Source organism: Taudactylus pleione, unplaced genomic scaffold, assembly GCF_031769625.1.
Source record: "Taudactylus pleione unplaced genomic scaffold, aTauple2 ptg000457l, whole genome shotgun sequence".
Lineage (NCBI taxonomy): Eukaryota > Metazoa > Chordata > Amphibia > Anura > Myobatrachidae > Taudactylus > Taudactylus pleione.
Genome location: NW_028284859.1, coordinates 1126545 through 1270723, shown reverse-complemented (window position 1 = coordinate 1270723; position 144179 = coordinate 1126545). Strand labels below are relative to the sequence as shown.

The 144179-nt window shown below is 44.1% G+C and overlaps 2 protein-coding genes across 4 annotated transcripts; both read left to right on the top strand.

Moving 5' to 3' along the window:
* Positions 1 to 29850: 29850 nt before the first annotated feature.
* Positions 29851 to 64711, top strand: LOC148504742 (nicotinamide N-methyltransferase-like). 2 transcript variants are annotated; one of them, XM_088448519.1, is made up of 4 exons: positions 29851 to 29923; positions 30261 to 30449; positions 61287 to 61494; positions 64233 to 64711. In XM_088448519.1, exons 2-4 carry the CDS (start codon positions 30278 to 30280, stop codon positions 64651 to 64653), a joined length of 801 nt encoding a protein of 266 aa, XP_088304645.1. In that variant the 5' UTR covers positions 29851 to 29923; positions 30261 to 30277; the 3' UTR covers positions 64654 to 64711. The 2 variants fall into 2 exon arrangements, with proteins under 2 accessions (XP_088304645.1, XP_088304646.1); XM_088448520.1 differs by lacking the exons at positions 29851 to 29923; positions 30261 to 30449 and adding an exon at positions 39200 to 39261.
* Positions 64712 to 65542: 831 nt separating this feature from the next.
* Positions 65543 to 131401, top strand: LOC148504741 (nicotinamide N-methyltransferase-like). 2 transcript variants are annotated; one of them, XM_088448517.1, is made up of 5 exons: positions 65543 to 65597; positions 101801 to 101920; positions 103533 to 103706; positions 127142 to 127349; positions 129320 to 131401. In XM_088448517.1, the coding sequence occupies exons 3-5, from the start codon at positions 103550 to 103552 to the stop codon at positions 129738 to 129740; spliced, it is 786 nt and encodes a 261-aa protein (XP_088304643.1). In that variant the 5' UTR covers positions 65543 to 65597; positions 101801 to 101920; positions 103533 to 103549; the 3' UTR covers positions 129741 to 131401. The 2 variants fall into 2 exon arrangements, with proteins under 2 accessions (XP_088304643.1, XP_088304644.1); XM_088448518.1 differs by lacking the exons at positions 65543 to 65597; positions 101801 to 101920 and adding an exon at positions 103134 to 103198.
* The last annotated feature ends 12778 nt before the right edge of the window (positions 131402 to 144179 follow it).

Here is a 144179-nt window from a genome sequence, read left to right as displayed (position 1 = left end):
ATAAAAAATACATCATAAAGCCTAAAAGCAACAACAAACTCATATGACATGAGTAGTGTTCATATAGTATGTAAAAATATTTATCATGTACAAGTATATATAGAGAGAGAGCAAACTATTCCTACGGGGCACATAGAAATGAACATAATGTATTAACCCATTGATTGCATATACAATAGTAATAACATGATCAAATTATTAATCATGCTAATCTAATCAGATATTTAATACCATCAATACTAAAAACTGGGAAATTACACCAAAAGGTTAAATGTACTGATATTAACACAAGAGGAAAAAAGGAGATAGAATCGAATGGATAATGGGGCTGAGATCCATATAGATTCTGTGTCCAAACTAGTGGAGGCACTACCTAGAACAGGGCCTAACTGAAGAACTATAAGCCCAACACAAAAAACCCCATCCCAAAGCCAGACTCAAATACATTCTAGATCAATATTTTCATTAAGGCCCTTAGGGCTAAGTGTCTGCATTTTCAAGATCCAGGCTGCTTCTTGTTTACACAACATCCTGAATCTATTACCTCCTCTAGTCATGTGTGGTATCTGCTCTACACCGGCCACTGTCAGACCTTTAATATCACTATTGTGGTGTTCTAAAAAGTGCCTCGAGACACTATGCTTAATTGATTTATTCACAATGTTGCGTCTATGTTCCAAAAAAACGCTGTTTTAATGGGCGTATCATGCGGCCGATGTAGAGCAAGTCACATGGACATGATAGCATATTAAATACATATTGCGAGGTACAATTAATAAAGGAGTTTATAATAAAACGTTTTTGAGCTACATGTGAGAACACAGATTTAGTTTTGTTCAAAATATGTATACACATTATACATTTATTGTGGTTATACTTATAGCAGCCTGCAATCTTAGGGCCACTCAGGGTCCTCTGAGAAACATTATTAGAATCTTTCATATCAGATTTAAAGAGGCTAGGAGCCAAAATATTACCCAAATTTTTGGCTTTCTTAAAAACTAGCCGAGGTCTAGGGCCTAGGTGTGTTTTCAAGACAGAATCAGTCAGCAACAATTTATAGTTATTTCTCATAATTCCAGAGATTTTATTCGCAGATAGATTATATCTGGAAATAAACATAGGTTCCCCTTCTTTATGTTCTTTTGATTTTTTAGTAATATATCTGGTTTTATGTAGAGGGTTAATATCAAAAAGTGTAGCCCTATCTAATATTGTGGATGTATGAAGTGCCTCATCCAAAATTTGTGAGGGATAATCTTTCTCAGAGAAATCTTTGATCAGCACCAAGGCTTGTTCTTTAAACTTGTTAATGGATGTGCAGTTTCTACGGATACAAAATAACTGGCTTTTAGGAACATTATTCAGCCATTTTCTTTTATGATTGCTAGAATATGGTATAAAGCTACAAACATCGACAGACTTTCTATAATTAGAAACATTGACATGATTATCTAATATATCCAAAGAGATGTCCAAAAATTAATATGGTGCTGGTGATAGGAGTGAGTGAAAGTGAGTCCATAAGTGTTAGTGTTCAAATATTCCAAAAACCTTAAAACAGAAGATTCATCACCCTCCCAAATAAAGAATAGATCATCTATATATCGGCAGAAGAGGACCAGATTCGCAGCGAATGAGCTCATCTTCAAGACGGCCCATATAGAGGTTGGCGAAACTCGGTGCGAATCTGGTCCCCATCGCCGTACCAAGTGTTTGTAAGAAGTGACAGTGATTAAACAGAAAATAATTGTGCTGTAAAATGAAAAGAATAGCTGAAAGAATAAACTTGCGTTGTCCTTCCAGAATCGCACCATCCTGGCTCAAATACCATTCCACGGCTTCTACACCCTTAATATGTGGAATATGGGTATACAAAGCTTGTGCATCGCACGTGACAAATAGGTAGTTGGATTTCCATAATTTACCTTGAACCATTTGGATAAAATGTGTAGTGTCACGGATGTGCGACCTGAGGGCAATAGCATGTGGTTGCAAAAAATGATCAATATAAAAGGATAAATTAGACGTAAGACCCCCAATCCCAGAAATAATAGGATGCCCAGGTGGTGCATGCAGGGATTTGTGGATTTTGGGAAGGTGGTAATAAATTGGAGTGACCGGGTGCAGGGGATATAAAAAATGTAACTGATCTTTGGATATGATTTTATTGTCCAATGCAGACCCAAGAAGACTTTTAAGCTTAAGTTGATATGATGTAGTGGGGTCAAATGGAAGTTTCTGGTAAAAAGTCTGATCAAATAACTGTCTATTTGCTTCTATAAGATAATCTGAAGTGTCCTGAACCACTACCCCACCCCCCTTGTCAGCCATTTTGATCGTGATCGAAGGATCATTATGCAGGTTCTTTAGGGCTAACCATTCTTGTAAAGAAAGATTGAAAGAGCATGGATGTGGTTTCTCATCACATAGTACTTTGAATTGTTCCAATGTGGTATAATAGAAGGTTTCAATTGCACTAGTCTTGTGTTGTATGGGAAAAAAATTGGATTTAGCTTAAAATAAATGTTGATGATCAGACCCTAAATCAAAAATAGGGATCTCAACCTGAGGTACAGAGGTGGCTCCATCTGAGTTTTCTAGTAATAATTCATTCAAAATACTGAGACTCGTGCGATCGCCTTCATCAAGAGTGATGATAGTACCATCGATGTTTTTCCTATCCAAGTTCTTAGCTGCAAAATATCTAGCTCTACATAGACTGCGAACATACCTATTCAATTCAATGAATAATTCAAAGTAGTTAGGTGTGGAGGAAGGAGAAAAGTTTAAACCTCTGGAGAGTATACGTGTTTCATCATCAGTTAATATTTTAGAGGAAAGGTTGAAAACACCTTTAGCTGTCAGTGGAATCTTTGATTTTTTCTTATTCTTTCTCCCTCCCCTGCTACCTCTGGGTCTGAATCTCTGCTTCTCTTGGGGGACTGGTACAGGTTGGCATATCGATTGGGATCCTGAAAACGATCCGTATATGGAGGATGAGTGTCTGGTTTGTCTTTTCTTGGTTTGCCTAGACCTAAAAAATGTGATCTGGGAGGAGAGGTCTCTGTAGGAGTTCTCATACTGTTTTCTCTATGAGAAATTATGGGTAGTGGGCAAGAGGGTTGCATTCTATGTCTGTACCGATGTTCAGATTCCTGCCATATATCCCGATCTGATCTATATGAATGGGGTGGTGGTTGATGTATGGAGGGTTTATAGTAATTGGATGAGGGGTTCCTAGAACGCCCAGTATGGACAAATATTTTGTTATAGGCTCTAACCATATCTGAATTGTAATCCTGTAGATCCCTTTTAAATGTATTTTCTTTTCTATCTATAATCTCCTTTTCATATGTAACTAAACGTGTATTTGTAAGTATTTCCCTTTCTTTATAGTGATTATCTTCTTTAAATTTAGTCAGTTGATCTTGTATTTGTTTAATCTCAATCTCCAGTGATCTAAGTTTATTTTCTCTATAATCAATTAATAACTGCATTAACGCAAAAGAACATTTATCTAAAATTGTGTCCCATTGTTTAAGTAAATCAGGATCTTCATTAAAAGACAATGTTTTAAAAATTCTAAGGCCCCGAGGAATTATATTATGCTCAATATATTTTTGCAATGACATTCTGCTTTCAACAGATTCTCTAATTTGTTGAAAAAACTGAAGATCTCCTCATGTGGACTAGGAATATCTGGTGACTGGTGGGTTTCATAGTTTTTCAAAATGTCATTCCCTCGCTGTATTCTATCTGTGTAACACAACAAATTCATAATTAACTGAAGGACACCCCTTGCGAGCTGCTCAGTTGCGGCTAAAAATGTATGAACAAAAATAAACAAAGAAACCAAGCACCACAAAGTGGTGTATATCAGTAATTATGACAGTGAATAACAAATGTGTATGAAGCTGCCCTCCACCTGGGAGTAAGCCACCACTTCCAATAGAAACCTGCAAGATGCCAAAGAACTGAAAAAATGGTATAGGTGGAATGGCGCTAGAAACACATTAACACATAAAAACAATGTAATCATAAATCATTTTATGGAATATAAAATTGCAATGATGTTGATACAGCAATAAGAAATATAATATCAAACGAAAACAAATAAAATCGTGTCTCTGCGACAATCAGTAGATGAATATATAAGAAGAAGTATCCTGTAGTAACTGCAACAATGTTACCAAATAATTAGGAATGGCTACTTGAAGCTCCGTGCAAGCAGGGAGTAGATTTCCACAAGTTAATGGTTGTTAATACCAGTATGCGGCCATTAGAAAAAGTTGTGGTAGGGTACCCAAAAGTATAACAGTAGATAGGTCTGGATGGTAAATATACCGCTCTCAATAAAAGTGGCTCATGCTCACCCCTCGAATGCGGAATGGAGCAGGTCCAGAAAAGGATGCGATGACAACCTGGAGTGGAGACCGGCTGGTTCGCGGCTGGGAAAGCTGAGGGCTGGACGGCAGTGCGGAGGCACCTGCGGGAGCACTAGAGCTGTGAACTCTATGGTCCGGGGCACAGCAGCATGTATTCACCGGCGGGATGTGGCCGGACTCAGCAGTGCAGCAGCTCCCTCCGATAGTGGACAACCGGACTCCCAGTGGTATGTACCTCTCTCCAGAGAGATGAGTGCGGCATGTGTTGGCTCGCAGGGCTCGGCCGCAGCTGATGTTCCGGTCCTGTGATGGCTCAAACAGGACACAAGGTGGAGGGAAATCTGAGCTGTGTTTGTTAAGCCGCTAGCTGGAGGAGTGATGAGACAATGGGGCACCGATGCAGTGGGTTGACTGAAAAATGGTCTCTGTAATCCTTAACGCATTTCACTGCATATAGCAGCTTCTTCAAGAAGGCAGAATGAATGATTGTAGGATGGGCGGCTAATATATACCCATTTTCATTAATAGACCTCCTGTGCATCAACACCTGTCAGACATCAACTGGCTAACGGGTGTATGTTGGAATTTCATTACCTACTTAGTCACAGTTCAAATGTTAAGCAGAGATACTATATGAATAGCAGTATATACTGATATTACAACAACAATGTATATGGTCAATATGAAAAACTAATAAATGAATAGAGAACAATATAAGCTATTTTTAAAGAATAAATTGATTTGGCATGTTACAGTTAATAGCTGTGCTTTATATTATTTGAAAATAATATATCAGGACACATCAAAATATTATCATAAAAAATACATCATAAAGTCTAAAAGCAACAACAAACTCATATGACATGAGTAGTGTTGATATAGTATATTTTTACATACTATATCAACACTACTCATGTCATATGAGTTTGTTGTTGCTTTTAGGCTTTATGATGTATTTTTTATGATAATATTTTGATGTGTCCTGATATATTATTTTCAAATAATATAAAGCACAGCTATTAACTGTAACACGCCAACTCAATTTATTCTTTAAAAATAGCTGATATTGTTCTCTATTCATTTATTAGTTTTTCATATTGACCATATACATTGTTGTTGTAATATCAGTATATACTGCTATTCATATAGTATCTCTGCTTAACATTTGAACTGTGACTAAGTAGGTAATGAAATTCCAACATACACCCGTTAGCCAGTTGATGTCTGACAGGTGTTGATGCACAGGTGGTCTATTAATGAAAATGGGTATATATTAGCCGCCCATGCTACAATCATTCATTCTGCCTTCTTGAAGAAGCTGCTATATGCAGTGAAACGCGCTAAGGATTACAGAGACCATTTTTCAGTCAACCCACTGCATCGGTGCCCCATTGTCTCATCACTCCTCCAGCTAGCGGCTAGACAAACACAGCTCGGATTTCCCTCCACCTTGTGTCCTGTTTGAGCCATCACAGAACCGGAACATCAGCTGCGGCCGAGCCTTGCGAGCCAACACATGCCGCACTCATCTCTCTGGAGAGAGGTACATACCACTGGGAGTCCGGTTGTCCACTATCGGAGGGAGCTGCTGCACTGCTGAGTCCGGCCACATCCCGCCGGTGATTACATGCTGCTGTGCCCCGGACCATAGAGTTCACAGCTCTAGTGCTCCCGCAGGTGCCTCCGCACTGCCGTCCAGCCCTCAGCTTTCCCAGCCGCGAACCAGCCGGTCTCAACTCCAGGCTGTCATCGCATCCTTTTCTTGACCTACTCCATTCCGCGTTCGAGGGGTGAGCGTGAGCCACTTTTATTGAGAGCGGTATATTTACCATCCAGACCTAGCTACTGTTATACTTTTGGGGTACCCTACCATGACTTTTTCTAATGGCCGCATACTGGTATTAACAACCTTTAACTTGTGGAAATCTACTCCCTGCTTGCACGGAGCTTCAAGTAACCATTCCTAATTATTTGGTAACATTGTTGCAGTTACTACAGGATACTTCTTCTTATATATTCATCTACTGATTGTCGCAGAGACACGATTTTATTTGTTTTCGTTTGATATTATATTTCTTATTGCTGTATCAACATCATTGCAATTTTATATTCCATAAAATGATTTATGATTACATTGTTTTTATGTGTTAATGTGTTTCTAGCGCCATTCCACCTATACCATTTTTTCAGTTCTTTGGCATCTTGCAGGTGCCTATTGGGGGTGGAGGCTTACTCCAAGGTGGAGGGCAGCTCCATACACATTTGTTATTCACTATCATAATTACTGATATACACCACTTTGTGGTGCTTGGTTTCTTTGTTTATTTTTGATCATACCAGCACAGGCTGAGAGGTCCAGGCCAACTTACTCATTTGGGAGTAGAACCCATACATTTTTTTTTACACTTTCAACCCGTTTTTACAGTTTACTGTAATGAAACCTGAAAAGATCAGACTGATCTGGGCAGTGCTTCTGTTTGGACAGGTTTGTCGTAATTTTTTCACTTCTGTCTGCAGTCGCATTTGAACTGAAAGTTTAAAAATGACTGCATTTTGAGCTGCAAAATTTTACTGACATCGGTATCAGGTTTTAATTCAAACTACAACTCGACGGATGATAAATAGCCCGATTATTTACAGCAATACGACTTCATTAACGGTTGATTTCGGATTATTTTTGCTTTAGAACCAAAATCAACCTTTAGTAAATTTTCCACGACTGCTTTTTCCATGACATTGCGAGCATTGCATGTGACAACAAAGGAGCAATTCATTTGTTTTCCAGCACGAAACATAATGGGCGATCTAAGCACATTGCAATAAAGCACTATTTTATAAGGGAGCTTGTAGATGGTAAATGGGTTAGTGTTAAAAAAAATAAGTGAAGAGAATCTTGCTGATATGTTGACCTAAGGTCTGACATCACATACACTAAGTGCTCTTCTGCAAAAATGTGGGCTAAAACGGGAGATGGAGAGATGTGTGACTGAGTCAGTGGCAGATTGGAGGAACTTGGAAGGAGTGCAGGAGAGGTGGGAAAAAGTAGAAAATGCAACACTAAAGGCTACAGACCTTTGTACTAAAAGGGTTAGGAAAAGAACCAGGAAAAAGAAAGCCAGTGTGGTTTACAAAAGAGGTATCAACTATTGTGAAATTAAAAAAGATGGCTTTTAGGAAATATGCAGACTGGCCGTCAGGCATGTGCATGAGAGAGCACCCCATAGCTGGAGCGGAGAACACCACTGTGAAGGGGGCATTGCTGGACCTCGCTGGAGAAGTAAGTAATGTTGAATACCAGTGGCATATTTATTAGTTTCACTGAGATACTGAACAAAATTTGCCACTGGTATTAAGATATGTTATTCAATGGGGCCCTTACATTTTTATCGATATATAAGCAGACTCAAAATAATAACGACAAAGACGTGTATCTTGCCAGAAAGAAGGAGGCTAAGAAGGTGATTAGGCGTGCAAAGGCAGAAGCTGAGGAGAAAATGGCCCAGTCAGTAGATAAAGGGAGCAAAACTTATTTTTTAAGTATATACTGTAAGTGAAAGGAGAAAGTCAAATGGAGGAATAATAAGACTTAAGACAGAGAGTGAGTACATGATCGAGGGAGACAAAGAAATATCAGATCATCTAAATAATTAATTTTGTTCAGTATTCACTACGGAAAAAGAGGGGAAGGGGCCACAGTTAAGTTGAAGAGGCATTCATAAAAATGAGGTGCGGAAAATTTCATTTACAGAGGAGAGGGTCCTAACAAAACTCTCAAAACTGAAAGTGGATAAATCAATGGGGCCGGATGGGATACATCCAAGGATACTAAAAGAGGTGCTGGTAACACTATTAACAGAATTATTCAACCAGTCACTAGTATAAGGAGTGATTCCAGAGGACTGGAAAAGAGCAAATGTAATACCACTGTACAAAAGTGGAAGCAAAGAAGAAGCAAGTAACTACCGACCAGTAAGCCTTACATCAGTAGTGGGAAAAATAATGAAAATACTATTAAAAGAAAGAGTGGAGGAATATCTCAAATCCAACAATTTACAGGATCCCAAACAGCATGGGTTTACTCAGGGAAGATCATGCCAAACAAATCTTATTGACTTTTTTGACTGGGTGACAAAAGTAATAGATCAAGGGGGGGCCATAGATGAAGCTTATCTAGACTTTAGTAAGGCTTTTGACACGGTCCCACATTGCAGACTGATAAATAAACTCAAAAACTTGGGCATGGATTCTAAGATGGTATAAATGGAAAAAATCTTGGTTGCAGGATAGGAAAAAGAGAGTTGTAGTAAATGGAGTGTTTTCACGGGAAGGAAAGCTTACCAACGGAGTACCCCAGGGATCTGTACTTGGGCCAGTGCTTTTTAATATCTGTGTTGGTGATATTGCAAATGGTATTGAAGGGAAAGTATGCCTTTTTGCAGGTGACACAAAAATGCAACAGGGTAGACACACCAGGAAGGGTAAGACAAATGACTGAGGATCTTGGTAGACTAGAGGAATGGGCAAGAACATGGCAACTACAGTTTAATGGCAACCAAACCGAAATCATGCACTTGGGTCTCAATAACCTAAAGGCTAAATATAGTATCAAGGACACTATAATGGAGAATTCAGAGGAGGAAAGAGATTTAGGAGTCACCATTTCAGATGACTTGAAGGCAGGCGAGCAATGCACCAAAGCATAGAGGAAGACAAGTCAGATGCTTGGTTGCATAAGGCGAGGAATCAGTAGCAGGAAAAAATAACTGATAATGCCACTGTATAGGTCCTTGGTATGGCCTCATCTAGAATATTGTGTTCAGTTCTGGAGGCCATATTTCCAGAAGGATATAGACTCATTAGAGACGGTACAAAGAAGGGCAAGTAAAATGGTACATGGCCTACAGCACACAACTTACCCGGAAAGACTAAAAGATTTTAATATGTATCATTTGGAACAGAGAAAGGAAAGGGGGGACATGATAGAAACTTTCAAATACATGAATGGTTATAACAAGGTACAGGAGGGAAGCATTCTTCAAAGGAAGAGATGTACAAGAACACGAGGACATGCACTGAAACTGGATGGAGGTAGGCTCAGAGGAAATTTGAGGAAAAATTACTTCACAGAAAGGGCAAACCAGATGGGCCAAGTGGTTCTTAGCTGCCATCAAATTCTATGTTTCTATGTTTGAAATTCTAAAACATATTTGAAATGTTGATGTGTCTTACATTGTGGTTGTGATTTGCATATATCCTGTGTTTTGGTTACAAGTGAGATCTCCTAAATGTGGAATGATGTATTGTATAACCAGAGACAGCCTTGAGTGAAGGAGTAAGTTAGGAGGAGAGTGCCCCTGCTCTTCTCTTCCTCAACTGCTGTGCCCGGGACTCCATACCTAAGACAGAGGTGCATTGATGTCATAGCATGACCTCCAACCCAAGTACGCTACTGCAGATGCACAGCCTATTTGCACGCCTTCTCTCTCTACCCTTTATTGGGACAGAAGATGCCTCTGAGCATTTCACTGCACCGGAGACTGGATTATACAGTGGGGGTACCATAAGTGCCACTGTGTCATGACCTCTTACTTTAAAAGACCCACTGCCACTATTGAATGTATTATAACGGTGTCAGCCAAGAGGTCCTGGATGGGGGGGAGTAAGGTTTGATGTGGATGGACTCAGTCGGGGAGATATTGTGGATGTGCTGGCTGGGATAGGGTTGGTGACATGGGAAGAAGGACTGGCTGTAGGTGGGGTATTGGGCTCATAAGTGTCCTGTTCCAACTCCTTCAGCTGAGGGTTTCTCCATAGGCTGTTGGGCCTCCTCGACTTCCTCCTCTTGAGCCTCTTTCTCTAGCTCCTCATTTTTTTTGCCACATACACTTTGGGCCTCATTTATCAATGACTTTTATCATTCACAACGAGTGATAAAACTCATTGCATGTGATAAAAGGTGCTCCAGCCAATGAGCTCCCAATTGTCATTTTTCAAACATATGATAGTTGGGAGCTGATTGGCTGTAGCACCATTATCATACACTCGTGAATGATAAAACTTGTTGATAAATAAGGCCCTACTGTACGTCTTGTTCCTGTAAACACAGCAACATACATATTTTTTTTTTAAATGAGGAGCTCATGCCAGGTGAAGCTACAGTAGCTGCCTTCATTTTGTTATAAGTACTGTATGAAGGCACTTAGGGCCTGATATTGTGATATATGCTAATGCATTTGCAGCTGCTGATCTAAAATATGCAAATGCAGTAGCCAACTGGAAATGCATTGAGACCCCCAATGGCAGGTTAGCAGATCCAAGCAACTGCATACAAATACTAAGTCACCATCGCAGATCATTCAATAATCAGCTATGTGAGTAGCCCTATGAAGATGTAGAACGGGCGCCTGAAATTAACCATTGGAACCACTTGATCTGTGCAGGGGCACAGAGAGGCCGACCGTGGGAGGTGTGGCCACATCTCTTTAGGATTTGGATGTTTTTTTAAAAAAATGTTTGCAGCGCCACGTATCAGTGCTGTGTGCCGGCGAGGGGGGGGCTGTGAGTTCCTCAGCCTGGCGCAAAGCCATGGGGGGGCGTGATCAATGTGATTGCCCCCCCACAGGCATAGGAGACAGCTACGGCTGCTGCTCAGCAGCTGCGAGCAGTCTCCCACCTGCAGCCCAGCACACAGCAGCGTGTGCTGGACTGCTGTAATTTAAGAGGGATCAGGGGGTGATAATCTATTTAATACATAAAAAATCTGTTTTTATTATTTAACTGTTTAACATTAATTCTGATATTGTTTCACTGTTATTTTTTTTTCCAGTATCAAAGTCTGTCTTTTACGTATGTACAGTATGTAAGTACGTTGTGTGTATGCATTTGGTTAAAATTATTATTTTTCTTTTTCAAATAAAATATTTTTTTAGCGTAGTTAAAGTAATTCAAGGAGAATGTCATGATGTTTGTAATGAAAAATATATTTTATTCTACACAACTACACACTTTTACAAATGAAAAAGTGGTATTTTTGCATTAGTTATAGGTTTCTTACAGTACAAGTACTACAGGTTGAGTCTCCCATATCCAAAATGCTTGGAACCAGGGATATTTTGGATAACGGAATATTCCGTATTTTGGAATAATTGCATACCACAATGAAAGATCCTGGGAATAGGACCCAAATATACACACATAATGCATTAATGTGTTATATACACCTTATACACACAGCCTGCAGGTACAATATAGTCAATAATTTTGTGGCTCAAACAAAGTTTGTGTACAGAAATTAAATTAATTTATGTTTCATATACACCTTATACACACAGCCTGAAGGTAATTGTATACAATATTTTTAATAATTTGTGCCTTAGCCAAAGTTTGTGTACATTGAGCCATCAAAACTCAAAGGTTTCATTATCTCAGTCATGCCAAAAAACAATTCCGTATTTCAGAATATTCCGCATTTCGGAATATTTGGATATGAGAGACTCAACCTATAGTACTACAGCTTTAAACTTGTCTTTCCACATACAGTTAATGATGTATGTTAAACAATTATCAAGTCACTTGATTGATTAGCTCTATTGTGTTTTAATATGTTATTTTGATGTTAAAATGGCTTCAGAAATGTGGCTGTCTAGGATGCAGGAAACACAACACATAAATCACTGAGTTTATTTGCGTCAATGTGTATTTAGAAGCACACAAATAGTGACATTAGACAACATGCAGACGCACGCAAGGGCACCAAATGGGCGTGTCAATTCAGGCACTAAGGCCTGTATTCAATTGCAGGCAAAAAGTCCCGGACTTACCGCCTACATCGCGTGTTTTTACGGCAAATACACTTTCCGTGCAAGTGGCCGCTTTTCTCCTTATTCAAGTCCAAAGGAAACGAAAACGGGACCCAGCGAAACCTAAACAGGTGAAAAGTGCTGTCAGATGTGGGGAAATCAGCCTGGCGCCCCCCAAAAGATGCACTGACATGGGGGAACCCTATGGATCCCCCCGAATAGCCCTGCTGAAGGTATTTGGGGTACTTAAATTATGTCAATAGCTGCCATATAACGTCTTTGCATAAGTGGTGAAGAACAGCATTTACCATTTTTTTTTTTTAAAATAAGTAGTCCCAGCAAAATTGGGGTACATGACAATGGGTGCAAACATATTTTTAAGTTGATAAATTGAAGTTTAATAAAACGTAAAAAATCCACCTGCCGCAATCACCTGCAATCAAAAAAACACCTGGGGCATACTTGGGGACCCCCCTGGAGTCTATTTCACTACTTTTTAACTTTGTCCCCCAACTTTGTTTTTTTTCGCCCCCAAAACGAAGGTACTTTTTTCGAGTGTTCTAAAGTGATTTGTAAATTTTTTTTGACGCAGTTTTCCTTTGGGGCACTGTGCCAAGGGTGCTGGGGGGGTTTCAGAAGTGTGCACCCCAAAACTGCATTTCTGCACTTTTTTCCGCCCCCTATTCATAGGCGAATCTTTTTCGCCTATTCCAATGCATTCGCTTTTTGCGTACACGAAAAGTCTTTGGAATTGAATACGTGGATAAGTTTTCGCCTGGCGAAATGACGTCACCCACAATACTTTTCCGCCGATTCGGACTTATCGTGGCTAATTGAATAGGGCCCTAAGTCTACTGATGCAGATGCTCCAGCATGCAGACATGACATTAGCATATCAGAATATGTGCGTCTCCACCATAAGATGCACATGCGTTCCCATATGTGTCCAACTCAGAATCAGGCCCTATATGAGAAACAGTTATTATTTATTAAACTTCCTAATGCAGGTGAATGTCTTGTGTGTGAGTCACCATGAAAAAAATCATAACTTAAGTGAAAACATGGAGACTTAGGTCCTGATACTTTATGGATCGCTATTGTGATTGCAGCTCTGTAATCGCACGCAGGTTTGCTGTGAAAATATGCTAATGATTGCTATTGCAATGTCGTTGCACTGGCAGCATAGAGATGCCCACTGTCTCCCACTACCGCTATCTCACATCCGTAATACCTTACAAACCTTCATAACATTGGCAACATTGAGTGCTATCGGCCCCTCATGCAGAATGACAGCAGCCGTGACCTTGCTTAGAAATTGCTAACCTCGTTGCACACAGTGAGTACTCAAGCTGCATATGCAATTGCAATGGCAAATTTCTGCACACCCACGCAATGGCGTTCAAACAAACAGACATGCCTGCGTTTCTCCGATCACCCTCCCGTCACCACCCCCAAATGTTCACTGCCTGTCAATCACTCTGCGATGGCTCTGTGTGGTCTCCTGGATCGCAGTGTGATCGCAGTGGTGCCTTCGCGCACTGCATTACACATGCATTCACAGTACGCACCAAATGGCCATCTGCGCAAGCTTTAGCAATAGCAATCCGTAGTGAATTATGCCCTTAGTTTAGTGGTAAAAGTGTAAGCCAAAACAATGCAGCCCTCACCAGCACCAAAATGCATTGAGGGCAGAAGACCAATCTAGGCATAGGCGTCTTTATAATAGGTCAAGGTGTGCAGGGCATACGGGCCCCTGGATCCAGGAGGGCCCACACCGCACACCCTACACCCATAGGTAATTACACTTACCTTTCTGCAGACTCCGATGTGCATGCACCGCAGCGCTGGACCGGTGCTGCAGAGCAGCAAGAAATCACAAAGAAAATGGCGGTAGCTATTTTCCCGGTGACCTGCACATGCGTACAAAAGATGTCCCCCCGAAAAAGGTGCAGGCGCCATTTAACCGGAGACCCGCACATGCGTAGTAGATTCTGGTATGAAGCCAGAATCTACTGCGCTCAGTGCACTGATAGAGAGGAGGGGGCCCAAACGGAGGCTGCACACGGGCTCCCTCTTCTCTTAAAATGCCCCTGAATCTAGGAGCCTGCACCAAGGGTCAACCTACTAGGGTTCAAAAATCCAATAAGGCTCCATATATGTAAGTACAGGTGAAATCCTAAAAAGCCCCTACTACAAAACATTGCAAGCAGCTAACAATGGAGGTACAGCTCTCCTGGACTAATAAGTGAACCCAGAGCTGAGATGGGCACTCAATGGGTAGCCTGCCAAGAGTCTGATGTGATAAAATGTACAATGTAAAGCAAACAAGCTGTGATGGAGGTGGATAGTCAGCAAGTGATGGCAAAGCACTAAGAGAACATGTCCATATCTTTGACATTCAGTGAACCACCCACCTAACATCTCTCTTATGTGGCATATACAGTAGTCCATGAATTATCAGGTGTTCCACACGCTCCTGACTTGGTTGCAGAGTTATCAGATATTCCAGCACTCTCCGGACATGACTGTAGTGTTCAACAGGGTTTTGTAAATGAATTTAGATAATGTCTAGATATATGACAACAAACTGATCCAAAACATCTCAGAATACATTGTTTGCAAAGCGTTAAAAAGTACTAGGTGCATTAACTAAACCAGCTGGCATAAATAAATACTCAAAATGTTATTTGATGGTAAGGAAAGCCATTTTTTGCTTATCATCTGAACATATTATCAAATTGTAGGTATCTCTCAAAAGCAATTTGGTAAAGATTTTAGCTGCCTGGGGCATTTCAAACAATTTGTGGATAAGTCAAAGTGGGTATTGGTTTTCTTGCAGCAAGTGCATTCAGAGTTTGAGGACAGTATAAATGCATCAGACAGGATATCTTCTATATACTCCTTAGGGTTTGAAGATTAAGAATAGATGTGCTGAAAAGGAATCTGGGAACCTCTAGGCACATCTATTGGATAAGCATAAAAAGAATGTGGTGGAAGAGGTTCAGCCTGTTGCTAACATATAATCTTGATGCCATTAGGGTATACTATTATTTGATGACACAAGAGATAAACATTGGAGAGACTTGTTACACTACTTAAAACAAAAATCAGATGTAAAGGTCAACTGTTGGATTTTCCAGTTAATATAAAGATTATGTTTACTGAGCCAAAGCATTCCAAGGACATTAGGAAACTGTGGAGACTGTACAACATCCAAAACCAAGGTCTCGGCATGATTTTGAATAGTTCTAACAGATTTTGGTATATTCCTATTACTATTTAGTCTAGAGACAATAGGAGCTCCATCTATTGTTGCCAATGGGAATCGTATATCTCTAAATACAGTAGGTGTGTGATGTTGTATCACCCCTTTATCTATTTAATTACCCATAAACGCATAATCCACTAATGCTTGTCTTACAATTTTATAATGTTTAAATTGAATGTTGACTTGTAATGAATTGTAATTTGTGATAAACATTTAAATTAATTGAGTTGACTGGAAGCAATAGGGCTAATAACAGGCAGGCTACATTTTCTCCTCTTTAAAATGTGGTCCTGGCATTTTTTACCGTGTTGAAAATGGAGAGTGCTATTGCACACACTCCATCTTGGTTCTCCAGGGAGGCTTCATTCCCTTTTCCAAGATGGCTGCCAAGGTTAGTACTGTGCATGAACGGCGCCATCTTGTTCACTGTGTTAGAGTGCTACAGTGGGAGACACAAATCGTCCTATTAGCTCCAAAGTGACCTGTGATGTGATTGCATACAATCTACAGCCCTTTCAATGATCCTGCACTGCTACCCAGTATCTGTATATTCTCACCGGCTGGTGAACTTTATGATACCCTGCTCCACTCAAGATCTGCTCCATTTGACTAGTGTTTGTATGGCCTTACCCCATGCAATAGCAATAAACCAATCCACTGGTTAAGCAACTGGACTTTTCATTGTCTCAGGGCATCCTTCTGATGTGTCCAGTAAATCTGTTACATCATCAACCTGTACACACATATTTTCAACAGGTTATGGGCCCAGACACACAAATTATAAGTGTACAGGCCCCAAGTTACTAGAATGCCCAGAGTAGTGGGTTTATTAAGCTAAAATGTGCAGAAAATAATACAACATAAAACTTTTCTATGGAAATGCAATTAAAACATGAGGGGTTGTGGAAGTTTACAGTATATCACGGTGACAGTCCAAGCCCAGATGATGTAGAGAGAGCCATGGGGTCTCATGAGAAGAATCAACCTGAGATATGTATTATATAACACAAGTTATGTGAATGCAGCTATGAATGATTACATTGACAAGATGATGTCTGTTTTTCAGCAACTACTGTTTGTAGAAGTGCAACTGGATGATGAAGCGATAGCTACAGCAATGCTACCAAACTTAATTCTTTAGCTTAAATTCCAAGTTGTAGTGTTAGAAGCAAAAACAGCCAAAATGACCACAGGCACAGTCAGAGCAAAGTTACCATAATTCCAAGAATCATTGAGAATACTGCGTTATACACAGAAAGTGAAAAATGTACATTTATGTATTACATTCAGTGTCACAAAGATAGGTCATAAAGCATTTGAGTGCAAGCCAAAGAATGTGAATCCTATGCAAAGTAAAAAATGCAATGACATTGATGAATTAGCCCTGAGTGTTACAAATAATAGCAGACAAGTTTGTTGGTATATCAATTCAGGAGCAACAAGGCATTTCAGCTGCAATGAGGAAAGGGTTACTACATTAAATAAATGTGACCCTATCACAATCCAAGGGAGTTGCAGTCAAATGCTTACAGCTACAAAACTTGGAACAATTAAATCCTTCTTGAGAAAGAGGACTAGAGCAAAAGACATAGAAATCCAAGCTGTGTTTTATATATTGGAGATAGGAACACATCTTACAGCCATCAGTGTCTTAGTACAAAGAGGTCACAGAGTTCATTTTGTTAAAGGAAAGTGCATTGTGTGGAACAGAAAAGGGAACATAATAGCTACAGGCACTGTGTCAGCATTTGTACGTCATTGAATCACAGCACTGTTATGTGATAATGACAACTGAGTCACAGTCACTAGAACTCTGGCACAAAGATGTGGTCACCTTGAATATGACTATGGATGGTCACAGAAATGTCAGTGACTGACACAGAAATTTGTACTGTATCTGAGAGTGGTATAGTGGGAAAGCAAAGCCATCAGCCATTTCTCAAGTAAACAAACAGAGCTATAGCACCACTTGAGTAGTACATACAGATGTATGTGGTCCAAAGGAAGTAAAGTCAATAAGAGAATACAAATTCTTAATAACATAAGATTGCATTAGTTAATGGATACAAGCTATTAGGTTTTTGGAGCTTGTTAAATGGCCTTCCCCATAGAAATCTATTCCCTACTGTATCGTTTTTATTACTCTGTCAAGAGACAGTTGTTAAAAGCCACGCTAAAATCATTTATTATTGCCTCTATATGCTGTAAAAACAAATGATAATTAATGGGAGAATATACACATTATGAATAAAAAGTGCGGTTTCAAGAGGGAAGCTGCTCAAGCCACTGTTTCCATCTGTAGCCACAACTGTCATCATTAGTATTGGCACTTACAGGATCCATTTAAAAACTGTCTTCCCTGCTTCATACGCATGCGGTGCCTGGCACCCAGGGGTGGATTGATTGACACCTTAGTCTGGAAGATTCCTGGTGGGCCGATTGGTCTGTGGGGCCGCTTGTCATCTGTGGCTCTGCCCCCTGAATCGCCTCACCTGTCACTGCTTTCTTTCATAACAGGCAGCTGCCCATGGCCCGCCTCTATCATGAGAAGAGGCTTCAAGACCCCACCCAACAGGGAGCAGGGGAGGGCTATGTGTTTTTAAGCCCTGGGAGGCCGCCAGCTACCTGCAGCATGCCTGGTAGCCAGGAGACAGGATGCTCACCGGCTGCTCCTTTTGTGTTACACACATAAATGGAGCAGCCGATTAGCATCTTCTGCCAGTCTCCCAGCTGCAGCAGGCATGTTCACATAGGTCCATCTGCTAGTCTGCCTGGCTCTGCGGCAGATTTATTGGTGGAAGGGAGCAGTTTTGTCAATTCCACAACTAGAGGGGGAGGGGGCGTTTACTTTTCAGCCACCAGTGTAAAGCCCTGCCAAACTGACTGTGGTGAGAGCTGGCTGCCGAGCAACTCTTCTGCCTCCTGAGTCCTGATCTAAAAGCCCCGCCTCCCGATGATAAGCCCCACCTCCCAATGATTAGCTCCGCCTCCCTAGAAACCCCTTCTCCAGTTGAGACTCAGAACAGAAGAAATGGTGGCTTAAGCATCCTGCCTTCTGTGAAGAAGAGCAGACACTGTCCCCCACAGCACCTGGCTATCACAGAGAGGAGATGTGAATAATGCAGTGTGAACCCAAGCAGAGCCCACTGGAGCTGGTGCAGACAGAGAATGAGAGGAGGTGAGCTGGCCAACACAACCCACACAGGACCTCATTCAAAGTCGATCGCTTGCCCTAAGGTTGGTTCTCGTTAACCGCAAGCCCCAGGGAGCTTCCTGCTCTGTTCGAGCAGGAAGTTCCCCACTGACATCATTGATGATGTCAGTGGAGCCGCCCCCAAACGGCAAGTGTCCCGTCGGGAACGCCTCCGTTTGGCCGGCCACACCCCCTGCCCGCCTCCCAAAAGGGGCGAGCTGTCACTCACCATCGACAGCTCGCCCCCATTGGTGTGAGACCCGTAGCGATGGAGCGCCCGTCGCTAGCCGGGTCTCGCGCATGCGAACTTCGGAGCTGGCTCTGACATGCGCATGCCCAGTGGGCAAACATTGACCCGGTTGCAAGCGCTCAGCGCTTGTGACTGGGTCTGAATGAACCCCACTGTCCCCTGCCCATTATATACATTCTGTGTCCAGATACTGTAGCTATCTAATACCCACCCTGTTCCCTTCCCAATATCTACATTATATGCCCTAATAGCTATTTAATACCCTCACTGTCCCCTGACCATTATATATAGTCTGTGTTCACATAGATATCTAATACCTTCACTGTCCCCAGCTCAATATGGGATATAGTTAATAGACCCCGACACTACATGCCCGACACGGGACTTAAGATAAGCATCAAAATGCCGATGCCTATCTTAATCACAACGCCGGAAGACCGACCCCCTCCATACCGATCGTCGTCTAAGTATAACACTTAGCCCAGAGATGGGGAGGTTAAGTTTAGGGACCCCCAGGGGGACTTAAGGTTAGGCACCCTCCTGGGGAATGTTAGGGTTAGGCTAGGGGAAGGGGGGGTTAGGCGTCACTAGGGGAGGTTAGGGTTAAGCACCCCCTCGGGAGGGTTAGGTTTAGGGTGCAGGAAGGGGGGTTAGGTTTAGGCACCACTGGGACGAGGTTAAGGTTTGGCCCTAGGGGGGGAGGTTATGGTTAGGCACCCCTAAGGGAGGGTTAGGGGTGCAGAAGGGAGGGTTAGGATACTTACCACCGGCCGTCGGGATCTCCTACTGCCGGTCTTTCACTGTCGGAATTTGAACTGACAGGTATTTCAATCACATTATGCCCAATATATATATTCTGTGCCACTGTTTCATGCCCACTAGGTACATTCTGAATCCACATAGCTATCTAACACCCTCACTGTCCCATGCCCACTATATACTTTCTGTGCCACTGTCCCATACCCACTAAAGGCCTGATTCATTATAGATTGCAATTGCTAATCCGCATGCAATTGGCTGATTGTTTCACACTGCGCATGCGTATGCATCGCAGTATGCGTGCATGAACTAGCCACTGCGATCGGGACTGCAATCACAAAGAGCATGCAGACCCAAAGCAGGTGTGCTTAGGTTATCTAGTGCAATGCCATATGCAGGCTCATAGCATGCACTGAAGTTAGCAATTTCTGAGTAAGGTCACGTCTACCACAATTGTGCGTATGGGTCCGATATTATTGATAGTTTTGCTATATAGTGTTATGAATGTGAGACAAGGGGAAGTGGGCATTCTTATGTGTGTATGTGATCGCAATGTTGTGCTGTGATTGTAATGCATAGCACCGCTGATATTAGCAACTGCATACCGTGCATGTTAGCAGAATAGCGATCCGTAGTAAATCAAGCCCTAAGTACATTCTGTGCCACTGTCCCATGCCCACTAAGTACATTCTGTGCCACTGCCCCATGCCCACTAACTACATTCTGGACCCTCATAGCTATCTAATACCCTAATTGTACCCTGCCCATTGTATATATTCTGTGTCCACATAGCTATCCAATACCCACACTGATATATTCTGTGCCACTGTCCCATGCCACTAAGTACATACTGCACCCTCATAGCTATCTAATACCTCACTGTCCCATGCCCACTATATATATTCTGTGCCACTGTCCCATGCCCACTAAGTACATTCTACAACCTCATAGTAATCTAATAATCTCACTGTTCTATGCCCTCTATGTATATTCTGTGCCCTCTTAGCTATCTAATAACCTCAGTTCTATGCCCTCTTAGCTATCTAATAACCTCACATTTCCACATACACATCCTGTGCCCTCTTAGCTAACTAATAACCTTACAGTAGAAAAAACACAAGATACAGCCCAAGCGCTGAGGGGTTGATATTTACTGAACAGATTCAATGTGGTTGTGTGGGGTAGTCAGTCCCACTCAATAAAAAGTACATGAAAGATAAAGCAACCACAGATTCTGTTAGTATAATAATAACCTTACAGTCCCATGCCCACTATAAACATACTTAGCCCACTATTAGGGATGGCGCAGGGGGATAGTGCTGGAGAGACTCATAGGGAGGATGGGGTGGAGACACACCAAGGCGATAGTGCTGGAGACACACAAATAGGATGGTAGGACCACTGGTGCTATTAGAAGAAACAACTGGGGGACAGTAATCTAAAGTAAGAAAACAATTCTAATGAAATCATATTACCGATACAAATGGTACCAAATGAGCAAATATATTTTATTAATATAAATTTGTTTAATATGGGAAACTCACATTTTGTCCTGCCCCAAACCTCTGTTACTATGTATTATCTGGTTGAACCTCTGTTGCATGATGATGACATTGGCTTTATTGCTACACAAACAGGCGGCTTCCAGACCATCTGATTTCCTGCATGAATACTGATCACTGACTGAAGACACTGCCTGTCCAGGGAGGATCAATTTCTGCAGAGGTTCCCCATTGCAGAGAAATCATATAGGTAAGAAAATAATCATTCACATGCTTGCTGTGCTTAGTCACTGGAGAGAGGGACTGTGGGCATGCCCATCAGCTCCTGGAGCAGTGGGTATTCCCCCAGCATGACTAAAATGGGGGGAGTGCTTGCGTGCATGGAATTTCACATGAGACCACACCTCTTACCGCGAGGCCACACCCACTTTTCAGAAACGCGCTTTAGGTGCGCGCACATAGGGCCTGTTTTGGAATATTTTCCAGGGCCACTTTAAATTCCCAATCTGCCCCTGCTGGCACCTCTCCTTCTCTGTGTGCTGTCCACCTGTATATGTGATTGTATGCAATACTTATATGTATATGGCTCCATACTATATAATGTATACATTATTTTCTAGGTGTCTGTGAAATCCAACACATTGGACAATCTGATTTAACAATTCTAATCACTTTAAGGTTGTAATCTGCGATCTGTGAGGCCAATACATTGCAGATTTTTTATACAATCATCTGCAAATTGCAGAATTGCCACAATCAATTGCTGATGTATGGAGGCCTCAACATGTTGGATTTCACAGATGGATTGGGGCTGTAGATTGCAGATTTGCAGACCGTTAAGAGTAAAAATTATGGGCCTTTCAAGATTGGCAGATCTGTATTTGCTGAAAATGATCTGCAAATCACTGAAAAAGATCTGTAATGTATGGGAGCAGATTGCTAGATTGGGAAAGCCTAAGATCGGGCAATAAATCTTCAAATTGTTCAATTGTGATTTTCAGATTGCTGATGTATGAGGGCCTTTAGGCCTAATTAGACTATCTTATCTTGTAGTTGTATCACCTATACTATAGTGGGGTGGCTTATATCTTGCCAAGTTAGGCTTGCTCAAAATTATTTGTGTTATGTAATTATGGGGCCTATTCATCAACACTAAAATAAAGTTTTTAAGGACATTTTCCTTAATTAACGTTATTTTAGTGTTCATGAAGAGACTTAACACAGGAGATATCACTGATATCTCCTGGTTAAGTCCCCCTGTGTTAATTTCCACACTCCCCATACATTAGTATGGGGATATGGAAATTATGGTATTCATCAAATTCCTAAAATGATGTATTTTCGGAATTTGATGGAGTTGTTATCCGCCACTGTGAGGTGGCGAATATCAGGTAAAACTTACCTGTGTCAGCGTGTGCAGGTCCCCTGGCGTCTTCTTCCGGCGCTCTGGTCCGTCCTCTGGCTTCGGTGGCTGCTCTGACACGTGTTCTTCCAGCAGAACACAATAAAGTTTAGATAAAAAAAAATACGTTTTTGGAAATAGATAGTTATGGAGAGGAGAAATGATGAATTCCTCCAGTAATTAGGTAGAACTCCATGCGAGTTCTAAACCTAATTACCTCCATAGATTATTTAGGTATGATGAATAGGCCCCATTGTGTGTTATTTAATACTCAGCAAGTACCATACTTTTTGTTTTACTATTTGTTTGTATTATATATAGCTGTTACTATTGAACATATTTGCCAAAAACATTATGGGACTTTGAAGAAATTTCCTGCTGAGAAATATTAATTAGTCACAGTAGAACATTTGTGTAAAGTATTTTAATATATGCCTTATGTTGTTTGCAGTGACATGCGATGAGGTCAATGGCTGGGGAGGCATGACAGGAGGTATGATAGGGGAGGGAGTATGACAAGGAAGGCTCTGCCTCCCCTGCCTATCCTGACCGCATATCCCTGGTTGTTTGTCCACATATATTTTAATTAAAAATAAACCTTAATAAAAGTTAGATTTTAACTTTATAATCACTTTAATTAAGAGTGCCCCCATAAAATAGTCTTCTTCTTCTCTGTTTTCCATTAATCTATTTATCTGACTCTGGCGAGCCCCGCCAACGCATAACTTACCACTCGTGGCTGCTTTATTAAATATATATATTTAATAAATCTGCCTCAGAATTAGGCCCTATGTGTCATGATGTGGAGAATACAGTAGGAATATTCAGGATCCCATAACAGCACAGGGATATGAGGATCCTGTTATACTAATGGAGAGAGATTGTGATGATCAACCTACCTGCATATGTAACAAAGTTTATTCAACTTATTTTACAAAATAGCCTAAATACCGACTGTGAATACTGACTTTACATAAATAACAGGTAAAACAGGCTTCAGATACCATATGCCCTAGGCACAATACTTATCCTTTGAACAGCCCTGTTAAAATTATTTTCTCATGGCTTTCCCTTGCACCTTTCTACCATACAACATACCAAAATTCTAGGAGAGTAGGCCACTATAGGGTCGTCATTATCAGAGGGCACTTGCACCAGTTTGTCAAAATGAGACTGATCTTTAAGTAAGCACAACTCAGCGCAAATGCAATACTTTCTACATGGACTTGGGTGCAGCTCTGTATTATCCCCCATGCCCTTACATTACTTTCCCCAATTACAGCCAGTCTCTCTATATAGGGCTCATGACCCCATTTCCATTAGGCAATGCTCCTCCTTCTACAGAATTCTGCCTTCCTCCAGTCACTGCTCTCCATTACCCATTTCCATCAGTCACTATGCTCGCATGGAGCTCATCACTGCAGTTCCTCCTGTTACTACTCTACATCCCTACAGAACTTTGTGTCCCATTTCCTCTTGTAACTGAGCCCCTACAGTATCAAAACTGTGTGCTACCCTGACTCCTGTTCCTTTCTACAGCACTACTCTCAGGCTGCTGAATTAATGCTGCTGGGCAGAATACACTGCCCATCTTATCAACCACTGTGCCCAGTGTCCCTTACCATCCTGGAGCTTAGCTTACTGTTTTGGGATTCCTGGAGGTAAGGGAGTCAACTATATACAGTATTCCCAATGGTTAGGCAAATATACCATACAACTATGTTTACTTAACCTTGTTGATTTTTATTTTCTCCAACAAAGCTCCCCTCCCATCACCCAAATAGGCAGCAGGTGTAGTGGAACTACAAACACCTGCATACCAGACACATACTTTCCTGATTTAGGTGGAATACTCCCAATTTGACTTTTCTGTCCTGCCATCCTGCCCTTGGACATGTGTTTCTTGCAGAGGGAAAGCTATAAAGTATATTCCTTTAGACTGTATAGCAGATTAACAGTGAAAAGGTGATATATGCACCTTCTGCTTGTATTTGCATCAATGAGTGGGTGTTTGAGGTGAGGGGAGATGACTAAAGGGCAACTTGCATTTCACATGTGCTACACACTTCCCAGGAAGCAGATCTTGGTCACACCCTGTCATGATTCCTGGATCTGAGTTCGATTATATGGGATGTAGTCAGGTTGTCGACAATTACAATGTTGACAGTCAAAAGTATAGCACCATAATGATGAATTGCATAATGTCTACATTGTTAAATTGCCGACACCGAACGTGTTGACACCTGCAAAATGTTCAGACATGAAATTCTTGATATATATGGAGTGCGCTATAGCACTAACTCCATGAATGCTCCTTAAGTGCTGCCTCCTTTGCCAAGGAGGCAGCCATTTGATCTTCTACGCATGCATGGCACCATCTTGTTACTGTGTTTGAGCACCACAGTGGGACACGGTTGTGTTATACTTAGCTCCAGTGACCCTGCAAGTATCCTGCTTTGCATCATGCAAATACCATTGCATTGCTGCTCTGCTACCATCATACATGACCAGCTGGTTCTCTGTATGTGCCACTCTGCTTCTTCCAGATCCATATAACTGTGCTGTACAAATACCTGTACTACACTTCAATAAACCAAACACCTGGTTAAGTACTTGTGCTTTCTGCTGTACCTGGATTCCGCTGGCGTCTACAACAAATGACAGATGGCTCTGTGAAATTGAATCTATTATGTAACGCCCATAAAGTGATGGCTTATGCTACTAATTTATTTCCAAGTACAAATTCACTTCTGATAGTATATAAACATATAATGATGGACGGTTTACTCTAAAGATTCAATCAACAGGTATTTTATTAATAAGCTAAAAAAAACCGCTCAAATGTGCAAAAATGGGATCTCCTATACTGTTACAAATAAGTAACATATACCAAAGTAATATGCATGTATAAATAACACAATACCAAGAGATAAAACAATGTAACAAAAAGTCTACCATAGGAAAAGGTTGTAATAGAACTTTCTCCACAATGTTCCAAAATGAAATAGTATTAGCAGTACAACGTTACAAGCATTGCGTGTATTGGCTTAGCAGGAAGTCCTCTGGCATCCAGCAACCAAAGCATATGGCTGAAGCACAATCCACAAGGAATCATCCAAGGTGTTGGTTGTAATTAGCTGTTTTAGGAAGTGCCTCCCCCCCCTTCCCCGTGGAGATAATTCATTTTTATTTATATTTTAAGGGGGCGTTGCCATGTCTCCTTACATTAGGCCGGACCCCTGTCATTAGCTGGTTACTCTCTACTGCACTGCATGGACCCCCATGTTTTGTTTTTGGTTCTAGATCATCATCGTGTTTTGGTTTTGGCAAAACCATACTCAAGTGTTTTGGTTCGGATTCGGTTTTGGATTCCTTAAGAATCTATGAAATTCAATTTAAAAAATTATAACATCGATAAACAGGTAAAATCAAGTAAGATTTTAAATACGAGTTCCGAAATGACTGCAGAACCGAACCGGAACTCGGTCCGACTCGGAACCCCAAAATGATTCCGAAATTAGACTCGATTTGACTTGGACTGGGCCGGGAGCAGGGTGCCATCTGCCCCCTGGGCTGGTACATTGTTGCCATATGTGGACCGCAGGCGCGCTGAGTTTGCACAGCAGAGACTGCAGCCGGGGAACATGTATTGTACACTCCCGTCTCCCGGCCGCTCCAAGTGTGTGGCCATAGAGATACAGCATTTTGGGGGCGGAGCTGTGTAGGTCCGAGTCACATGCAGAAGATCTCTGGCTGCCCCTACAGTTCTACACTCGTGAAAAGCTGCTGCTGCTGCTGTTCGTGCTTTACAGTGGCCGGCCCCTCCCTTGGAACCAGCCACCAATGACCTGAGCTCCTTTACAGTCTGGCCCCTCCTCTCCTGCTCCCTTCTCTATGCCACTCCGTCCTCTACCGACTCCTCCCCGTACCCATGTCCCCTCCTATTCACTCCTCCTCTCTGTAGCCATGGCTGGCTGCCTACATTAGCATCAGATAACAGGTAATTGGCTTGTTTTGAGAGGGAGAGTACTTGCTTATGTGTGTATGATGCAGTATATATATGTGTATGTGTGTGAGAGTAGGGGGGGACTGCTCATATGTGTGATATATCTGTGTGTGGGAGGGGGGGCAGTGCTTATGTGTGTATGATATGTGTGTGTGGGGGGTAGTGCATGCTTATGTGTGTATAATATGTGTGTTTGTGTGTGGGGGGGCGTCCTTGCTTATGTGTGTATGATACGCGCGTGTGTGTGATTGGGGGTTGTTTTGCTTATAATGACTTGTAATGTTCCTTACCTTTATACTGTAGGCCACATATTCTATCAGATAAATGTTACCTCTGATTTTAGAATTAATGTCAGTAGTGTTACTGTGTGTGCTAGGGTATATATTATTGTGTGTGCTAGGGTATATATTACTGTGTGTGCTAGGGTATATATTACTGTGTGTGCTAGGGTATATATCACTGTGTGTGCTAGGATATATATTACTGTGTGTGCTACGGTATATATCACTGTGTGTGCTAGGGTATATATTACTGTGTGTGCTAGGGTATATATTACTGTGTGTGCTAGGGTATATATTATTGTGTGTGCTAGGGTATATATTACTGTGTGTGCTAGGGTATATATTATTGTGTGTGCTAGGGTATATATTACTGTGTGTGCTAGGGTATATATTATTGTGTGTGCTAGGGTATATATTACTGTGTGTGCTAGGGTATATATTATTGTGTGTGCTAGGGTATATATTACTGTGTGTGCTAGGGTATATATTACTGTGTGTGCTAGGGTATATATTACTGTGTGTGCTACGGTATATATCACTGTGTGTGCTAGGGTATATATTATTGTGTGTGCTAGGGTATATATTACTGTGTGTGCTAGGGTATATATTATTGTGTGTGCTAGGGTATATATTACTGTGTGTGCTAGGGTATATATTACTGTGTGTGCTAGGGTATATATTATTGTGTGTGCTAGGGTATATATTACTGTGTGTGCTAGGGTATATATTATTGTGTGTGCTAGGGTATATATTACTGTGTGTGCTAGGATATATATTATTGTGTGTGCTACGGTATATATTACTGTGTGTGCTAGGGTATATATTACTGTGTGTGCTACGGTATATATCACTGTGTGTGCTAGGGTATATATTACTGTGTGTGCTACGGTATATATCACTGTGTGTGCTAGGGTATATATTACTGTGTGTGCTAGGGTACATATTACTAGCGTTCCCGCTAGGCTGTTTTAGCGGGGCGCGGCGCCCTGCCCTCCTTCTGGTGGGCAAAAAGCACCCTGCCCTCCAGAAGGAGGGCAAAAAGCGCCCTGCCCTCACAGCCTGCGGGTGCCGTCTTCACCCTCGGGACGCAGTGTCCCGCGGGTGGAGAAATGAGCGGTGACCCGGTCACCGCTGGAGAATAGACGCCGGGCGCCTGCGGCTGGCATCTATTCTCACTGTCTGCAGCGTTTGGGGGCTGCCCGGCGTGTCCGTAAGTGCCGGGCACGCTCCCAAGTATGACGAAAAAGGGGACGCGTCTTATAGACACGCCCCCTTTTATGGCCTCTGCCTGCCGCCGGAGCTAGAGTGAACACTATATTACTGTGTGTGCTAGGGTATATATAACTGTGTGTGCTAGGGTATATATTACTGTGTGTGCTAGGGTATATATTACTGTGTGTGCTAGGGTATATATTACTGTATGTGCTAGGGTATATATTACTGTGTGTGCTAGGGTATATATTACTGTGTGTGCTAGGGTATATATTACTGTGTGTGCTAGGGTATATATTACTGTGTGTGCTAGGGTATATATTACTGTATGTGCTAGGTTATATATTACTATGTGTGCTAGGTTATATATTGAGGCACTGATACCATCATAAGCAAGGCAGTGTTTGCAAGGTAAAGTATTTGGCATAATATAGTACATAGGGCCTGACTGAGCAATTTCTGTTATACAGCACATATGTATGAGTCACACTGCACATGCGCACAGTGATATTATTAGCGACGGTCGCAGTGAGGACGGATGCAGTGTGATTGATGGATCGGTTGTGGGAGGTAATGGGGGGAGGAAGAGGCAGAAGCAGGTGTCTAGGCCGTTCTGGGGGGCGCATCTCGTGAACTTGTGCACAGTGAAGGCTCCGGTGTGTGCTTACTTGTGACGGACATGCTGATCAACCGTAGGGTTGCTCAGAAGATGGATGGTATTACTGATGGTGCATGTTTGTATACAAGCAGCGGTTTTCAGGTGCCGCTAGTGGGCGTCTCAGTAGAAACTCCTGCGGCTGTAACATTTGCATAATGTATATAGGTCACAATAAAAGTTCATGTCAAGTCAGTAATATTGTTTTTTTGCATACGGAATGGAATGGCCCCTGTATAGTATATCAGTCATTAGAATGGTTCCTGGGGCGTCTTTAGAGAGGAGGGGGCCCGTGTGCATCCCTCGTCACGGGCCCCCTCCTCTCACCCCGACGGCTGGCTGCTGACTGATGTGGCTGGCCGGCCACCATAGAATCAGTAGACTGGGCACTAGAGTGCCCGGAGTCTACTGTGCATGCACAGATTGCCGGGGAAATGGCGCTGCCGCCATTTTCCCAGCAATTTCCTCACAGTGTATGCGCAAAACGCTGGAAAAATGGCAGCGGCGGCCATATTCCAGCTGTTGAACAGCGCTGAGGGACCCGATGCAGGACCTCAGAGAGGTAAGTTTTAAATAATCTGGGTGCAGGGAGTGTGGTACGGGCCCCCCTGGACCCGTGTGCACATTATAGATACGCCCCTGAATGGTTCTTGTATTGTTTATCGGTCACTAGAATAGTCTCAGCATTGGTCAGACGGGGCTGATAGGTGATGTATCTGTAGCTCTTTTACATAACAGTTTGTCATAAATTGTAATAGCTATTTAAACCACACCCACATTAAGCAAACCACACCTACAACATTTTTTATTACACCCATTGTTGCACGCACTGGTAGAAAAGCCGGGCCATTTATTTGTGTCTGCCCCCCAGGCTGAAAGTTGCCAGCCAGCTCCTGCTCGGAACCCCTAAGTTTAGGTGTGTTTGTATTTCAGGAAAACCGAACCCCACATCTCTAGTTCTTCTAGTATACAAAAAAATATATTCTGCCATTTTTTGTGAAAGATGGTGAAATGCCCAAAACCAAAAGATGTGCCTGTTCCTATGAGCTTTCCAGAACTGAAACAGTTAATAAACAACACAGTTACTCTTCTATAAGAGGGGCAGGTACTTTCAACAACAGCATTAGGTTCCAGTGTACAAATATCTCAGCTTAGACTCTCCTTAGCAATTCACAAATCGGACACTGTACACTGAACAACGAAGTGAGGTGAGGATATTATCAATGTTCCACCAATGCAATGCATAAAACTTAAAGTTTAAGGATGAAAACAACTTTGTTTTTATTTTACATCCTGTGACAGGCGAAAGATATACAAGAATCATCTTCTGGATGTATATACGCTTTTATATATTTTTAGAGGTTGTTTTTTTTCTTGTTCAGGATTCCACTCAACATGGGTGTGTTATTCTGAAAAGGACATTTTCCATATACAGTAAGAGGACTCCGAACATTGTTAGGTTACAGAGAATAGCATTAGAGACTCTTCTGCATAACATTAAGGTGTGTGTGGATTCATTCTTACATTCTTACCATTTATATACAGGTTGCTTGAAGGAAAACATGGAGATGATATCCACATTTGATGGTCCTGTGTATGAAGGTCCTGTGTATAACAAGAATTTTGATTCAATGAAATATCTGGATACATATTACGGAGTAGACCCCAACACTCAGGAAATCGATAAAGAGTCGGACTTTGTGATTAAGTTTCTGAATGATGTATTGTCTTCAGGTATGTAATAATTTACAATTCAAGAAAGTTTCTATCAGTTCATATTAGGTCTATGCAGCAATTTTATCTCATCTGTCATGACAACTGTATTTTACTTTTTTGCGGGGATGATAACCTTGTAAATCTTTTTTACTGTGGGTTTAGAAAATTCTGTTTATTGGCAAATTGTTTTGCATACTTGCTGCTTCTGTTCCGCTCCCGCCAAATCATGTTATCATAGGATTGTGCCACAGGGGGGGCGAGGTCACAGGGATGTGATACACTGCGAATCGCGCCATCAAGCCAGTGCCGTAACAGGGCTTCTGAGTGCCCTGTGCTGCCAGAGAGTCCTAAGGATGTTCCAAGCGGCTTTACTTACAGGTGGCAGGGTGGATGGCATGTTTGGGGCATCCGAAGGACGCTCCAGGTGGCACTATTGCAGTGATACTGACTGCAGAGTGCTGTTCCAGGCAGGCGACTAGTCAGAATCAAAGGTCGTGGGGCAGCAATGGCACCGGTCATACACTCCCCAAAATTTGGAAGAATACCGGACCTTACTGAGAGAGTAGGCAAATATAATGTTTAGGGCATATTTATAAAAATATTTGTTTGATACCTGCAAATATTAAGGACACCCTCAATATATGTACAGGGGACACCATTTCTGTTTGCAAAAGCATCTACTATAGGTTTCTGTTGGGGCTGCTGAAATGCAGATAGTGTTAACCATTGTAACCTATAGCCCATTGTAGCCTATGGCCACTCACACATGACCTTTCATGCACATTAAGGCGGCCGGGTCCGAACCTGGACGTAAAATTATCACGTTACTGATAACCTTACTTTTACATATTGCAGGGACGGACTTCTATCAGACACTTAAGTACTTATTGCCATGTTAAGCTGCAATAACAAATTATTTTTATTGAGACAAAGTCCCAATAATTATTGAATATGCCCCTTTATGTCATATTAAAATGTATTAGAACGTGGAAGTAATAGCTGCAGAAAGAGGAGTCTGGGTAATGATATGCCTTGGCAGCAATGCAAACTGGGCAAAAATCCATCCCTTCCATATAATAATAATAATAATAATAATAATAATAGTACCATATGAAATCTGGCATGACAACATTTATTTTTATTCTCAGGCACATCAACCAACTAAAAAGCAGTTATTGAGATATCTAAAAACAAAAATCAGCATTAAATACAGAATTTATTGTACAGTTGACTAAGTAAAACTTGCTAAGCGAGACTGTTGGGTTCTACTGTATGTTGCAACATGGGCATAGGCTTGTACACAAGGTATTTCAGCTCAGTGTAGCGGACATTGGAATCATAAATAACACTGATTAGGTAAAACAATGTTTTTTTTTCTATGAAGAAAAAGCTATAGGTAATCATTAAAAAAACAGGACATTTAACTCCAAGAACAAATTGCTGATGTACAGAACACCTAAAGCCGTGTCTACATTTCAGTTTTATTCACAAAACTTCTGTCAGGTCCTTTAAATGATTTTGCTGCTTTTATATTGATCTACATATTTCTAAAATGATTAATAAAAGTAAACTTTTAGCTCATCATTCATTGAATGTGCACTACATAGACAGGATAACACTTTTTCGTCTTTGTGTTCGTAACAATAAAAATTCACAGATTTAGGGGCCTATTTATCTTTTTTTTTACTAAAATAATATGAAAATTGGTGTTTTCACACCCGTTTCACATTATTATAGTATCACTTAAATTGATTAAAGAGTTGTTGAAGCAGTTTTCATAAAATACTACTCCATGGGGTCTATTTACTAAGCCTTACGGCCAAATGTAATAGGATAAGAGTTTAGAAGATTTTTAAACTCAGCCAATGTAATAAAGTCACAGAACATGCAAACTTGCATGTTTTTCAGACTCAAAAAACTCTCAAGATTTAAAGTCACATCCAGGTGTTTCCTATATTGAAAATACAACTTGATCAGTGTATTAGGTCTCTATTTACTACAATCCACATATTGAATACAGATTGTGGTGTGATATTACTGACTGAATTCACATTGCGAATTCAGCCAATATCACAGGGATTTACTAAAATTCCCTTGCAGGGACAGAGCTTGCGATAAAGCTCTGTCCCTGCAAATCCCCTCTGCACACTTATCACTGTATTTTCACAAAAAATACCGTGACAAGTGCCCTCGCATGCTAAGCCCCACCCCTGCTGTTAAGCCCCCCCATGACTGCGACCCCACTCCGTTAATTACACTTACCTACGGTGAACGGGACTCCGGTGATATCCTCCGTTACTCCAGTCAGCTGATCTCCCATCCTGCACTGGGATCCGGTCAGCTGTCCAGGTCCCAGTGCAGGATGGGAGACCAGCTGACTGGAGGGAGGACATCACCGGACACCGGAGCCCCGATCTCTGGTCCCTGGACTCTGGTAAGTTTTTCTTTTTACTATTATTTTTTTTTTAAGCAGTGATCAGCTTGTGGTCTGTTTAGACAACACAGCTGATCACTGGGGCCGCCCTCCATGCTCTGCCTGTTAGAGCAGAGCAGGAGTCCGGTAACCGGGGGAGATCCTGGATAATGCCACCTCCAGGTGGCGTTATTATCACAGGGCTTTCCCCGGTATTTTTTCATAATTTATTTTTAGTAACTTGCACACAGATCGCATTTCCCATTACAATTATGGGAAATGCGATCTGATTACTAAAAATAAGTGATATTTAGGGCTTGGAGTAATTCTACTCCAATTGCCCTTTAGTAACTTTAGGTGATACTAAAATAATGTGGAAAGGGTGTGAAAACACCCTTTTTCACTTTATTTTAGTAAAAATAATGTTAATAAATAAGCCTTTAGTGTGACAGATTTACTGCTAAACTCTCACATTTTCTAAACTCTCTCTCTCTATTACATTTTACCCCTGGAGACAGGTAAAGTGCCTTTCTTATAGTCTCTGAGACGGACTTGGTCACCCGATCTAAGGCCCTCATTCAGAGCCGCTCGTTAACAGCAGTACGCTCGTTGCGTTCCAATGTTGACACCGCGCATGCGCCGGTGTAACACTGCGCATGTGCGTACGGCAGATTGCGAGTTTTTTTTCACTCGTTCGGCAAATTGCGAACAGGAACTGACATGTCAAATGTGATTGACAGAACAGGCTGTTTTTGGGCGGTGACGGGGGTGGAGATGGGAAAACGCAGGCGTGGCGAGGCGTTTTTGGGGCGTACATAAATTAGCTCATGCGAACGTCCAATGTGTTCGTACCAACTCATACGTCACTGGCTGATCCTCTTTCCGTTCAAACTGTTCGCACAGCTTAGGGTCTGGATTACTCGACCACAATGGCGATGGCCTTGTCCTTTTGCCCGAGCCTCCACGATGTTTCATCGATTTATCACGGCTTGTCAGATAAACAATCAACTTTGGATTGAAAACCAGCTTGTAATGTTTTTTTTTTTTTTTCACTTTGTAACAGCACAAAACCGTACTCAGCTGAAATTCTCGGCTGCTAATTTCAGGATTACACAATCAATTAGCGTTTTTTGGTAGGAATGTATTTTACAATTTGGTTAGTATTTTTGCATTTTGTAACAATATTGTAATCATGTTTGTGTGTATTGTAACCTTTTGCATTGGTCTGTTTTTTTTTTTTTCAATTATTCCAAAGTGTTTTTTAAAGTAACATTTTGTTTTAACCCTTGATTTTTGGAAAGTCCCAAACTCAGATTTCGTTTTTCCCTTGTGGGACAGAATTAACTATAAAACAATTGTCAATTAATGTCACAATACACAATACAGTTGAGAACAATTTGTAGGTTTTATTTGCCAAACACATTTTTAAACAAATCATGTGCATTGTCACGTACATTTTTGGGGTCCTTGTTACCCACTAATATTTGACACATATTTTTTGTTTAAATGATATTTTGGGAACAAAAACGAAAAAATTAATAAAAACAATTCACAAGAAAGGAGAGGGAAGTTTTGGCCAGAAAGGAATATGGGGCAAGCAGAGAAGGTGTGTGGGCAAAGTAGCGAGTGCTGTCATCGTTTCTTTCCCCATTTGGCTGGGGTAGGGTGGGCGCCAGACCGGCTCCGGGATGTCCTCTGGCTGGCCTGTCCAGAGGCAGATGTTGTGGCCTCTGGACTAGGCACAGGGCTAGGCACATTTGGAGGAATGGCTGTTGTTGTGCCAGAGGTGGAGGATCCTGATGTTCCAGCAGGAAGGGAGGTCGGCTCCACCATGTGCTGGCGAACGAGCTGCTCCAGGGCATTGGCGATTCGGATGTTGGCCCTGGTATTTTCAGCCAGGGCCTGACCAATGGTCACGTTGGCAGCAGCATTTTGCTCCAGGGCCTCAGCCACCCGTAGCAGACTGGCGTCCATCCTCTGCAGAATCTCCGTATGGGAATCCGATTTAAATTGAGTTCTGTGAGGAGTGCCACTGCCTGCGAGGGGGATTGCCCAGGACTGGCTTCTGCAGGGTCCTCAGCCGGATGTACTGGTTCCTCCCCTGCAGAGCCAGCAGAAATTCTGCGGCCAAGGCTCCCCTCTGGAGCAGACTCATCCGCCTGTGTCTCTGGGCGAAAAAAGAGGAAGATTACAATCTACATATTGTCACATTAACATTTCAGAGTTGATTACATCACAACATTTACCTGGGACAACATGAGGAGCCGCAAAGTCTGGCATGTCCGTATCCATGTTGGACACACCAAACACCTCCACATCCTGCACACACCCCTGTGCCAGCTCTTCCAAATCATTAAACTCCAATGACACAGGGGTGGGACCCCCACCTGTACCCCTTGCATGCCTAGCCCTGTCAGCCATTTTTTGTTTCAGGCGATATTTGAAGTCTTGCCATCTGTGGGTGAAAAAGTCGGCATTATTCCTGCATTATTTCAATCTGTTTTTTTGGGGGGGTCAAGTTTTTACTTACCGCCGTTTGACATCCCGGGCTAGACGGACATAATCACCCACCCTATTGACAGCACTGGCTATCTCCTCCCACATTCTCCACTTCTGGCTTACACCCATATTCCTGTCTGCCTGTGGCAGGATATCCACACACTTCTGATCCAAAACCTCCATCTCCTTTCTTGTGAATTGTGGCTGCCTTTTCTTTTTCCCTGCTTTGCCCGGAATACTGGGCCCAGCAGCCTCTTCCATGTCATCCTCCACACCTATTTTTCAAAAAATTGTGAAATTGTAGCGTGCAAACTTTCACTATATTCTGTCTCAAATCCTTGTTTGGAAATGCCTGATAAACTTACCGGCCGCCTCTTGGCCATTGTTTGGCTGGTCTGTAGCCATTTCTTATACCAAAACAAGAAATACACCAGACCGTTTTTTTTTGGTCGTGACGCATTTATACATGCGTCCTTATTATTCGGCCGCATCATTGATTGTGCGTTCCTATGATCCCTCCTTAATTTGAGCGGGAAAATAAACACTATTTATGGCTTTGGCCGCCTCGAGTCCAGGTGGCGGGTGTTGGTTGTTGGAGGTTACGTTGGTCGGAGGGGATTGTTGGCGGGAATTGTATTTGGCGGTGTTTGGCGTTTTTTCCTGTGCGTTTTTTTGGAGTTTATCTTTCCGTTCGCTTTTTTTGGTGTGGTTCTTTTATTTGTGGTGTATTTTTTTGGTAAGTTTTTTGACGTCTTCCTTTTATTCAATTTGGCTATCCTTCTTTTTATTTTATTTTGTTCTTTAATTTTTTCCCAATTATCCTTTTGTAGGTTTTTTTTGGCTCTGCCCCAACGACCTTTTTGTACGGTGACTTATATATCCTGTATTGGTAAGTTTGGTTATTCACTTGTTTGTTAAATGTTCATGTCATTTTTTTCGCAACTTTTGTGCACCTTACAGTTTTTACCTTTGGTTTTGTGTTTCCTAAATGTCTGAACTAATTAGTGCATTTTTGTCTGCTTATTTTCTGTATTGTATTTGCGAACTAATTAGCGCATTTTTGTCTGCTTATTTTCTGCATTGTAATTGCGAACTAATTAGCACATTTTTGTCTGCTTATTTTCTGTATTGTATTTGCGGACTAATTAGTGCATTTTTGTCTGCTTATTTTCTGAGGAGACCCTCACATCTAACCCGACACCGATCCAGGCTGACCTCCACTAAAGATCCCCATCCCCACCAGGGACCACCAGTGCAGAAAGCTCTCAGCCCACCCGCCTGCTGGTCCGCACCGCTCACACCTCCAGTGACCGGCTCCACCCCGGACCAGCCCCTCTCCCCCCCTGCTCCCAGGCATGCTCAGCAACTCCACCGTCGATCCCCATTTCCACAAGGGACCATCAGTGATAAAAGCATCCCGCACATCCGGCTGCAAGTCCGCCCAGCCAACATCGCCAGTGACCAGCTCCATCCCGGTCGCACTTTCCACATCCCCCCTCCTCCCTGGCTTTTTTTGAATCAGTATCCCGGGCAGACCACCCCCCAGGGGTGGTCAAAGCACACATGCTGCAACCCAGCCTCCCAGCAGCTCACCCATCCTCACCTCTTGCTCCGCACCACCAGCGGCACGACCAAGAGCCAATTTCAGCTGCATACTGCGGTCGCTGACCTCCGCAGACCAATCAGAACAGCCGTGCACTTGCAGCACACCAGCAACACGCTGATCCAGCTCACCAACAAACCTGCAGCTTCCAACCTATCTGCAACGGCCGCAACGTCGACCTACATCACCATAACAAAAAACCTACCGGTAGGTAAGTACTGCCAAGACTCACACCAACACGCGGGACACCGCACAGGTGTTCCAACCCACTCTGCAAATCCCCCCACCCCCCCGAGACTTCCTAGACTGTCGACCATAAGTCCAGCAGGGGTGACGTGCAAGGTCACTGAACCACACGGGAAGGAGCCCCCTAAAAGGGTCCACCTACCTCCCCAGTCTCATCACCACTCATCACTGAACCCCACCCACCTGCCCAGGATCTTAACAGAGCAGCATTGTGACTACTCAATAAAAGATTTTGCCAAAAATTACTGTGTCTCGCTGGCCTCATTTTGATCCTATTCCATTCCCCTTTTCACATTACTCCAAACTACACTCCATACCCAATCACACCCTCCTCACTCCCAAAACATCACCACCACCAGAAGAAACATTCTAATTAACACCACTAACAAACACACACAAGTCATCACCATCACCATTACTAGCAGGAAGAGCGCACCTTACACCCCTACCCCCATACGTTTTCAGTGCGGGAAAGGTACTCCCACACAAAGGTGCAGCACCCCGAAACCACAACACACCACCCCCTGGTCAACGAGAGCGCAGTTCTACCGCCCATCTTCATATTTTCTGTATTGTAATTGCGAACTAATTAGCGCATTTTTGTCTGCTTATTTTCTGTAGTTAAATTGGGTGATATTTACCGTTAGCAATCTTGGTTGTTTTTTGGGCCCCAAATTGTGGAAGTCTGCGCACTGTCGGTTTGCTCTTTGGAGAAATGTGTGTTTATCCCCTTTTATGTTTTGTATTGCACCCAATTAAGAAGCCTAAATGGCCACCCCACATTTTTACCTTGTTCGGGTTTTTTTTTTTTAGGCTTTGTAAATAATGACAAGACCCCGGCATGTAAGCATCATTGGATTGTATCGTAAAGATAAGTATTTTTCATTTTTTGGGGGGGCAAACAAACCTTACATTCAATTCTTGACATTTCAGGTTGATCTTGGTCGGATTGTTGTGGCCATGCTCCCGGAAGCCGACCAACCTCAATCTCGTCCCAGGCATAGGCATCTTAGGCGTGCAAGGCCCCAGATATATCGAACACGTGTCACCCTTTTTGGAATGCCCGATGATGAGGTGTTAAGACGCTAGCGTCTTCCGCCCCAAATCATCATAGACACTCTCTCATTAATAGAGAGTGATCTTGAGCAGCAAATTGACAGTCCTACAGCAATACCACCACTTACGCAATTTATGGCGGTGTTACATTTCTGTGCCTCAGGATCCTTTCAAACCACGGTGGGAATAGTTGCGGGAATATCCCAATCCTCCTTTTCCAGAATCCTGAGGGCAGTGATGGAGGCCCTTTTCAAGCACCTCCATCATTTTATTAAAATGCCTTTGGATATGGGTGCCCTTAGTGTGGCCAAGGCCAACTTTTACCAAATAGCTGGCTTCATAGGGGTTGTGTATGGTACTCACATACCACTTCAGCCTCCAGCACGGCTGGAGGCCATTTTTAGGAACCACAAACACTATCACTCACTGAATGTAATGGTGGTATGTGATGCCTCCCTCCAGATCCTGTCCCTGAATGCAAAATTACCCGGGAGTGCACATGACTCATTCGTCATCCAGCAATCAGGGATATGGCAAAAATTAGACAAACTACAAGCTGGTGATGCGTGGCTTCTGGGTAAGTGGAGACCTTTAGTACATACCAATGCTAAGCTTGATACACAGTGTTCCTGATGTTGTCACTTCTTTTTCACAGGAGACAGTGGCTACCCTTGCACGCCCTGGCTGCTCACTCCTTATTTGGCTCCCACACCAGGGCCACAAAGTAATTTTAAATCCGCACTTACAGCCACCAGGCAAGTGGTGGAGCGTTGTATCGGCCTTTTAAAAGGCCGATTCAGATGCCTCCACCGCTCTGGTGGTGAACTCGTGTATTTGCCGGATATAGCTTCGAAAATTGTGGTCCTGTGTGGGATATTTCACAACATCGCCATAAGGAGTGGTGTCCCAATGCAGCCAGAGGATGCCTTGCCTGAGGATGGCCCCCCCGAGGTTGGTCGGAGGTCAGTATGTGGGGGGGCCATACGCGATGATGTGGTGGCCAGATATTTTAGGTAATTATTGGCACAAAAGAAGTTATTTGACAAAATGTCATAAGGAATATTTTAGACCATCAAATTAATTGTTTTTTTATTTCCCATCTTGTTTTTTATTTCATAATCTTTTTGACTGAAACGATGACTACTTCCTGCTCCCAAAAAATGACTTCATGGGGACACATTGGATATATATTCTGGACCCAATTTTGAAATGCAACATTTGTTGAATCATGTTGGCATGCTCATTCGTCAACCAGTTCTTGATTTTTTATTTTTTTTTCTTATGGTGTTTGCTTGTTTTTACATTTTGTTATCACTGTCTGTATTATTTGTGAGCCAACACTTTTGTTTTTTGTTTATGTGTTGAATACATTTTTTGCTTTTGTAATTCCAAAAATTTTCTGGTACATTACAAGCAAGTGTAAGCAGGTTCACCCACGTTAAATTTGCTTAAGGGTTAATCCTGTAATGTCGCAATTTGCACATTATTTAACTATGCTTTGTGGGTCCAAACCAACACCAAAAGGTATTATGTAGAATCAGTATGCTTTGGAATCTCGGCCTAAGCAGGTTTCCCCAAAAATTGGAACATGTATAATTTTTAAAGTGAAAAAAGTTTAAAAAAAAAACTCGCCAAACCGATTGTTAGTGTTAGTTGTTTCATGTGCCTGTTTTCAAAAAAACAACAAAGCACAATCTTAGTGACATTAGTTGCAAATACTTGCTGCAAGAGTCTACTTATGTAAGTTTAAACAATCTAAGATTTGGATACAAGGAATGAGACTGAACTCAAAATTTAACTTTTTAATTATGAAAAATAATTTGCGTATAAAATAAAAAAATTAGGGACGCAGGATCCCTGCCATACGATCCAGGACCACCAGCAGGCCAATCACGTGCCCCCGCATAACTTGGACGCACCCGGCTAGGTCCACCAAACGCCTCTGGTCCTCTGTGGGTTAGAAAATTGTGGTGCTTACTACAATGAATCCATAATTTAAGAATCTCCCAAAAAACACAAGCAAAAGAGAATTATCAAAAAGTGACAATAGTGTGACAAAAAGCACATTTTAAACAAAACCCAGAAGCCCCAAAAAATGGACAAACAAAAAACCATAAAAATTTTTTAAAAAAAAGCCAGACAGACAAGTTTGACTGTTTTGCCATGTGGGATATGTGTATGGGGAAATCAGCAGTGAAATGTAAATACAAACAGATATATAACAAATCTTTTGGCAAACTAAAAAATGGAAAAGGCACAGACAAAGGATTAGATCAACACATTTTCAAAAAAGGATAAAAGGGAAACATACCGTTATGAATGACGGCTGGCCCCAAAACAACTCCCTCGTCCTCCTCGGAGGTGGACAAATTTCCCAAGGAGGTGGGAGGGGTGATCACCGATTCCGGCAAGAGGGGTGGTTTGAGGGGAGGGGGAATTGGGATGGAGGGGAAGTAGCACAGAGGGATGGGCGACAGGGTCTGGGCAGGCTGGGGAGGAGGGGGAATTTTGGGTATTTTGGGTAGAGGAGGTTTGGCTGGGGGTTGGGGAGAGGGGACGAGAGCGCCGTCTTTGACGGCGATGACGCCGTAGTCTTTGCTCTGCCCCTAAATGATGGAAAACAAATTGAGGTTAGTTTAGAACATCACCTTGTTAAACGCTAATTGTTGAACGCCAAAAAAGATAAACCTGAAAACCAAAGTAAAAAAAACTTACTTTCCGCTATCCGCATGCGAAAGCATGCCAGCAAGCGGGGCATCCGCAGTTGAAGGTCGGACCACCTGCGCTCCAGCTGGCCGATCTGGCGGCGTGAGCCGAAGGAACGCAGGCGTCCACGTACCTCCGCATATGCGGAACGCTTTTCACGATTGGTGATGGGGGGAGGCTGGCTGGTGATCCGCCTGTCCATCACCTGTTAAAACCAGGAGCTCCCGCTTGGTGAATGCAGAGGCTCTCATGATGGCAATGGTGTATTTTTAATAAAACAGTTTTAATAAAGACCAGAAAATAATTTTGATTGGCTAATGTATTTGGGAAATTAACAGGAACCATTCTATTGGTTAGTGTATGAGTCATGTGTTCGACAGGGCCAAAAATCTATTGAGAGTTATGATAGGCTTGATGCAGTGACATGCGTAAGCTAATTTAAATAAAGAAATGAACCCAGTAAAATATGCGTGGGTAAAAACACAGAAAACAAATGGATAATTGGCTCAAACATGTATTTTGACAAATGAAAGCTAATGTTTAAACCGTACGTATTTTGCGGGTAAACACAAACACGGACAAGAGTAAAGTTTATTGCATATCAAAAAAACAAACAAACAAACATGTGAAGAGCAATTAAGCTAATTGAGATATTGATTGGCATGATGCGATTGAAGGAGGTAGGCAGAATAAACGAGCAGGTAATCGGAATCTGACAGGCCCACTTCCGGTTTGTACTTGTGCGTGTGTTCCCTGCAAGCCACATTGGGGATGTACGCTCGCTATTTGGCTCGCTCGTTAGGTAGAGGAGGGGTCAGTAGTCTTTGGGGTGGAATTTTAGGTGCGTTCGAAATTACGTGCGAGCGCTTAAATTTACATATTTCGGCACGTACGCCGAACGTACGATCGGCCATTTGCGTCCGGCTCTGAATCAGGCCCTAAGATCAGACAGACTTTTTGCTTGTCTATCATGGAACAGTTTTTGTTTCACCTGTTGTTGTTCCTTACTCAGTCTGACTAATGTTGAACTATGCGTTTTAAGCAGTTCATCATGTATTCTCCTTCCCATCAACATTTGTGCTGGAGAGAATCCATTCTGCAGAGGTGTACTGCAGTAGATTAAGAGACTTTTGTAGAAATCTTCTTTACCTTCCTGTGCTTTTTTCATGAGACTCTTTACAGTTTTTACTGAACTTTCCACCAATCCATTTGACCGTGGGTAGTGGGGACTTGACGTAGTATGGACAAATTCCCAATCATCAGCAAATTGTTTAAATTCAGCACAGGAAAACTGAGGACCATTGTCAGTGAACACCTCCATAGGAACACCATGCCTTGCAAAGTTTGATTTCATGCAATTGATTACAGCTTTACTAGTAGTTGTATGTAGTGTCTTCACCTCAGGATAATTAGACTAATAATCAGTCATGACAATGTATGTCTTCCCATTACAATCAAACAAATCTGCACCTATCTTCTGGTATGGTCTCTCTGGCACTGCATGAGGACTCAGTGGCTCGACTTGTTGCTTTGGTCTATACATAAGACATAACTCACATGTAGCTGTTGTCTGTGCTATGTCTTGGTTCATTCTTGCCCAATACATCACTTCACGTACCCTCCGCTTACATTTTTCTTCTCCTAAGTGGCCTTCATGTATCTTGCACAGCATAGTTTTTCTTAGTCGTGCAGGTATAACAAACCTATTGCCTTTGTAAATGATGTCATTGACAATAGTAAGGTCACTGAGGTACATCCAATAATCATGAATAGACAGCGGACAAGCATTTTTTTCTGTTGGCCATCCTTTCAGAATGATGTCTTTTAACACTTCATTGTGTCATCTGTCTCTGTTTCTTTTCTAATCTGTTCTTGTCTTGCAAGAGACACTGCGAGAGAAGCTACAATCAAATCCACATATGCTTCTATCGCTTTGTCCATCAGACTTCTGGAACCCTCACTTTTGTCCACAGAACGAGAAAGTGTGTCAGCAATGTACATGTATTTACCGGGACAGTACATCAATTGTACATCATATTTCTGTAGTCTTATAAGCATTCGTTGAATTCTCATGGGACAGTCATGCAACGATTTAGTCATGATAGCTACCAATGGCTTGTGGTCAGTTTCTACTGTAAACGCTTGACAATACACAAATTGATGAAATCTCTCAAATGCATAAGTGATTGCTAGAAATTCTTTTTCTATCTGAGCATACCTTGTTTCAGCACTTGTCAATGCTCTAGATGTATAGATTACAGGTTACCATGTATCTTCATGTTCTTGCAACAATACAGATCCTAGGCCAAATTGAGAAGCATCTGCTGAAATTCTTATTCTTTTTGCAGGATCAAAGAATCTTAGTACCGTTTTCTCTGTAATGGTCTGTTTCAGTTTTTGCCAACTTTCTTCCTGTTCATGTAACCGCATCCACTCATTATCTTTGTCCAATAACCATCTAAGAGGAGCTGATTGTTCTGAAAGTTGAGAAATAAATTTTCCTAAATAAGTAATCATTCCTGGGAATCTTCTGATGTAATCTTTGTTGTTAGGACGTTCCATATTCACTATGGCTGATATTTTCCTTGGGTCAGGCTTCACACCTTGATCTGAGACTACGTCACCCATAAAGGTAAGTGTTTTCAAGCCTAATTCACATTTGTCCTTCTTTAGCTTTAGATTCACTTTTCTGGTAAGTTCCATCACTTGTCTCAATCTAGAATCATGTTTTATCCTTTGTAGAACCCCAGATAATAATGTCATATGGTAGTCGAAGAAATCTGTATCAACCTTCTGGTGTATTAAATGTACACAGCTTTGAGCTGGTTTCATCTAGCTTCATTTGCCAGAATCCTGAAGATGCGTCCAATTTACTGAACCATTTTGCTCCCACCAATTGCGACACGATTTCATCTCTGGTTAGTAATTTGAATGTTCTTTTTTAATAGCTTTGTTTAAATCTCTTGGATCTAGACATATTCTGAGTTGTCCATTTTTCTTTTACACAATTACTAAGGAGCTCACCCATTCAGTAGGCTCATCAACTTTTTCTGTCACACCCAAAGCTTCCATGCGGTTTAACTCTTTTTGTAGTTTTTCTGTCAGTGCAAATGGCACTTTTCTACAGGGGTGTATCACTGGAGGAACTTGTGTGTTTATATTTATCTTATGCTCACCAGGCAGACAACCTAAGCCTTCAAATACGTCACTGTATTCTGTAAACACTGATTTGCACTTATCTTCTACTTGTGATGTCACCATAAAAACTTTCTTTATCAAATTAAGTTTCTCACAAGAACTTAGTCCAAAGATTGGTTGCACATCTCTATCCACAATCAGTAGAGAGGTTTTAAACTTTTGTCCTTTGTATTTCAGTGTCACTAGGCATTTACCTTTTACAGGAATTTTCTCACCAGTATAGCCAGCAACTTTCACATTAGCTGGATGAATTTTAGGTTTTACTCTAAAAGTCTTATAGTCTTGAAAAGATATTCGATTAACCTCTGCGCCTGTATCACGCTTAAAGGGAATGACAATCTCGTTCACTGTTAAAGGAACAATCCATTACTTCTTATCTGCACTGCACAGTTCAATGGAATCCACAAAAAATTCTTCAGTCTTACAGGGGTATTCAATTTGGAGCGAAAAGTTCGGAATCAGCGATAAAAACGTAATTTTCGCCAATTTCAATTATTCCCGTATTCAATTTCAAAGACTTCTCGCAGGTGCGAAAAGTCTATAAAAAAAAATGGGGATAACTTTTCACCATGTTTTACATGGCGAAAAAAAAGTGCAGAATTGGGGTTTAGGGGTGCAGGCTTAAAAAATATAGCCTGCACCCCTGGGAATGGCATTTAAAAAATAACTGTGTCAAAAAAAGTTTTTTTAAAAAAAATAGGGACACCCCAAAAAAATAATTAAAAAATTTGGGGTGAAAAAAAAAAAGAAAAAAAAGTGTTTAAAAATAGGGAAATAGGTTCAGGGCTATTCTGCAAATATGCAGCAGGTGTTTTCTAGAATAGATTATTAGCGGCAGGTGCATTTTTGCAGAATTAAAAAAAAAACACTTTAGGGACTTAAAAATATGCTAGTACCCATTTTCATGTACCCCAAAATTGATGGGACCACTTCTGATCACAAGTGAAAAACTTATATCTTTCATATGTCACATTTTTTCTTGGTACAAAGTAGTCTTCAAACTTTTGCATTATAGAGTTTAAAACCATATTCTGCCCTTCAGCAAACTGAAAACTATTATAAATGTCCAGCACATCCTCTCCTATCACATGGAGGAAAATGGATGCCTTGGTTTTATCTTCCTCATTATCTGCTCCACATGCAGTAAGGTAAATATTAAACCTTTGTTTAAATCTTTTCCAGTTTTCAGACAAGTTACCAGACATTTTCATGCCTGTTGGAAGAGACAGCATATCCATTGCTACTCACAGTTTGATGTGACAAGAGCACAAGGCAGAGTTTTCACACACTAACAGGGGTATTCAATATGGGAGCGAAAAGTCCGTGCTGGACTTTTCGCTCCACATCGGAGATTTTCCTGGGATAAAGTATGGGGCGTGCGCCCGCTTTATCCCCGTATTCAATTTGAAAGCTACGAAAACGGGACCCGGCGAAGTAGGATCGGCAAAAAAACCCGAAATTTACCTGGAATAAATTGTAGGACACCCCTAAAACTGTAAAAACATGGGGGATCACATTGGGTACCCCCGTTTTAACCTGCAAATAAAAGTCGGGGTTTTAAATAGCGGCTGCAGGTGTTTTTTTCCCGGCATTGAAGAAGTGTTGCAGAAGAGCACTTAGGTTTTTTTTTTCATTTTTTTTAAGTGGTCCCATCAAATTTGGGGTACATGAAAATGGATACTAGCATATTTTTAAGTCCCTAAATTCTTTATTTAAAAATTCTGCAAATATGCACCTGCCACTAATAGCCTATTCTAGAATACATCTGCCACATACTTGCAGAATAGCCCTGAATCTATTTTCCTATTTTTAAACAATTTTTTCCCATTTTTTTTTTCACCCCAAATTTTCAATATTTTTTTGGGGGTCCCTATTTTTTTTTTAAACTTTTTTTTGACACAGTTTATTTTAAAATGACATTCCCAGGGATGCAGGCTATTTTTTTTAAGCCTGCACCCTAAACCCCAATTCTGCACTTTATTTCGCCACCTATTCAGTGGTGAAAAGTTATCCCCGTTTTTTTTCAAAGACTTTTCGAACCTGCGAAAAGACTTTGAAATTGAATGCGGTGTAAAACCAAAACCAGCGAAAATGACATCATCGGTGTGAAATTATCGCAAAAACTGACTTTTCGCTCCAAATTGAATTGCCCTGTAAGTATCATAGCTTTGCAGACTTTTGCAGGATCATCTCACACTCTAAGCACTAGCAAAGTCCATTTTACACTTCTTCTTACACCATGTTTTGTTTGCATGCTTGTATATGCATTCATATGGACACTGATGCATGGGTTTCAAATGCTATGCTCTTTATTCAGCCATTTGCAAACTATCGGCATACTGTACACAAATCTACACCCACTTCCCAGCATTCCCCATGGTCCTAGGGAAGATCCAGGTTTTCACATACAAGTTAGGGAGTGTCTACAAACATTAGGCATATCTAATGAAATAACATCACAGGTCCGATGTTACTCGTGTTACCAATGAATTCATACTCTTCCTGGATATGACGTACCGTATGTTACTAAGGGAAAGTGGGCGTCTTGTGACAGGCTAGTGGGTGTCTAAATACATACCGCGATCACACGGCAGGACATAGTGGGCATGCTAATGTCTTGCCGTGCGATCGCAGGATTTGCATACTTTGGCAGATGTCGGCTGCGTGCGAACGCATCCTAGCGAGCGGGTCTGAATCAGACCCTGTATACCATAAATATTTGTGCAGACTGGGTGCTACTTCTTGTATGTTCGCTTTCATGTATCTCAGAAGTGACACCTTAAATTAAAACAGAAAAAAAAATTAATGGGATAATAATTATTCCACTTAATGGGTGCGCATTGATGCTAATGAACCAAAAACACATGTATAAATATTAAAACTAATGGTGTTTTTAATTTTATAAACACTAAGAAAAACAAAATAATACTATTTTAAAATTCACACAGTAAACATATTCCATTTGGAAAATAAAGGCCCCCATCAAATTTACGTTCACAAATAAATAGACATACAAAACAAACATATTGTAGGTTGTTTTTATACATCAAAAAATCACCAAGCTGCAAAAAAATTAAATGGGAGCTGTTATAACAATCCTTTGACCAGTATTCCAGGATCACCAGGAACATCCTTTTTATATTACTCTCTCTAGAACCAGGCTGTTTGTTGGCATACCAGCTGATATTATACAGTATAATAATACACTTACTTCAAAAGCAGTATGGTAGAAAGTGGGGATGAGTAAGTCCGGTGCCCAGAGAACTCGACCCGCCGGAACATCACTATTCCGAGTTAGATCCCAGTCCGGCTCAGGTTTTCCCGCCAGACTCAGATCCGAAACAAGGCAAAACGCCATCAATCCCGCGTCGGATTCTTGCGGGTTTTGGATTGTATATAAGTCCCTCCCTGCGGTGATCGGCACAATTTCCTGGCAGAGTCCCGGGCTGTGCTGAGGTTTGCTGGGATGTGCAGGGGTGTGCTGTGCTCCATCCACTGGGCTGTGTTGTTCAATCCAGGGGTGTGCAGAGGAGCGTTATGCTCCACCCAGGGGGCTGTGTTGCCCATCCAGGGGTGTGCAGGGGTGCGCTGTGCTCTGTCCAGGGGGCTGTCCAATCCAGGGGTGTGCACGGTTGTGCTATGCTCTATCCAGGGGGTTGTGTTGTCCATCCAGGGGTGTGCTGTGCTGTCCAGCAAGGTGTGTGCTGTCCAGGGGTGTGTTGTAGTCAATAAAAGTAAAAAAAAATATTAAATATGTTAAAAAAAAAGTTAAAAGTAGATTTTTTTTGTGCTGTACCCCAGTGTACGCTCCCGTACTCCAGTGTATACATAAAAGAACTGTATAATATTAATCTGCCTATTATGATGCTGTAGGTCGTACCGCAGGGTAATATTCATGCAAGTGTTATGTTGCTGCAGGCCATACTGCAGTGTAATATTCATACAAGTATTGTGACGCTGCAGGCCATACCACAGTGTAATATTCAAACAAGTATTGTGACGCTGCAGTGTAATATTCAATTTCATACAAGTATTGTGATGCTGTAGGTCATACCACAGTGTAATATTGATACAAGTAATGTGATGCTGCAGGCCATACCACAGTATAATATTCATACAAGTATTGTGACGCTGTAGGTCATACAGCAGTATAATATTCATACAAATATTGTGATGCTGTAGATCATACTGCAGTGTAATATTCATACAAGTATTGTGACGCTGCAGGCCGTACAGCAGTGTAATGTTCAATTTCATACAAGTATTGTAACGCTGTAGGTCATACCGCAGTATAATATTCATACAAGTATTGTGATGCTGCAGGTCGTACCCCAGTGTATGCTTCCATACTCCAATGTATTCATATAAGCACTGTGATGGTGCAGGCTGTACCCAAGTGTATGCTTCCATACCCCAGTGTATTCATATAAGCACTGTGATGCTGCAGTACGTACCCCAGTGTATGCTTCCGTACCCAGTGGCGGTTCTAGGGGTGGGCTAACAGGGCCATCGCTCGGGGCACCGGCCCCTAGAGGGCGCCACTGAGTCCCCAGAAGGTAAAACAAAAAAATTCCCTTTATTAAAAAAAAAAAACAGCACCGGTCCCCCCCCGCGTTGCCGGGCGCACGCTGATATTTGTTGTCAGCGGGCACCCGGCTCCCTCCCTGCAGAGGCAGCCGAAGCTCACTCCAGAGCTCCCGCTCCCGCATAGAGCACTATGGGAGGGACGTCATGACATCTCTCCCATAGATCCGTGGAGCCGGAGCTCACTCCAGAGCTTCGGCTCCAGCAGAGAGCACTATGGGACGGACGTCATGATATCTCTCCCATAGATCCGTGGTGGAGCCATGGTCGGACCGGACGGCAGCGGACGCAGGAGCAGGGCCTAAGGTAAGTATTGTGTTTGTATTTTTTATTTTTAAGAAGGGAGGCATGGGGGCATTACTACTGGGGGCATATCTATAAGGGGCATTTCTACTGGGGACATGTCTATAGGGGGCATTACTACTGGGAGCATGTCTATAAGGGGCATTACTACTGGGGCATGTCTATAAGGGGGCATTACTACTGGGGGCATGTCTATAAGGGGGCATTACTACTGGGGGCATGTCTATAAGGGGCATTACTACTGGGGGCATGTCTATAGGGGGGCATTACTACTGGGGGCATGTCTATAAGGGGGCATATCTATAAAGGGGCATTACTACTGGGGGCATGTCTATAACGGGGCATGTCTATAAGGGGACATTAATACTGGGGACATGTCTATAAGGGGGCATTCCTACTGGGGGCACTACTATAGGGGGCACTAATGGGGGCATTCCAACTTTGGGCACTACTATAGGGGGCATTCCTACTGTGGGCACTACTATAGGGCGCATTATTACTAGGGCACTACTAATGTGGGCACTACTATAGGGAGCACTACTACTGTAGGCATTGTATTAGGGGCACTAATTCTCAGTACTGTGGGCCTTGTGTATAAGGGGCACTAATTTGGGCATTGTGTAAAAGGGGCACCACTGTGTGTCATAACATGATTAAGGGACTAATGTGTGGCATAATTTGAATTGGGGATACTGTATTATAAAGGGAATTACTGCATGTGGCATAATGTGTTATACAGGGCATTACTGCATGTGGCATAATGTGTTATACAGGGCATTGCTGTATGTGGCATAATGTGTTATAAAAGCCATTACTGCATGTGGCATAATGTGTTATAAAAGCCATTACTGCATGTGGCAAATTGTGTTATACAGGGCATTACTGCATGTGGCATAATGTGTTATAAAGGCCATTACTGCGTGTGGCATAATGTATTATACAGGGCATTACTGCGTGTGGCATAATGTGTTATAAAGGCCATTACTGCGTGTGGCATAATGTGTTATACAGGGCATTACTGCGTGTGGCATAATGTGTTATAGAGGGCATTACTGCATGTGGCACAATGTGTTTATAAAGGGCATTACTGCTTGTGGCATAATGTGTTATACAGGGCATTACTGCGTGTGGCATAATATGTTATACAGGGCATTACTGCGTGTGGCATAATGTGTTATAAAGGCCATTACTGCGTGTGGCATAATCTGTTATACAGGGCATTACTCGTGTGGCATAATGTGTTTATAAAGGGCATTACTGCATGTGGCATAATGTATTTATAAAGGGCATTACTGTGTAAGGCGCATTACTGCACATGGCAATTATTCGTCACGAGGGGAGAGCTTGGGGGAAGCACAGCACCTTCACAAGTGCTGGGCACGCCCCACAGTGTGATGAATTGGGGGTGTACCGCAAGGGGACACGCCCCCTTTCCAGAAGCGCGTGTGCTTTCAGCGCGTGCAGAGGAACGTCATCTACAAAAAGGTTTTTTTTGGGGGGGGGGCGCAACTGTGAACTTTCGCCCTGAGCTCCGCAATGTCTAGAACCGGCCCTGTCTGTACCCCAGTGTATCTGTATTAGCACTGTGACACTGCAGGCCGTAACCCAGTGTGTGCTTTCATAACCCAGTGTATTCATATAAGCACTGTGACGCTGCAGGCTGTACCCCAGTGTATAAATGTAAGTACTGTTCACTTCTGGCCGTACCCCAGTGTATCCAGATTCCATATAAGTACTGTTATGCTGCAGGCCATACCCCAGTGCATACATACAAATACTGTGATGCTACAAGCTGTACCCCAATGTATCCATACAAATACTGTGATGCTGCAGGCTGTACCACGGTATATCCATACAAATACTGTGATGCTGCAGGCTGTACCCCAGTGTATCCATACAAATACTATGATGCTGCAGGCTGTACCCCAGTGTATCCATACAAGTACTGTGATGCTGCAGGACATACCCCACAGTATCCATATAAGCACCATGCTTTTGTGCCGCTGCTCTGAAGCTTACTCTTTTGTTTGTTTCAGACTGTATTTATTTGAACTAAAATCACAAATAGGTATACTTGCAAATTGCAATATACTATTATGCCATTTTTCAACCTTGATTTGTAAATACCTACCTGGTGGGCTTGACTTTCCTTGATCATAACAGTCATGTTTTGCAACTCAAGCGCCAAATGGAGAGACTATTTTGTGAAGGTATCTGGAGATGTTCTCCCTTATCCTCTCCCAGCCTTCCCATAGTTAATCCAAGAAGCACAATCATAAGAGATGTTTAGTACCAGACTTTTAAATCCCTCTGCCCCCTGCCTGTTTAGAGCTTCTGTTTTGTGTAATTCCACATTAATAGTTCATCCACCTGTTCAAGAATAAAAATGGGCAGGTGAGACACTGGCATTACTCTCGTCAGTGGGAGAACCCAAGGACAATTCCATCTTGCACCTCTTTTCTTTGCATTATGCGCTGTTTGGAGCATTGTGGACTGTCTTTTTGTGTAGATGACAAACATTATTTTTATAGTTTATTAAACTGCCATCCTTACTGCCACTGTAGTGCCATTCTCTTTCCTAGATGTTGGTAATTGAACTGCCACAGCCGCTGAAGTCTTTGACATGCGGTTTCTGCATGCCAAAAATGTCCAGAAGTTTTATGGCCACAGACAGCATCTCCTGCAAGCCTCTTTCATTTAAAAAAAAAATGTAGAACCACCAAAGAACTTAACTATGGCAAGGACTGATGTGAATAACTAAAATATTTTTTGTAAATGCCTCCCCTCCTCCCTCATAAACTTGCTTTAGAATCCAAAACTTTAATTACTTTTACTACGAATCAATCCTTCTTTTTCCTGCCTTCAGCTACATACATACTCCAACTCCCTCAGGCCTCAGTAATGAAAAATAAAAAACATTTATTTCCTGATGTGCAATGTTGGAAGTTAAACTGTCATAGCAGCTGCAATCTTTAACATGCGGTTGCTAAATGCCAAAAATGTCCAGAATTTTTTATGGTAACAGACAGCATCCCCTGTATGCCCCTTTCATTTTTTTAAAAAAATTCTGAACCATTGATCTTCCCTCATAAATTTTCTTCAGTATCAAAACATTGAAATAAATAAATTTACAAATTAATCAATCCTTCTGTCCTTTTCCTATTTTCAATCCATAAACATACTCCAACTCCCTCGGGCCTCTGACCTAATTCTTGATTAATGAAAACATTCTTGGTTTTTAAACTTCCTATGGGTTCTTATGGTTTATTAAACTGCCATCCTGTCTACCACTGCAGTGCCATGTTGGAAGCTGAACTGCCACATGTTTGTGCTGCCCACTGCAGTCACTTAGCTTAGTCAGCCAGCTAACTCAATGCAACCTTTTGGCCTAAACTGGATGAAATCAATATTATGAGCTGTGAGATGGTCAAAATTGGCTGGAAATGACTGGAAATAAATGTTATGTACTTAGTATTGCATTTAAAAATGCAAAGAACAGCTCTTCTGAAAGAGCTGATCTTTGTGATGGCAGGACTTCTGGGTTAATGACCCTATATGTGCATGTGCAACTGACACGTATGCCCCAGGGGACACTGGGAGGGATCCGATTGGATCAGTGAACATTGGGTCTGATTCAGATTTGGGAATAGAGTAAGATATAGCAGGTAACTGTGTACCTGGACAAACCATGTTGCAATGCAAGAGGTGCAAATACATACTTGAGCTTGGTTGCAGGGTAAATACTGGCTGCTTTTGCATGTAGCCCACAAATGATGGACAGCTTTATTTTTACACTGCAATTTAGATTTCAGTTTGGACACACCCCTCCCAAATCTAAATTTTACATGTACCCCACCTGCAGTGCAGCATGGTTTTGACCAAGATGTACAGTCACTTGCTACATCTTATTCTATTCCCAACTCTGATTCAGGCACATTGAGAAGAGTACTCTAAATGGCTTTATCTAACAGGTCAAAGCTACTGAAAGTTTTGCATTTCAGAGCTTGGTACATATGGGGATTGTGGCTCTCTCCCATCACACAACTGTGACTGCCACAGAAGCAGGTGGAAGCACTGAGCAGCTAATCCCTAGTGAAGCTTTGGCAGAGAACCAGATATAAAGCAGCATGACATACATGCTGGCAGCTGAGTTCACAAACAATCATGATATACAGTCAGGTGCATAAATATTGGAACATTGACAGAATTTTCATATTTTGGCCTCTATTCACCACCACAATGGCTTTGAAATTAAACAAGATGTGCTTTAACTGCAGACTTTCAGATTTAATTTGAGGGTAATTACATCTATATCTGGTGAATGCATACTTGCCGACAATCAGTTCCAGCATTCCGGGAGGGAGCTGATTGTCGGCTAACAGCAGGGGGGACGGTCATTGGGGGCGGAGCCGGGGGCTGGCCAGCCAGTTGGTGGTACATTGGGGGTGGAGCCGGTGGCGGAGCTGCATGATCGCATCATTGTGGCTCCGCCCCTCTTCACAATGCCATTATTTTCGGCATTGTGAAGCAGGGGGCGGGGCCGCGATGACGCGATTCAGCGTGAATAGCGGCACCGGCTCCCCCGCTGCAGGGGTTTCTAGTCTTTTCAGGGGGGAGGACAGGAGGGTCGGAGGCTTCCAGGAGGCTTGCCTGCCTTTCCGGGGGGCCAGGAGCGGCACCCGAAAATCGTGAGGCTCCCGGCCAAATCGGGAGGGTAGGCAAGCCTGGGTGAATGGTGTAGGAATTACAACAGTTTCTATATGTGCCTCCCACTTTTTAAGGAGCCAAAACTAATGGGAAAGCTATTTCATGGACAGGTGTGGGCTATTGTCTCGTTATTTCATTATCAATTAAGGAGGTAAAAGGTCTGGAGTTGATTCTAGGTGTGACATTTGCATTTGGATTCAGTTGCTGTCAACTCTCAATATGAGATCCAAAGAGCTGTCACGATCAGTGAAGCAAGCCATCATTAGGCTGAAAAATCAAAACAAACCCATCATAGAGATAGCAAAAACATTAGGTGTGGCCAAATCAACTGTTTGGAACATTCTTAAAAAGAAAGAACGCAGTGGAGAGCTCAGCAACACCAAAAGATCCGGAATACCACGGAAAACAACTGTGGTGGATGACAGAAGAATAATTTCCCTGGTGAAAAACCCCTTCACAACAGTTGGCCAAATCAAGAACACTCTCCAGGAGGTAGGTGTATATGTGTCAAAGTCAAAGTTGGATGTAATTACCCTCAAATTAAATCTGAAAGACTGCAGTTAAAGCACATCTTGTTTGTTTCATTTCAAAGCCATTGTGGTGGTGAATAGAGGCCAAAATATGAAAATTCTGTCAATGTCCCAATATTTATGCACCTGACTGTACATCCCTGCACCAGGCGAATGAAAACCTGGCTAAAGAGGATCAAGTAGTTTGTGTGAGGATAGAAAGCATGCAAAGCGGGACTAAGCAAGTCTCTCAAGAAACTTGGAGGGGCAAGGGAGCTGAGAGATGAATTAGGGATATAATTTAGTTTTTTAGAGATAGAATGTATTGTTTTCAGAATAGGCGTAATCACTGCATGCTTGAATAAGAATGGAAATGAATATAGTGTGTGCTGATCCCAGTGTTTTGGTTTTGGATCTGGATTCATCTTCATGTTTTTTTTTTGGTTTTGCAAAACCACCCTCACGTGTTTTGGTTTTGGATCTGTATTATTTTTTTAAATTGATGGAATCGGCTAAAATCATGTAACTTTGGCCTTTTTTTATTCCTATAGTATTATTTAACTTCAGTTTTGACCACCTCACAGTTCACAATATTGTTTACCAATTTTGTCCAAAGGCTGGCTGGCTAAATTAAGCAACAGAGCAGCGGTACAAACACACAGCAGTTTAAAAGAATATAGCACATCTATAAAACATTGCCACACAGCAGTGGCAGACAGAAAGGCAGTTTAATAAACTATATGACCCCATAGAAACCAAGACCATTAAAACCATTAATCATGAACTAGATCAGAGGCCCGTGGAAGACAGGTCAAGGAAGGAAGGATTGATCGATTAGCTAATTTAATTTAATTGCTTAGTTGTCTAATAAAAAGTATTAAGGAAGAGTATGGCTAGTGGGTCAGCCTCCTAAATTAATATTTGTTATTGTAAGATAGGCTGATTTGAAGTTTCCAGCTCTCTAGTGTAATTATTAATTTTCTTGACTTCTTGTTCCAACCCTTGTCAGGAATCTTTGGCTATTAAAATTGTATTCTCTTCTGATTAAAAATGTGTTGCAAATTAGAAATGTATTAGAGCAATTACCCCAAAAAATGTTTGTCTATGCAAGAAAGACCACCCCCAATGCCCTCCTAAAATACAGCCCATTATGAAAAGAAAATAAAAGTAATGAAAGACGGAATTGTCCTTGGGCCCTCCCACCCACTCTTATGTTGGACATTAAAAAGAACATGCACAGTTTAACAAACCAAGCACTTCAGTGACAGAAACTGACACTTTTGTGGCGGAAGTCCTTGGTTTGTTTGGGCCCCCACAAAACAATTTTATTTGGAAGGACTACATCCGATCATAAATGAGAAGGTTGATGATGAGGGTGTTGGCGATGGAGATTGCATGTGCTCATCCAAACTACTGGAAGCTGATACTGTGCTGCTTGTTATTATTTAAAAAAAATATTGTTAAATAAGTTGCATGAAGTCGCTACTAATGACATAACAGTGAAGAGGTGCCTAAATGATTTTTGGCCTCAAAAGTGGTACAGATGCCTTCACAAATGTTGTTAGAATTTGGGTAAAATAATTCCACACCCAAGAGGTGCCTTTTCTGATCTTATGACCAGGCATGACAATGGCGTTCTTTTTATCATGATGCAAGAACTGCTGCCACTGGTGGCTGACTTCACAAACAACATTTTCATCATAAACATCCTGATTAGCATCAGATAGTACAGATATATCACCTTCATCCTCCTTTTTCAGTTCCACACCAGCATCCTCAATTTCTATTATGTCACCATCTTTACTTGTACTGCTCTTCCCTACATTTGCAGAGGGTGCAGAAATGGTGGACGGAGGATTCTTTATGAGTACAGAAATGTCAGACTCACACATAGCACTCATGGACATCCTTAGACTCTCCTCAGGGATTTGTGACCTTTCTGAACACACAGTTTGTTCTACATCCTTAGGGGTAAATTTATTAAGAATCGAGTCTGGGAGAGTTTGCTTTGTTTTCAACTCGATTAGCTTCACCTAAACTCGGGTGATTTGAAGCTCCTGAGACTCGCAAATTTACAAAGAAATGAGTTTAGCTGAGAGATGTCCGATGGTGAAGCAGAACAAGAATTCTCCCCTGATTAGCAGGTTTGTCAGGAGATGACTCACCCAAGATTGCAGTGTCTTCTCTCTGCAAAACTCTCCCGAGCAATCAGCCTGCACATATCAGTATGATATGTGTAAGCTGCTTATGTTATACATGTAAAAAAATGGGTTAAAATTTTTAAAAAAAAATTACAGTTAAAGCTTAACCAGCCCCAGATTTGCCAGCCAATCAGCGGTCACGCTAACTGTAGAGTGGCCGCTGATTATCTCCAGCTACTGACATTTCCCACGTGGGAACTGTCAGTAGCCGGAGCCAATCAGCGGCCACTGATTGGCTGGCAGGATTGCAAACCCCGTGCAGTCCCGTCAGCTGGCATTCGGGAGGTATCAGTATGTGTGGCAACACACATACTGATACCGGGTGTGTGGATAGGGAAACACGTTTTTGTTTTTTTTGCAAAGTCCATGGATTACCGCGAAGACCAGCGCCAGGCTATAGGTGAGTATGCAATCTTTTTTGCACAGCCAGTCATTAATGATTCTACTGGAGAAGAAGACAGAACCATCTGGTATAGGTAAGTATGTGTGAATGGGTAGGTGTATGTAATAAAGCTTTACTAATCATGGTGTGTGTTTTGTCTTTCTTTAGCTATTTATTTTACACTGGGGGTACAGGTGCCGCCCGTCTGCTGGCACTTGTAGTTCCACAAGTGCCAAAGGGCAGGCATGTGGCACCTGTAGTCCCACTGTAAAATACAACAGTTTACTTCTATTCTTTACATTATTACCTCCATACCCAATGCTCCAGGGGTGCGGGGAAGAGCCCCGTGCTTCAGTCCAAGCCTTGGGTTTCAGGGGGGGACCCTTTCTTGGGGGGTCCCCACCTCCCCTGAGATCCCCGGCTTGGCCTGACCAGCTTGGGCTGATAATGCTTTGGTCCTGGAGCCCCAGTGAAAGGGTCTCTGGGCTGTGGCATTACAGCCCGGCCGTTTTGGGTCTGGTACTGGTTTTAAATATAGGGGGGACCCTATGCAATTTTTCCCCCCTATATTTAAAACCAGGACTGGCCCTGCAGCCTGGTGTTGTTTTCTAAATTACGGTGGAACCCTACACATTTTGTTCCCCGTGATTTTAGAAACCAGGACTGGCTAGCAAGCCTGGGGCTGGTTAAGCTTTTTGGGGAGGGACCCCATGTCATTATTTTTCAGAATTTTTTTTTTTTTTAATACATTTACAGGCAGAAACATACATGGATCACAGTGATCTGTGTTTCTGCCAAACTCTCAGATCACAGACAGGTGTATTATTTTCATGAGTTTTTACAGGAGAGTTTTACCATCTCATGAGAGTTTAGAAACTCTCTGCTTGGTAAATTCCAGAATCCTATCTTCACTAGTGAAAAAGTTCTTGAGTTTTGCCGATGGTGAATTGAAGAGTTTACTAACTCTCCAGTATTTTCCCGTAGCAAAGGAGATCTCTCTCCCGAGTTTGACATTAGTAAATTTGAGAGTGGAAAAAAATGCCCAAACTCTCCAGAGTTTGCAAACTCTCCCAAACTCTCAGCTTAGTAAATTTATCCCTTAGTGTTTTTTTTCTGCACTGATTTTTCTGTTTTACATGTAACACCACTTCTAGAATCTGAGTGAGAAAGTGTTGCATCATTATGTGAGGTAACAAAAGAAGATATCTGACTGAGAGCAGTTCTAGACCCACCACTGAGAAATAAAGACCAGGGCCTGAATATTTCCTTGCCACTGCGTGTGGTGTATTGCATTATGGCATATTTATGTTTTTTGGCAGGAAACTTTCCCTTTATTATTAGAGGTGTTCTTTAACATTGTGAAATATTGTTTTGATTTCAGGTGCCCTGTCTTAAACCCTCTATGCTTTAGTAGATGTTGAAGTACTAGTATCATCATGACTGGCAGCAGCTGCAGCACTAGCATTTGGTTGCTGCTCCTGCTCTTCTATCAACTGATTGTGATCCATATTGACTCATAGTGCTGATATTAATGGTGACATGGCACCTACTGAACATTATACTTTAACACAGTGCCATTGCCTGGCCCTGAACACACACAAGTTTAGAAAAAAAAAGGTTCTTTCTTTTTTTTTAACAATTGACAACTTCACACTTCGACTCCCAGTGCTAATATAAGTAATGACACAGAACCTACTGAAAAATACTTTTAACACAGTGCCACTGCCTGGCTCTGAACACACACAAGTTTTAGAAAAAAAAAGTTTATTTTTAACTTTAAAATGACAATTAACACTGCGAGTCGCAGCTCTTATATAAACTGTGGCACAGCACCTACTGAATATAATTTTTTAACACTGCCTGAACACACACAAGTTTTAAAACAAAAAAATATTTCTGGGCAGCTGCCGGAAGACAATCTTCTAGCAACCGCTAGTGGCAGAGGGACCTCCTGGCTCCTCTGCATCCGTGCACCCTCAGATGAGCAGCTGCCGGGAAAATGCAGAGTCTCAATTTTGCAATGATCCGATCATTGATGGTCCGATATATCAATGTCCGATATGTTGAAAATCTATATTAATGTTATATGTCTGCAATATGCCAGTGGCATGCCAAAGTTTGCCTAGTCACCCCTCAGTTACCTCCCAGTACTTCCCACTAAAATCTACACTCCCTGCATCCAAATTTGTACTGCGTCTCCATACAGTAACCATCGGTATGCATGTGCAGTGCAACTTGGATGCATGTGCAGTACTTAAAGCATCGGCCAACTGCGTGCATATTGGTATAGCGTGCTGTTAGCATGCGACTCGGTATCAGTCCCTGTTTGTGAATTGTAATTTGTGCCACCCTATCAAGTGCTATTGCTAGGGTTTGATTAAAATGTGGTGCTGCTATTCCTGGTTGGAAGAATGTAGAAATTGGGGAGAGGATTTGTTGTAGAGTGGAGAATTGTTGAAAATGAATAGAACTGAGATTGCTGAGAGTATGAGAAAGCTTGGTAGAGTCTATCGGCAGTGAGTTTGAGGTAATGGAGGAGAAATTGCTAGTGATAAAGTGATGATCTCAGAGAGGGAAAAGAGTATTAATGTGGTATAGGTTAGAGAATAGTAAATCAAGGCACTGGCAATCCTGATGAATAGATGAGTCATTTCATTGGGAGACGCCAAAAGAGAATGTTAGAGAGATAGGGCTTGATACAGAGAGGCATACAATGGATACTGTGGAAGATGCACAGTGACTGGTTTGTGACGGCGGCCACAGAGAGATTTCTTTGCAAAGTTAGTGACAGGTAGTCAGCATTTGGAAGAGGTAACGGGCGGTAGCTAGAAAAATGCAGGTGAGTCAGGACCATTTTCTAGGCATGCCCTAGTAAGCCTCTGCAAATTCATATGCAGCTAAAGAGGTCTTTGCATCTTAGGTGAGACGCTCACTCTTAGACAGCATAGGCTTGCTCAGAGGTTTGATGTGTGACCAACATGCGACCGATGCTTTTGTACTTTGTATGTAAAAGAGCCTAGGTGGGAGTCTCTGTACAAGCAAGCGGTTGAGTCATTTACATATTTTCATGTAAGTCCACTGCTTACGTGATCACAGCAGTGACATGAATTGCATGCATTTCTGAGGCCAATAGTTTGGAATCACAGGGAGATGGTGAAATGCTAATGGAAATGTTGAACTCACTCATGACATTAGTGGTGATGTCAGAGGATAAGACATGAGGTAGGCAAGAAGAAAAATGTTCAAGAAATGATTGGTGTGGTCCAGGAGGATGATAGATCACAGCAACATGCAGAGAGAAAGGGCTGAAAGTCTTGATTGCATGTATCCCAAAGATGTGATGGGACATTGGGTAGAACTGTGAATGTGCAGTGTGGGGAAAGGAGTTATATGGCCCCAACTCCTTGTCTGGGGGCATCTGTGAAGTGCAGATCATCATGCAAAAGTGCTACAGGTTAAGGGGTGTCTACCTGTGTGAGCCCTGTTTCTGCGATTACTAAACGATTAAGATTGTAAGAGGCCTATTCATGATCATGTGGAAATGCAGATGCCATTGGTTCTCGCAGCCCTGACCTTGCTATGGGAGGGAGGTCAAAGGTTGGGTAGAGGGAGCCAAGAGGCTCCCTCCACCACATAGTGCATCCTTAAGCTGTGTGAGCGTGACCTCATGTCACATATGCATATTCAACTGGGCACTGGAAAGTATAACTGCTACTTCTGTGTCTGTGCACGCAGTTGCATTGGCTCTGGAGGCTTACTTATGGCAAACAATCTGGTCCTTATTCCACACAAGCTAGTGCATTGATTAAAACAGATTCTCGGTGGTCAGGAATCTGAGCAGGTGCCCAACTCATGCTGTGCATGTGCAGTACGGGTCCTGAGCAGACTGTCAGTGATTGATAGTCTGCTGCCGCTTGTGAGAGTGAAATAGAGGTGTGTCGCCACCTTGTGGGGGGGGGGGGAGAGAGTCCATGATCTCAGTTGGCAAATGGAGATTTCCTGGCCTCTATCTGTTATCTGCGGCAGCTGGCCTGCGTGACACCATGGGTCACTTAGCCAGACGAAATTCCCGCAGATCATCCGATGCTGCGTTGTATAGGGTTGCTCAGATGTTCGATGTGTTAACGATGGTGCGTCTATATACACAAGCAGCTGATCAGAAAAACCGCCAGTGGACGCCTCGTTGGCTGCGGTATTTGCATATTTTTGCAGTGCCGACACATATTAGCATCCACCTCTGAAACTGACCCTCTGTGGATTTTCACAAACTCTGCTTTAGAGAAATAAACTGACATCTGCTCATGCAAAATAGGAGGATATTTTATGGAATTGCTATTTTTGGTGTGTGTTGACGGCTGCATATATGTGTGTGTGTTTACTCACTGTATCATACACTTTTCTCTCTTTCTTTTTGATAAAATGTTTAATTACATTTATTTTATCACTAGGCCGTATAAAACACAACAGCTTGATAGAGATCGGTGCAGGGCCCTCTATACAAAATATCATACCGGCCTGTGAATACTTTGAAAAAATTTACATTACGGATTATTTGCAAGACAACCTACAAGAAATAGAAAAATGGTTGCGGGGTAGCAGTGATGCTTTTGATTGGTCTCCATACATAAGACACGTTTGTGTCCTTCAGAACAAAAAGTATGTATATAATATTAATAAATAAAACTTTAAAGACTTGTCCACTGTTGGGCAACACTTTCTCTGTGTTGATAGAGGGCCTGATACAGAGATGCTTATTCTGAGACAGAATTAGACTTGCTCGGGATCGGTATGAAATACCGAAAGTCAGGATCCTGGCAGTAAGAATCCCAACGCCAGGATCCCGACAGGGTTAACATACCAACACTTGTTGGTCGGTATGCTAATCATCCCCCTCTCACTACCCTAACCCTCCCGCTTTGGTGCCTAACCCTAAACTCCCCTCCTAGTGCCTGAACCTAACCTCCCCCTCCCTTCACCCTAAACCTAACCCTCCCCCCTTAGTGCCTAACCCTAAACCCTAACCCTCCCCTTCACCCCGCTTCTTACCTTCAGCATCTCGGCGGTCGGGATGCTGGCACCGTGATTATGACCGGCGTCTGTATTCCGGCGCCGGTAGAGTGAGCGACAGCATCCCGACTGCCAGGATGCCAAACGCATCCCGTTTGCTCAGAGGTTCGATGTGCAACTGATGTTTCCACTTTTGCGTAAGCAGCAGATGTGAGACGCTTTAGGTGGGTGTCTCTGTGTACAAGACAGTGGCTTAGTCTGCGTACAAAATTGCAGCAGCGACGGGAATTGTCTGCATCTCTGAATCAGGCCTAGAGCGTTATTCGCCATAGCTGAAAGCTATCCATTTTTTGTTACATGGGGTGCAGGGCACACAAAGGGGGAGATGCCCAAATGCAAGATTAACTTGTTTATACAGGAATATACAAAAATATATATTTGGGTGTAGTATGAAAAGAAGACAATCAGAATGTCAACAGTCAGAAAGTCGACACCAATATGTTAAGGTTCTGAATACTGACTGAATGTCAACATGGACATTAAGCTGACAAAAATGTCAACATTCATAAATGTGGACATTGTTAAAGTGTTAATATGTTCAAAATGTCGACATTCAACGTGCCGACGCCAGAATGCCAACATTTTTTTGCTTTATTTTTACCTAACCCCTAACCTTATACCTAACCTGACCCTGAACTTAACCTTAACCCTAGATATACAAATTTAAAAAAAACCCACTGTCAACATTTTGGTGTTGACATTATGATCATGGGGATATTTCGACTCAGTCGATGTTGATATTTCACATTTTGACATAACTGTTGACAGTCAGAATTGTGTCGACATTCTAGTGTTGTCATTAAATGGGTATGGGCATAAATAAAAAATATTTCCAGCAAGTGAGTTGCAAATGTTCATGAGGTAGTATGTGATTACTCTCCAGGAATGTCCAAGAGACTCACAGATTCTTTGTACCATAGTTCTCCTAGTAAAGTACACCAGCCATCCAGATTCTGGGCCTGATCAGAAGGGAACGCAGTTGCTTATACGCACGCAATCGGTTGATTAATTTGCCCTGCGCATGCGTTTGCATCGCAGTGCGCGTGCGCGAGCCAGATGCTGCGTTCGGAACTGCAATGCAGAGGCTACGCAGACCCAAGACAGAGTGATTGACAGGATGTGATGTTTGTGGGTGGTGATGGGAGGTTGTCTGGCGAACGCAGGCGTGCCAGTTCATTTCAATGCCGTTGCATGGGCGTGCATAAATTAGCCACTACCACAGCAGACGCTGCCTAAGGTCTCATAGCGTGCATAGAAGTAAGCAATTCCTAATTAGGGTCTGGGCTTCCTTAACTGTGCGTATGGGTCAGATGTTACTCGATGTTACCGAATGGTTCGCTAAGTTATCAGGCTGTGATTGCAATGCGAATGCAAACATTTACATAGCACGTATAAACAGAATAGTGATCCGTAGTATCAGGCCCTCAGATCACTGCATCAGCCACATGGGCAGGCTGGTGATTCGATGACATGATTCACAGCTAATTGCTTCAGTGTGGCCTCACCCCACCTGCTCCATTGTATGAATCATACCATTGCAGGACAGGGGTGGTGCTACAATGAGTAAGGGGCTTGTATATCATGACATTGCTATAGTTAATTGAGAGATAGCAGAAGGTACTTTAACCCTATACTGTAATTCTAACTCAATTATATTTTGTTATATATGCTATTTGATGTATTATCCTTTACATGGTTGATATTGTGCCCACTTAGGTTTGAAGTAATTGCAATAAAAATAATATAAAGCAGAACAAAATACAATAAATATTGGGCTGATTCAGACTGGACCGGAGTTGCAAAGCATTGTAAATATGCAAATGCAGCATATGCGAACCCAGCACTGCGATCGAAGTTGGGCAGCTTGTGAGGCCAGGAAACTGCATCGGTCAACGCACCCCCATTTCCGGGAACGGCCGCCACCCCCGCACCTCTCCTTAAGTGCCTCTGCCTGTCAATCAGACAGAGGCACAGAAGGGGCTGCGGGCGATTACGCAGGACCAATACTGCACACTCGCAGAATGGATCCTGCGATAATCGGGAATCTGCGTTTAGCAAGTGCAATGCTGAATCAGACCCATATACTTTATGATGTACAGTGTTTAACTACTACAGCTGATATATAGTACTGTAAAGTAGAACTTCTTATTGAAAAGTAATAGAATCTGGAACCATTATATGTGTAGAGCTCTCTCTAACTCAGGGACCACACACCTAACTACAGACATGAATAGTTGTGCTGACCATTTGTGTCGTACCATAAAAACAATGACAATTTCTTTTACTATTTCTGAAATAATTTATATATTTCCAAATTCCTTTTATAGAACCACCCCTGAGGAGAAGGCGAAGAACATAAGAAGAAAAGTGTCATTAATGAAGTGTGATGTCACCAAGACCAATCCCCTGCATCCAAATTCCCTTCCTTTGGTGAACTGTTTGCTCACTGGAGCGTGTCTTACTTCTGTTTGCAAAAGTTTAAGAGAGTTTAAAATGACTGTTAAGAATATTGTATCTCTAATCAAACCAGGAGGTTATCTGATTATTAGTGATTACATTGAAGCCATTTATTATATGGTTGGAGAGACAAAATTTCTGCTTCTGTCACTTGATGAGGATTTTGTCAGGGAAGCAGTGTCTGAGAGTGGGTGTGAAATTGAAGAGTTTAAAACCTTTACAGAGATTCGGATTCCAGAGGATTCATTTGACAGTAAGGATGTATTCTGCCTTCTGGCCCGTAAGCTATGAGGCAGAAATTTAAGTGTCTGTTGATCATAATTGTTAATTAAAAGAAATTAATACAGTATCAGTGAAAACAGTCATATTTTTGCTAGAGATGAGCGGGTTCGGATCTCAGAGATCTGAACCCACCCAAATTTCGGGGATCCGGGGCGATCCGAGTGCAGCTCAGATCTCCCTGCCTGCCCCGGATCCCTCACCCGAGGCAAAACCTCGTGACCCCGCTGTCGGGCCGCGAGGTTTTGTTTTGAGCGGGCTTAATGCTGATTGGCTGAGAGAGCCATCTGTCACGGCTGTCAGCCAATCAGCTTAAGCCCATTGAAAATTCACTAGGAGAGAGAAAAAGATGGCGCCTGCCATCCCCCACTGCCAACACCGCCGGCACCCCCACTGGCAGCATCCCCCGCTGCCGAAACCACAGCTGCCGACACTCCTGCATTGCTGCCCCACGTACTGAGGACACGTCAGTGACCCCCACACTGCTGACACTCCCACACTGAGGACACCGCTGGCACCTCTGCTCTACAAACACCGCCGGCACCCTGCATTGACAACACCCCTGCACTGCCGACACAGTCAGCAAACCTGCACTGAGGACACTGCTGGCACCCCCGCTCTGCCGACACAGCCAGTAAACCTGAACTAAAGACACTGGTGGTACCCCCACACTGCCATTCCATGTACTGAGGACACCGCCAGTAACCCCCGCACTGCCGACACTAAAGACACCGCTGGCACTCCTGCACTGTCGACACAGCCAGCAAACTTGCACTAAAGACACTGCTGGCACCCCCGCACTGCCAACACAGCCAGCAAACCTGCACTAAAGACACCGCTGGCACCCCCATATTGCCAACATCACCGGTACCCTTCACTGAGGACACTGCCAGCACCGCCATTCCATGTACTGAGGACACTGTCAGCAACCCCGCTCTGCTGACACTGCTGTCACAGTAAGTGCACTATTGCTGTATCCAACCCACACTGTATAACACACTGTATCCGTGTTGGAAATTAGAAGCTGAACTGCCACATGTTAGTGCCGCCCACTGCGTCACTTAGCTTAGTCAGCCAGCTAGCTAGATGCAACCTTTTGGCCTTAACTAGATGAAGCAAATAATATATTGAGGGGTCAAAATTGATTGGAAATTACTGGAAATAAATGTTATTGAGGTTAATTATACTGTAGGAACAAAAACAGGCCCATTTTATGTGATTTTAGCTGTTTTTATGTTTTTTTTAAGAAAAAAATCCAAAACCAAAACACCAAGGAAAAAAAAATCCAAAACCAGATTCAGATCCAAACCCTGGGGAGATCCAGATCCAAAACAAAAACACGAAGGTCGGCGCACATCTCTAATTTTTACAGTGAAATATAGCTATACAGTGTTGCATTACTATATTTTAAGCACATTTAAAGCTGGTCATAAGTCCAATTGAACTACACTTGCCAACTTTAAAATGGGGAAATGTAGGCAGGAGGGTTAGGAAAATGTTATCCTTAGGCATCGCCCCCTCATGTCATAATGCCATGAGTCACAGGTCCATGAAGAGGGAACTGAGAATCGCATCACTGTTCTCCCCCTAATCCACCCAATAGGAACTGGGTGGGATGTGGGAGGGTGACCTAATTTTCCAAGAGACCATGGAACTACACAAAATTTCTGGAGTCACCTGGATGATCTGGATTTGGACAGCATAGTTGGTGTACTGGTTAGCATTATTGCTACACCACTGAGGTCATGAGTTCAAATCCTGACCAAGGCATTTTTTTGTATGGAGTTTGTAGGTTGTCCCTGTCTTTATAACAATACAATAACCTAATTATCCAGAGAGGACTGAAATTGTAAATAATGTAACAGGGAGGAGGTTCCTAGATGGTTAAGGATCTTACATCTACTTTCAGTGTACTTTGTACAAATGGTACAAATGTTGTCAGGATTTGGGTAAAAATAATTCCACACATTAGAGGTGGATTTTTTTGGACTTATTGCCAGGCATGACAATTGCCTTGTTATGGCCAAGCACTACTACCACTAGTGGGTGAGTTGCTTTCACACAAAGGACATCCTCCTCCTAGTGTCATAAGCACAATTATCCCCTTCATCCTCTTGTTGCACTTCCACATTAGCATCCTCAAATTCTACATCACCACCTTTACTACTGCTCCTCCTCACATTTGTAGATGGTGTGGAAATGGTGGAGGGAGGTTTCTCTACAAATATAGGGCCTGATTCAGAGGCACTCGCTATTTGCGAGCGCACGCTATGAATCAGGGCGGGGAGTATTATTTATTTTTTCCTGTCCGCTCGCTAAGCTGTGGGTGCCCACCCACAGCTAGTGCGAACGGGCAGGAGATGGTCACAATTATCATGACCATCGGGCTTGCGAGGAGACCTCTAATAGAGCAGGAAGTCACCCCCCCACCCACCTACAGAACGGGGCGAGCTGTCGATCAACATCAACAGCCGCCCCATTTTGCTGCGAGCCCCGGAGTGAGTGAAGTTCTCATTCGCTACGGGGCTCACACATGCGCACTGTGCACGCCACGCGTGCACACTGGGCCACCATCGACCCGCTTTTGAGCGGGTCTGAATCAGGCCCATAGTGTCATAAATGTCAGAGTCATCATCACACATAGCACTTAGGGATATATTTACTAAAGTGTGAGTTTTAGAAGTGGTGATGTTGCCCATAGCAACCAATCAGATTCTACTTAACATTTATTGAGCACTTTCTGGGAGATAATAGCTAGACTCTGATTGGTTGCTACGGACAACATCTTCACTTCAAAAAACCTGCACTTTAGTTAACATACCCCTTCAGGCAATGAAAATCTTTGCAAAAATCACACAAATCCTGTAAAATAATAACAAGCAGTCCAGCAACTCCTAACAGCCACATAAATATTTCCCAGCAGCACATGCAATCTCTACTGCCAACACCATCATCAATCTCCTCATTAATGATTAGAGGTAATCCTGCATCCAATTTGATAAAGCTGACTCCTCACCTTTTCAGGATTCCCCAAAAGAATCCTTGAACTCTAAGGCTGCTCCTGCTGGGGTTGAATTAACACGCCAGAAGGGGACCATGGAGACTAGTAGTTTCAAACTACAATTGACTTTGAAACAATCCTTTGAAAAAGGAAGCAGGTATGAAAGGAGCTATCCAGTTGCCAAAAGGATCACTGAAACCATGTCAGCTATGGCAGCATTAGCTATGTATCCAATATCCACCTTTAATGCACGTGGTTTTAGACAGTTAAAGTCCTGTGTCCCAGCTACCAAATTCCATCTCGATTCAATTTTAATTGTATAGCAATTCCTTGTCTGGACCGGGACATTAAAAAAAAAGTTCTTGGCCTAGAAAATGCGATTGTACCCACTTTCTACTTAACCACAGATATGTGTACAAGCGGTTCTGGTCAAATTAAAGATTACGTGACTGTGACATTCCTCTGGGTGGGTGAATCACCTTCATCATCAGCAGCTGTATCTAACACATAATGGCAGCTCATTTAAAGGCAGGCTACTCCCTGTATCACCGTCTTCACTAAGAGGCATACTGGTGTCAACGTGTTAGAAAAACTCAGGATGTCATAGCAAGATGGCTTACCTCGCTATGACTCTCCTCAGTACTTGTCATTTACGATAATACATGTAACATTGTGAGAGAATTACAACTGGCTGAATATGAACACATCCTATGTTTTGCCCACAATAAACTTGGTGATTCATAATTTCTTTAAAACTGAAAGAGGTGTGCAGGAGCTTGCAGCTGCTGCAACATCAGTTCTATTTGCTATGCTACCAATTGAAGTAAGTGGTAGTGACCCGGTGGAATTCCACTCTTTATATGCTTTAGCGAAAGGAGGAATAGCAACAAGCCATCAAAACCTACAAAAGACGCTATAATATAGGGAGAGGAGGGGGAATGTACCTTACTCCAGCACACTGGAGAATACTATCTGTTCTATGCAAGCTACTAAAACCATTTGAAGTAGCAACTAATGAAGTGAGTTCAGACAATGCCAGCTTGAGTCAGGTGATTCCCTTATTTAAACTACTTTAAAAGCAGCTTTGCGAGGACCCAAGGGTTGTCAAGATCTTGCAAATGGGTCACTACATTTTAGCAACCATGCTTGATCCTACATTTAAGTTTTATGTATTATCTTTCATTCCGACTGACACAGATCTTCAAAGATGCAAAGAGATCCTTGTCAGCAATTTGACAGCTCACATGGCACATGATGACACAACAACATCTCCTGCTTCAGTTTCTCCTGCAGATGCAGCTGCCAGAAAAAATTTTACTTTTCCCAAGAGACCCACTAGGGGAGTGACTGATGAGTCAATTCATTACACCAAAGACTTTGACATGATGAGTCAACTGAGTGCACTAAAGACCAAAGACTTTGACACGTGGTCAGGCTTAGAAGAAATGCCCACAATTATTTACATATCTCCCACCATGATTCAATCTGATACACTAAGCCTCAATAGAATGATGGAGGATTATTTAAATGACAATGTAAAGATTAGCATGTCATGTATACCTTTTGATTACTGGGAGGAGCAAAGGGCAATTTGGAACCCCTTGTACTGTATAAGCTAGCTTTGGTGTACGTTAGCTGCCCACCCTCCAGTGTATACTTGGCAAAGAGTCTTTAGCACAGCCTGGAACCTTTTAAGCAATCGGCGTAGGAGGATACTTCCTCAAAATGTGGAAAAACTCATGTTCATAAAAATTAACTACAAATTCTATGAGGAAGGCCTTTGCCGCCCAATACAATAAAGTACAGATATTTCTATAATTGTGGATTACAGTGGGGATGAGCTAATATTATGCAATTATGATGTTGTTAACAATGACCCTGAGGAGCATAAAGAGGATGAATATAATAATGATGTAATTTTAGAGATGATTAACTAACTAACAACACTGTTAGCGGCCTCAAGCTTATTGGTAGCTTGTTTTGTGGCAGCCCATAAAACACCAAGGACTTCAACCACAAAAGTGTCTGTCTCTGTTGCTAAAGTGCTTGGTTTGTTAAACTGTGCATGTCCTTTATAATATCAAACATAAAGATGGGTGGGAGAGCCCAAAGACAATTCCATCTTACACCGCTTTTGTTTTCATTATGGCCTGTATTTTTGGGGGGCATAGGGGACGATCTATTTTGCATAGACAAACATTTTTATTGGTTATTGCTCTAATATATTACTACACATTTTTAAAAAGAAAATAATAATAATACAATGCTAATAGCCAAGGACTCCCAAGAAGGGCTAAAGACAAAACAAATATTAGGAGGTTGACTTGCTGGCCATACTTCCCCCTTCCCCCTTCATTAATGTACTAGTCAGTCAAAAAATCAAACTAACTAACTAATCAATCATTCCTTTCTTTACCTGCATTCCAATACATACTTACTCCACTGCCTATACTGCTCTTGCGCCTCTGATCCAGTTATTGTTTAATGAAAACATTCCTTCTATTAAACTGCCATCCTGTTTGCCACGGCAGTGCCACTCTGTTTCCTAGATATGCCATGTTTGAAGTTGCAACCTTTTGGCCTAAACTGGATGAAAAAAATATTGTGAGGTGGTCAAAATTGACTGGAAATTAATGTTATTGAGTTTAAAAATACTGTAGGAACAAAAATAGGTCTATAAAAACTTGATTTTTGCTGATTTTATCATTTAAAAAAAAAGAAACCTACATCCAAAACTAAAACACTTGCGGTTATTTTGCAAAACCCAAACATGAATTCAAAACCAACACCCAGGGGTCAGTGCACTTCACTACTCACAATGAATTTTCTTACACTCTGCCTATCATACTTATACATGTCTCTTTACAGTGCCCACAAGTGGAAAATTCAAAGTAGCCACAGGTCTCTTTACTATATCACAATTGAGCAGGCTTGGTGACACAAACTAGCACTAGGGCCTGATTCAGCAAGGGACGCATGTGAGAGAACGCACGCACTGGACCGCTGCATGTATATGCTAATCAATGCAAACGCATGGTATTCACAGCACAAGGATGCAGACGTCCAACAATACATAGTGCCACCCATCTCCATTTACCGAATGCTCAATCAGTACGCAGGATAGAGCAAACTTCGGTAACATCAAGAACCATTGGACCCAGATGCACAATAGAGGATTATCTGAACTGGAGCAGGATTTTGGCCACTTCCTGCATGCATCGAGTCATCTGGCTGCGTATGTCACTGCACTGCCTTGATTATGCATGCCCCTGTAACCACGTTCGAAATCACAGGCACGCCTGCATTCGCCAGGCCACCCCCCCATCACCAACTACAATTGGCACTTCCTGTCAATCAACATCAGAGTGGTCTCCGTCCTCACTGCGTGTGCCGTGCGAACCTTTACCCAGCCGCAGTGACTTATTTGCGCACGCGCATGGCAATGCATACGTATGCGCAGAGATGCAACATTGGCCGGCCCCGTGCGATCTCTCACTTGTGTCCCTTGCTGAATCAGGTCCTCAGTTATTTGGTCTCTCCCTGATTCTAGCAATAAGTAATAGTTATAACATACCCATAGTGATCTAATAGTTTCTTCAAAGACTAGGGACCTCATTCAGACCCGCTTGCAAGCACTATGTGCTCGCAAGCGGGTCGATGGTGAGGGCCTGTGCACACGCAGCGCTCTCACTGCGCGTGCGCAAGCCCCAGAGAGAGTGACAAATGCACTTGCTCCGGGGCTCGCTACAAAAGGGGCAGCTGTCGATGTTGATCGACAGCTCGCCCCGTATTGTAGGCGGGGTGGGGGGTGGCCGGACAAAAAGAGGCGTTCCTGAAGGAACGTATGCTGTTTGTAGGCGGCCCTACTGACATCACCAGTGATGTCAGTAGGGAGCTTCCTGCTCTGTTAAAGCAGGAAGCTACCTGGGGCTTGCAGTAGATGAGACCCTACCACAAGGGTCTCGTCACAAGCCCCAAAGGTCTTGACCATCGCGACCATCACCTAGTCACTTGCTAAAGCTGTGGGTGGTAACCAACAGCTTAGCGAGAGGCCAGGAGGCCGCCTTTCAAAAGAAAAGCGGCTGCCCTCATTCAGAGCGAGCACTCGCTTTTTGCGAGCGGCTCTGAATAAGGTCCTAGGTTCTTTACAAAAGGAATTACATTTATCAGCTACAGAAATTATATAAATGAAAAGGGCTACAGATGACATAGACAAACGTGTTGCAAATTGAAAATTAAAAGGAAGCTTATACAGAATTACACTCGGCTTATTCTGGGCCGGAGGTGGGGGGGGTGCACTTCAGGAAAATGCAAGTCCAGGCTTCAACCTAGAAATTATCTCCCACGTGTTAAAGGAAGCAAAATGCTCCCATATTGCACCTTTCATTAACTGTTTTGTTTCCCCGTAGTAATGTAATGACCAAGACCCTGATAACTGGCTGGCATGTTAATTAACCCAGGAACTTTTCACCTAAGTACAAATAACTGTATGTAATTTCCCAGTTCAGTAGCCATGTTAGTAGATTATGTTAACAATAATCTCTATTATTTATACTATAAAATGAGATTTTGTAATCTTATCTGGGATTTGTAATTAGTTAGATACCAAATTTATCCAAAAACCATACACCCTAGATGCCCTCAAATCACACCAGCCTGCTGTACAGACTTCAAGCTTATTTCTATGACTTTGTGAACTCCTAGCTGTGTTGGAAATATAATTTTGTTGTCAAAAGCATAAAATATATGGTGAGGACTATGATATTTGCCACAGGACTATATGATATTAAGTCACAGCTGGTGAGCAGACTGCTGTTTCCATATACCTGCAGTTCTTGATGTCAGCTAATCATCCTCAAGTAATCTAAATTATTATTATTATTATTATTTATTTATATGGTGCCACAAGTGTTCCGCAGCACCTTACAGAGTACATAAACAAATAGGTGGCCAGCAACTTAAAACACAATACAATGCAGTACAAGGACATGGATAATATACATTGCTACATTAGCAGCCATAACATCCACATAAACAACAGAGCATAAACAACCAAGTGTTAGGTTACATAGTGGGGAATAAGACGTAGTGGGGAGTAGCACGGGTAAAATCTTGGAGATGGGAGTGGGAGAAAGTAATCAGTTTGCTTGAGAGGCAGCGTGCATTTGTTGAATGAAGAGGGCAAACAGGAGAGTGAACGGAGATGAGATCAGAGATGTAAATGGGAGAGGAATGGGTGAGGGCTTTGTAAGCAAGTGTGAGAAACTTAAATTGGGTTCTAAAAGGGAAGGGGAGCCAGTGGGGGGTTTGTAGGAGTGGGGAGGCAGATGTAGAGCATTTGGAGAGGAAGATGGGCAGAGCAGGAGCATTGAGGACATTCTGGAGAGGAGAGAGATGGGAGCTGGGGATGCCAGATAGGAGGCATTACAGTAGTCCAATCTGGAGATGACCAGTGAGTGTATGAGATTTTTAGTAGCATCCCAGGTGTGAAAGGGCCTGGGTCTATGCAGACATATACAAAGACCTGGTTTATAAATGTTCCATCCAGGTAATTGCTGTTCGCTGTTCTCACAGCATATTATAAGGTGTGTACATTTTGTTAAAGCTACACCAGACCCCTCTAAGGCTCCTACAGTGATTTACATGATAATGAAAACCTTCCATGTACTATACATTTGATATTCATAGACCGCTCCAATGCGGATGAAAAATGCCATACGAGGACCAAACCTAGCAAAATTGCATTCAGATTACCTGTACTCAATGACCTTACATTCACAAAAAAACACAGTGGGTGTGGGGGTAGACTACATCCTAAGCCCATCTTTTACAGTATGTCCCAATCTCTTGGCAAATGCTTTTTGCCCTAATACATAATTACCTCTTTCTGGGGGAAGAGGCCCTGGCACTGAAAAAGAGCCATGTCTGATTATAGGATGACACACCTTCGCTGTTCTTACTGTGATATCTCTAGCACAAGTTGTATCTGCCCCACTACCCGAGATCCCAAGAAATGCAAATTCAGCAGTGAATTATTAGTTTCTGCCAGTGCCATGGTAGTGACAGAACTACCCACTGACCGAACTACCCAAATTCTCACTCTGCTTTGCCCCCTTGCTCCACAATTCTCTGTTAGTATGGCACATTACCATTTCTCCTCTTTCCTTAGAACATTACTCATTTATCATTACAGTAAATCCTTCTTCGGATCTTGTTAAGAAATCATCCCCCCCCCCCCTCTCAACTTTATTATTTGGATCTCCACCTGTTCTGGCACACAATTATTCACACTCATATGATGTATTACATCCCTTTTGCCTGGTCTCGAAACACTGTGACACACTACCTCTACCACACCTTCCAGGGTATGCCAGAATAAGTCCAGGGTCACATTTCTGTAAACATTTCACAGGTAATAATATCTTGGGTTCCTTATGAGGGCTTGCTGGGAAGAGACTTTTATCCTGTACAGTCTCTGCTAGGTTGGTTTCCCTTTCAACTGCTACTATTTTGGGTACATCTTGTACATTACAATTTCAAATCAGAAACCCTTTCTTGGGCCAAAACACTATCAATATTGCACTCCACAGACTTAATCACAGATTTATCTATATCTAGCTCAATAGTTGCAGACATAGCATCTGCTGCCCCTACCTCTGGTTATGTTCTTAGCAAAGCTTCAGGGTTAGATTTGGACATTATGGTTTTCAATGCTATGGAATCTTCACCATTTCAAACTAGCACATGATCCACATTACTAGCAAGTACAAGGTGAGTGGATTCAACATGGTAGGACACAGACGTGTTACAAATGACTCCCTCACTCTAATATACATGCCACACTTGCCTACTCTCCTGGAATGGCTGGGAGGCTCCCAATATTTGGGAATGCCACCCGGAAAAGTGGGCAAGTCTCCCGGCTAGATGCCACCTGCCTACATATCCTCACAACCCCCGCACCTGGTGAGGGGGACGATGATGCAATATAGTGCTGTAACCATGGCATTGTGTAGTGGGGCAGGTCCACAATGATGCAAATGTTGACAGCTGTGGAGGCCATGGGCTCACAGATGGCTCCACCTCTTGGGATGTCCTATCAGCAGAAGAATCAATCCTCAGACTGAGATCTGAGACATAAACTGTCTAACTGTGCATGACAGCAGCTACACATGGGCCACTCCCATTTATTAAAACATTGCATACATCACTATGCCATAAATTCTAACAGGCTATGCCTCTTTCTAAGGAGTGTCTGCTTCCTTGTGGTTCTGGTAGGGTGGGCTCGGGTGGAGGAGCCCAAGGGTTGGCCAGAGGTGGAAGACTGTTGGCTAGAGGTGGAGGGTGAAGAAGATGGTGGTGATGACAATGGTGACCTGTGCTAATGCAATTCAGCAAAAATGTCCCTTAATCACCATGCTGGCAGAGGTTTCCATGAAATAGGTAACAATGTTGTTGATTAATGCCACAATGTTGTAGTTTTGTTAAATGTCTCCAGTGATGGACACTATTGCATGTTTTATGTTAGTTAGGTTCTCCAAATATCTGAGGGTGTTCTCCTTTAGCTCTCACAGATAGGACTTAAATGTGCATAGATGCTATTGATGTTCTGGTGTTAATGGAAATGCATTATCATCGCACTGTGCTTGGCCAGGTGTACAGTATTCTCATCATCTATATTTGTAAGGAAAAACAGAAATATTAACCGATTTGCATTTTGTGTAGTTTCAATAACAGTTTGATTTTTTTTTTAATTACCTGAAACAACTTTAGGAGGAAATTGAATAGCCAATTCAATTAAGCCAAGCCCTACCACCTCCTGCTCATCCACACACACTAAAGCTAGTTCCTCCAGTGTGGATTACCCAACTATTGTGGTGTGAATCCTCCTCCTGTCCCCAGGAGTGGTGCTGGCTCTCCTTAATTTCTTATTTGAGTCTTCTCTTTAAGCATATTTGCCTACATTTAAAAAAGCATTTCAGGGAGATGGTGATAGCAACACCTATGAGTGCGGCGGTAAAGTGGACGTGCACTACTACATCTGAGAGGCGTTGTATAAAACTCACTTACATCCAAATGAGCCCCAAAGCAGTTAGTAAGGTCTACTTGTTGATGAAAATAAAAGTGGTTCCATATAAGTGGCCAAGAGAAACTTTATTTGAAAAAATATGTAGCCATAGGGATCATTGTGCTTTATAACCAATGCAGGGAAATGGCACTGATTATACCATTTGAATGTATATGAATATCTCTGATTTCTTTTTATCCCCACATATATAACAGATACATAATGGGGGTAAGGTGCAATCAGGGAGATTGCTGGAATCTTCAAGGAGTCAGGGAGATTGCTACTATTTCAGGGAGTCTCCCTGACAATCAGGGAGAGTTGGTAAGTATATCTTTAAGCCTTGTCACTTACCAACATGTGAAATGACAGCAAACCATCTTTAGGATGGTTAATTTATAGGCACCGGCTAAATATTTTTTTATGTACATGTTGAGTCTCCCATATCCAAATATTCCGAAATACGGAATATTTTTAGCATGACAGAACAAGTGAAACCTTTGCTTTCTGATGGTTCAATGTACACAAACTTTGTTTAAAGCACAAATTATTAAAAATATTGTATAAAATAACCTTCAGACTGTGTGTACAGGGTTTATATGAAACATAAATGCATTCTGTGTTTCGATTTGGGTCCCATTCCTAAGATATTTCATTATTATATGCAAATATTCCAAAATACGGAATATTCCGACATCCGAAATACCCCTGGTCCAAAGCATTTTGGATATGGGAGACTCAACCTGTACCAGCTTTAAGAATATTTTGTAAACAATGTTTATTAAAGTGCTATTACCATTAGGAGCATGTTTTTATTATGTGTAAAACAACGTGATGCAAATGTAACCTTTCATACATGTCTAGAGTGTAGTGCCATGTTGTAGTGGTGAATATGTAACTGGTATACAGTATCTCTCACATTCCTTGATTCTCCACTTGAATCTTGACTGACCACGGCAGCAGGGAACAGTTTTTCATCTACCAGAGATCGATTCAGGAAACCTCAGCCCCAACATCTCACAACCCCAATAATTAGCGAATAAGAGACACACAAGGTCTGCTGCTAAAACCATCACAGTACAATTATTTTGCCTTTTGAAAAAAAAAACCCTGGGAGAGGGGAGAAATGCGTCAAGTTACATGCTGTGGACTGGTTTGCCTGACCAATAACCTTGTGCCATTCTTATGCAACTCTCTATGGTTACCAAGTGGCATTGCTGACGTCCCAGACCTGTGGGGTCTATGCAGCTGCAGCACAATCTGGACCGCTGGAGGAAGTCCCCTACTCTATCCCGTGTGTTTGATGTGGGGCCTTTGTGGATGCCTGTCTTACTGTGCTATTAAGCACGCCCTAGCAATTACTTACCTGGCCAGGTCGGGAGCTGCAGTTGCAGCGCGACCACAAGCCATATGCTGGAGCGTAACACAAGCCAGGACTGGACACATTCTTGCAAGCCACAGAGGATATAGTTACTCTCTCAAACAGAGGAGACCGATTATTCGGGGACTTTCTATGGGGCACCTCAAACCGCTTCCTCAATTGGTGACTATATACCATTTACTATATGTCAAGACATTTCTATGTGCTGGAAGTGCCCTATTTTTTGTCTTCACGTGGACATTGTGAATTATACCATTATTATCATTAAATGTTGGTATTTCAACCTTATGTGTTTATCTTGTGCTTTAGTTACATTGTAGCACTCTCAATTTAAGATGGGAGATATGGCAATAGTATTTACTGTTTATTTGTTTTATTAAGGTGAACTGCAGTTCATATGTATGTTGAATAAATGTTATTGTTATTTTAACAGCCTTGGGAATTTATATAGATACTAGCGCAGACTCTATTTACCTATTTACAGGACAATTATTACTAATGCTGGGCATACACTGCCAGATAAAATGTCTGTCAGACCGACAGACATTTTATCTGGCTGCCTGCCAGCCGCAGATGTCGCCGGCATACACTGTGAGAGAAATCTCACAGTGTATAGCCCGACATCCGCGCTCCGCCCCCGGGGGAGGAGACATTTCCCTGTTCCTTCCGTAGGAAGGAACACAGGAAATGTCTGTCTGTCGGCCGCGCTGGGCATACACTGCCCGATGCGGCCGACAGTTTCCCGGGTAAATATCGCATCGGACGGGCATGCTGGACAATCCAGCATGCCCGACCGAGCAATATTTAACCCTCGGTCGCCCGCATACACGCTGCAATTATCGCGGCGATCCGCCGATATCGGGCGGATCGTCCCGATAATTGCAGAGTGTATGGCCAGCATTACAGGTGTGGGAAAGAGTGGGTAGATTTTCTGCAGCTTTACCTAAGACAAATTAAAAGAAAATGCAATATTAGAAGGATGTAGAAAATGAATATAACATGAAAATATCAATAATGAATAAGACATGAGATGAAGTAGAAAAGAATAATGACATTGTACTTGATATTAAATAACATGCACCAATACTCTAAATGTGCACAACCACAATCAAAATATGTCCTGGAACCATTCAGCTCCTCATAGGCTATGAACTACAGCTCAGCTCTACAAAGGCCGTACACTTCTGACTGCTGCAATAATGACAACCGTATAACCCAAATCAGAAATACATATACATCTTGCTCCCTATAGAAGTCACTCTGTTGCACAGGGTCTGTTTCCTGTCCAATTCCTAAAATGCACCTCTTGAGTTACACAATCTATATACTCCAATATCCAAATGCCTGACTACAGCCACACACACGCTCAAATAATTAACACAATAAATTCATTAACGTTGCAGGTTTGTTCTGTCAGAAGGTACCATGATCAGCATGCATGAGAAACACAAATTACAGGTGCAATATATATCTATAGTGTATCAAAGAACACCCAGTAGGGGCTAGTAGTTCTGTTACTGGCCATCTTTGTGTCCATGCAGGGAGCAACCATCTTGGGTATGCCCCTGTGTTATTAGTTCCTATGATCTCTTGGAGATCACAGGCCAGTAGAGCAAGGGGGATACACAAATTTAGCGACTGTTTACTGTTTTTGAACTTTAATCAGTGTCCTTTGGATTGGCTTATGTTGTCATCTGTTCCCAAATCTTCTGTTGTGCAGAAGCGGATACAAGGGGAGTACTTCGAATAGGAGGACCCTAACCTGTTATAAGGAGGCACTTAATTTTGTCTGGTCCCTGCCATAATTTGGTGATTTTGTTTAGTTGGTGATTATTGGCAGGTGAATCAGTTCTTTTTTTGGTTTTGTTTTGGATTCTCCTTTTCTCTTTTTTTAATACAAGGTAAGTACGAGTATTATTTGTCTGTTTCTGTCTACTTTGTTTCCACTGTGTGCGGCGTAGAGAGCCGTGTCTGGCTGGGGGAGTGGCCAGTATGCCGGAGGTGTGGCCACACCCCCTTAGGATAAAAAAAATATTAAATTTTTTTGTGGAATGGGAGGGAGGCGCTCTGAGCCCCTCAGCCCAGTGCAAAGCCAGGGGGGGGGGCGCGTTCAGTGTGATCGCTCCCCCTCACAGGCATAGGAGACTGCTCCGACTGTTGCGCAGCAGGCACAAGCAGTCTTCCACTGCAGCCCAGCACACAGCAGCCTGTGCTGGGCTTCTGTAAGAGGGACGGGTGGGCAGTGTTGGACCCCTCCAGCAAACCAGTGACTGGGTAAATACCCGCTCACCCCCCTCTTGGCACCCCTGTGAGCATGTACTAATGTCCCTATTCTACCTTCTTAGAGAACTTGATAGAGATTTGTGTTAGTGCTTTTCTATATTTATTATATAGTAAATTCTATTTTAAGTTGTCTTCTTGTCCCTTCTTTCGATCCACTGTGTGAGTATAGTGTAATATCACTGTTTTCCCGCCTTATAGCGGTTCTATACAGAATATTTAAGTTCATTTTTGCATTATTATTTATGTGATATTTCTTTGGTTTCATGTGGATAAGGTGTGATTGTAATATGTTGGCGTGTACCTATTTTGTTTCCAAGCATGTAATAATTATATCACTATTTCACATTTTATAGCAGTTGGTATAATTTTCTTTTTTATTGGTCTATTATTTTGTTCAAGCCTTTGTTACACTTCTGCGATTCAGGATCATTGGCTGAGGCAGCTGATATTTCTCAGCTGGCTTTTAGCAAGATCCTAATCCAAGTCTCAAGGGTCTTCCTGATGCCCCTCGGCCAGTTTGTATACATGCATTGGATTGGAAGTCCCTAATTGTGGTAAAGTGCAGGTTTTTAGAAGTGGTGTTGTTGCCCATAGCAACCAATCAGATTCTAGCTATTACCTTCTAGAAGGTGCTAGATAAATGTTAAGTAGAATCTGATTGGTTGCTTGCTATGGGCAACAAAACCACTTCTAAAAACCCACACCTTAGTAAATAGACCCCTTTGGGTCTATTTAGTAAGACTCCACATATCGTGGTGTTAATGCCACTCCTGCTGCACCTGCTACCGCTGCAAAGCAGGAGCTGGCTACCGCAGCTGTTACTAAAAATAGACCCGCCGAGGAGGGTGAACGTTAAGTCAATCCCTCGGCGGTAACAGCTGAGACCCTTTTCCAATGACAGCCCTCTGTGACTCACCATCTCCGGTCGCCAGCAGCAGCAGTGACTTTTTTTTTTTTGTAAAATCTTTAACTCACTGCACAATTACAACAAGTACTTCCTGTTTCTCCATTGAGGAGAAGCAGATAAGAGGCAGCCACATGAAGCGGTATCAGCACTGAAGAAGACACCTGACAGTAAGTGACATCTCCTCTTATTAATACCTGGGACACTTAGCGCTGCCATAGGTGTTTATGGCAGCGCTAAGTGCCCCAGGTGCAGTGTGATGTTGTAGGCTGCACCTAGCACTGGCAGGCTGCAGGCAGAGAAAATCCCTTTAGTACATACTGAAAAGCAATATGTACAGTGATTTTCTCTTCCTTTAGCAGTTGTAGCCCCTTATTTCCCCTTCATAAATAGACCTCTTTCTGTGAATTGAGTTTTCTTAGTCCCATATTAGATATTATCTAATTGTTCCATCAGCTGTTTTTTTTCGGGACTGTTTTTATTCAATATATTGAATGCAAGTACATAGATCGATTTAACCATATTGTGATCTTAGTAATATAAATACTTCTAAAGATATTTATTGAAGTGTATTGTGATATATGTATATTTTAACTTGTAATTTGTGATTAAATTAATGTTATTGGGGAACCCAATTGCTATCTTCATTTTCTGCCATCTCACAACTGGGCTCTATAAACAAGCGCAGTCCCATCTGTAGGTTGTGGTTTATCTTCTTTTGGGTGTACACACACCCTGATATTGTGGACTAGCAGCTTGTATGTTAATTACAGAATTTATTCTGTGGATATAGTTAAATAATAGAACAAATATAGGCCCTCCTTCAGAGCCGCTCGCTAGCGGCAGTACGCTCGTTCCGAGCGATGTTCGCACATCTGCGCATGCGTACGGTTTTTAGTACGCATGCGCGAACCAGTCAGTGCGGCCGAAAATCGTTTGTACGCTATATGGCGAGTGCCTGCTTTTTTGAGTGACAGAATGAGGCGTATGTGGGTGGTAACAGGGGAAGGTGCTTGAAAACGGGGAGTGGAGATCCGAACGCAGGCGTGCTTAAAGGTCAAAACGGGCGTTTTAAGGGAGTGCATAATTAATACAGCAGCGTCATTGACCACGTCACTTGGTTTTTTTTAACTCAGAACTGCTCGTAAAATAGCGGTTGAAAACACCAACCACAAGAATAGCGAGCAGTTCATACACTGTACGATGTATTCGATTAATCTAATAAATAGCGGACATGACGTATGGTGCGTGCGGCCAGGGGGCGTTTTTATCAAATAAACGAGCGTATGTTTTGCTCGCTTGTTCAGACTTAGAGGTGTGAACAGACTGCAATTTGCGAACAGATCATTTGAATAGCCACCCCTTGTTTTTGAACGAACGACCGCAAATAGCAAATGGCTCTGAATCAGGCCCATAGAATTTAATAAAGCTAGATTAGCGCCGAAGTCAATTGTTATCTGTCCCATAGACATTGGGCCTGATTCAGCAAGGATCGCTATTGCAATCGTGTACGCAGACGGCAAATTATTGCATACTGCGCATGCGTATGCATTGCGCATGCACGAATGCTTCACTGCAATCACACTGCGATCACGGAGATCATGCAGAGCAATCGCAGAGTGATTGACAGGAAGAAAGCATTTTGGGGACAGGGGGGTGGTTGGTGAAACGCAGGCGTACCAGTGCGTTTGAATGCCATTACAGGGGCGCGCATAAATTAGCCCCTGCAACAGCATACACATTTTGAGTGCTCACTGCGTACAGGAAAGTTAGCAATTTATAAGTGAGGTCTGCCCTGCCGTAATTGTGCAATGGGCTCCGATGTACTTCGATGTTACCGATGGATTGCAAGGTATTATGGATGTGCGAGAGGGGAAGTCTCATGTTGTCTGTGCGAGCGCTTTGTGATTGCAATTATTGTCATACTTTCGCAGCAGAACTGCAGCTGCGATCGCATCAGCGATCATTGCTGAATCAGGCCCATTGTCAGCATTGCATGTGACAACAAAGCTGCAAATAAGTTGTCTTCCAGCACCAAACATCATGACCGGTAGAAATGAGCTGTTCGGTTTTACTCGGATCTCAAAAACAGCATCATATTGGCTATCCGGCTCTCACAAGTTTTGGATAGCCAATGAGATAAATCCATACATGCGCTAATTTGGTGAAAAGAACTGAGTCAAAACCGAACCACTCATCTCTAGTGGCCGATCTTAGCACATGGCCATAAGACACTATTTTAGGAATCGGTGAAATACAGATGGAGGCGATGCCGGCTGTCAGTACAGTGAAAGCGGCATCCTGATGGTTGGATCCCAACAGGGAAATGGTGAGTACTGTTCCCCTTTCCTATTTACCCCCTAACCCTCCATTTTTGTACCCTAATACTAACCCTTCCTACCCTGCACCCTAACCCTCCCAATAAGTGCCTAAACCTAACCCTCCCCCTTAGTGCCTAACCCTACCCTAAGTGCCTAACCTTAACCTCCCCCGGTGGTTCCCGAACCTAACCCCCCTGTCTGGATCCTAACCCTAACCTCCCTCCTCCCACAGCCTAACGCTAAGTCCCCCAGGGGCACCTAAACCTAACCCTCCCCCAACCGCAGCTAATACTTACCTTGCCCCAGTCTCCTTATGATCGGGATGTCGGCTGCCGGGATTCTGACGTCGGCATCTCCAGTCATGTCGGGATTCCAACACCGGTGTTCTCTCAGTGATCAGGATTCCGGCACCAGGATTTCGGCAGCCGGCATCCCGATTGTCAGGATATTAACCACATCCCCTATTTTATAATAGAGCTGGTAGATGGTCAAATGATTAGTGTTAAATATAAACCAAGCAGATAGAATAGTGCTGATATATTGTCCAAAGGACCGACTTTACATGAATTAAGTGCTCTTCTGCAGAAAAGTGGGCTAGAATGAATTTGAAATGTGTCTTACATTGTTGTTTCGATTTGTATATACTAAGTGTTTCGGTTACAGGTGAGACATCCTAAATGTTCTATTGTGTAACCTGAGACAACCTTGAGTGAAAGGGTTGTTAGGAGGAGAGAGCGCTCTATGCTGTCTCTCCCTCAACGGCTGGGTCCGGGACTCTGTACCTAAGTCGGAAGTGTGCTGACATCACAACGCAACCTCCAACCTAAGTGCACTACTGCTCATGCACAGCCTATCCGTGCATCTTCTCTCTAGACCGGAGACTGGATTATACAGTGGAAGTACCATAAGTGCAGCTGTTTCACTTCTCTTACTCTTAAATACCCACTGCCACCATTGAACCACCTAAAATGCACATCACCTGCATGAACCACATAAGCTCCTGGCTGGATCAGGTAATAAGCCATTAAGACTGGTTAAGTATTCTGCCATGTGGACTGACATCCATCGCACAGTGTTGACACCTATCAACACCATAGGTTCTGCCAACAGTAGGATTGTGTGAGGAATCATATCCGTCAGTAAAGAGGGTCTGAATGTGAAGGGAAAAGGTTTGGTGTGGATACACTGTATGTGAGAGAAATATTGGATGGACTGGCTGTGGTATGGATGGTGACATGGAAAGAGGGACTGGCTGGGGTGATGGTAATGCTCAGAAGGGCCCAGTCCGAAGTCCTTCTTTAGCTGATGGTGCCTCCAGAGGCTGTTGGGGCTCCTCAACCTCCTCCTCCACAGGCTCCTTCTCTGGCTCCCCATATTCTTCACAAGGGTATGCAGTCGGGAAGCCGGCGGACCTAATCCCGACAGCCGGCTTCCCGACTGTCATATCCCGGCAAGGGTCTAAAGACAGGCATCGATATGCCGATGCCTGTCATTAGAAATACGCCGGGAGCCCGACGCCCGGCAACCCGATCGAAGGGACGCCGGGCACCGGGCGCGGATAGCCGTGGGGGGGGAGGGTTAGGTAGGTTTAGGGTTCGCGGGGGGACTAAGGATTATGCACCCCCCCTGGAGGTTAGGTTTAGGCTAGGGGAAGGGGGAGGGTTAGGCACCCCCGGGGGGAGGTTAGGGTTAGGCACTCCCCTGGAGGACTTAAGTTTAGGCAGTGGGGAAAGGGGGGTTAGGTTTAGGCACTTAGAGGGGGATTAGGTTTAGGTACTGGGGGGGAGGTTAGGGTAAGGCACCCCTAAGGGAGGGTTAGGGGTAGAATTAGGTTAGCTAATACCTGAGGACGATCGGGATTTCCTCTGCTGCCGGAATGCCGGTGTCGGGATTCCAACCACTAGACATGCATCTGGCGGTAAATCTTACCGATTCCCTTCACAAGAGACATTACCTGTATGTCTGGTTCCTGTGTATACAGCAACATACATAAATATTGTAAAAATGTGTTACCAGGTTTACATTAGCACATTAAAACATTTTCAAACATAGATTACAAGCTGCAATGTGCCATGTGTTTATGGTTAGGGTCTTAGACTAATAGCTAGAGTGAAATGTCACTTTATAAAAAAAATGTACAGTATCCAACCATGTTGTATTCAAATTCATACTTACTTTGTAATACTTATAAAGCATACTACTCTGTCCATTATGGCAGGAAATTACTAGGGATGTGCGCCGACCCCTGTGTTTTGGATCGTATGTTCTTCAAGGTTTTGGATCTGGATTTGGTTTTACAAAACCACCCTTGCGTGTTTTGGTTTTGGATCTGTAGTTTTTACCAATAAATAATATAAACAGCTAAAACCACATAATTTGGGCCTGTTTTTGTTCCTACAGTATTATTAACCTTAATAACAATAATTTTCAGGCATTTCCATGCATTTTTAACCACCTCACAGCTCACAATTTTGATTTCACTATTTTTCACCAATATAGGCCAAAGGCTGCAGAAAGCTGGCTGGTTAAAGTAAGCAACAGGGAAAGGGGCGTATCTATAATGGGTGCAGGGTGTGCGGGGCACACAGGCCCCTGGGTCCAGGGGGGCCCCGCACCGCACACCCTGCGCCCATAGTAATACTTACCTCTCCGGAGTCCCACATTGGAGCGGGGGTCCGGCGCTGTAAATACAACTGGGAAATGGCCGCCACGCCCACTTTCCCATCGTTTGCGCATGTGCAGTACAGGGAAAATGGCCGCAGCAAAAATGGCAGCTAAGTGCACTGCCAGCCGCCGGACAGAGAGGAGGGGGCCTGTGTCGGTGACTGCACACGAGACCGCTCCTCTCTAAAAACGCCCCTGAACAGAGCAGTGGCACAAACGCATGGCAGTTTCAAAAAAATATACGGCATCTATGAAACATTGCCACACAGCAGTGGCAGACAGGATGGCAGCTTAATAAACTATACTAATGTCAGTCGGCAATGCCCCAAATTGTGCAAACCAAGCACTTTAGCAACAAAGACTGACACTTTTGTGGCTGAACTCCTTGGTTTGTTTGGGACCCGGCAAAACATTTTTTGGAAGGACTACCTTCAATTATTAAGGAGGAGGTTGATGATGAGGGTGTTGGTGGTGGAGATTGCATGTGCTGGTCCAAACTGCTGGTAGCTGATACTGGACTGCTTGTTATTAATTTACGAATTATTATCATTTTGTAAAACAAATTGCATGAACTCACTGCAAAGGACGTAACAGGGAGGAGGTGCCTAGATGGTTAACATCCCTTCCTCTGCTGACTTTACAAATGGAACAGATGTCTTCACAACTGATTAATATAATTCCACAACCAAGATTTGGCTTTTCTGGCTTTCTTTTAGCAAGAAAATGTATGCCACTGGTGGCTGATTTAAGCATATAACATCCTCATCATCAACAACCTTATTAGCATCAGATAGGGCACACTATCATCGTCATTTTCTATTATTTCACCATCTAATACTAGCACAGCCGTCATGCCGTCAGTGATCTGATGTGCAACTGGGTGACAGCTGTTATACTTACTTCCTCTATCAAAGGATTATTTAATAGTTAATTGTTTTTTTAAATTACTACTAGTAGTAGTCTTCTTGGTCCCTTTCTGGGATGAAGATCCACCCCCAGCAGCAGCAGCAACAGGAGTAGCACTCAAGGATCCTTCTGAGGAATCACATATAGGAGAGGAGTCAGTCATGCTTATGAAATTGGATGCATCAGGACTACTTCTGATCACGATTTAGGATGTTGATGATTCAGGTGTTGGTGGTGGAGATTGCAGGCGCTTGGATATAACAGAGAGAAGGGGACAGCTAGGTGACACTGGACTGATTGTTACGCTTTTAGCCAAAGTTTCTGAATTTTGCAAACACTTTGGAATTTGATGAATGCGCTGCAAGTGATGTAACATGGAGGAGGTTCCTAGATGGTTAAGGTCCTTACCTCTACTCACTCTTGCTTGGCAAACGTTACAGATGGTTGTTTGGATTTGGGTGGAAATAATGCCACACATGAAAAGTGGATTTTTTTTGTCTTTTGCCCCGACATGACAATGGGTTTTTACATACCATGGATAACAACTGTTGTCTGATTTACACAAAAAACATCTTCGGCATCAACATCCTCATCATCCTTGTTAATGCCAACTACAGAAATATTTTCCTCATCCTCCTGGTGCAATTCCACAGAAGCATCCTCGATTTCTATGTCAGCATGTTGACTTGTGCTGCTCAGCCCCACATTTGCAAAGGGCACACAAATGGTGGAAAGAGGATCCTCTTCAAGTACAGTATTAGAAAGGTTAGGCTTACACATGGCAACCACGGACACACATAGACACTCCTGTGACTTTTCTGAGCACACAGTTTGCTCATGTGCCTTAGCGATTTTTATTTTTTTGACACTTCTACAGGGAGAAGGGGTTACATCATCATTAGATGCAGAACCACCAGTCATAAATAAAGGCCAAGGCCTTATCCTTTCCTTACCACTTCGTGTAGTAAATGGCATATTGCCAATTTTTTTTTCTCTGCAGCTAACTTAGCTTTTAATTTTTTTTTCTTTAACATTGTAAAACATTGCTTGTTTGATTTAAAATGCCCTGACTTAAGCCATTGGGCCTCGACCTTCATAGATGATGTTGTCAGCCTTGCATCGTCATCATGACTGCTGGCAGCAGCTGCAAGACTGGTATGTGGTTCCTGCTCTCCTTTCATTTGATCATCCACCATATCAACAAACTTACACTGCAGTCTGACCAGCAGTGTCACCAAACAATATATTTTTTAACACTGGGGAAAAGCACCCCTGAACAAGGCAGCAGACCCTTGATGAACAACACAGACAGCACCCCTTCTTTATGGACAACAAAGCAATCCTGCCAAGTGCGGACAGGTCACCTGCAGAGTCACAAATACGTGGATGATAAACTGTGGCAGTATCACAGAACAATAATAGCGCAGCTAAGTTGCTAACGCACACACACACTAAAAAAAGACAGAAAAAAGCACTTTTATTTTTTTTACACTGGGGAAGAGCACCTCTAATTGACAGAGCACCCCCCTGGACAACACAGCACCCCTTTATGGACTGCAGCCCTAGCCTGTTGGACAGGACAAAAACACAGCAGCAACCACAGTTAATTGACAGGACAAGTGACACAGCAGCTGCATCACCCACTGAAGGTAGCCCCCCTTTATATACTGCAGCCTAAGCCCCTTTATGGACAACACAGCAGCAGCCTTCAACCCCAGGGTCTTGCACTGAAGGCTGCTGCTGTGTTGTCCATAAAGGGGGACACACACACTGAGTGACTGACTGTGACTATACATCTGCTAGCTTCTCTCTCCACAGCCAGAGTAAAAATGGCACCGATCGCGGGAACCTTTATATAATCCAAAACTTGCAAGAATCTGACAGCGTGAGGATGACATTTTGCCTCATTTTGAGATCCGAGTTACGGAGGAAAACACTAGCCGGTCTTGGGTCCGACTTGAAAATGATTGCCCACAGTTGAGTACCTACGTGGAACCAGCCAATAAGCGTCCGCTACATTTAAATCGGCCGATGATTGGCCAGCGGACCGTGTAGAAAAACAGATGATTACGATCATCTGTCATTTCGTGTACTGTAAGTATATGCAACAGCATATACTTACACATGTTCGGCTTGGTTTTGGGTAAGTCGTTTTTTTATTTTAACAAGAGCCTGGATGCTACGGAGACCAGCGCCAGGATCCAGGTGAGTATACAATCTTTTTTGTAGGTCATTCCACACGGATTCTATATTGGAGAAGAAGACAGAAACATCTGGTAGGAGGTAAGTATGTGTGATAGATGGATGTGTTTAATAAATCTTTACTATTCACGGTGTGTGTGTTATGTCTTTTTTTAACTACCGTATATACTCGAGTATAAGCCGAGTTTTTCAGCACAAAAAAATGTGCTGAAAAAGTACCCCCTCGGCTTATACTCGAGTCAAGTGTAGCGCTGACCGGACGGAGTTCGGTCAGCGCTACACACTGCCAAACACACAGCCGCCGGAGCCGGCAGCTGCGTGTTTGGTGTAATCAGCAGCCACTGAGAGTCTGTCAGACTCTCAGCGGCTGCTGCTGCTCCCACTGCTGGAGCCATCTTCCGGCTCCCGCAGTGGGTGATGGGAGACACGTCGTCATGACGACGTCTCTCCCATGCAAAGCGGCCGGAGGAGCGGACAGCGGCGGGACCAGGAGCGGGAGTTTAAAGGTAAGTGTTTATTTTTTTTTTATTCTTTTCACGTCTCTCTCTACTAGGGGGGGGGACTACAGGGGGCACTACCAGGAGGCGATGACTACAGGGGGCACTACCAGGGGGCATTATCAGGGGGCACTACCATGGGGCGATTACTACAGGGGGCACTACCAAGGGGCATTATCAGGGGGCGATTACTACAGGGGGCACTAAAAGGGGGGATTACCACTGGGGGAACTACAAGGGGGGGATTACTACAGGGGGCACTACCAGGGGGGGATTACTACAGGGGGCACTAAAAGGGGGATTACTACAGGGGGCACTACAGTGGGGGATTACTACAGGGGGCACTAAAAGGGGGCATTACTACTGGGGGGGGATTACTACTGGAGGCACTGAAAGGGGGGGATTACCACGGGGGGCACTACCAGGAGGAATTACTACTGGGGGCACAACCAGGGGAAATTACTACTGGGGGCACTACCAGCTGCTGCCATTTCCCACACTAGGCTTATACTCGAGTCATTAAGTTTTCCCAGTTTTTTTGGGTAAAAGTAGGTACCTCGGCTTATATTCGGGTCGACTTATACTCGAGTATATACAGTATTTATTTTAGAGTGGGGGTACGGGTGCCGGCCACCAAAGGGCAGGCTTGCTGGCACCTGTAGTCCCACTGTAAAATACAACAGTTTTATTCTATTTTTTCACTTTATTACCCCCATACCCAATGCTCCGGGGGTGCGGGGAAGAGCCCCGGGCTTCAGACCAAGCCTGTGGTTCAGGAGAGAGGAGACCCATTTTTTATAGGGTCCCCACCTCCCCTGAGATCCCCGGCTTGGCCTGAGCAACTTGGAGTGAGAATGCTTTGGCCCTGGAGACCCAGTAATAGGGTCTCCAGACTGTGGCATTACACCCCAGTCATTTTGGATCTGGTGCTGGTTTTAAATATAGGGGGACCCCTACGCAAATTTTTTACCCCTATATTTAAAACCAGGATTGGCCCTGCAGCCTGGTGCTGGTTCTTAAATTACGGTGGAACCCTACTTATTTTGTTCCCTGTAATTTCTGGAAACAGAACTGGCTGACAAGTCCGGGGCTGGTTATGGCTTTTGAGGGGAACCCCACGTCAATTTTTTTTACCCAAAATTAACCCTTACAATACACTTTACATTCATAAACATACACAAATCAGACTGTATTGTGTATATGGGATTGCAAATTGCAGCTCTGGAGGTGGTGCATTTAAAACTTCTATTGAGTCCCCGATTTGAGTGTAAAACGGATAAAATTAGCAAAATAAATAATGGTGAATACCCGATTTGGCAGAAATTAATGAACAGTACTTCCGAATTGAGCTGCTGGTGATATCATTTCTATTGTTCAAAAGGCAAAATGGTCGAATTTGCGGCATGAAACCACCCGATTCCAACCTTAAAAACGAACAAATCACCCAACTTTAATGATAGTAAATTCCTGATTTGCAAAAAAGTGATATTGTCACCTGAGAATGCAAATTGGGACCACATCAAATCTTAGTAAATTTACCCCTTAGAGCAGAGGTTCCCAAACTTTCTTGAACCACGGCGCCCTAGAGTATCAGAATTTTTTTAGTGAAGTAGTAAAGTGAAGTAAATTGTGCTTACCTGTAATCCTTAGGCTCAGTTATGTGATGGTGGACAGGTTTGTGCTTCTGTTTGTTTACATTTTTATATTACATTGACCATAAAGAATTTGATTTGGTGCTTGACCACCAATCTGAGGCACCCCTGCAAGTGTCCTGAGGCACCCCAGGATGCCACAGCGCACAGTTTAGGAACCACTGCCTTAGAGTCTAAGATGCATGAAGCACATCGCATAGATCACTGCGTTGCTTGGAGTTTATTTGCTTCAAAGTGCATTTAAAAGTGTGCATATGTATACATGCGGATGCACGCAAGTGCACCAATTGGGCAGCCCAATTCAAGCACTAAGTCTACTGGAGCAGATGTTCCAGCATGCAGACATTGACATTAGTATATCAGAATATGTGCGTCTCCATAAGAAGATGCACATGCGTTCCCATAAGTGCCCAACTCAGAATTAGGCCCTATGTGAGAAAAACATATTATGTATTTTACCTCGTGAATGATGACTGTCTAGTGTGTGTGTCACCATAAACAAATCGTAACTTAACTAAAAACATGGAGAGAGCAAGGATCGCAACTGCGATTACACACACAATCGGCCGAATTATTGCATTCTGCACATACGTATGCATCGCAGTACTCGTGTGCGAACCTGTCACTGTGATCGCAGAGACTACACAGACCCATCGCAGAGGGTCTGCGATGGCTCTGCATAGATTATGTAACTGCAGCGGCCATTTTCTGGCGTTTTGTGCAGGGCTGAGACACCCGATGCGGGACCTCGGAGAGGTGAGTATTAGATGATATGGGTTCAGGGTGTGCAGTGTGGGACCCCCTGGACGTGCACCTCACACCCTGCACCCATTAAAAACAGGGCCGGATTAAGGTCTGTGGGGGCCCCTGGGTAACAAACTTGTGGGGTCCCCTATATACCACCGTCCCCTGTAGTAATGCCCCTTATGCAGTGCCCCCAGTAGTGGTCCCATGTAGTGCCCCCAGTAGTGCACCTTATATAGTGCCCCCAGACCCAGTAGTCCCCCCCATGCAGTGCCCCTTATATAATGCCCCAGTAGTGGTCCCCCTATACAGTGCCCCCAGACCCAATAGTGGTCCCCCCCTATGCAGTACCCCTTATATAACTCCCCAGTAGTGATCCCCCTATACAGTGCCCTCAGTAGTGCCCCTTATATAGTGCCCCCAGACCCAGAAGTGATCCCCCTATGCAGTGCCCCTTATATAGTGCCCCCAGTAGTCCCCACCTTATGCATTGCCCCCTGAAGTAGTCCCCCCTATACACTGCCCCCAGTAGTAGCCCTCCCCTATTCAGTGCCACCAGTAGTTGTCCTATGCATTGCCCCCGGTGCCCCCATGAAGCGGCCCCCCCTAATCAGTGCCCCTTACACACACACCAAAAAAAAAAAACACAACTTACCTGAAACCCCGCTCCTGACGAGACCACTGCTGTCTGCTCCGGCTCCTCTTCTCCTGCAGTATGGGAGAGACGTCAGCGTCATGACATCACTCCCATCATCACCCGGGGGGGGAGCCGGAAGACGAAGCTCATAAGTGAGCTCCAGCTGGCTCCCTCCATTGAAGCAGCAGCCAATGAGAGTCTGTGTGGCTCTCATTGGCTGCTGTAACAAACACACAGATGCCGCAGGTGGCTGTGTGGTTGTCACTGTGTAGTGTGGCCGCGCTCACTGCGCAGTCTACACTACACTAGCGGCGGGACACTAGCGGCGGCTGCACCGCTGCTAGTGGGGGCCCCTCTGTGTGTGGGGGCCCAGGGATGACCACCCCTGTCACTCCCCCCTTAATCCAGCCCTGATTATAAATACACCCCTGACCTAGTCAGAAACAAAATAGAAGAAAGCTTCAGAACTCAGTCAGCAGCCTAAACTAGCAGAGTGTGGATAACACAAATAGATATTATTATTATTATTATAAATTCCTAGTAAGACATCACTAGAAAACTTCAGAGGTATGTGAATATGTATTAACAACAATTACTATTTCAGGATAATAGTGTGCTGATGTTTTGTCATGTGATTATACTAGAGTAAGGCTGCATATTACAGGTTATGGGCCTGATTCGGACACAGTTTCAAATCTGCACGCAGTTAGCAGATGTATTAAGTCTGTGCATGTGTAATACCCTGGTAGGGATAATTCAGTGTGTATACAATTCACTAACCTCTAGATACTTCAGCCAAGTTGTTTCCACTTCAGGTGGCTCGACTAGAGGCACAGGAGAATACACAAACACGACTACTACAATGCTTACATGAACTGTCAGTGCATTTGGCCCAGCTCCAAGTTGTTCCTCTGCCTACTGCGACCATTTCTTCGGCCTCTCCGATGCTTACATCAAGGACCACTGAATCTCAATTATGTCTCCCAACCCCATTTTGTTTTGTTGGCAACCGCTAGAATTGCCGTAGGTTCCTTAACCAGTGCGAGGTGCACTTTGATCTTCTCCCACAGAATTTTCCCTCTCCTAGAGCTAAAGTTGCATATATTATCTCTCTCTTGACTGAGACAGCATCGGATTGGGTCTTCCCATTATGCGAGAGAAATGACCCTCTAGTTTCAAATTACCAAGAATTTATTCGTTCCTTCAAGAGGATATTCAACGAGCCGGGCAGGTCACAGCCTCTCATCCTGTTGGACAATATGTCATCCAGTTTCAGACAGTAGCAGCCGTGCTACAGTGGAATAACGAAGCTTTGAAGGCTGCCTACTGGAATGGACTCTCTGAAAGGCTCAAGGATGAGCTGGTCACACGGGATCCACCGGACAACCTGGAAGACCTGATATCCCTCAGTGTCAAGATTGACCTATGTATACGTGAACGGGGTGTCGAAAAAAGTCGAACTGACCGTTTCAGGGCTCGTCCACTACCTCAGTTGTACATCTCAACTTCCGTCATTGAGGAAGCGATGCAGGTCAATTGGGCTAAATTAACGGAGGAAGAAAAATTGCATAGGCGTCGACAGAATTTATGCCATTATTGTGCCGCCCCAGACCATTTCCTGAATAAGTGTCCTTCACGGCTGGGAAATGGACGAACCTAGTCTGCGATGGGGAGGTCAGACTAGGGGTTCTCACTGCAACCTACCCAAATCAAGATTGTTCCATTCCTGTTTATGTCGATGATATCAAGTCCCACTTTCAAGAATTTCCCACCCTAATTGATTCCGGTGCAGCCGGAAATTTAATTTCTTCGTCTATAGTTCAGCAACTAGCTGTCCCTGTTTACCTTCTGTCTAGTTCTATTACTCTCACTGCGGTTAATGGGACATGGATTGATAACGGCATAGTCACCCATACAACCAAAGTCCTCAAAATGAAGATTGGAGCCCTACACATGGAGCAGATAAAGTTCCTAGTCATCCCAGCCATTACTTATGAAGTAGCTCTTGGATTGTCGTGGCTACGTCAGGACAATCCTCATATTGACTGGTCTACTGCTCAGGATCTGTCCTGGAGCTACCAGTGTCATCAGCAATGCCTGGATCGAGTGGTTTGAGTTGCGGACACCAAGGCTCTTCTTGCTAATGATCTTCCCCATCAGTAACAGGACTTTGCCAATGTATTTTCTGAAAAAGCGGCTGATAAACTACCACCTCATCAGCCTTGGGATTGCCCCATAGATCTGATGCCCAGGAAAGTGTCTCACAGGCGTCGTACATACCCCCTGTCAATTCCTGAGACCCAATCCATGTCCCAATATATTCAAGAGAATCTACAGAAGGGATTTATCCAGCCTTCCTCTTCTGCCGCAGGTGCTGGGTTCTTTTTCATCAAGAAAAAAGATGGTGGGTTATGACCATGCATCGATTATCGAGGCCTTAATGACATCACCATTAAGAACAAATATCCATTGTCTCTCATCACAGAACTCTTCGACCGGGTTAAGGGCACCCATATCTTCTCTAAACTAGACCTCAGAGGAGCTTATAATCTGATAAGGATTCCTGGAGGGGATGAATGGAAAACCACGTTCAACACCTGAGACAGGCATTGTGAATATTTAGTGATGCCCTTTGGTCTCTGCAATGCCCCCATGGTGTTTCGAGAATTCATCAATGAGATCTTCCGGGATGTTCTATACCAGTTTGTAATTGCCTACCTGAACATTATTCTTATCTTTTCTAGTGACATCAGTACCCACCAACAACATGTGAGGGAAGTGTTGCTCTGATTGCATGCCAGCCATCTCTTTGGGAAATTATCAAAGTGCGTTTTCAAGGTTCCTACCATCGCATTTCTTGGATACGTGATCTCCGGTTCTGAATTGCAGATGGACACTGAGAAACTCATTGCTATCCAGTAATGGGTCTTGGCCACTTCGTTGAAGGCTATTCAGAGATTTCTAGGCTTCTCAAACTATTACAGGAAATTTATCAGGTCCTTCTCCACCATTGTGGCGCCTATCATAGCTATGACATGAAAGGGAGCCAAACCGGCTGATTGGCCTCCAGAAGCCCTTACCACCTTTCATACTCTCAAACAAGCTTTCTCCTCTGCACCAATTCTTCTACAACCTGACATCGAAAAACCCTTTGTCCTAGAGGTAGATGCATCTATGTACGGAGTGGGAGCAGTTTTGTCTCAGACATCACCGGATGGGGAGCACGTAACCTGTGGGTTTTTTTCATGCAGATTCTCCCCTGCCAAGAGGAACTACTCCATCGGGGACCAAGAACTGTTGGCCATTAAGTTGGCTCCAGAAGGATGGAGATACCTGTTAGAAGGAGCAAAACACATAATAACCATTTACACGGATCACAAAAATCTCCTATACTTGAAGTCAGCTCATTGCTTGAATCCTCGCCAGGCCCGCCGGGCGCTATTTTTCTCCTGTTTTGACTTTGTCTTGAAACATCGCCCAGGATCTTTGAATATCAAAGCTGATGCCCTGTCCAGGCCCATGTTGGAGGAAGAGGAGCATACTTCTATGCAAAAGTATCCCATTGTCAATCCTCTGGCCTTTGTGACCACTGAAGTATCGCCTACTCCTCGGGGAAAAACCTTTGTCGCTCCCAAACTACGGAACAAGTTGTTATCTTGGGATCATGATTCCCTTTTCTTCAGCCACTCTGGGATACGGAAAATGTACTCCTTTCTTCAATGAAAGTATTGGTGGCCCTCCATGAAAACTGAGGTGCAAGAATTTATTAGGTCCTGTCCCAAGTGTGTTCAATATAAAAACTCACAACGATCTCCTGCAGGGTTACTCAATCCACTCTCAATTCCAGTTAAACCTTGGACACGTTTATCACTGGACTATCACTGATTTACCAGAATCCAGAGGGCTTACCGTCATATGGGTTATAGTGGATCGTTTCACTAAGATGGCTCACTTTGTCCCTCTGCCACATCTACCTACTGCTGCCACATTAGCATGACTATTCGTTCAGGAGATCTTTCACTTACACGGACTACCACAGTAGATAGTCTCGGATCGTGGAGTCCAATCCGTGGCCCGTTTTTGGAGAGCCTTGTGTACAGCTAAGCAAATCAAATTACAGTTTTCTTCAGCCTACCATCCTCAATCGAATGGACAAACAGAGAGGGTGAATCAAGATTTGGAAACTTTTCTCAGGATTTGCTTGTCCTCTTCCCAGGATGACTGGGCTGATTTGATACCCTGGGCGGAGTTTGCCCACAACTTCCATTACCATTCCTCTATGAGTGTGAGTCCTTTCTTTGCCAACTACGGATTTCACTTGTGTATTCCTGAGTTCTAATCGTCATCCATCATGGAAGTCCCTGCTGCCAATTCTGCTTTACAGCACTTTGCATAGATTTGGAGACAAGTCCAGTCATCTCTTAAAAAGGCATCACATAGCTACAAAGTTTTTGCAAACAGAAAATGTTCCGCTGTGCCCAAATTCTCTCCTGGTGATCGTGTATGGCTTTCAACTAAAAATTTGACACTCAAGGGTGCTCACCATGAAATTTGCCCCTCGGTTCATTGGGCCATTTCTGATCAAACGAGTTCTTAACCCTGCGGCGTGTAAATTACAGCTTCCTCCTAATCTTCAGATTCCAAACACTTTCCATGTTTCCTTGCTAAAACCATTGATACTTCATCACTTCCATGCCAATATTCCTACGACTCCTCCAGTGCAGACTGCTCAGGGAGTAGAGTTTGAGGTGGTGAAGATCTTGGATTCCCATTGGTACCAAGGACTACAGTACCTTGTGGATTGGAAAGGATATGGCCCTGAAGAAAGGTCCTGGATCAAGGCTGCAGACGTACATGCTCCTAGGTCGGTGCACAACTTCCATTCCAGATTTCCACGGAAACCAAAGAGGCGTCTGGAGTCCGCCCTTAAAAGGGGGGGTACTGTCAGGAACACCAACATCAGGTCCCAATGGAGAGCCCAGCCAGCAGCATTACTTACCTCTGCTCTCTGCTTCGTGGGCCTGGGCAGCCGCTGGACTTCTTTCCAGCAACGCTCCAGCTGCAGACCTCTCCTCCATGCTGACTGGCATCCCTAGAGCTGTATGATGTCTTCCTCCAAAATTGTCCACAGTCTCTAGTTCATGGGTGTGGCCATCTTGTTGTAGCCAGAGTCTACCTGTGTTTCCTGTCAGCTGGCACTCAATCACCAACAGGCACTGCATATAAAAACACTTCCTGGATGATCATTCAGTGCCTGTACAATGTCTTCTCAAATCCTAGTATTTGGCTCCTGATATCATTTGATCTTGGACTTCCTGTTATCCGCATGTCCTGCTCCATGTCGTAAGACGTTACTTTGGATAGAAAACCCACAGCACCGAACAATGCCACTTTGGGTACAAAACCTGCAGCACCCATTGATGCACATCTGTGTACTTTGTCCATATCACCGTGACACATCTCAGTGTACTATATCTGGAGTTCGACGCAACATTGTGAAGTTCAGTCGTCCCACTCCTACTATGCTGCTGCATTCTTGTCACAGGTTCATGTTCTGGACTTTGTTCTGATTCTACCATCATTCCCAATTCTCAGCTGCTTGTTCAATAAAACCTTATGTTCTTTCAAAAGCTACTAAGATTCAAGTCTTAATTCTCCTATGAGGAAAAGCTATGTAAAACCTCCTCAGTTCTTGCTACCACTGTCTCAGCCCGCAGAGTATGATTCATCTCAGAAGGCCAACTTTCCTAGAGTCATGACATTTATATGGTGCCACAAGTGTTCTGCAGCGCCTTACAAAGTACATAAACAAATAATTTGACAAGTGATTTACAGTACAATATAGGACAAGGACATGGATAATATACATTGCTACATTAGTGACCATAACACCTAGATATGCAACAGAGCGTAAACAACTAAGTGTTAGGTGCCCTGGTGGGGGGTAATAAGTAGATGAAAGTAAAGTAAGGAGAAGCACAAGAGGGTAGAGGCCCTGCTCGTAAGAGTTTACATTCTAAAGGGGAGGGGCAGACAAACAGGTGTGACACAGATGGAGTAAACAGGGAGGAAGGAGTATAGGCCCCCATACATTGGAGATGGATTGCAGCAATCGTGCAATTTGCAATCGATTGTGTATAAAAATCTGCAATGTATGGGCTTCACAGATCGCAGATTGCAACCAAAAAGTGATTGGAATTGTTTAATCAGATTGTCCAACATGTTGGATTTCACAGATTGATTGGGGCTGTAAATTGCTAGTGTATGGACATGATCAGCAGATTTGCAGACCGTTTCTAGCAAAATGATGGAGCCTTTCAAGATTGCCAGATCTGTGTTTGCTGCAATCGATCTGCAAATCACTGAAAAAGATCTGTAGTGTATGGGCGCAGATTGCTCGATTGGGAAATCCTAAGATCGGGCAATTAATCTTCAAATTGTTCAATTGTGGTTTTCAGATTGCTGATGTATGGGGGCCTTATGTTGCAGCACTATTCATTTAGTAAGGATCCTGTAATATAACACTAAGGCAGTTCACTGTAACAATATTCCTGAGATATACAGTAGTTCCGGTATACCTGAGTTCAGGGTTTGAGATCCCAATATAAGAAGGGATGTATATGCATATACATAAAGCCCTTAAATGCAAGATTAATTACTCCAAAAGACACAATAGTGGGAATGATCCTGAGTGACATGGACACTGTTCTCCTTAGGATATATCAGGTGCTGTCTTATCAAAAGCTTGCAATGTTCTGCACCACAGACTGGAATCTGCTTCCTTTTAATCAAAGGTAAATTAGTTGTCCCATAGCTAAACTAGTGTATCCCTTTACTATTGGCTTGGCCAGGACACAATACTGGGCGGTGTGGGTATTTACTCTTTAGGTGCAGGCAGGGCTTCCCTCTCTGCATTACCTCTTGCCTTGGTGCTGATAGCAGGGGTTTCCCCAGTTGCTGTGGCAGTCTCTTCTGTCTTGTGTGGTTACAAGTGTTGCTGGGACTCCCTCTTTACTTATTCAGTCCTTCTCTGCTCATCACACAACACTGTCTCTCCACGCTGTCTCTTCTCTGCACTACTCAGCTCCCTTCAGATGCAGGGCATATTTAACACCTTTATCTGTCCAGGGCAACATTCCATGTCTGGGATTCCCACTCTCAGAGCATCCAATCAGGGGAAGGTAAGGAGGTTTGCAGCTTGCAACAGTGTATTGTCTCTAGATGCATTAACCCATGTTGTCCCTGTAATTTCTGTAGAGGTGGTCTGTGTGCAACATGCCTCAGCCTTGTTGACGTCCTTCGCTGGCGAGCGGGTCTGAATCTGGCCCATAGTTTATTAATTCAACTTATTTTACACAATAGCCTAAATACTGGCTGTGAAAACTGCAGACACTGGCTTTTCATAAACAACAGGTAGAGCAGGATTAAGATCCCATATGCCCATGGTCCAGAAATGATACACTGATACACCCTGTGAAAATTCAATTCCCCTGACCTTTCTACTATACAACATGCCAAATTCTAGGAAAGTAGGTAACTATAGGGTCAATTCAGAGTTGCACACCAGTTGGCCATAATTAATTACACTTGCAAATATTCTCCCATATGCCCAGGTGTATGTCCCATCTATACGCGTGATTAAATAGCCGACATAATTATCAGAGCGTACTCGCATAAATCAGCTGCAATACTGTCTTCCTGGACTTGCGTGCAGCTCGGCATTATCCCCCATATCCTTACCTCACGTCCCCCAAGTACCGCCAGTGTCTCTATAAAGAGCTCATTACCCCACTTCCATTAGACAATGCTCCCCCTTATACAGTACTCTACTTTCAAAAAGAACTCCCCTCCGACCACCCAAATATGCAGCAGTTGTTGTGGAACTACAAACACCAGCATACCAGGCACATACCTTCCAACTCTCCTGATTTAGGTGGGACAGTCCCAATTTGACTTTTCTGTCCTGCCCATGGACACGTGTTTCTCACAGTGTGAAAGTTGGGATGTCTATCACGTATACTGTATAGCAGCTGTATAGCTCTTGCTCTGTCTCCTATCTCCTTAAAGTAAAACTGGCCAGGCACCTTTATCAAGATGACAGCCAGGTGTGTTACCGCACTTGCATGGCCACACAATTTTGACTGTGCCTGTGTTGAGGGCCTGATTCAGAGATGATTTCTAAAAGCATCCACCAAACATGTCGACACAGTCAGAATGTCAACACATGAAATGTCAACAATAGGGGTTAGGGTTAGGCTTAAAATTAGGTGTCAACATTATGTACCGGTCGACATTTTGCAAGTCTACAGTGTGAATGTCCACATTCTTAATATGTCGACATTTTGTCTGTGGTCATGTTGAACGTGGCAACAGGTTACAGTTACGAGAAGCACAGTATTATGCAACATATTGCCCTTCAGTAATTGTGGAATCAAAGGCTGTGAGTATTCATGCACTGGATCCTTTGGTAGCTCAGCTATCACTCCTGATAAGGAAAAACATTTCTTCCCTGCACTGTGATTGTTGCTATAACTGTATAGCAATCTTTTGCATTATGCCATATCACCTTAAATATTCATCTGGCACAAGCAGATATTAATTCAGGTACACATTACACGATATGTGTACCTGGCCGGCGCACGATGCGTTGAACGTCATATTGTGTGGTCATTTGTCACCGCATGATCTGGTGAACGACCGCATGATATGTCGTTCACCAGCTGCATCAACATGAATGGGGTCGTTCAGCAGATTGACAGATTGAGCACACACTTGCCAATGTGGATGATATGTGGCCTGACCCGCTGGATCAGGCGACATATCATTTAGTGGGTAGCCACCTATACATTTGGCAACAGGGGTGTAACTAGACCTAGGGGGGCCCCATAGCAAAATTTTCATGGGCTACCCTAGGTCCCCACCCCTCCTCGGTCTGCGGCCCCCCATCCGCACTCACCTCCCTCCCCTCTCCTCAACTTACCTGCTCCGTGGTCACGCTGTGCAAGGCAAGCGCACCTCTTCTCCCAGTCAGCTCCATCTCTCCTCACTGACTGATGCTGGGAGGAGGCGACCACGGGAGGTCGTGAGGCAGCTGAGCTGACCGGGAGGCGGTGACCATGAAGGGGGGAGCTGCGACCACAGAGCAGGTAAGTCGAGGAGAGTGGAGTAAGGAGGGTGCGGGGAGTACGCACTGTAGATACAGGGGAAGGACCAGGCCCAGGTCGGTCCGGGCCCCATAGCAGCCTTACCCCCTGCACCTATGGTAGTTACGCCACTGCTTGGCAAACATCTGCTACTCTGGTTTAAAAATATTCAAATTGGCCAATTAAATTTGCACATGTTAGAAAGACATAAAGGGTCATTCACACTTAAGTGCATTGGATCTGGTTCTTAAGGGCATATTTATTAAAAATTGCGACCTATCCCTGAAAATGATCATTCTTTCTCCCAAGCATATAGCGGGATTAAGGAATATTTATTCAGGGTTTATATATAAATCTACAGTGGCAGGGACATGGGTTCTGATAATAGCCCTTCGCAACAGTAAAGGTGCCCATACACGATATGGCCAGTTACGACAGGTTGGACAGACCAATCGTGTGAAAATAGGTGTATTTTGTGTGTTCTACGACCCCAATGCGCGTCCCCGCCATCAAGTTGGATCGCAGATCAGATGGTTTTGCAGAGAGATCTACGATCTTTTCAGTACAATGTGATACACTTCTATGCATCTTATCCTATGATCGTAACGATCAATCGTACACCATTTGACCACATCTTATGAAAAGTTTGAAGAGAAGAATTTCAAGGGCAATCGTGCAACTAATCTTACCAACTTTGATTAGCACCGTGTATGGGGGCCTTAAGACAGTAAATTATAGCTTACGCTTCTATTTTATTTCCAGGTTTGGACCTGGCTGCGCTGCGGAGCATTCACTACTATTCGCTCACAGGTGCAGTGGCCATAGCAGTCAGCTCCATCCCTCCAGGGACAAGATCCCTCTCCAGTCTGCTGCTCCATTAAGGTAAGTGTGTTAACACCTGATGAAGATTGCGTTAGTTAATGGATACAAGCTATAAAGATTAGGTTTTTGGAGCTTGTTAAATAGCCTTCCCCATAGAAAACTATTTCCTGCTTTATAGATTGTATTGCTCTGTCAAGAGACAGTTGATAAATGCCACGCTAAAATAATTTCTTATTGCCGCTATATGCGGTGATAATAAATGATAATTAAAGGGAAATTCACATTATTAATTAATCTGCCCCATAGTGAGTAGAAGACATAGGGCTTTATACAAAGATGGACGCTAATTGTCCCCCTGGCTGTGCAAGATTATGCAAAAGCCGCAGGAGGTGTCTCAGGTTACTCAGGATGTCCGGTGAACTCACGTTGCCAGGGCCAGTTAAGCATCTAAGGACGCAGCCACTGACTTTGGCATGCCCAGAAAATGGGGCTAACACCCCCCAAACGCCAGCAGCTTGTCAAATATGCTGTGACTTGCTTCGAGTATGGCTCCTGCCCACAGGGGCACCAAGAGAAGGGGGAGCGGGTACTAATTACCCGGGCTTGCTGGGGGGACCGATGCCGCCCTCTCCTCCCTGTCAGCTGAGCAGCCCAACACATGCTGCTGTGTGCTGGGCTGCAGAGGGTGACTGCTTGCTGCTGCAGAGCAGTACCAACAGCAGTCTCCTGTGCCTGTGGGGGGAGCGATCATCCTGATAGTGCGCATCCTGGATATGTGCTGGGCTGAGGGGCTCACAGCGCCCCTTTCCACAGTGCACAGCAGCGCTGTAACAATGTTTTTTTTTTCTTTTTGGGGTTGTGACCACACCTACCACGATTAGGCCAACCCCCTGTCACCCGGGTCCGGTCCTGCTCTTGGCAACCCTGTCTGCCCATGTGCAGATCATTAAATGTCAGAGATTTACATACGTATTGGATTTACTTAAATCTCTGTATCAGGCCCATAAAACACCAACATTAAAAGGGTTAAACTATATGTTGTTATATGTAATAAGTTAAATGCCAGTTATATGTGTATATATTTATATATATATATATATATATATATATATATATACAGTAAGTACTGTAAATGTTCTTACAGTATAAAAAAATTATGTGCCTATTCCTATGAGCTCTCCAGCACTGAAAGGGTTAATAAACACCACAATTACACCTCTGTAAGAAGGGCGGGTTCTTTCATCACACAGCATTAGGTTTCAGTGTACAAAATATCTAAGCTTAGGATCTCCTTAGCAATTCTGAAGCTGAACACTGCAAACTGAACATTGAAGTGAGGTGAGGCTCAACAACACAATGCATAAAACTTACATTAGAATGCTTAACGCTTCAGAATGAAAGTAACCTTGTACAGTATGTATTTTATTTCCTACAACAGGCAAATGATATACAAGTATTTTTATGGGTTGTTGTTTGTTTCTTGTTCAGGATTACACTCAAAAGCATTCAGCTAACAAAAGCAGAAGAGACATGGGTGTGGGACTCTGAAAATGACATTCTCCATATGAGTAAAGAGGACTCCGAATATTGTTAGGTTACAGAGAATTGCATTAGAGGATGTGCTGCATAACATTAAGGTGTGTGGTGATTCATTCTGACCATTTATTTACAGGTTGAGTGAAGTAAAACATGGAGATTGTATCCACATTTGAAGCTCCTGTATATAACAAGAATTTTGACGCAAAAAAATATCTGGATGCATTCTACGGAGTAGACCCCAACACTCAGGAAATTGATAAAGAGTCAGACTTTCTGTTCAAGTTTCTGAATGATGTATTCTCTTCAGGTATGTAATAATTTGTGATACAAGAAAGTCCATATCAGCTCATATTAGGTCTATGCAGCAATTTTATCAAATCTGTTATGAAAACTATATTTTACTTTCTTGCGGGGTATCAGAGCAGTAACGAGTCATTTTGGTCCCCTGTGCCACAAAGAGCATTGGTGCCACCCCCCCACCCACCAGTGCGTGTTGCAGGCGGCCGGCTGAAAAAAATTGCGTGGCCACACTATAGTACAGTACCCCCAAGTTCACATTACGAGACACAGTAATGGACATTATTCACATTACACAACATAGTAGTGTCCCTTATACACATTATGCTACAGAGTAGTAATGCAACACTACACATTATGACCACACGGTAGTAATGCCCCTTACTGATTACGCATCACAGTAGTAATGCCCATCACACATTATGACCACACGGTAGTAATACCCCTTATACATTATGACCATATGGTAGTAATGCCCCTTTCAGATTATGCCACAAAGTAGTAATGCCCATTACACTGTATGACCACACAGTAGTAATGCCCCCTACAGATTACACCACACAATATGCCTTACACATTATGCCCACAGTAGAAATGCTCCATACACATCAGGCTTGCCTACCCTCCCGATTTGGCCGGGAGCCTCCCGATTTTAAGGTTCCGCTCCCGGCCCCCCGGAAAGGCAGACAAGCCTGCCAGCAGCCCTAGCGACCTCCCCCCAGAATAAACTAGAAATCCCCGCAGCGGGGGTGGCGGTGACGTTATTCGCGCTGAATCACGTCACCATGGCCCTGCCCCCTGCTTCACAATGCCGAAAATAATGGCATTGTTAAGAGGGGGTGGGGCCACGATGACGTGATCATGCGGCCCGCCCCCGGTTCCGCCCCCAATGTGCCATCGATGGCCGGCTCCGCCCCAAATGTGATGTCAATGGCCGCCCCCGCTGTTAAGCGACAATCAGCTCCCTCCCGGAAGGCTGGAGCTGATTGTTGGCAAGTATGATACACATTATGCCACACAGTACAAATGCCCCCCTCCCCCCTGGGTATTTCTCCTAAAAGCAGCACTTACCTGTATAACAAAGCCCCTCAGCGTAGCCGGGGGGAAGCTGCAGTCTCTGTATCTGACAGTTGCAGGCTTGCAGCCTGGCCCCAACACTGGAGGAATGGCTCCCTGTTCCTCCGTTGAGACGCTACAGGACACAGGGAGGGGGCGGACCACAGCGGCAGGCAGCTGCAGTGATCCCTGGCTCGTGGTTATGTGTATTAATTTAGTAGCATTGCGCCCGGTAGATAAGAAGCCGGGTACAACGCTACTATTATACATTATAGTGAGCAGTCAGAGACAGGCAGTGGCTGTGATCGTGGGTGGAAGCAGCTGGTTTTGCCCAAAGGACACGTGCGCTCTGCGCGGGCGCACTGTCCGCACTACCCTAGTTATGGCCGTGCAGGGTATGCTCACCTTGTAAATCTTTTCTATTATGTGTTTTAAAAATTCTGTTTACAGACAAATTGTTTTGCATACTGCCTGCTTCTGTTCAGCTCCCCCAAATCATGTAATCATGGACAAGTATTATGCCACAGGGGGCGAGGTCACAGACATATGATTCACTGCGAATCGCGTCATCAAGCTCACGGACCATTCACTCCCCAAAATTCGGTAGCATACTGGACAGTCCTGAGAGTAGGCAAATATGATTTTTGGGGCATATTTATCAAAAAAATATTTGGGGGATACCTGCAAATATTAAGTACCCCCTCAATATTATGTACTGGGGCCCCCCATTTTCATTCACAAAAACACGCACTATAGGTTTCTAGGCTGCTGAAATGCAGATAGTATTAACCATTGTAGCCTATGGGCCATGGATTGTAAAATTTACCGGGAGCGGGATCCATAGAGGCAATGGCAAAGGATGGTCTCCTGTCAGATACTGTGGGGTCTATTTACTAAGCCTTGGATGGAGATAAAGTGAACGGAGATAATGTACCAGCCAATCAGCTCCTAACTGTCATGTCACAGGCTGTGTTTGAAAAATGACAGTTAGGAGCTGGTTGGCTGGTACTTTATATCCGTTCACTTTATCTGCATCCAAGGCTTAGTAAATAGACCCCTTAATTTCTCATTGTAAAGTTAAGCGGCGTTAAGAAATTATATTTATTGTGACTAAGTCCTGATAATTATTAAATATACCCATTTATGTCATATGTTCGCTTTCATGGGTCACAACAAGTGACACCTTAAATTAAAATACATACAAAACAAAACAAAAATAGTGTAGGTTATTTTTATACACCAAAAAAATCACCAAGGTGCAAAAAAAATAATTGGGAGCCGTTATAACAATCCCTTTGACCAATATTCCAGGAGGTATACGTTTATGAAGCCGGCTTCTAGACTACTAAATCCCGTCGAGGGTTAAGACATGCGTCTAAATCTAAACTCCTGTCATTTTACCGACGCCGGAAGACCGGCGCCCGGCACCCCGATCGAAGGGGGAGGGAGGGTTAGGGTTAGGCACCCCCGGGGGCAGGTTAGGGTTAGGCACCCCCCGGGGGACTTAAGTTTAGGCGGCGGGGAAGGGGGGATTAGCTTTAGGCACTTAGAGGGAGGATTAGGGTTAGGCACGGGGGGAGGTTAGGGTTGCACTTAGAGGGGGGATTAGGTTTAGGCACCCCTAAGGGAGGGTTAGGGGGTTAAATTAGGTTAGTTTATACTTTCCTGGGGACGATCGGGATTTCCTCCTCCATCGGGCTGCCACTGCCGGGATTTGAACCGCCGGCCATGCGTCTGGCGGTGAATGATACCGATTTTATTCCAGGATCACCAGGAACATCCTTTTGGTATTATTCTTACTAGAACCAGGCTGTTTGTAGGCATACCATCTGATGTTATACAGTATGATTATAAACTTATTTCAGTAACACATTCACTTGCAGTATGATAGAGAGGAATCAATTTAATATATATGTACTATTAAATATACATAATCAATAATTTAGTTATGTTTAATATTATTTATTTTAAACTAATACAGGCATCTACTCAAAAACTTCCCTCATGGTCTTCTCAAGCAGAGCTGGGCTGCTGACACTCATGGTAATAAACTCTTCTCCTCCCAAACGCAGGGGCAAATGCTGGATTTTTTATAGGGGGTTCAACACACACACACACACACACACACAGCGGCACTCTAGACTTAAAAATCTCTCAAGTGCTGAAAGTTTCTCAACAACGTTTCAATGTTTTACTGTCTTCAGGTTATATAATACAAAGAACATGAACATACCTTTATGTAGAGTCTTCCACCTTACATGCACCCCGGGATGGGACGGCACACCCACCCGCTGTGACCCATAAACTTAAACTAAACTTAACTAAATAAACACACGAGACCAAGTTATGCCATTTAAAATTAACTGGTCAGCTTTATTTAGTTACAATGATAGGTATGGGGGCAGGAGAAAGAACGGCAAACAACCAGCGTCCACTTGTCTTAGGCCAAAAGTATATCACAACTTATGTGGGCCAACTATCCCAGACAAGGGCAAGTGTCATCTTAAAACTTGCAAGGGCCAACTATCCCTTTCAGAGCAAGTGATATGGCCCCAACACCCATGCCAATGGACCATTCATCCTGCTCGGTCGAGAGGTGCCGCTGACCCAAATAGGGTGAAATCAGCCTAGTCAGTGCATTGAAGGGGTGCGCACCGCTATTACTGCCGCAAGATGGACGCTTCAATATTGCTGGTCCTTCCCGCCACAGCAGTTCTCAGTAAAGAACCAGCTCGCCACCATACTAACTAACTAAACCCCTTAACACCGCAAATATGCCTTCCAGAAACAAAAAATTACCCTCCTCAGTGAGATGTACCCCATCCCTATGAAAAAGATGGGCATCCTGGATTTCAATTAAAGGATGATGCACCACTAGCCCCCCCAACTCCAGCACATGCCTAGCCACCCATTTGTTCACTTTTCTCCTAGACCTGTCCAAAGCAACACTATTATAACAATAATGCCAGGAAAGCCTGGCGATGATAGAGGACCATACCAAAAAGCAGAGCGCACTTTGAGGGTTACACCACCCTTTAACAGACAGACGCACGCTTGTCGCTGCTGCTTTGAGGATGCAAGTGGAATCTAGACGGGATTTGGAACCGGGGACACACTACCTCCATCAATTGTCTAAATCCCACTGCACTAATGGCGGATACCGGATGTACGTCTAACACCAACATAGCAGTCAAGGCCTCAGTTATACGTTTTGCTTCAGGATGACTGCTGTCGTACTTCATCCTCATCGCTAGGGACTGTTGGAGGGTCAATTGTTTAGTAAAAGTAGTGGTGTTCCTACTTCCTCTCTGGGATGATGAACAACTCCCAGCAGCAGCAATAGCACAAGGAGGAAGTGGTTCTTGATCTTTCCCTATTTTATTTTTATCGGAGAAAGTTTGGTCCTCCATTTATGTTATATTGATATATACGTGCGGCTAAGGCGCACACAAACACAGAAAATATTTTTTTTATTTTTGCTGGAGAGTAGTGCACTTTGTGGGTTACACCACCCTTTAAGAAATGAGCCAGCCGGCTCTTTACTTATGGGATACAGGCGCACGCTTGGCGCTGCTCCTTTGTTGATGCACGTGCGGCTACTGCGCACACAATTCACAAACACAGAAAATATTTTTTTATTTGGTTTGGACTGGAGTGTACTTTGGGGGTTACAGCACCCTTTAACGGTCAAGCCAGCCGGCCCTTTACTTATGACACAGGCGCACGCTTGGCACTACTTTGTTGATGCACGTGCGGCTACTGCGCACACAATTCACAAACACAGAAAATATTTTTTTATTTGGTTTGGACTGGAGTGTACTTTGGGGGTTACAGCACCCTTTAACGGTCAAGCCAGCCGGCCCTTTACTTTTGACACAGGCGCACGCTTGGCACTACTTTGTTGATGCACGTGCGGCTACTGCGCACACAATTCACAAACACAGAAAAAATATTATTTTTTTAGCACTTGGGGGGGAGCACCCCTGATGGACAGAGCACCCCCTGGACAACACTACAGCACCCCTTTAGGACTGGGACACTGCACAGGACTTTGGAGTGGACACAGCCCCTATGGAGAACTGACTGCACAACACAGTCCAGCCCCTATGGACTTTGAAGTAGTGGACACAGCCCCTATGGACAACAGCAGCACAGCGCAGCACAGCACAGCACAACACTACTCTGCACTACACTACACTACACAGCCCAGCCAGCCCTAACTCCCACCCTCCCTCTTCACTGTCCACAGCCGAGTGAGAAAATGGCGCCGACGCGGGTACCTTATATAGGCTCCAAAACCCGCGAGACCCGGAAGGCGGGATGATGACGTTTTGCCTCGATTTCAGATCCGAGTCAGGCGGGAAAAGTCGAGCCTGACTCGGATCGGCCTCGGATCGGGGGGGTTCGGATTTCAGAAATCCGAACCCGCTCACCCCTAATACGAACATATCTTCTGTAGGCATTGGATTTCCATCTTCCGAAAGCCTGGATCTCCTGTGAAGAAAGACCCGAAGAGGCCGCAAAAGTTGCGGCACCAATTCTAAAAGAATGGGTGCCATAATCCGAAGGGGAAAGCCCGAGGTACCGTATGCAGCGATGGAAGACCGGCCGAAATTGGAATTTAGTCAGAAGAGATCCATCCTCATGCATGAGCCAAGCTCCCGGCAGCATTGGCCGGCAGAGATCATATTGGGAGGCCAAGTGAACCAGACAAATCCTTTCATCAGTACAGGACTTCAGGGACTCCTGCCGGAATCGAAAAAAAACATACAAATGCGACAATATTTGCATAACGAGATCTACCTGATGAACTCCGTCCTTGCAAAAAATTCTCCCACTGTTGCCAAGATGTCTGGTAAGCAGTCAACGTCTGTGGGGCCACGGACCGACATGCGAGATCTTCCATTCTGGCTTGATGATCTGCCAACAATGAGATGGACAAGGCTCACCAGTCAATGCCGCGTACGGTGCTAATTCCCGAAATCTCCGCCAATCCTGCCTGGAGAGCGCATCTGCAATGGAATAATCAGTACCCGGCACATGACGGGCTGTAAACAGTATGTTAAATTGCAAAGTGCGCAGGACTAGCCAGGCAAGAAGAAACAGCACTGGTAGCGATGACGATCTTTGGTTATTAATCGCATGTACTACACCCAGGTTATCGCACCAAAACACAATGGAACGGTCACGCAACAGATGACACCATAGCTCAAATGCCACAACTATGGGAAACAGTTCCAGCAGGAGCAAGTTCTTGGTCAGTCCTGCCTGCACCAATTCCGCCGGCCAAGCCGAAAAACACCAATCACCACCCAAAAAAGATCCAAAACCTGTGGATCCCTCAGCATCCGTGAAGAGCTGCAGGCAAGAATTAGGCTGAGGCTCCGCAGGCCAGGCGCGCACTACATTGAAATCGCACAAAAAGGTCTCCCAAACCGCCAGGTCCAGTTTTAATCAGCCGACAGCCGCAGAAAATGGTGCGGTTCACGTAGTCCTACCAAGGCCTTCTGCAGCTTGCGACAAAAAAATTTTCCCTATCGGGTTAACGCGACACGCGAAGTTAAACAGTCCGAGCAAGGATTGACCTTGACGAAGTGGATAGCATCCTGCAAGCGATGTACCTTGTCCGGCGGCAGCCGGCAAAGACCCTCTAAGGTATCAATTTCAATACCCAAGAAAACCAACTTAGTAGTGGGGCCCTCAGTCTTGTTGTGCGCAATAGGAACCCCAAATTCCAAGAAGAGTGCTTGCAATGAAAAAAGGAGGCGATTGCAGCAATCCGAACTGGCTGGACTCACGCACAAGAAGTCGTCCAAGTAATGCGCTGTGTTCGTCTCCCCAGACCCCACTGCGACACACCAATGGAGAATGGAACTGAAACGCTCGAACAACACGCAGGAAACCGAACATCCCATAGGAAGACATTTGTCCAGGTAATAGCCATCTGGCAACCGAAACCCCATGAAACGAAATGATTCCGGATGCAGGGGCAACAATCTGAAAGCGGACTCAATGTCCACTTTCGCCATCAAAGAACCTGGGCCTGCCACGTGAACTAACACTAACGCAGCGTCGAAGGACTGGTACTGCTCGCGGAAGACCTCAACTTCTATGTAGAAAACGACACCTGTTTCCCAGGCTACAATTCCCGTTATTGTACGCATAACACTTACGCTTGTTCTGCCCTCCACCGGCTGCCCTTGGTGCCGAGGGGGACGAGGGTTGAACTGGCCACCCAGGAAACTGATCAGAAAGGACGCATGTAGGCTGCATCACCTCCATCCACACACACCTCAACATCTTTACAACCAAGGTCCAAGACCCTGACCCGATCCTGTTTGCGACGAAACTCCACGTCATATTGACGCCACGCCGTACCCCGTGACGACTTGAATAGGCCGTGTATCAGGTGCAAATACTGAATCACATTAAGGTACTCAGACGGCCTTGTTTTAAGATAGCAAGCTGAAAACACACAAAACCCCGATATCCAATTAGTATAGGACTTATAGGTCTCCAGCCCAATACCCCCTTTTGCCTTTGCGGTCGCAAGAGCTTTTTTTGTCGTAGCTGTAAGGATGAACATGTCTACGTAGCGCCCTTTTTTGATTCGCTGCTTAACCCTGGTACGCATACCTCGAGTGACTGCCATATTAGCGCAGTGTACCACATCATCAGGACCTGCTCCTCGATCTACACTGGTACTACTCCCTGAGGACCGTTCACTAGAATGCCTTCAATGACACGAGCAACATGTACGAGACCTCCGTGCTCGTTTATGCCTAGCCTTATGCGAATTATCACTTGAAGAGGAGGAGGAAATGGAACTAGACCAGCAGTCAGATGAACTGGTACACTCACCGGAAGGACCGACAATGGCATTGGTGACTCCAGTCCCTGCATTAGCTGCGACGTCAGCCGTCTCGCTTCTGGTCGGGTCCCCGACCATTGGTACCTCCTCCAGACTGTCATCTGTAAAAGAAGAGACTGAAACAGCATCGTGTGCACTGACTATGTCCGCAGCCTGATAAGGCTAAGGGGAACGGGAGGGGGAGTGAAAGAGACAGAGGGAGCTGCTGGCATAGGAGAGATGGAGAGGCCGCAAATCCTGCCTAACTGCTGCACCAGAGGGCCTAGCTGCATCTGCACAGCAGACACCACTGACGCAGAAGGGCCTCCAGTGTCAGCAGCATTTCCAGGCTGCTGGGTCAAAAGCAGCGTCAGTGCACCTATCACAGACACCAGCAGTCCGGCAATGGCTCCAGCGTCCAACAAGGGAGCACTCCCAGGTGCTACAGACCCTGCAGGCATAGCAATCACCTGCGTAGTTGCCACCCCCCAGGCCTGGAGGAGCTGGCTGCCACAGACATGGTGCAGCACGAGAGGGGGAGGATTAACCTGCCTGTCACTGAGCAGGTGCTGGCTCCGCCCCCTTAGTCTCCGCACCCCGTCTGATTCAACAGTGGCCTGCGTGCAAGCCAGCGCCATGACAGGCGTCCGGCCTGCACGCTTATGTGGCCGTTTATGCCGCCCTTTCCCCCGGACATCAGCCGACCCGAGCTGGGTGGCTACCGGGGGACAATGGATGGGCGGCATGACTTTACGCGGGTGCCCTCGAGAATGGCCAGAATGAGTGCCCGCGACTCCCGCGGGCGCTGTAGTGTGCCTGGCCGCTCCCTATCCCCTCCAGCCCCGGTCCCTAGTCACACTATTACTGGCGACCACCAGGGGACAAGGGGCAGGCGGAGGCAGCTGACGTGTGTGCTCACGGCACCGCCGCGCTCGCCGCAGGTAAGTAGACTGTGCCTGACCCTCCAGACCGCCGGGAGGGCAGCCTCTGCTGTAAAGTGGGGCCCACATATGGCCCGCTGGACTCGGTACCGTCTGACAGACGGGCAGGTATCGTGTGTGCACTCTGGGGACGGCTCATTTTATAACAGAGCTAGAGAGCTAGAGTAGGATAGAGCTAAAGAAGGGATAGAGCTAGAGTAGGTATAGAGAGTAGGGAAAGATATATAGTACAGGTTGAGTCTCTCATATCCAAAATGCTTGGGACCAGGGGTATTTTGGATAACGGAATATTCCGTATTTTGGAATATTTGCATATCATAATGAAATATCCTGGGAATGGGACCCAAATATACACACAGAATGCATTTATGTGTTACATACACCTTATACACATATTATGTACAAACATGAAATTCATTTGTTTTATATACACCTTATACACAGCCTGAAGGTAATGTTATACAATATCTTTAATAATTTGTGCCTTAGACAAAGTTTGTGTACATTGAACCATCAAAAATCAAAGGTTTCATTATCTCAGTCATGCCAAAATAATTCCATATTTCGGAATATTCCGTATTTCGGAATATTTGGATATGGGAGACTCAACCTGTACGGAAAGAGGAATGAATAAAGAAAATGAAAAGTCAGAAAAACAATCAAAGATCAGATCTGCCAAGAACTTCACTTCCCTTGTCGCAGATCAAATTCAAAGACGCAGATTTACAACCACTGTTGCCAACTCTGAAATGACAAACAAGCAACTCTTGAGTGAAAAACAAGCCCAAAACAAGCCCAACCCAATCCGATAAAGTCCAAAACATAAGCCCAACGTAATATGGTGGTACTGGGGTGGGGGTAATTTAATGAAAACCACAAACGTTATTGTTTATTGTTCATTTTATTAAAATACATATAAATATTTGCAAAGCATGGCTTTTCCCTGCTCTACAAATAGACTCCACTTTCCGAAGTAAAGCGCAGGGCACTCGGGGCCTGATTCGACATAGGACAGAATTGCAAAGCCGCACACAAGCAGCTTTGTAATATCATCCTTGCTAAAATGCAAATGCAGCAGAAGGTGTCTAAAATCTCCTTACTGCATCTGCGATCCCAGGCTGCGACCGAGATTGAAGTCTGGGATCACCATTGCAACCATCAATCGCGATGGTTGCATATTTAGTCAGGCTGCGGTAGCTGAAGCTGGCCGTGTTCTGTCATCCTGCAAGGCCAGGAAGTCTGCATCCATGGATGCAGATCCTAGCCTTGCCACTCCCGGAAATCGGAGGCTTCATGCCCCATTTCCGGGAATGCAGAAAATAGGGGCAACATGCCCCCGTTTCCAGGAACGCAGGCCATCTCTGCCCCACAAACTCCTCTGCCTGTTAATCAGACAGATGCATACAGGTGCCTGTGCGATATAGCATCCGGATCCGTTCTGCACATGCACAGAATGGGTCCTGCGCAGATTCCCAAACAACTAGTGTGCACTGTTGAATCAGGCCCTCTGTGCGTGGTAAAGTACAGGACAAAAGAGTAATTTAAATAAACAAGTCAAAACAAAATAACTGACATTTGGGAAAATGTAACTTTTATTGATCATTTAAACAAGTCATTCTAGTTAACTATATAACTACATATACAGAGAGATATACATACAGACAGACAGCTAAACATAAATGGATTGGTGAAGGAGCTATATAACATTTGCTCACCTTAGTAGTGGGACCTGGCATTCAAGACCAAAAACAAGCTTCCTAAAAAAAATAAGCCCAAAAACAAGCAACAAGCAAACATCCAAAAAAACAAGCAACTGGGAAAAAAACAAGCCCAATTCTGCCTGTTATAAGCGGACTTGGCCACTATGTTTACAACATCAAATTCCCCACACCCTCTCACTTAACACGCCCCTTAACCTCTCACCCTATCACATCTGCCTACTTACTGTAAACACATAACAAACATCTTTACCTTTATTAACCCCCTCTATCCATGACTAGAAATTTATGTGCCCTCTGTTCTAGCCCAAACCTCCGTTATATTAAGGTTATCTCCTATGAGTATGTTTCATATACTGTATATATATATATATATATATATATATATATACAGGGCCCGAAGTGAGCCGGTATACAGCGGTATGCCATACCGCCACTTCAGCCTGTGTCTGAACTTTCGCTTAGCAGTCACGCTGGGAACTAAAAAACAGCTGCTGGAGATGTGTACTGCTGGGCAGGTCCAGCGCTTGGTGTCTCCGCACCTTGCGCCTTTCCTTGTTCCCCCCGCCCCTTCCCACACTGCGCCCTCCCCCTGTGCTTACATTTTCCACTACTACCATCAGGGAGGAGGGCGGAGCAATCCTACTGCCGGACACCAGCACCTCTGTGCGACCGCACAGCCCCCAAACATACCTGGAGCCAGCCCTGCCGCTGGGGACACATCTCTCAAGAGTGCACTGCTGGGTTGACCGAGCATCGGGAAACGGGGCCCAATGTCAGGATAGAAGCAGCCACAGTAAAAAGAATCCTGGCGCCGATCGTGAAACATTCACGGACCGGCAGCCAATCAAAACTAAACATCACTGGTGGCCCTTTTAATTTGGTGCCAGCCGCTAGCCAATCACGGCTTGCGGATGGGCAGCCAATCAGAGGCAGGTACGCGGCTGCCTCTGATTGGCTGCTGGTCCATGCTGATTGTTTCACAGCTGGTGCTATGTGTAAAGCCTGGATAGAGGATGGTGAGCCGCACGCGGAGCCCCACTGACAGCCGGAGGACAGGATGAGGAGAAACTGGACTCCGGACGTTGAATGAGAGGTAGTAGTAGTAGGTAAGTAGTGTGAGGTGCGGGGGGGTGGGTGAGGGATGTAGTTAGTATGAGGTGCAGGGGGTGGGTGAGGGAAGTAGCCTGCAGGTAGTGTGATCATGTGCAGGGGGTGGGAGAGGGAAGCAGCCTGCAGGTAGTGTGATCATGTGCAGGGGGTGGGAGAGGGAAGCAGCCTGCAGGTAGTGTGATGTGCAGGGGGTGGGAGAGGGAAGCAGCCTGCAGGTAGTGTGATGTGCAGGAGGTGGGAGAGGGAAGCAGCCTGCAGGCAGTGTGAGGTGCAGGGGGTGGGAGAGGGAAGCAGCCTGCAGGTAGTGTGAGGTGCAGGGGTGGGAGAGGGAAGTAGCCTGCGGGTAGTGTGATTTGCAGGGGGTGGGAGAGGGAAGTAGGTTGTATGAGATGCAGGGGTTGTGATGGAAGCAGAGGCCGAATCTCATTGTCAAAGTCCCTAAAACTTTTTTTTGGGGTGGGCTTCAACTAAAATTTCCATACCCCCACTTAAAAATTACCACTTCGAGCACTGTATATATATATATAATATGTGTTTATTAGGGGTGTGCACCGGCCACTTTTTGTGTTTTGGTTTTGGATCTGGATCTTTCTTCGTGTTTTGGATCTGGATTGGTTTTGCCAAAACCACCCTTCCGTGTTTTGGGTTCTGGGTTTTGTGTTTTGGATCTGTATTTTAAAAAAAAAAAAAAGCATAAAAACAGCTAAAATCACAGAATTTGTGGGTTTTTCTGCTCCTATGCTATTATTAACCTCAATAACCTTAATTTCCACTAATTTCCAGTCTATTCTGAACACCTCACACCTCACAATAGTGTTTTTATGTCCAAAAGGTTGCACCGAGGTAGCTGGATGACTATGCTAAGCGACACGAGTAGGCGGCACAAACACGTGGCCCATCTAGGAGTGACACTGCAGTGGCAGACAGGATGGCAGTTTGAAAAACTAGGCCCCAAACAGTAATTAATGCAAAGAAAAAAAAGAGGTGCAAGATGGAATTGTCCTTGGGCCCTCCCACCCTTATGTTGTATAAACAGGACATGCACACTTTAACAAACCAATCATTTCAGCGCCAGGGTCTGCCACACGACTGTGGCTGAAATGATTGGTTAGTTTGGGCCCCCACAAAACAAGCTGGCAATTAATCTGTCCCTGCACAAACTGGCTCTACGGAGGCAAGATGTCGTCCTCATCCTCCTCATCCACCGATTCCTCACCCTCTTCAGTGTTGTGTACATCCTCATCCTCACAGAGTATTAATTCGTCCGCTCTGGAATCCACCACCACAGGTCCCTCTGTACGCTCTGGAGGCTGGTCTCCCTGGAAGAGTTGATAATTCATTTTTATGAACATCATCTTCTCCACATTTTGTGGAAGCAACCTCCTACGCCTTTCGCTGACAAGGTTGCCGGCTGTACTAAACACTCTTTCGGAGTACACACTGGAGGGGGGGCAACTCAGGTAAAATAGAGCCAGTTTGTACAGGGGCCTCCAAATTGCCTCTTTTTCCTGCCAGTACATGTACGGCCTTTCTGACATGCCTATTTGGATGCTGTCACCGATGTAATCCTCCACCATTCTGTCAATGATGACAGTATCATATGCAGTGACAGTAGACATGTCAGAAATTGTTGCCAGGTCCTTCAGTCCGGACCAGATGTCCAAACTTGGTCCTGCCTGCCCTGCATCACCGCCAGCGGGTTGCTTAAGATACCTAAGTTTTTTCCTGGCAGCCCCAGTTGCAGGAGAAAATGAAGAAGGAGCTGTTGACGTGTTACGTTCCGCTTCAGCTGACAGTGTTTTCACCAGCAGGTCTTTGCACCTCTGCAGGCTTGTATCGTCCGGAAAGAGAGACACCACATAGGCTTTAAACCTAGGATCGAGCACAGTGGCCAAAAGTAGTGGTCTGATTTCAACAGATTGACCACCCTGGAATCCTGGCAAAGCGAATGAAGGGCTTCATCCATAAGTCCCACATGCCGAGCAGAATTGCTCCATCTTAGCTTCTCCTTCACTTTCTCCAGCTGCTTCTGCAAAAGCCTGATGAGGGGAATGACCTGACTCAAGCTGGCAGTATCTGAACTGACTTCACGTGTGGCAAGTTTGAAGGGCTGGAGAACCTTGCACAACACGGAAATCATTCTCCACTGTGCTTGAGTCAGGTGCATACCCCCTCCTTTGCCTATGTCATAGGTGGATGTATAGGCTTGAATGGCCTTTTGCTGCTCCCCCATCCTCTGAAGCATATAGAGGGTTGAGTTCCACCGTGTCACAACCTCTTGCTTCAGGTGATGGCGGGGCAGGTTCAAGAGTGTTTGCTGGTGCTCCAGTCTTCGGCACGCAGTCGCTGAATGGTGAAAGTGGCCAGAAATTTTTCGGGCCACCGAAAGCATCTCCTGCATGGCCCTGTCGCTTTTCAGAAAATTCTGCACCACCAAGTTTATTGTGTGACCAAAACATGGGACGTGCTGGAATTTGCCCAGATGTAATGCACGCACAACATTTGTGGCATTGTCAGATATCACAAATCCCCAGGAGAGTCTAAGTGGGGTAAGCCACTGGGCGATGATTTCCCTCAGTTTCTCTAAGAGGTTGTCAGCAGTGTGCCTCTTACTGAAACCGGTGATACACAGCGTAGCCTGCCTTGGAACGAGCTGGTGTTTCTGAGATGCTGCTACTGGTGACGCTGCTGTTGTTGCTGCATAAGGTGATACATCTACCCAGTGGGCTGTCACAGTCATATAGTCCTTAGTTTGCCCTGTTCCACTTGTCCACATGTCCGTGGTTAAGTGGACATTGGGTACAACCGCATTTTTCAGGACACTGAGGATACCTTTTCTGACGTTTCTGTACAGTCTCGGTATCGCCTTCCTAGTGAAGTGGAATCTAGACGGAATTTGGAACCAGGGACACACTACCTCCATCAATTGTCTAAATGCCACTGCACTAATGGCGGATACCGGACGCACATCTAACACCAACATAGCAGTCAAGGCCTCAGTTATACGTTTTGCTTCAGGATGACTGCTGTCGTACTTCATCCTCCTCACTAAGGACTGTTGGAGGGTCAATTGTTTAGTAAAAGTAGTGGTGTTCCTACTTCCTCTCTGGGATGATGAACGACTCCCAGCAGCAGCAACAGCAGCAGCAGGAGGCGTAGCAATGCAGGATCCTCCGGAGGAATCCCGGATAGGAGAGTCAGTCATGCCAGTGACATGGCCTGCAGGGCTACTTCCGATCCTGACTAAGGAGGAAATTGACGAGAAGGGAGTTGACGGTGTGGTTTGCAGGCGCTTGGATACAACGGGATTTAGGTGTCCCTGAACTGCTTACGGTCTTAGCCAAAGTTTCTGAACTTGACAGTAACTTTTTATGAACGCGCTGCAGGTGCCGTATAAGGGAGGATGTTCCTAAGTGGTTAACGTCCCTACCCCTACTTATTTAACCTTTACATATGGTACATATGGCAAGACAGTTGTTGTCCGGATTTGGATAGAAATATTGCCAGACCAAAGAGGTGGAATGTTTGGTCTTCTGCCCAGGCATGACCATGATGGGCTTTTTCATCCCACGGACAACAACTGTCTCTCCCGGAGCCTGATTTAAACAAACCACATCACCATCAGAATCCTCCTCGCCAACTTCCTCCTCAGCGCCAGCTACACCAGTATACTCATCCTGTTGTACTTCAACAGTGACATCTTCAATTTGCATATCAGCAAGTGGACTGTGGGTGCTCCTTTCAGCACTTGCAGGGGGCGTGCAAATGGTGGAAAGATCCACCTCTTCCTGTCCAATACTGGGAAGGTCAGGCATCGCAACCGCCACCACACTTGGACTCTTGGATTTGTGATATCTTCTTAGAACGCACAGTTTTTCACTGTGCTTTTGCCAGCTTAACTCATTTGATTTTTTTAGCGGGAGGAGGGCTTCCATCGTCATGTGAAGCTCAACCACAAGTCATGAACATAGGGAAAGACCTTAGCCATTCCTTGCCACTCCGTGTCGTAAATGGCATATTGGCAAGTTTACGTTTCTCCTCAGATGATTTAAATGTTTTTTTAAGGTAATTTTCCTGCACTTTGTCATTTGGGATTGTATGTGCCCTCTACTATGACATTGGGCATCGGCCTTGGCAGACGACGTTGATGGCATGTTGTCGTCTATGTCATGACTAGTGGCAGCAGCTTCAGCACTAGGAGGAAGTGGTTCTTGATCTTTCCCTATTTTATTTGTATCGGAGAAAGTTTGGTCCTCCATTTATGTCATATTGATGTATACGTGCGGCTAAGGCGCACACAAACACACAAAATATTTTTTTTTTTGTTGGAGACTAGTGCACTTTGTGGGTTACACCACCCTTTAAGAAATGAGCCAGCCGGCTCTTTATTTATGGGACACAGGCACACGCTTGGCGCTGCTCCTTTGTTGATGCACGTGCAGCTACAGTGCACACAATTCACAAAGACAGAAAAAAAAGAATTCTTTATTTTTTGTGGAGCGCACTTTGGGGGTTACAGCACCCTTTAGCGGACAAGACAGCCGGTCCTTTACTTATGGGACACAGGCGCACGCTTGGCGCTACTTTGTTGATGCACGTGCGGCTACTGCGCACACAATTCACAAACACAGAAAAAATATTATTTTTTAGCACTTGGGGGGAGCACCCCTGATGGACAGAGCACCCCCTGGACAACACTACAGAACCCCTTTAGGACTGGGACACTGCACAGGACTTTGGAGTGGACACAGCCCCTATGGACAACTGACTGCACAACACAGTTCAGCCAGCCCCTATGGACTTTGGAGGAGTGGACACAGCCCCTCTGGACAACAGCAGCACAGCACAACACAGCCAGCCCCTATGGACTTTGGAGGAGTGGACACAGCCCCTATGGACAACAGCAGCATAGCACAACACAGCCAGCCCCTATGGACTTTGGAGGAGTGGACACATCCCCTATGGACAACAGCAGCACAGCGCAGCACAGCACAGCACAACACTACACTACACAGCCCAGCCAGCCCTAACTCCCACCCTCCCTCTTCACTGTCCACAGCCAAGAGAGAAAATGGTGCCGGCGCGGGTACCTTATATAGGATCCAAAACCCGCGAGACCCGGAAGGCGGGATGATGATGTTTTGCCTCGATTTCAGATCCGAGTCAGGCGGGAAAAGTCGAGCCCGACTCAGATCGGCCACGGATCGGGGGGGCTTGGGAGGGTTCGGATTTCAGAAATCCGAACCCGCTCACCCCTAATATATGTATATATAAATAATTCTTCAATTTATTGATAGTCATGAAATTTTGTATGTTAATTTCAGAATGGCTAAATAGATTGTAATTTAGGCCCTCATTCAGAGCCGTACGCTCTGAGCAGAGCGCACGCTCTGAATGAGGGCCGCCCTCCATAATTATGGAGCATCCTCCTGGACGCTCGTATAGCTGTGGGTCACCACCCACAGCCTATACGAGCGTGCAGTTTGATGGCCGCGATGGTCTTGACCATTGCGACCATCGAAACTGCGAGCCGGAGCCTGCGGTTGAGGTTTTCAACCGCAAGGCCCGGAGTGATTTTGGCTCTATCAGAGCCAAAATCACTCCCACTAACATCACTAGTGATGTCAGTGGGCCGGCTTCTGACGGTAGGCGTTCCTTTGGGAACGCCCCCGTCAGGGAGGCACGCCCCCGGCACGCCCACCAAAGGGGGCGTGCTGTCAATCAACATCAACAGCACGCCCCCTTTGATCAGACACAATGAGCGAAGGAAAGTCCTTCGCTCGTCGCGTCTGGCGCATGCGCACGACGGAGCTCCCGCCGTCGTGCGCATGCGCAGTGCACAACATCGACCCACTTGCGAGCGGACAGCCGCTCGCGAGTGGGTCTGAATCAGGCCCTTGGGTCTATGATAATATGGTGTATTTATATGGAGTGATTACATTTTCTATTTGTATCTGATATATGGTGCTTATGCTCCTTAGACGCCTTCTGTTACTATGGTGATGGGATACACAGACGTGTCTCGATCAGGTGGTGCCTTCCTTAAGATAATTACAATGTCACAATTCCCAGCTGTGTTTTGTGAATTCCTCACAGACAGAAAGATGACTGCACTCCACAGATTGGCTTCAAACATGCATTTGAAATTATTGATACATGACCTACATTTCAAGCTTGTGGTGCACCTTGAAAAAAAAGTTCACTGCGACCTTGAAACATCGGTCATGCAGGGACGGCAACAGAAATCTTGCGGCCCGTTACATTAATATCTCTGGGCCCCCTCCCTCAACCCCTCGTCCACACAACCCACACATGACACATCCCTCCTGCATCTGTATCTATCTATAGATGCATGAGGTCTACATGCATCTATATATACATAATTTACAAATATATCTCTATGTATCTCTCTCTCTCTCTCTATATATAGATATATATCTATTTATAGTAGGGATGTGCAGGCTCGGATAGGTTCGAGTTTGCACGTGGAGTTCGGATTTTTCCCTCCAAAAAAACGGAACTCAGAAAGAGGCAAAACGTCATCTTACATGGACGAACATCATCATTCCTGGACAAAAGTCCAGGAATGATGATGTTCGTCCATGTAAGATGACGTTTTGCCTCTTTCTGAGTTCCGTTTTTTTGGAGGGAAAAATCCGAACTCCACGTGCAAACTCGAACCTATCCGAGCCTGCACATCCCTAATTTATAGATATCAATATATACAGATATCTATATATAAATATATTATGTATTATGGCTCCAGCTTGTAGCTCAATATGTGCATAAGTGTAGAAATAGGGATATATATATATATATATATATATATATTCCACAGGTCTGCCGGCACTCTAATAATTATTCCACAACTTGCTCCTGTGCCCTGAAAATTACAATACATCCTCCAAAAGAAACGGCACTAGGAGACAGCAGGTATGCAGTAAAACTTGTATTACATAAACGATCAACGTTTCGGAGCTGTCGCCCCGTCGTCGGGACCACGCCATTAATAAAAATGACAATATTATATATATATATATATATATATATATATATATATATATACATATAGGTAGTCAGGCACTCTCAATTTGTAATGTTCAAAATACTGGGGTGTTTTTAGGGAAATTTATATAGAGGTTCCCATAGATAATAGTCTAGCCTCTTCAAGAAAGAAGAAAAAACACTCTACAGATTTTCAGCAAGATTATTCAGTATTTAATGATTAAACCAACATCATTTGCCAATGTTTCGGTCCAATATGGACCTTTGTCAAGGCACAATAGCTTCTAAACATCAATGGTTCACTAAAAGGGAGTACATATAAACAACGTAAGCATTCATAGTCTGACAGGTCCTTTAAAACACATAAGTTCAAAAATGTTATAATCCATGATCAATATGTATGTGATATAGGGCGGGGTGTGCCTCATATAACAGTAACATGATATCCAATAGAAGCCCACACTGCAAGAGACTATTCACAGCGGTAGAAAAAAAAAATCTTTATGCAGCAACTAGTATTGAGAATACAGGGGTCGAATGTGCGCCCCAGTGTAGATTATAATAATAGCAACCAGGTGGAGGGACAATTTCAGAAAGATAGTCATGTATCACACAGCATATACATAAAGGCCAACACTGAGGTAAGACATCATTTTTTTTTTCATCTTCCAGGCTCCCACAGCCTCCTTATGCATACTTGTGTAATATATACACCTGGGGATTGTACTGCACATACCCCCATGTACTTGGCCTTTATGTATATGCTGTGTGATACATGACTATCTTTCTGAAATTGTCCCTCCACCTGGTTGCTATTATTATAATCTACATTGGGGCGCACATTCGACCCCTGTATTCTCAATACTAGTTGCTGCATAAAGATTTTTTTTTCTACCGCTGTGAATAGTCTCTTGCAGTGTGGGCTTCTATTGGATATCATGTTACTGTTATATGAGGCACACCCCGCCCTATATCACATACATATTGATCATGGATTATAACATTTTTGAACTTATGTGTTTTAAAGGACCTGTCAGACTATGAATGCTTACGTTGTTTATATATACTCCCTTTTAGTGAACCATTGATGTTTAGAAGCTATTGTGCCTTGACAAGAGTCCATATTGGACCGAAACGTTGGCAAATGATGTTGGTTTAATCATTAAATACTGAATAATCTTGCTGAAAATCTGGAGAGTGTTTTTTCTTCTTTCTTGAAGAGGCTAGACTAATATATATATATTTATTAGGGGTGTGCACCGGCCACTTTTTGTGTTTTGGTTTTGGATCTGGATCTTTCTTCGTGTTTTGGATCTGGATTGGTTTTGCCAAAACCACCCTTCCGTGTTTTGGGTTCTGGGTTTTGTGTTTTGGATCTGTATTTTTGGGAAAAAAAGCATAAAAACAGCTAAAATCACAGAATTTGTAGGTTTTTCTGCTCCTATGCTATTATTAACCTCAATAACCTTAATTTCCATTCATTTCCAGTCTATTCTGAACACCTCACACCTCACAATAGTGTTTTTATGTCCAAAAGGTTGCACCGAGGTAGCTGGATGACTATGCTAAGCGACACGAGTGGGCGGCACAAACACGTGACCCATCTAGGCGTGAAACTGCAGTGGCAGACAGGATGGCAGTTTGAAAAACTAGGCCCCAAACTGTACATAATGCAAAGAAAAAAAAGAGGTGCAAGATGGAATTGTCCTTGGGCCCTCCCACCCACCCTTATGTTGTATAAACAGGACATGCACACTTAAACAAACCAATCATTTCAGCGCCAGGGTCTGCCACACAACTGTGTCTGAAATGATTGGTTTGTTTGGGCCCCCACAAAACAAGCTGGCAATTAATCTGTCCCTGCACAAACTGGCTGTACGGAGGCAAGATGTCATCCTCATCCTCCTCATCCACCGATTCCTCACCCTTTTCAGTGTGTACATCCTCATCCTCACAGAGTATTAATTCGTCCCCGCTGGAACCACAGGTCCCTCTGTACGTTCTGGAGGCTGGTCTCCCTGGAAGAGTTGATAATTCATTTTATGAACATCATCTTCTCCACATTTTGTGGAAGCAACCTCCTACGCCTTTCACTGACAAGGTTCCCGGCTGCACTAAACACTCTTTTGGAGTACACACTGGAGGGGGGGCAACTCAGGTAAAATAGAGCCAGTTTGTACAGGGACCTCCAAATTGCTTCTTTTTCCTGCCAGTACAGGTACGGACTGTCTGACATGCCTACTTGGATGCTGTCACCGATGTAATCCTTTAACAGACAGACGCACGCTTGTCGCTGCTGCTTTGAGGATGCAAGTGCGGCTACAGCCCACACAATTCACAAAGACAGAAAAAAAAAAAAGAATATTTTTATTGTTTGTGGAGCGCACTTTGAGGGTGTCACCACCCTTTAACAGACAGACGCACGCTTGTCGCTGCTGCTTTGAGGATGCAATTGCGGCTACATCGCACACAAGTCACAAACACATTAAAAAAATAGTTTTTTATTTTTTGGAGCACTTTGAGAGTTACACCACCCTTTAACAGACAGACGCACGCTTGTTGCTGCTGCTTTGAGGATGCAAGTGCGGCTACAGCCCACACAATTCACAAAGACAGAAAAAAAAAGAACAATATTTTTATTGTTTGTGTAGCACACTTTGAGGGTGTCACCACCCTTTAACAGACAGACGCATGCTTGTCGCTGCTGCTTTGAGGATGCAGGTGGAATCTAGACGGGATTTGGAACCGGGGACACACTACCTCCATCAATTGTCTAAATCCCACTGCACTAATGGCGGATACCGGACGCACGTCTAACACCAACATAGCAGTCAAGGCCTCAGTTATACGTTTTGCTTCAGGATGACTGCTGTCGTACTTCATCCTCATCCCTAGGGACTGCTGGAGGGTCAATTGTTTAGTAAAAGTAGTGATGTTCCTACTTCCTCTCTGGGATGATGAACAACTCCCAGCAGCAGCAATAGCACTAGGAGGAAGTGGTTCTTGATCTTTCCCTATTTTATTTTTATCGGAGAAAGTTTGGTCCTCCATTTATGTTATATTGATATATACGTGCGGCTAAAGCGCACACAAACACAGAAAATATTTTTTTATTTTTGCTGGAGAGTAGTGCACTTTGTGGGTTACACCACCCTTTAAGAAATGAGCCAGCCGGCTCTTTACTTATGGGACACAGGCGCACGCTTGGCGCTGCTCCTTTGTTGATGCACGTTCAGCCACAGTGCACACAAGTCACAAACACAGAAAATAATTTTGTTTTTGGTTTGGAGTGTACTTTCGGGGTTACAGCACCCTTTAACGGTCAAGCCAGCCGGGCCTTTACTTATGACACAGGCGCACGCTTGGCACTACTTTGTTGATGCTCGTGCGGCTACTGCGCACACAATTCACAAACACACAAAAAATATTATTTTTTTAGCACTTGGGGGGAGCACCCCTGATGGACAGAGCACCCCCTGGACAACACTACAGCACCCCTTTAGGACTGGGACACTGCACAGGATTTTGGAGTGGACACAGCCCCTATGGAGAACTGACTGCACAACACAGTCCAGCCAGCCCCTATGGACTTTGAAGTAGTGGACACAGCCCCTATTAACAACAGCAGCACAGCACAACACAGCCAGCCCCTATGGACTTTGAAGTAGTGGACACAGCCCCTATTAACAACAGCAGCACAGCACAACACAGCCAGCCCCTATGGACTTTGAAGTAGTGGACAACAGCAGCATAGCGCAGCATAACACTACTCTGCACTACACTACACTACACTACACAGCCCAGCCAGCCCTAACTCCCACCCTCCCTCTTCACTGTCCACAGCCGAGTGAGAAAATGGCGCCGACGTGGGTACCTTATATAGGATCCAAAACCCGCGAGACTCGGAAGGCGGGATGATGACGTTTTGCCTCGATTTCAGATCCGAGTCAGGCGGGAAAAGTCGAGCCTGACTCGGATCGGCCTCAGTTCGGGGGGGCTCGGGGGGGTTCTGATTTCAGAAATCCGAACCCGCTCACCCCTAATATATATATATATATATATATATATATATATAATCTATAAAGAACAGCAAATCCTGCACACTCTCACTGTTTTGTACAAAAAGATCTTAGGGTGCCAGATCATAAATATTAGTAGTCACAAAAGTCCAGAACACCAGACGACCGGCACACCCTTTTCAAATGCAACAAAATTAGTTTTAATCCATAAAAACCATCAAAAGGTTAATGCCCAATAGCTAACAACGTCCGTTCATGTAAGCCAAAAGAATGCAACATGCAATCAAGTAATGTAATTCCAGCATGATACTCATCGTTAGTAGAACCTTCGTTGTAGCAATAAAGTGTGGTGTATTTGAGGTTCATTTGATTTTCATACTGTAGTGAAGCAAATGTATGTGTTCTGGAGGTGGGTGGATAGCCCGGATTTGGAGATATATTGTGTATGTTCCTTGATGTCATATATGGAGGGACAATATGGGATGTATATGTGATCAATAGATATCACACCCTCTATATCAGAACCAGTCATCTCCAGCCAGTAATCTATGTGGATTTGCACAAACTCTGCATTAGAGGAAAAGACTAACAACTGTTTATGCAGATTAGGAGCATTTTATATGATATTACTATATTTGGTGTGTTGACTGCCTGTATGTGCGCATGTGTGTGTGCTCATTGTATCATTCTCGTTTTTTCTTCCTATTTGATAAAATGCTTAATTACATGTATTTTATCACTAGGCCGTGTAAAACACAACAACTTGATAGAGATCGGTGCAGGCCCCTCTATACACCACATCCTACCGGCCTGTGAATACTTTGAAAGAATCTACGTTACGGATTATTTGCAAGACAACCTACAAGAAATAGAAAAATGGCTGCGGGGTAGCAGCGATGCTTTTGATTGGTCTCCATACATAAGACACGTTTGTGTCCTTCAGAACAAAAAGTATGTATATAATATTAATTAATAAAACTGCAAAGACTTGTCCACTGTTGGGCAACACTTCCTCTGTATTGACTTGACAGTCTTAATCAACACAGCTGAAAGCTATCCTATTTGTTACATGGGGGGCATAACACAAACAGGGGGAGAAGCCCAAATTTAAGTTTAACTTGTTTATACAGGAATTAGATAATATATATATTTGGGTGTGGTATGAAAAGTAGACATTCTGAATGTTGATTTGGATGTTAGTTCGACAGGAAAAATGGTTAAAATGTTAACATGTTTATAATGTCGACATTTAACATGTCAACACCAGAATGACAACATACATGGGGTTGTTTTTGCATATTTTAGCCTTATCCTAACCTTAACCCTAAAAATTAAACAAAAATGTACCGTTGACCTTTTGGTGTCGACATATAGAATGTCGACATTATGAAAATGTAGACATTTTGACCATGTAGATATTAGTGGAGGTCAACATTTTCCATTTCGCCCAAATGCCCACGTCGACATTCTGATTGTTGACATTCTGCATAGGACCTACATATTTTTAAAGACAGAGGGCTTAATTTAAAGATGGACACAATGCCGATTTTTACACAGTTGAGCGATTATTGTTGCATTGTGCATGCATCAACTTTCATTACCCTTGGTGGTTACAGCGAGGATTTACCCACAGTGTGATGGACAATCAGGGATAGTTTGGGGGATATATTGGGGAATGTCGGTTGAAACGCAGGTGTGTCCTAATCATTTTGGGGCAGGTTGCAGACAGCAGTGGCGGAAGTTCATCCCAGATGCCGGGAGGCAAGTTATAATTTGGCGCCTCTCCCCTGTCACAGCCGCTGACACTATAATGTAGCAATTCGCATACAGACAGGCTATAGATAGATGAAGGCAGCAGCTGATGGTCTGACACAGAGCTCTCCACTAGTGTATGGTGGCTTCTCAGGTGCCGGGACGGGGTGCCATGTATTGGGCGGCCGTGAAGGTACACTCCGGGTACATAGTTACAGCCCTAAGTGTGGTGAATATGTTGTGGACAATGGAGGAGGTGCCCCTTCAGAGCTGGAGCCCGGCGGTAGGCGCCTCCGTTGTCTCCCATACTTCTGCACCTGGCAGACGGTGATTACAATCCCATACATAGAAAAAATGGGTTCTGCAGCTCAGTTCCGACGGCCATTCTAAGGAACCATAGGGTTACTCAGAATAATCGATTGATCTGCGTCCGACGATGCATCACTGAATCAGGCCCAGAGGGAATACAGTTTGTGTATGTAAATGGGTGTGGGTGTGAATACATAAATATTTGCAGCAAGTGAATTTGCCAATGTACATGAGGTACTATGTGATTACTATCCTGGAATATCCAAGAGACTCACAAATGCTGGGTACTGCAACTCTCCTGATAAAGTACACCAGCCATCCAGATTCAGATCACTACATCAGCCACGTGGGCAGGCTGGTGATTTGATGACATGATTTATAGCTAATTGCTTCATTGTAGCCTCATCCTGCCTGCTCAGTTGTATGAATCATACCATTGCATGGAAGGGATGGTACTATAATGAGTAAGGGGCTTGTATATTATGCTATTGCTATAATTAATTATTTAGTATGACATGGGCATCCCCCTTTAATCCAATTAAAAAATATGTATTTTAAAATAGTGACACTTTCAATTAACTATTGAGAGATAGCAGAAGGTACTGTTGGGTATGGGATCCCGACGATCGGGATGCCGCTGGTCAGAATACCAACAGCGGCATCCCGATGGTAAGTGAGGTAAGACTAACCCTTACCCCTAACCTTCTTTTACCGGTCAAACTCTTTCTTAACTCAGGGACCACAAACCTAACTACAGACTTGACTAGTTGCTTTGGTCATTTGTGCCATACCATGAAAACAATTTCAATTTCTTATACTATTTCTGAAATAATTTAAGTATTTCCAAATTCCCTTTATAGAACCACCCCTGAGGAGGAGGCGAGGAACATAAGAAGAAAAGTGTCATTAATGAAGTGTGATGTCACCAAGACCAATCCCCTGCATCCGAATTCCCTTCCTTTGGTGAATTGCCTGTTCACTGGAGCGTGTCTTACTTCTGTTTGCAAAAGTTTAAGAGACTTTAAAACTGGCCTTAAGAATATTGTATCTCTAATCAAACCAGGAGGTTATCTGATAATTAGTGATTACATTGAAGCCATTTATTATATGGCTGGAGAGACAAAATTTCCGCTTCTGTCACTTGATGAGGATTTTGTCAGGGAAGCAGTGTCTGAGAGTGGGTGTGAAATTGAAGAGTTTAAAACCTTTACAGAGATTCGGATTCCAGAGGATTCATTTGACAGTAAGGATGTATTCTGCCTTCTGGCCCGTAAGCTATGAGGCAGAAGTCTGCTGATCATAACTATTCATTCAAAGAAAATATTACAGTGAAAACATATTCATATGTTACAGTGATATATAGCTATATGCATTACAATAACTTCTGGGCCTGATTTAGAGCTGGTTGCAGGGGCGTATCTATAATGGGTGCAGGGTCAGCGGGGCACACGTGTCCATGTGTTCAGGGGGGCCCACACCACACACCCTGCACCCATATTTTTAATACTTACCTCTCCGGACTTCCACGTCGACGGTATCAGCATTGTAAAAATCACCTGGCAAACGGCCACCGCGGCCATTTTCCCAGCATTTTGCGTATACTATACGCAGTAGGGAAATCGCCATGAAAATGGGCGCCACGCCAATTTCCCAGTGACCAGCACATGCGCAGTAGACTCTGGGCACAGACTAGTGCCCAGAGACTACTGCCGCGGTGCTGCGCTGAGTGCGCTGCCAGCCGCCGGAGAGAAAGGATGGGGTCCCGGACGGAGACTGCACATGGGCCACCTCCTCTATTGATACGCCCCTGGAGTTCATTTGAACCACACTTGCCAATTTTAAAATGGGGTGATGCAGGCATGCAGCTGATGACTATAAGGTCTATTTACTAAGCCTTGGATGGAGATAAAGAGAACAGAGATATAGGGGTATACAGTATTTATCAAAGTTCAATTTTGCATTCGATTTTTAGCTCACCTCAAATCTAATCAAATCAAATGTAGAAATCATCAAACCCGCATTTACTAAAATTAGATTTTAAAAGCCTTTTCTAAATCAAATTCGAATTGGTTAGAATTTGAACAGTGACTTGATGTTTGATTTTACATGCCCATGTACATATCAAACACCAAATACCACTCAAAATCAAACTTCATATCCCTAAATGAATAGACCTGCCTCATGCTTTCCATTTTAGCATGAGCAGGTCTAAGTAACACAGATGCATGCACAGATCAGTGCGCCCCCCCCTCCTAAAAGCACAACGAGACCCATATTTTTCAGAGCCAGTCCTGGTTGGCAAAATACAGGGGACAAAAGGCGTAGGGATTCCATGTATTTATCCCAACCAGCACTGGGCTAAGTGAGCCGGTCCTGGTTTTGGAAATACAGAGGACAAAATGAGTAGGAGTCCCCAGTGTCTGCCATAACCAGCACCGGAATCTTTCTAGAGTGGGGTAATGCCATAGCCATGGCTCCCCTGGCCAAAGCATTACGCCTGACTGCTAGTCATCCCACAATTAAGGGGTCCCCCGCTCCAGGGCACCCCAGGCCTAGGCTGATAGTCCGGGGCTATCCCCGGCACCCCTGGGCGGTGGGTGCCAGGTTGATAGTGTAAAGTGTGGTTTAAAAATAGAAGTGATAACATTGTCTTTAACAGTAGAACTACAGGTCCCAGCAAGCCTCCTCCGCATGCTGGTTCTTGGAAAACCACATATATCAACATGCGGGACATTAAGGGCCCACTGATACCTCTAGTTCACCTTTAAATAAATTTTAAAATAAAGACACATAAAAGCAGTCATGACCTTTTTGCTCCTAACTGCTTTTTATTATGGATACATAATTCCGGGACCTCCAAGAATCGGCTAATACAAGCCTTTAAGCAGTCCACTGTAATGCTGGGCATACACTATACAATATTCTGTCCAATCTAGCTGGTTGGAATGAAAACCTGGTAATGTATGGGAGCAAATGACAGTCGATCATATGGTTTTAAACACTGAAAATCGGACAAAAAACAATTGTTTAAATTCCTTAAATGTGTGTGTTTTAACCAATATGTCTGAACAACCAATTTTGTCTGTTTGCCAGTGTTTTTGAGCAAATGGTCGATTGTCATTTGCTCCCATACATTACCAGATTTTCATTTCAACCTGCCAGATTGGACAGATATCTGAGAGATAATTGTATAGTGGATGCCCAGCATAAAGGTGCCCATCCACTTGCCGATAATACTGAGCGATTGCATGATTACGACATCGTAATCGTGCAATCGCTCAGGTATCGGCTGCAAATCGAGCATTAAAATGTCTATAACGACTAGCTGGTCGTTTCCGACATCTTTCATCGCCTGAACAAGATGGTCAACCTGACGACGTCATCAGGGTGCCCAAGTTCGGGGATGATTGATGTTCATACACTGAACGTCTGAACATTCAATATATGCACTTCACCCCTCGGGAGACGACAGCACGATTACAATGTTGTAATCGTGCTGTCGTCCCCGCATCTACAAGTGGATGGTCACGTTAACACTGTGGAAAGCTTCATCCAGCTCCACCTGCGCTAAGCTGCTGTACAGGACACTGATTGCTGTGGACTCATCACCCTGCACTAAGCTGCAGTGAAAACATTCCTATTACTGAGAATTATCATCTCATTGGACTTTGGACCCTGGTAAATATACATGTAGCCAATTGTGGCCATTTGACTACTATTTAATAATTTATTGTCATCACTTTTTAATGTATTTTAAGTTATTATGTCAACTGTTTTAGATAAATAAGAATAAATAATTGTTTAAACTGTTGTTACTTTGTAAAAATCACACCTCTCTGTTAGTATTTGTCTATGTGTAATATATGTATTTTTTACACATATGCCATGCAATAGGTCGATTATTTTGAACTGCACATGCGCGAGCCAGACACTGCGATTGGGACTGCGATCGCAGACCCATAATAGCAGATTGATTGACAGGAAGTGGCGTTTGCGGCTGGTGACAGGGGGGTTGTGGTCGGGCGAACGCAGTTGCACCAGTGCGTTTCAACGCCGTTGCATGGGCGTGCACAAATTATCCACTGCGATACCAGATGTTGCCTGAGGTCTCACAGCGTGTGCTGAAGTAAGCAATTCCTGAGTAAGGTCGGGGCTTCATTAATTGTCCGATGTTACTCGATGTTACCGATTGTTTCTCTATGTTGTCAAAGTAAACGGCTGTGAGTAATGGGAAGTCTGCATCCTTATGTCTGACTGCGATCACAATGCGAATGCAGACATTTACATATCACTGCTGATTTTAGCAACTGCGTTGCGTGCGTATATGCAGAATAGCGATCCATAGTGAATCAGGCCCTGTGTTCAATAGAACATTTTTATTCAATACAGTAGGTCAGCAATACTCACCTATTATGATGTGATAATATTCAAAAGGAATGGATCTGTGTGATTTCAGTGGTGGCTCACTTACATTAAATGTCTGAGAAAAACTGGATCATCTTCCTGTATGGGAGTAATTATAAGGCAGTGTAACAACTATAAATCATGTTATGAAGCAGCAGGCAGCACCCCTGTGAAATGCAGGCTAAGCATCCTGTTGGACTGGTTTTTATCACCACAACAAGCTCATGCTTCTGCAGGGAAACTTTTTTTTGGGGGGGAGCAGTGGATAGAGAAGAATAGAGAACAGGGCAGGATGCACACTGAGGTGACCCAGCATAAGCTGGCTCTCTTTACTAGTATGAGAATAATTGCGTATATACCAGTGCCACACTAAGGCCCTCATTCAGAGGCGGTCGCAAGAAGCGAGCGCTCACTCTGAATGAGGGCGACCGCTTCACTTTTCAAGTGCGGCCTCCTGGTCGCTAGCTAAGCTGTGGGTTACCACCCACAGCTTTAGCGACCGACCAGGTTGATGGTCGCAATGGTCAAGACCATCGCAACCATCGGGGCTTGCAACAAGACACTAAGGTTGGGCCTCGGCAACCGCAAGCCCCAGGGAGCTTCCTGCTCTGATCGAGCAGGAAGCTCCCCACTGACATCACTGCTGATGTCAGTGCGGCCGCCCACAAGACGGCAGGTGTTCCTTAAGGAACGCCTCCGTTTGTGAAACCACCCCCCCGCCACGCCTACAAAATGGGGTGAGCTGTCGATCAACATCGACAGCCGCCCCTTTTGTAGTGAGCTCCGGAGCGAGAGAATTTCTCTCTTGCTCCGGGGCTTGCGCACGCGCAGTGCAGCCGCTGTGCGTGCGCAGGGCCTAAACATCGTCCCGGTTGCAAGCGCTCAGTGCTTGCGACTGGGTCTGAACGAGGTCCTAAGTCAGTTTTGTTTATTATAGAAATAAATTAAATGTACAGTATTTTTCAAAGATTAATAATGATTGACTGTTGTTATAACACCTTAAAATGACTTTAATAAAGTGAGCATAGTTTCATCAATCACGTTAGATAGATAGATAGACAGACAGACAGACAGACAGATAGAGATATCTGTGCTCTCCTACCACCGCCATTAGGGATGTGCGCTGGACCATTTTGGGCAGATTTGGATTTGGTTCTAATTTGTCGTCCGTCTTTGGATCTGGATTTGCCAAACTGCGGTGACTGACTTTGGATTTGGATTTTTTTTTTTAAATTGACGAAAAAAGCTAAAATCACATAATTTTTTTTTTTCCTAGAGTATTATTAACCTCGATAACATTAATTTCCAGTCAATTTAGACCATATCACAGCTTATAGTATTGTTTTCACCATTATTGTCCAAAGGTTGCAGTGAGCTGACTGGTTACTAAGCGACAAAGCAGCGGCACAACGACACAGACACCACAGTTTAAAGCACATCTATGACACATTGCTACACAGCAGTGGCAGGAATGAAAAGTAGTGCAGCCACCAAGTGGGGTACGTCCAGCATAGTCACAGTGCACAATCTTATTCACATTACACCGCACATAGGGCCTGATTCAGAGCCGCTCGTAAGCGGCCGCTCGTTCGTTCCGAGCGATGTTAGCCCAACTGCGCATGCGTACGGATCGTTATACGCATGCGCTAACCAGTCAGTGCGGACGAAATTCATGTGCTCGCAAAATAGCGAATGCCTGCTATTTTGAGTGACAGAAAGAGGCGTATGTGGGTGGTAACAGGGGAAGGTGCTTGAAAATGGGGAGTGGAAATCAGAACGCAGGCGTGCTTAGAGGTCAAAACGGGCGTTTTATGGGTGTGCATATTTAAAACAGCAGCGTCATTGACCACGTCACTGGGTTATTTTATAGTCAGAACTGCTCGCAAAATTGTGGTAGCAAACACCAACCCCAAGAATAGCGAGCAGTTCATACCCTTGTCGATGTACTCGATTAATCTAATAAATAGCGGACATAATGTAGGATGCGAGCGGCCAGGGGGCGTATCTTTCCAAAAAATGAACGCAAGTTTTGTTCGCTCGTTCAGACATAGAGGCGTGAACAGACCGCAAACAGCGAACGGTTCATTTCAATAGCCACCCCTTGTTTTAGAACGAACGACCGCAAATAGCGAGTGGCTCTGAATGAGGGCCATAGTGCCCCTGATTCACATTACACCATAGTGTCTATTATTTATGCTACGACACACAGTAGTGCCTCTTTTACACAATGCCCACAGTAGTGACCCTTTTACACAATGCCCACGGTAGCGACCATTTTACACAATGCCCACGGTAGTGACCCTTATACACAAAGCCCACAGCAGTAATGCCCCTTATACAATGCCCACAATAGTAGTGCCACTTATACAATGCCCACAGCAATAGTGTCCCTTACACAATGCCCCCAGTAGTGGTGCCCCCTATGCAGTCCCCTTAGTAGTAGGGCCCCATATGCAGTGCCCCCAGTAGTAGTGGCCCAGTAGTAGTGCCCCCAGTAGTATGCCCCCCAGTAGTATGCCCCCATTAGTAGTGCCCCTAGTATGCCCCCATTAGCAGTGCCCCCAGTAGTATTCCCCCATTAGCAGTGCCCCCAGTAGTATGCCCCATTAGTAGTATGACCCCCAGTAGTATGCCCCCATTAGCAGTGCCCCCTTTAGCAGGCCCCTAGTAGTGGTGCCCCCATTAGTAGTGTCCCCAGTAGCAGTGCCCCCATTAGCGTGCCCCCATTAGTAGTGGTGCCCCCAGTAGTATGCCCCCAGTAGCACCCCCTTACACACACACACAAATAAAAAAATATAAAGACTTACCTGAATCCCTGCTCCTGCCGCCGTCCGCTCTGCTCTGTCACCCTCTGAGGAGGGAGCCGGAAGATGGAGCTCATGAGTGAGCTCCACCAGGCTCCCTCCGTGCAGCAGCCAATGAGAGTCTGTGTGACTCTCATTGGCTGCTATAACAAACACACAGCTGCCACTGGCGGCTGTGTGTTTGTTTCTGTGTAGGGCAGACCACTATCATTGCGTTCTGCCCTACACTAGTGGGGCCCTGACGTCGGATTCTCTCTCGGTAGTCCAACATCAGGAGGCCGCCATTCGGCCTCGAACAGGGATCCAAGTCAGGCGGGGAATACCCAAACAGGGTTCGGGTGGACTCGGATTCCCAATGTTCGGAGCGGTTCGGATTCCACAGAATCTGAACCGCTCATCTCTAACCGCCATACAGTGCTGCAGCTTGACCAGGCTGCTGATGCCTCAATGGTTATTGGGGCCCGCCAGCTACATGGAGGGATGTTAATGTCTAAATGCTCTTCATGGAGAGGACCCTGACGTCATCAGCTACTGCCAAACGTCATTCCCTGCCATCCATGTGGACATAGAGGGGGAATATAATATTGTGGTGATTGAAGAGAGCCCAAATTGTGGCGAGCAAAGTGAGCCTGCGAGGGGACAAGTTTCCTCTTCAGGGTTCGGGTGGACTCGGATCTCCTATGATCGAAGCGGTTCGGATTCCACAGAATCCGAACCGCTCATCTCTAGTATGTATTGTGAGTTGGAAAATATGGTCAGAAATAAACAAATATGCAAACTCAGTTTCTCTACAATTTGCCCTCTAATTAGTCAGACATGTTACATACATCTGATCCCCGTTCGAGGCCGAACGGCGGCCTCCTGATGTTGGATTCTCGAGAGAGAATCCGACGTCAGGGCCCCACTAGTTTAGGGCAGACTGCAGTGATAGTGGTCTGCCCTACACAGAAACAAACACACAGCCACCAGCGGCAGCTGTGTGTTTGTTACAACAGCCAATGAGAGTCACACAGACTCTCATTGGCTACTGCATGGAGGGAGCCGGCTGGAGCTCACTCAGGAGCTCCGTCTTCCGGCTCCCTTCTCGTCGCGTGGCAGCAGAGTGGACGGCGGCTGGAGCGGGAATACAGGTAATTTTTTTTTTTTTTTATGTGTGTATGGGGGCCTGCTAATGGGGGGCCTACTACTGGGGGCCTAATTATGGGGGCATACTACAGGGGGGGGCATATTACTGGGGGCCTGCTAATGGGGGGCCTACTACTGGGGGGGCCTACTACTGGGGGCCTGCTTATGAGGGCATACTACTGGGGGGGCCTACTACTTTGGGGCATACTACTGGGAGGGCCTACTACTGGGGGGCATTCTACGGGGGCATACTACTGGGGGGGCCTACTACTGGGGGGCATACTACTGGGGGGGCATTCTACTGGGGGCCTGCTTATGGGGGCATACTACTGGGGAGGCATACTACTGGGGGCCTGCTAATGATGGGCATACTACTGGGGGGGCATACTACTGGGGGCCTGCTAATGGGGGGCATGATCCTGGGGGGGCATACTACTAGGGGCCTGCTAACGGGGGGAATACTACTGGGGGGCATACTACTGGGGGCCTGCTTATGGGGGCATACTACTGGGGGCCTGCTATTGGGGGCATACTACTGGGGGCCTGCTAATGGGGAGCATACTACTGGGGGGCCTGCTAATGGGGGGCATACTACCGGAGGCCTGCTTATGGGGGCATACTACTGGGGGGCATACTACTGGGGGCCTGCTAATGGGGGGCATACTACTGGGGGGGCCTGCTAATGGGGGGCATACTACTGGGGGGCATACTACTACTGGGGGCACTGCATAGGGGGCCCTACTACTACTACTAAGGGGACTGCATAGGAGGCACCACTACTGGGGACATTGTGTAAGGGACACCACTGCTGGGGGCATTGTGTAAGGCACACCACTGCTGGGGGCATTGTGTAAGGGACATTATTGCTGTGGGCATTGTATAAGTGGCACTACTACTGTGGGCATTGTTTAAGGGGCATTACTACTGTGGGCTTTGTGTTTAAGAGTCACTACTGTGGGCATTGTGTAAAAGGGGCACTACTGTGGGCATTGTGTAAAAGGGTCACTACTGTGGGCATTGTGTAAAAGGGTCACTACAGTGGGCATTGTGTAAAAGGGGCACTACTGTGTATCGTAACATAAATAAGAGACACTACTTTATGGTGTAATGTGAATCAGGAGCACTATGTGTGGTGTAATGTAAATAAGATTGTGCTCTGTGACTCCTTGGGCCGTAGCCCACTTTGTAAACAAGTACTGTGATTCTGCTGGCCGTACCCCACTGGGTGGGTGCACTACTTTTCATTTCTGCCACTGCTGTGTGGCAATGTGTCATAGATGTGCTTTATACTGTGGTGTCTGTGTCGTTGTGCCGCCGCTTTGTCGCTAGGTAACCAGTCAGCTCACTGCAACCTTTGGCCAATAATGTTGAAAATAATATTATAAGCTGTGAGGTGTTCTAAATTGACTGGAAATTAATGTTATTGAGGTTAATAATACTCTAGGAAGAAAAAAAATACCAATTTATGTGATTTTAGCTTTTTTTGTCAATTTTTGTAAAAGAATCTAAATCCAAAGCCAGTCACCGCAGTTTGGCAAATCCAAAGCTGGACGATGAATTAGAACCAAATCCAAATCCGGCAAAAATGGTCCGGCGCACATCCCTAATCTATACATACTATAGACACCTCCTATAATATTAGGATTAACCAAAACCAACTTGTGCAGCCATTTATATCCTACTGAAATCCGTGTTTTTTTTTTTTTATAAGAACATTTTTGTTGTTGGTTTGTGGTCATGTTAAGCTGAAGTCTGAGCATGTCTTCCACTGTGTTTTTGGTCTACCTTTATACTGATTGTGTGACAAAGAGAGGAGAGTATGGAGGGTGTATAGGTGGAAGACCCTGCTCATGGACAGCACCGTACATTGTAATATGGCCTTTACTACGGTTTATATTAGGGATGGACGTATTCAATTAAAATGAAAAATCATTTTTGCAGGGACAAATTGGAGAGGGGGCCCCGAACCAGAATCTCGCCTAGGGCCCCCCTGGGTCTTAATCTGTCTCTGATGCTGGGACCGACATAGCATACAGGTTTATTTTTAGGCTGCCTTTCATTGATTTGTCCAGTTTGATAAAGTTAATAACGCAGCCAGCATCAGTGATTTAGGGGTGCCATAATTAAATTACATCTTTCCCCCTAAACCTAAAAATGTTGTGGTACCCCTGCAAAGATTAAATTCTTTTGCATAATAATTCACCATAATAGGTAAGTATCCCTGACCTATTCACTAAAGAAAATTTATTGAAACAGTACATTACATTCTGTTTCTTTTTTCAGTCACTGTGCTGGGGAGATTCCTTATTCATCATGCATGAATAGACTTGTCTGCATTATACTCTGTATGGCAAAAGCCTACAGGCTCCATTGGCATTCTAGTTGGTCCCTGCCACGTCTCCCACTAAGTTTTCTGGAGTGACTATTAAGACACTGGATCAAACTGCTCTCATTGAAGTGCTAGTTAAGTTTACAGCTATTATTTCAGCCTATGGTACATTTGTTTCATACTATAGTATTATGGTTGAATGCATCCATATGTAATATTTATGTTGTGTTGTAGCACTTGATATTTTTTTGTAATTTGTTATTACATTTATTTTGCGCATTAGTATAATCCAGGTAATTGCTATTTTTACAGGATGAAAGAATCATTTCCCATTTTTTTCAGTGCTCCAATTTTTTCATATTTATTTCTGTATAGTATTTTGGGGGAAATCATTTGTCCCTCTATTTTGCAGCTACAAAATAGAGATTTATGGTCCTTGCTATCAACAATAATTTTTAGTACAGCGCTTGGCTGTGGCGTCATAATATGCAAATAAACACACACCAATAACACCAGTGTAGTAGAATAATAGAAATAAAATGTTAAGAACTACAGGCATAAATACACTAAACCAAACTTAGTGGAAATAGATCACCAATTGAAAACGCATAATGGGGGAAAACATGACATCAAAAGTGCGGTAGGTCATGAAATAAAAATAAAGATCAGAATGTGGCAGTATTGACTTGTATAAAACACATGAACATGTTGTAATGTAACTAACAATAAGCTACCATTACAAGGCATCGATCTCAGGGCCTGATTCAGACCCGCTCGCGAGCGCTGAGCGTTCGCAAGTGGGTCGATGTTGGCCCAGTGCGCATGCGCACGACGGAGGCGGCTCCGTCGTGCGCATGCGCGAGACCCGGATAGCGACGGGCAAGCCGTCGCTCCGGGTCTCGCTGCAAAGGGGGCGTGCTGTCGATGTGGAGTGACAGCACGCCTCCTTTCTTGGGTGGGCCGGGGGCGTGACTGCCTAGGAAGGGAAAGCCTACCGTCTAGGGCCAGCCTCACTGACATCACAAGTGATGTCAGTGGGTGGACTTCTTGCTCTGTAAGAGCAAGAAGTCCACTGGGACTTGCGGCAACGAGACCCTACCACAAGGATCTCGTCGCAAGTCCGATGGTGGAGAGCTTCCCGCTCTGTTAGAGCCGAAAGCTCTCTGGGGCTTGTGATGGGCGAGACCCTACCACAAGGGTCTCATCGCAAGCCCGATGGTCGCGATGGTCTTGACCATCGCGACCATCATCCTGGCCGCTCGCACTAGCTGTGGGTCACCCACAGCTATGCGAGCGGCCAGGAGGCCGCTCTAAAAATACAATAGGCGGGCACTGATTCAGAGCGAGCACTCTGAAAGAGCGTCCGGCTCTGAATCAGGCCCTCGGTGTGGATATCACAGGCTAGCCATAGAAACAGTGCTTAGGGGTTTATGTACTATGGGGAGATAAGGGGTTAGAGACGCTAAAAGCAGAGAAAATCTCTTTACATGCCACTTCTCAGTATGTACTAAAGGGATTTTCTCTGCCTGCAGCCTGCCAGTGCTAAGTGCAGGCTACATCATCGCGCTGCACCTGGGTCACTTAGCACTGCCATAAACACCTATGGCAGCACTAAGTGTCCCAGGTATTACTAAGAGGCAGAGCCATAACTAGATTTTTTGGTGCCCTGTGCCAGAAAGAGCATTGGCGCCCCCCTCATTTTTCAAAGGGACATAATGCACCCAAAAATGGGCCATGGCTTCATGGGGAAGGGCCAGGGAAGAGATAGGAGAGGCCAGGAGATGCTGGGGATGAAATAAGAGGAAGCTACAAGCAAGAATGATAATAAACAGAAATTTGACAGGCCCAAACAGCGCCCCCTGCCCTGTGGTGCCCTGTGCGATGGCACTGGCCGCATAGCCTAGCTTACGGCCCTGCTAAGAGGAGATGTCACTTACCGTCAGGTGTCTTCTCCAGCACTGATACAGCCTCCTGTAGCTGCCGGTATCTGCTTCTCCTCATTGGAGAAGCGGGAAGTGCTTGTTGTCATTGTAAAGTGTATTGATAAAGTTTTTACAAAAAAAAAAAGTCACTGCTGCAGCTGCCAGTTGGGAGATGGTGAGTCACACAGGGCTGTCAGGGGAAAGGGGTCTCAGCTGTTACCGCCGAGGGAGTGACTTAGCGGTCACCCTCCTCAGCAGGTCTATATTTAATAACAGCTGCGGTAGACAGCTCCTGCTTTGCAGCGGTAGCAGGCGAAGCAGGAGTAGCATTAACTTCACGGTATGTGGAGTATTAGTAAATAGACCACTTAGTATGTGATTACTCACTATTCTAAGCACAGCAAGGTAAAGAACCCAGTGAGATGGATTTTGCAGGGCAACTGGGGCTGTCCTGCAGGCACACATGAGTGTCAATCCAGGGGGCATGGGCAGAGCCAGGGACACGCAGGGTAAAGAACACAGTATTGTGTTGGTTGCTTGGCAATGGAGGCAGTTTAGGAGACACACATAGGTGTCAATCATGGGGAAAGGGTAGTGTCTAAGTAGTGTCACGAAATACATGTCAATAGGTGCACTGCATAAGGGAGGTAGTAGACAGATAGGGGAATTCAATATGGAGCGAAAACTGTTTTTTTTAATTAATAGCGCACCTATGACGTCATTATTGCAGGTTTTAGTTTTACACTGTATTCAATTTCAAAGACTTTTCGCAGGTTCGAAAAGTCTTCGAAAAAAACGGGGATAACTTTTCACCACTGAATAGGTGGCGAAAAAAAGTGCAGAATTGGGGTTTAGGGGTGCAGGCTTAAAAAAAATAGCCAGCACCCCTGGGAATGACATTTTAAAAATAACTGTGTCAAAAAAAGTAAAAAAAAAAAATAGGGACACCCCAAAAAATTAATTTCAAAATTGGGGTGAAAAAAAAAAATGGGAAAAAAGTGTTTAACTATAGGGAAATAGGTTCAGGGCTATTCTGCAAGTATGCGGCAGGTGTATTCTAGAATAGGCTATTAGCGGCAGGTGCATAGTTGCAGAATTTTTAAAAACTTACTTTAGGGACATAAAAATAGTACCCATTTTCATGTACCCCAAATTTGATGGGACCACTTAAAAAACCGAAAAAAATTACCTAAGTGCTCTTCTGCAACACTTCTTCAATGTCGGGAAAAAAACACCTGCTGCGGTTATTTAAATTTCCGATTTTCATTTACAGGCTAAAACGGGGGTACCCATAGTGATCCCCAAATGTTTTTACAACTTTGGGGGGATCCTACAATTTTTTTAAAGAAAATTTTGTAACTTTACGCAAATCCCACTTCGCAGGCTCCCGTTTTCGTTAGTTTCATATTGAATACGGGGATAAGCGGGCGCGTGCCCGATACTTTATCCCAGGTAAAAGCTCTGATATGAAACGTAAACTTCGACAGCGAAGTTTACGTTTCATATTGAATTCCCCTCAAAGTGTTAGTTGTCACGGAAATAAAAATAAAGGTGGCCATTGATAGTAGTCAATAACAAGCACATGCAGGCCATTGAGTAATAATAATGTAAATGTTGATTGCACAGAAAGAGTAAAATGTGGTGGGAATTGGGTTCTAGAGCAAAATATCATGGGTAAAATAGGAGAGTAACACTTCCTTTTTTTTAGTGCGGCCTCCTGGTCGCTAGCTAAGCTGTGGGTTACCACTCACAGCTTAGCGACCGACCAGGTTGATGGTCGCGATGGTGAACACCATAGCGACCATCGGGGCGTGCGACGAGACCCTAAGGTTGGATCTCGGCAACCGCAAGCCCCAGGGAGCTTCCTGCTCTGATCGAGCAGGAAACTCCCCACTGACATCACTGATGATGTCAGTGCAGCTGCCCACAAAACGGTAGGCGTTCCTTATGGAATGCCTCCATTTTGGAAACCACCCCCCCCAGCCCGCCTACAAAACGGGGTGAGCTGTCGATCAACATCGACAGCCGCCCCTTTTGTAGAGGGCTCCGGAGCAAGAGAGTTTCTCTCTCGCTCCGGGGCTTGTGCACGCCCAGTGCGGCTGCTGCGCGTGCGCAAGGCTAACCATCAACCCGGTTGCAAGCGCAAAAATCCCAGATGGCGATCCAATTGTCTATTAGGCGGCTATTTTTTAGGGCCCCCGATGGAGCAATTCAATTGTTGCTCCATTCAGGTTTGATAGCCACCAGCGCCAGCATTTCTGCTCACACCCTCAGGAGGGCGCGAGCAAAAGTGTGCAATAAACACATGGTTAGGGTTCTCAAACAGCAGTTTGCATGCCCTAACCAAGACTTTAGATGGGTGTAACCATTTTACGTGGGCGTGAAGACCGCAATAATTAATGAGCATCCAGAACATTTGGATTGCAACTCTGGGTGATTATTAATTATCACTGTCCACAAAACAATTAAATCTCCCCCTCTGAGCATGCAATGCAATCCTCTCTCACAAAAGGTGTGTTTTGTCTTGCCAGTGTATACCAGGTTAAATTTACTGATCAGCACATATGGTATAGCACAAATAAGCTCAAGAATGATAACTAATGTTTGATCATAAAGGGATGTCCAAGAATGGGGTGAGAAAATTTACTCACAGTCAACATGTTGCAGCATGTGGTGTGTTTTATACATCTGAAGCATCAATGTTTACTGATAGACATAATTTGAGAAAAGGTGACCATGGTAGACCACATGTCAAATTGTGATTATGAAATGACTACAAACCTTTTCAGTACCTATTTATCTTTTGGTGTATTAGAGAGCAATACTTCCTGAGTGTCATGATTGGTGTTTGAGAGTTACCTGACTCAGGTGTTGAACTGGATTCAGCAGAGACCGGCTTGACTGGAACCATGGTACTGTAGATATAAATAGCTCTGTTTGCATATGAATTGTTTGGCAGTGAGAACTACCTTTGATGATAAATGACAGAAACAGGAAACTTGTAACATTGAAGTGGAACCAGCAGGAAACTTGGATGAACCGGACTGGGACCGGCAGGAAGGCTTGCTCAGTTGAGCGGGATACCAGTAGGTAGACTTGCTGAATTGGACTGTGAACCAGTAAGATTTCCAGATTC

Coding starts and splice junctions, on each gene's coding strand:
- LOC148504742 (XM_088448519.1), top strand. CDS start 30,278: ATGGAGATGATATCCACATTTGATGGTCCTGTGTATGAAGGTCCTGTG. Junction 30,450..61,286: donor GAATGATGTATTGTCTTCAG/GTATGTAATAAT, acceptor TTTTATCACTAG/GCCGTATAAAACACAACAGC. Junction 61,495..64,232: donor TGTGTCCTTCAGAACAAAAA/GTATGTATATAA, acceptor TTCCTTTTATAG/AACCACCCCTGAGGAGAAGG.
- LOC148504741 (XM_088448517.1), top strand. CDS start 103,550: ATGGAGATTGTATCCACATTTGAAGCTCCTGTATATAACAAGAATTTT. Junction 103,707..127,141: donor GAATGATGTATTCTCTTCAG/GTATGTAATAAT, acceptor TTTTATCACTAG/GCCGTGTAAAACACAACAAC. Junction 127,350..129,319: donor TGTGTCCTTCAGAACAAAAA/GTATGTATATAA, acceptor TTCCCTTTATAG/AACCACCCCTGAGGAGGAGG.